The sequence below is a fragment of the Urtica dioica genome, chromosome 2, assembly GCF_054948205.1.
Source record: "Urtica dioica subsp. dioica isolate 48M chromosome 2, U.dioica_male_clone48M_v1_H2, whole genome shotgun sequence".
Taxonomy (NCBI): domain Eukaryota; kingdom Viridiplantae; phylum Streptophyta; class Magnoliopsida; order Rosales; family Urticaceae; genus Urtica; species Urtica dioica.
The window spans coordinates 52,510,447-52,653,408 of NC_142757.1; the positions used below are offsets into that span (position 1 = coordinate 52,510,447).

Sequence of the window (142,962 nt, forward strand, 5' to 3'; positions counted from 1 at the left end):
CAATTTAAACGTTTGACATTGCTAAATAGCCAACGTTTGGTAAATTTTAGGTACATAGCCGTAAATAATGACGTGACCGAATATAAGGAAGGAGCTATTAATCTAAGATTTACGTCTGTAAATATATGAAAGCGACTATTTACATAAGATTTACCAAACGTTGGCTATTTAGCAATGTCAAATGTTTAAGTTGGCTATTTTCCTAATGAACTCTAAAACTTATTACAAATACAAAATATTAGGCAATGTCAAACATGACGTGACATTCCTGGTAAATAAAATGGTGGGGCCATTACGTCAATTTACGCGTGTAAATACATAGACGCTACTATTTACCTAAGATTTGAAAAAATATTGACTATATAGTAATGTGAAACTGTAAATATGACTATATAACTGATGGACTATTACAAATACAGTAAAGTTATGTTAAACTTTTGATGGAAAATGGAGTTGAAGTCCTTCTCATTAAAATACACCAAATGAATAATATAGTTAATATTAGATATTTTGTCTACAACTTTTTATTTAGAGTAAAATTTACACAAAATGTTTAATACTATGGAAACAAAACAAAAATTTGGTATAAAATAATATAATATGGTTTCAAAATCAAACTAAAATAGTGTTAACACTATTACAAAAACTGCTTATAAGTTATAACGACGCCAAAAAAAAAAAAAAACCTTCAAAAAATGAATAACAACATATTTTGCTCTTCATAAAAAATTACCGTTTTAAAATATTTTGTAAGTAGTCTAAAACACATTGGACAACCATGTTCATTTAATTCTCCACGTGCGCTAGTGTCTACTAGCGTTGGACTTGGAGGAGCTCTTACGAGCAATTAAGTTAGCTAAGTGGTAGCTAATTAATTCTAAATATCTAATCATTAACTAATTTTCTAACAAATTTTGTGTCATTTTCTAAAAAAAAAAAGAAAGAAAATAATAATTCATGTGACACATCTCCCCTACGCAATGTTTTGCTCCAAAGCCCACCCATCAATATTGTTTGACTTCTCTTTTTAATAATATATATATAATATTGCCGCTCTTATCTGAGTAAGGGTGGTACTATGTAACGCCATGTATAAGTACGGCGATATCTCCACTAGAATATTTTCTTATTCTTATTTATTTATTTATTCTTTTACACATTACTTTGAGACACAAAAGCTTACCATATAATAATTCACAAATATTATAACGATTTTGTTCGTACAATTTGATGGTTGATTCTGTCCTTCCTCACATAGCTACTCCACCACATAAGGTGGTCTCAGTCTGCGCCAAAAAAATCAAAGTCCAAGTCTCCAAAATACCCTTTATACCTTTCTTTCCAATGTCACTTCGTACTTATAGTCCTTCACCGTACAATACCGTCCACGCCGTGTTCAATGACCATATTGCCCATACCTTCCTTCTAGATGAAAAAGCACTATCGAACCTAATTGTTTTATTTATTTAATAGAATTTCCCTAAATTACGTTAAATCTAACCCCTGAGTTCACAGTTCACACATCCTAGGAAAAATTATCTAGAAGTGAAAGAAAATAGCAGTATTTTACGAGATAGAAAGCGGTATATAACTTTAATTTTTATCAATGAAAATGCAGATTTAGTACCGCCTAACTTATCTTAGAATAAAATTCTCAACACTATATTTATAAATATTAACTCATTCACGTTTCAAGAAGAATATTCAATCTATATACAAGTAAAACAACGATTAAATAAAAGGATACAATATTCTTGACATCAAATGTTAAATAACAAAAGTCGTTCGTACAATAGAAAACATGCATCTTACAATTTTTTTTTAATATTTTTGTTAAAAGCTAAAAAAAGATAATTATTTATAAGGACTCCCGTACTCCTTTTTATACTCATGATTATGAATAATATTTTAATCAAATATTAAAGAGATTTGTAACTAATTAGGTCATTTTAAACATGTGATTTTGGATCTAGTCTATGTTTGACAATTTTTAGGGATATAACCAAATGACTTATGTGGCAATAATTAAGGTCTTATTTTTATTAATCTTTTCATTTGTTTGAATTTTTATTTTTATTTTATTCAGTTAATTTTTTATAATATAAAAAATGTTCCATTTATTTTCTAATAGTAAGACCGGATATCAATAGACAATGCGTGATATTTCAGATATTATTATAGCCAACATTTTTGTTATTTCAAGTATTATTTCTCGTATCAATAGACAATGCGTGATATTGAACAATTTTTATGTATCCTCAAATGTTTAGTTTTGATGGTATGTGAAGAGATCTCTGTGAGAAGACAAAAACTCAATCCCTAAGAAACGTAATATTGACGTTTGAAGATTATATCGTGTGCTTAAATGTTTAATTTAATTGATGATATGATATATAATGTAAGATTAAATTAATAAAAAAAATTATTTCTCTATATTATAAACTCATTTCACTATTTAGTTTACAGCACCCGTTATTTAAATTTTAAACAAGGGGCGGAGTTCGAATTTCTTAGTACTTTCTCATTAGGGGTATACTCGTCCTTTACACAGACAAGGACTGGGAACAAAAACGTAATTTGAGCTCTCCTTTATCACTCACATTGTGAAAGCTTATTACCCAACAAATATATTATTATTATATTCTGAAAAGCTATTCCCCAACAAACATGAATAAATACACTGACCTCCAAGTTTCTTCTTCAACAGAAATCCAGAGAAAAAACATCAATTAAAATAAAATAAACAGTCACAAAGACTTTCATTTCTTCTTCTTGAAACAAACGCACCTCGAATTCCAGCCATGGACAAGAAGAAGCAGAAGAGCGAAGAAGAAGAGACGACGAAGTCTTCATCGGCAAACTTCTTCGACCTTCTCTCTGAAGAGCTCGTCTTCACGATCCTCGACTTCCTCGACCAGAGCTCACTCGACCGAAAATCCTTCTCTCAAGTCTCCAGAAACTTCTACTCAGTCGAAGCGAAGCACCGGAGGTGCCTGAGGCCTCTCCGGACCAAGAACCTCGCCGGAACCCTATCGAGGTTCCCGGCGCTCGCGCGCGTGGACCTCACGCTCTGCCCGAGGGTCTCCGACTGTTGCCTGGCACAGATCGCGGCCTCGTGCGCGTCGGAACTACGCTCCGTCGACCTCTCGCGGTCGCGGTTCTTCTCCGGCGCCGGGATTCGGGCAGTAACCGTCGGATGCGCGAATCTGGTGGAGATCAACCTGTCGAACGCGACGGAGCTCAGGGACTCGGCGATGGCGGCGATCGCGGAGGCGAGGAATCTGGAGAGGCTGTGGCTTGCGAGGTGTAAAATGATCACCGATCTCGGAGTCGGTTGCGTCGCCGTTGGGTGCCCGAAGCTGAGGCTGATTTGCCTGAGATGGTGTTTGGGTGTTGGCGATTTCGGAGTAGGTTTGGTTGCCGTGAAATGCAAGGAGATTCGAAGTTTAGATCTTTCGTTTTTGCCGGTATAAAGAACTCTTTGCTTTTTTTTTTTTTTTTTTTTTTTTTTTGTTCGCTCTTTTTATTTTATTTTAACATTTCTATTCGTTTTTTGAGCTTAATAATGGTTGCTTAGCTTTTGGGGATGTCAAATGGTTTTTTGTTTTTTTTCTTCTTTATATCTATGTGGTCCTGCTAATTTAGCCAATTTTATTTTATTTGGTGCTCTTCTCTGTACCTAAAACTTATACTATGCTCTTTTAATTGGTGTATGCTCTTTGGTCGTTTGTTTATGCGTTTATTTAAAAGGTGTATGAATGCGTTTTCTTAATTGTTTTTAAATTGTTCAATTAAGGTTTCCATTTTGGTCATTTTTTAATCGAGATCAAATGAAACTAGGGATTAGAGAATCATCTCTGTTTTTTTATTTATTCATTTTTGTTTGGTTATTTATTTTATTTCTGTTTGTCTCACTGGTTTTTAACCTTTACGATGGTTTTTCAGATCACAGATGAATGTTTGACATCCATATTAGAATTGCAAAACCTCGAAGATTTGGTACTCGAAGGGTGTTTCGGAATGGATGACAAAAGCCTCGAGGTTCTCAAAAGTGGCTGCAAATCATTAAAGGTATGTCTTTTGCTCTAAATATTAGGCTTCTGAATTTCACTTCTATTTGCTCTACTTTCCCATGTGTATGTTCATCAGTAAAACATGGAATGTCTTGTGAAATTTAACAACTTGCTAACCTTTTACTTACCTTATGACAGAGACTAAATATGTCGAGTTGCCAGAACATAAGTCATGTCGGGTTATCGTCCCTTACAAGTGGCGCCAGTGAAAATCTACAGGAACTCGCTTTATCATACGTTTCGCCCGTGAGTCCTTTCATCGCTTTCCTTTTCCATATTTGCACCCAAAATAACGGTGATATTGCTAGCTAGTGAACGTTCAAGATTTTAAACACAATAGCCAATTTTGACGCTGTTGGCAATTAATTCGAAATTTGCATTTTGATTTTATGCTCGACAAACGACAATATTAACCAACTTATACCTATTATAAACTGTTATTAACAATGTTAACATTCGAAATTGGGGGGTTTGAAGTTTTGAATGTGTGAATTTTTTCCCCCCTCTTAGTTAATTTGATTTGTTTCCATTAATTCTTATTTTTGGATTTTCAAAATTTTAGAAGTCAAATAGGTGGTTTGTCTTACTTAGTTATTTATTTTTCTTTTTTAATTTTAATTGCTAGTTAATAAGGGTAATTATCTCGTATCTATCTCGTTTATTTAGTTAATTGCTATGTTGCAATACATACCAAATGTTGGCTACTTTGCAAAACTCTGTTAACAATAATTTTTCAATCCGGTTACGTGTCGGGTTTTAGGTAACTCTGGATCTCGCCGATAGCTTGGGAAAGCTCAGCACGTTGCAATCGATCAAGTTAGACGGGTGTCCCGTGACTTGCGCGGGGCTAAAAGCCATCGGGAATTGGTGCAACCCTCTGAGGGAGCTGAGCTTGAGAAAATGCTCGGGTGTCACCGACGACGGACTCTCGTCTCTCGTCTCCAAGCACAGAGAGCTTAGGAGGCTCGACATCACGTGCTGCCACAGAATCACTTGCGTCTCCGTCGCCCACATAACCAACTCTTGCTCAAACCTAGTCTCTCTCAGAATGGAATCCTGTACCCTCGTTCCCAGGGAAGCGTTCGTCCTGATTGGTCAGCGCTGCCGTTCCCTCGAGGAGCTTGATCTCACAGACAATGAGATCGACGACGAAGGTAATGTCTTATATTTTAAGTTTTAAGAAAGAAGAAAGCCATCCTGATGTATACTCGCACTTTGCAGGCTTAAGTTTCATAGCTAGATTATCCAAACTGACGAGCTTGAAGCTTGCACTTTGTCTGAACATAACCGATAAGGGAATTTCGCATGTCGGTTTTGGTTGTTCGAAACTTAACGAGCTCGATCTATACAGGTTTTTTCTTTACCATTTTTCTCTCATCGAGTTCTTTAATTTAACGCAAAAGACCAAAAACAATGATAATTTACGTTGTGTAGGTGCACAAACATCACGGATTCGGGAATTTCGGCGATCGCCCAAGGCTGTCCCGATCTTGAGATGATCAACATAGCTTACTGTAAAGATATCACTGATGCTTCGCTGATATCGTTATCGGTTTGCACGAGATTAAACACGTTTGAAAGCCGAGGGTGTCCACTAATCACGTCCGTGGGTTTAGCTGCCATAGCTGTGCGGTGCCAGCAACTCGCCAAGCTCGACATAAAGAAGTGTTCGAGAGTCGACGACGCCGGAATGATTCCACTCGCTTGCTTCTCTCAGAACCTCAGACAAGTAACGTTCCTCACTCATTTTTTTTCCCCTGTTTATAACCTGGAAAATTCAATGGAGTAATAAATATAAATCCCAAAAATACGATGGAGTTTTAATTTTAAGGGAGTTCACATGTTTGCGATATATCATCTCCCCTATTTCGGATACTCGCTTTCTTTCTCATCTATAATTATCATTTTTGTAATGGATTTTTTTCTACAAATTTTCTTAGCACACCCAAACCAAACAAGAATGAAGAAATAATAGATAGTCTCATCTCGGTTATCATCACGTGCATCCCACAAATTACATTTCCTTTCGCAAAATTCAGGTTTCAAACCAATGCTTTCTGTGAATTCGGCTGTTGAATTCGCTGCAGTCGTAATTTTATTGTTGAATATTTGTTTTGCAGATAAACTTGTCGTACAGCGCAGTGACGGACGTGGGACTATCGACTCTTTCAAGAATCAGCAGCTTACAGAGCTTGACGATATTGCATCTTGACGGGTTGACTCCGTTCGGCCTCGCCAACGCCTTGCTGGCGTGCGAGGAACTAACAAAGGTTAAGCTCCAGGAATCGTTCAAGTCATCGCTGCCGATAACTCTGCTCAAACACTTGGAAGCTCGCGGCTGTGTATTTCAATGGAGGGATAAAGTTTTGCAGGTAAAGATCGCCTAGAAAATAATACTAACTTGTTCGTACGTAACATTTTACGAGTTCGTCGAGTGATCATGGTTTTTTTTTTTTTTGGTTTTGTGTTCCATTATTGGCAGGCTGAATTAGACCCGTCGTGTTGGAAACTCAAGTTAGAAGACATAGTGTGAATAGAGCTTTCGACTGAGTTAAAAGTGTTTTTAAGGCGTTGTTGAATTATCTTTGGCGTTGATAGAGAACTCGGTTTTTGTGAATTGGGTTTCTTTCGTTTTATCCGATTCATTCGGCTGATTGATGGTAGTAGATATCTGTTTATCGTCTTCTCTTTTTTGTTTTAATTTTTTTTGGCATAATAGATCCATGGAATAACTTCATGTATGTTTATAAACTAACTTCATACGGCAGTGTGGTGGTTGATTTACCAGAGAATATAAGAAAATATTTCATGTTGAAGTTTGAAGATTTTTCCTTGTAATTGATGATTTCATGTCTAAATATTGAAAATCTTTAAAAAGTTGAACAGTGACTTTTTTATTTTATTTTAATAAAACAAAGAATTGACCGCACAAGTATTACTCATTTGTATCTATTTATTTTTTTTAATCAGAAAGATAAAAATGTCTTCAAAAAATTTTTAATTCATTTTTTTCAAATTTAAATATTTTTGGACATATTTTCATAATTTCTTCTCCTATGGACTAAAACTAAAATATTTATTATTTCACTTCAACGTACGAGACATATTATATATATATATATAAATATATATATATATATATATATATATATATATATATATATATATATATATAAAATGTCTTGTTTTACTTCTTATATCTTGTTGTAGACTCTCTCATAACCATAAGTCAAAAAATCACATCAAAAAATTATTAGATTTGGACCTAATATGTACAATTTATTCAGGGTCAAATATCTTATTTTGCGACATTAAATGAAGTGCTCTTGTCCTTGAAGGTCACAATCGCTGGTTACGTTTATTTTGTATAAATCTAGTCATGGAAGTTCTAACCAATTACAATAACAATTAATTGACTTTTTTAACAATTTATTTATATCTTTGAAATTTGATGATTATTTACAATTATTAACGAATATTTACAATTATAAATGCCTTTTTAGCGTTGTTAATAAAATCTCGTGGAAATTTACTAAAAATTTATTAAAAGTTAGCTATACGACAAAACTTGAGTTTACATATGGCTATATATCTAGAGAGCTTTTATTATAAAGAAAAACATGATTAATATTCTTTGTGCGTTAGTGAAATGGTATTTTCGTACCATGTTTCAAGTCTATCACAATAATAAAGTTATCTATTTATTGTCAAGAGCGAAGACATCTGGCTAGGGTAGACCAAGGTTTAAAATGTCGATACCGATATCCATACCGAGGTTCTGATTTTACGGATATATCGAGTATCGACGGATATTCTATAACAATTTTAATACCGAATACCGATTATATCGGTGATATATCGATGGTATATCGATTATCAACGGATATATCGACAAAAATGTTATAACAGAATATAATAAAATATGTACCACTATTTATATTTTACAATATACCTATAACTTTTTTCTTATAGATATACATTATTAATATTTACATTACTTTCTCAATATTAAAAAATGTAATAAAATAATTTTTTTCAAAGAAATTGTTATATTTTTCTACTACATTACAAATATTCTTTAAAATGATAAAAGGAATAGTATTATATATTTAATTGTTTAATCTATTAGCATATATATATATATATATATATATATATATATATATATATATATATAATACGTTATGTCATACATATATTTATATGTATTATAAAATATAAATAAAGAAATATTGATAATATCATTATACTAAGTAAAATTAATAAGTAAAAGATATAAATAATAAGAAATAAAAAATAAAAAATAAAGAAAATATAAAATAAAATAAAAAACAAATAAAACGATATTTTCAAATTTGGACGATATTTTGTCGATTTTTTAACTACTAAAAAATATCGGTATTTTATCGATACATCATCGATATTTTAGCGCTATTTATAAAACGATAACGATTACAACGGATATTTTACCGAGACTCTTCAAAAAACGATATATCGGCGATATATCCCGATATTTTGAACATTGGGGTAGACAATTATCCTCTTGAATTTTTAAAAATTAAATTTTATTTTTAAATTTAAAAAAATAAAATTTTTAACACTAATATTTTATATATTTAGCCCAAAATTATATAAATGTTTCATATTTTCCCCTCCTTAATATTTTTTTTCTTCCACGTCCTTTGTAAACTTACAACTTTTACCCCAAAATTTTATATTTTTAGCCTAAAATTGTATAATTTTTTCATATTTACCCCTCTTGAATATTTTTTTCTTACATGCCCCCGAGAGAATTTAGAAAAAAAAATTAATCAAATTTGTCCACTGGCTACAAATTCTAGCTCCGCCACTGTTTATTGTCAAATCATGCCTTATTTATTATAACAGTTAAGAATATATTCCTTAATCAATAGTTTTTTAGGGAACCCAAATAAATATTTTGATTTTTTTTTAAATTGGACGAAATTGACATAATTAAAGTAAATTAAAGGACTTATTAAAAAAAATTACGCATTCATAAACATTTCCATTGATTTCGCTTCTTAATGTTCCGAAATGAGCCTAATAAAATAGATATTTTCTTAATAATTTAGAATTAGATTCTTCTTAATCAATTTAAATCTCAATTCTTTGCATATATCATTACATTATATTATCTACATTTATCATGCCTTTTTTTTTTGTAAATTAACTTGCAAAAAATCAGCCAAAACGAACATTCTTCGGCCGGCGTTGCGTTCAGCATCATGTCTGCCTCCTTGTTCGATTATTTGGGTATCTGCTCCAACTTGAAATTTTCAAAATTTTCCATCAATTTGACCGAACTAGTATGGTTTTTGACAACTATGCATTTTAAACCTCATAGACTCATTTTGTCTTGTGCACCACTAAGACAAATGGGGCATTTTGATGTAACTTTTGTCGCATTGAAAGGTCAATATGTCGCATCCAAAAGTCATTTGGATGCGACATTAGATGCGTCAAAAGTCACATCTAATACTACACATCTAAAGTACTGGATGGGAAAAATCGCATCCAAATCAATTCTGTCAAATCCCATATGGCTGGAAGTGTTTGATTTGGATTCGATATGGTTGCATCTAAATCCATTCCCGCCAAAATCCGGGAGACTTTTGGATGCGACTCGTCGCATCTAAAACTGATTTCCCGTGTTTTGACGAGTTACTTTTGGATGCGATAATGTCGCATCTATTTGTGCTTTTTATTTCATAAATTGAATCATATGAATTGAATTATTTATAAAATGCATTCGAAAACATTATAAAACAATATAAATAATTTTTTGTACAAAATCGTTCTGATAAAAAGTCTGAAACTTTTGCTATGTCATTAAATGGATGAAATAAAAAGGGGAATTCAATCCCGCTCTTTTTGTTTAACTTTTGTATACGAAATCGCCACATCCAAAACCCAGGTGGACTTTTGGATGATTTTTTTTTATCTCGCAAGGTGTTGCCTTTGGATGCGACATGTTGCATCCAATGACATATCGCATCCAAAAGCTGTTCGACCCCATCCAAAGGTTCTTTTTATGCTAGTGTTACCACGTGCGAATCCCTCCTAACATTTAAGTTCTTAACATTAAGCTTAAGGGATGTCTTCATTCTAATGATCAGTGCATCATACTCAAGTATGTTGTTCGTTGTCTTCATTTTTGAAGTAGTTCGATGAATGCCATAATCTATTTTTCAATCTTTCCAGCCACATCAGGGTTTTCTATCACTTTTGACAAAAGGCCAGTTCATAATAACGATGCCGAAGAACTTCAAAATAATGACGCAATTTTTCAATCATGAAACACAAGCTTTACATCATATCCTCCAACTATAAATACCTCTGCCCCATCTGTTATTACTCTACTCAAGTACTATATTAGCTTCTACCTTTTTTCTCCCTCCTTGAAAACTACTCCGATGATGGTTTCCTGTAGAATTGGTAAACAAATAGTGTTTCTCCCTCTTACGATGATGATAGTAGTTGATTAGGGCATCCTTATTTTTATTCACTCTAAAGCCTTATGTTTCTTGGGCCCCTTTTTATGTCTTTGTAACGCTTCATCAATTTGAATAAAGTATAACTTTACGTGTCATCTGAGAGATAAATATAATATATCATAGAGTTGATCTTTACTATTAGAAATTGCACGTCCCACGTAGTCTTAGGGATTTAATACTCCTCTAAACATTTAACCTGGTTGGGATGATGATCTATGCCCTCAATGCTTACTATATTTCACAAGAAGTTTTCAGATGGCACTCCAAAAGCACACTTCTTCGGGTCCAAGTTCATCTAAAACTTCTGAAATATCTCAAATACTTTATCAATATATTTGAGGTGTTCTTTTGTCGATTTGCTCTTCACATAAGAATAATATATAGAGACCTTCATATTATTCCCCACAATTTGTTTTAAGTGTTAGATAAAATATTGCGTACATGAATGTTATTGTAATTTTGTTGGTATTGTAGGCCAGTTTGTTCACATTGACAAACTTTCAAATGCAACATTCCAACCGCATAAACTTATACCTCAACCGACCCTAAATAAAACTTCTTCAATTTGTCATATTTGTTAAACGGTATTCCATGCTTAACCCACCAATTTTTTTTAGTATTCATCCTTATCCCGAGTCCAAGAAATTAATGTGTGCGCTATCAATAAAGGATCATCACGAAGTGTCCAGATTCGCGAAATGTCTTGGCTAAAAACTCGATCTCCTCAGTCTCACTACCTTCTAAGCCAACTGAATCTCTGAGCTTGGTCTCATGAACAAAGACGTTTGCACTACCCCACCGTCGCACCTGCTTGTGAGATTCGCTCGCTCTTTCAACTTTCTTGTTTACTTTTTTCTTGAGGATGTACCACGATATTTTATAATCATTTTCAGAGAGAAATATTTATTTGCTGAATATGAAGTTCCCTCTCTTAAAAATGCAAACTCAACTTATAGTTATACATTTAAAAGTATGTTGGCCTATAGCTGAACCATAGTTTAGCCGCATGGCTAATCAGTACAGCCCAATACAAACCATAACTTAATACGGGCACTAGATTTTTGCAAAAATCCCTAACCAGATAGACCAAATTAACTAGATTTTTGCATGTCATTATTGAAGAAGTTAAATACATAATAGTTCCAATAAGACATCAATTTTATTACCACGGAAAGGTTGTACTCACAAGTCCACCTTCTATTTACTTCATAATGTACAATTCATGTAATAAGCACGACTTAGTTTTGATGGCCAAGGCATAATGACTCTGTCCAACTTGTTTAGTTAAGTGAGAGTAACTATGCGCGTCAATTGTGACCTCAGTATTAGCTCATACCTAATTGTTTAGACGAGAAGTAATCAAATTATAAACGAACAATTATATGAAAAACTTGGTATATCTTACATTTATTTTATCAAATTTCTGTAAAGTTATCGCTTTACTGACGATAACATTCACAATTTTAACATTTTCCTATAACAACTCATATTTTTCCTTTTAAAAAAAAACTTATTAATTCGTTTTTTATATTTCATCATTCGTAATTAAATTACAATAAAAAAATGGTTTCAGTATAGACTTAACTCAACATAACATGTCATAGTAATAATCTCCAAAACGATAGTGTCGTGTTCTCGGTTTAATAATCCCAAATACGTGTTTAAAAAATAAACAAATATTAAACCAAAACATGTTATGCCTTGAATGGACAACCGTTGGATCATCCCAAAAACTGGGGTCCACTTAATCTAGTGGCTGTTTATCACCTAGTCATGAGCCGCCACTTGCTGTGTGTTTGTGAGAGAGAGAGAGAGAGAGAGCGAGAGGACAAAGGCCAGTCAAGTCAAACCCACAACGTTTGACCAAATCCTTTTCAACGGTCAAACAAAACCCTTATAGGCTTTCTGAGAAGAAGCTTCAAAGTCCTCTCTCTCGCTCTACACAACTACGAACACTTCTTCCCCTATATATTCACGACCACTTCAAAAGTACATCTCTCAAAATAACCACCACCCCAACTCCCAAAAAAAAAAAAAAAACAAAATAGCTTCTTTTGATCTTCTTCTTCTTCTTTCATCCTTTTTTTTTTCGTCTCATGACTTTTTCATTTACTGACCTTATTCTCTCAAACACAACCACAAACAGCATGGACAGTAATGGCCAAACAAGTTGGGGAATTTCAGACCAAAATGGAAGCGATAAGAATTTGAACCAATCTCTCTCCATAACCCCTCTCAGCCCTTTATCTTCATTCTTTGCAAACATCAACAACAACAATAACAACTCTTCTTCTTCTGCTTTTAGCCCAACTGATTTCTTGAGCTCCCCAATGTTCCTCTCTTCTTCTAATGTAAATAGCCTCTTTAACCATTTCCTTCTTTAATTACTTTTTTTTTTAATTAATTAACTGATCAATCTTTCTTATTTGTTAATGATTAATCAGGCTCTTCCATCTCCGACCACCGGAGCTTTTTCCGGTCAAACCTTCGGCGACAACAACAAACAGAAGCAAATTGAAGAGGAAGACAAGTTCTTCTCCGACTTCTCATTCCAACCCCAAACAACGCCAGAACCTCCTCCCGCCACGTCATCGCTCCTTCTCCAGACGGTAAATTACCGAAATACCACGACCTGTTTGTTTGTTTGTTTTTCGGTTCCTTTTTAAAATTTGGGGAAATCGTTTCACAGGAACAGAAGAAGCAACAAGAATGGGATTTCAACAGCAAACAGAGCAAGAACAGCCACGTAGTGAAATTGGAGTACAACAGCCATGAATTCTCTCATCAGCCTCAGCCGAGCTATCAGTACGTGAGAGAGCAGAAATCGGAGGACGGTTACAATTGGAGAAAGTACGGACAGAAGCAAGTGAAAGGGAGCGAAAACCCTAGGAGCTACTACAAGTGTACGGCTCCGAATTGTCCGATGAAGAAGAAGGTCGAGAGATCCGAGATGGACGGTCAGATCACGGAGATCGTCTACAAAGGAAGCCATAACCACCCCAAGCCTCAGTCCACGAAGAGATCGTCTTCTTCTTCCCAAGCTGTTGCTTCGTACGCGAGCTCCGGCGGATTTTCCGACCACTCGCTCTCCAACGCCGTGCCGGAGGACTCGTCGGACTCCATCGGTGGTGGAGACGGGTTTGACCGAGGTTCTCCGACGTTGACTTCCGGTGACGGCAACGATGATAACGAGCCTGATGCCAAACGATGGTATATATAATTCTTTTTTTTTTTATTACACTTCAATTTTTTTATTTGACTTTTATTTATTTATTAGGATGATAGGTTTACTTATGGCACGTCTTATTTTTCGATATTTAAATTTAATTTCTATTTTAGATTGACTTTAGATTAGTTTTATATTATTTATTATTGCTTTTGCAGTATTAAGGACTTAATTTTTCTCAACTCTGTACTCTTTTTATGTGACTAAATGATAGGAAAAACAAATGTAACGAATAGAGTTAACAGTAATTTAGATACGGAATTCACAAAATTGTCTTGATTTCAGATATCCACGTTTGACCCATTTTAAAAGTGTGTTAATAATGGTTGAAAGGGAATACATATGGGTCAAAATCGACATCTCATTAATTGTTTAATCATGTGCGGATTGTGAAGAATGAAAAGTGGGTCTAATTTTGGAATTTCTTTTTTTTGTGTGGTCTTTTCACAGGAAAGGGGATAATAGCGAGAACGAGGTTTATTCCACATCTGGAAATAGGACAGTGAAAGAGCCAAGAGTTGTGGTTCAAACCACGAGTGAGATTGATATTCTAGATGATGGGTATAGATGGAGAAAATACGGACAGAAAGTTGTTAAGGGAAATCCAAACCCAAGGTAAAATAATTTTATGACCTGGTCAAACAAATATATAAACAATAAATGTCGTCATTTGTTTGTTGATTAAGTAACTTTAAAATATAACATGTAATACTCAAGATACCCTGTCAATGGAATTAATTATGTTTATTTACATTGCAGACCGAAAAGTACACTTGGAAATGCCAACACTGAACTTATAATAGTTTGGTCACAAAAAAGTATTTACTTATTTATTAAACATAAAACTCATTGAAAAACTAGTTTATTATTTGTCTAATAAGTTTCCTATACAACAATTAATTAATTAATTTTTTCTTATATTATACAACAACTAATTATAAGTGATGTATTTTACAATCCTTGTCATGTGACTCATGTCACAAAATCAATGTTATAAATATTGAAACTAATCTCAATTTTTTTATTTATTTTTTTTTATTTATTTTTTTTATTTTTCAGGAGTTATTATAAATGTACTTCCCTGGGGTGTCCGGTGAGGAAGCACGTGGAGCGAGCCTCGCAGGACATGAGAGCCGTGATCACGACTTACGAGGGAAAGCACAATCACGACGTCCCCGCGGCCCGAGGGAGCAGCGGGTACGCGGTAAGCAGGCCCGCGCCGAATCAAAACCCGTCCAATGCCAACGCGATGATGCCACTTAGGCCGTTGCCCAATAATCTGGCGAGCCAATCGACTTTTTCGACCACAGTTATCGACGCGAGGCTTCCCTATAACAATAACTCCTCCGCGGCTCCTCCGCAGCAACAACCGTACACTCTTCAAATGATGCAACGCCAAGGGAACCTCGGTTTTCCCGGGTACGCCCCGAGGCTGGAGAACGAGGCCAAAGGGCAAAAGAATGAGTCATTCTTTGATTCATTTCTAGCTTAAGAACAAAAAAAAAAAAAAAAAAAAAAAAAATTAGTGCTAACTTGTTTGGACTTTGGACCAAGACCAACCACTTGTAATAGGTTAGATATAGTTTGGAGTATTTATACATGTTGAAATGTATAGTTAGATAGATATAGGAAGTGGTGTTGATTTTTACATTTTTTATTCGTTACTAGAAAGGGGAAAAAAATTGTGAAGAGGAATAATGTTTGATGTAGGCATTTATTTAGTTGCTTGTGAAGCAAGGTAGAGTGCAAGGAAGCTCCAACATAATGCCTATTGCTTATAGCAATTTTTACATGTTATTAGTTTTTTAACACTAAATAAAGTTGATTTTTGTTTTGTTTTATTTTACAAGTAAGAGGCTAAGCCTAGAAAACGTCAAAATCACAATTTAATTTAGTCATTGATTGATCACACCAATTAACTTTAATTACATTACTTAATAAGCGCTGACAAATGAATGGAATTCATGCATTCTCGTCATGAACTTCTACAGCTGATCATACAAAGATACTTACCAGGAAATTTAAGAAGAAGAAAAAAAAAATCAAGAGTTTAAAATTCAACTTTTAAACTCTATTACACAATAAGAAAATATACTTTCAGTGCGTAAGAAAATACAATTCAAATGTGACAGTTAAATGAATGATATATTTTACAAAAAGAATTATTCGATAACTGCTTGTATCCCAAAATGAATAAATATTGTTGAAGTTTAGAGAGAGAAGATAAAGAAAGAGAGAATCGGAGAAGAGAGAGAGTGTTCCGAGACTTTGAATATTTCTTGTATTTAATATTAATTTGTATCACCTATTTATACATGAGGTGGGTACAAGAGAGAGTGTAATAAATACATGTGTAAAAACTACTTCTAGGAAAAAGAGAATAATAAATATACACAGAGAGCAAGACATCGGAAATAACATGAGAAATAAATGCGACGATTTCCCATGAGGAATGAGTTCCAAGGAGAGGACTTCCGAGGCAAGCTCGACGCGGAAGGGCGAGCTGACGAGCTCGATTTCAACACTCCCCCTCAAGCTTGACTGTATATGTTGAGGAGGTCAAGCTTGCTACATAGCTCGGAAAAGGTTGCTCGCGGAAGGGCTTTGGTGAGAATGTCGGCGAGTTGATGACCTGACGGAATGTATTCCATATCGATTATTTTTTCTTCAATCTTTTCACTGATGAAGTATCGGTCGATCTCGATATGTTTTGTTCTGTCATGATGGACTGAATTTTTGGCTATGCTGAGAGCAGCTTGATTATTGCAAAAGAGCTTGATTGGACCTTCGGTGATGATCTTGAGGTCGTCGAGAACTCTCTTCAGCCAGATGCCTTCACATACTCCACTTGCTAAGGACCTGAGCTCGGCTTCAGCACTACTTCTTGAGACAACAGACTGCTTCTTGCTTCTGCAGGTAACAAGATTTCCCCAGACGTAAGTGCACATGCCTGATGTTGATCGTCTGTCTGGAACATATCCGACCCAGTCTGCATCTGTGAATACTTCGACACCTCGACTTCGTCTTTTCTTGAAGGAGAGACCAGTACCTGGGGCAGATTTGAGGTATTGGAGAATCCTCATGACTGCGTCCATGTGAGTTTCTGAGGGATTACTCATGAATCGACTTACCATACTCACTGCGAATCCAATATCTAGTCTCGTGTGAGTTAGGTAGATGAGTTTTCCTACGAGCTGCTGAAATCTTTCTTTGTCGGTGGCGGCCTCATTGGTGCGAGCTAGAAGTTTCACATTGGCATCCATCGGAGTGTCAACTGGTTTGCAGCCAAGCATGCCAGTTTCTTTGAGGAGATCCAACGTGTACTTGCGCTGGGAAACAGAGATGCCCTTTTCTGATCGAGCTACCTCCATGCCAAGGAAGTATCGTAGGCTGCCGAGGTCCTTGACTTCGAACTCAGATGACAAAGTTTGCTTCAGCCTCCTGATCTCTTCCAGGTCGTCTCCGGTGATGACTATATCGTCCACATACACACTGAGAATGGTGTGCTTGCCTTGTGTGGAGATTTTTGAGAAGAGTGTTGGATCAGCTTGACTCTGCTCGTAGTCACAACGTTTGAGCACGTTGGTGAATTTTCCGAACCATGCTCGAGGGGACTGTTTTAGTCCATATAGTGACTTCTTGAGTTTGCAGACTTTGTTGGCTCCTTAATCTTTGTCAAATCCTGGTGGGAGTTGCATGTAGACTTCCTCTTCCAGTTCTCCGTTTAGAAAAGCATTCTTCACATCGAGCTGGATGAGAGGCCAATCTAAGTTGGCTGCTAGTGAAATGAGGATTCTGATGGTATTGAATTTTGCAACTGGAGCGAATGTTTCTTGATAGAAAAGCATTCTCAATTTTTTTATTTTTTTATTTTTCAGGAGTTATTATAAATGTACTTCCCTGGGGTGTCCGGTGAGGAAGCACGTGGAGCGAGCCTCGCAGGACATGAAAGCCGTGATCACGACTTATGAGGGAAAGCACAATCACGACGTCCCCGCGGCCCGAGGGAGCAGCGGGTACGTGGTAAGCAGGCCTGCGCCGAATCAAAACCCGTCCAATGCCAACGCGATGATGCCACTTAGGCCGTTGCCCAATAATCTGGCGAGCCAATCGACTTTTTCGACCACAATTATCGACGCGAGGCTTCCCTATAACAATAACTCCTCCGCGGCTCCTCCGCAGCAACAACCGTACACTCTTCAAATGATGCAACGCCAAGGGAACCTCGGTTTTCCCGGGTACGCCCCGAGGCTAGAGAACGAGGCCAAAGGGCAAAAGAATGAGTCATTCTTTGATTCATTTCTAGCTTAAGAAGAAAAAAAAAAAATTAGTGCTAACTTGTTTGGACTTTGGACCAATACCAACCACTTGTAATAGGTTAGATATAGTTTGGAGTATTTATACATGTTGAAATGTATAGTTAGATAGATATAGGAAGTGGTGTTGATTTTTACATTTTTTATTCGTTACTAGAAAGGGGAAAAAAATTGTGAAGAGGAATAATGTTTGATGTAGGCATTTATTTAGTTGCTTGTGAAGCAAGGTAGAGTGCAAGGAAGCTCCAACATAATGCCTTTTGCTTATAGCAATTTTTACATGTTATTGGTTTTTTTTTTTTTAACACTAAATAAAGTTGATTTTTGTTTTGTTTTATTTTACAAGTAAGAGACTAAGCGTAGAAAACGTCAAAACCACAATTTAATTTAGTCATTGATTAATCACACCAATTAACTTTAATTACATTACTTAATAAGCTCTGACAAATCAATGGAATTCATGCATTCTCGTCATGAACTTCTACAGCTGATCATACAAAGATATTTCCCAGGAAATTTAAGAAGAAAAAAAAAATCAAGAGTTCAAAATTCAACTTTTAAACCCTCTTACACTGTAAGAAAATATACTTTCAGTGCGTAAGAAACTACAATTCAAATGTGACAATTAAATGAAGAATTTTGTAACTAACTAGACACCTTAAACTCAAAGTTTGGGATTTAGCTCACATTTGGAGAGTTTTAGAAAAAATAGTCAATCATACTAAGTGGCACTAGAGGTAATGGATTAAAATTACATATTTGTCTTTAAATAAATATAACGTTTTTTTTTTCTAGATTCATCACTTTCTCTCTCTTGTTTTTTAATTCGTCACTTTTGCTCTCCTGCTTTTTTTCAAACATTTTTTTTACATCTAAACTTCAAAAATTCATATATATCTCATACGAACTCGAAATTGAGTGATTCGAAATCCTACAGATTCGTGACGGCGAGATCTTAAAAAATAGACCAATTTGTTTGATGAAAATTCATGTTTAATTCATCATGTTTATGTTTCCATTTATTTCCAGATGATTTCCGAAAATTTCCAGTTATTTCCATGTCTAAGGAAATAATGTGATTTTTCTACATCTATGGCATTAAAAATGAATTTTTATTAAACACAATAGATCTATTTTTGAAGATCTCGGCGTCACGAATCTGTAGGATTTGGAATCACTCAATTTCGAGTTCATATGAGATATATATGGTTTTTTTAAGTTTTTATGAAAAAAAATATAGGAAAAAAGTAAGAGAGAGAAAGTGACGAATTTGTTAATAGATAAAGACAAATCAAATATTTTTTTTTGGCTTATTAGTCCGTTTGACTATATTCCTAAAGTTTGACAAACATTGACTAAAACAAAAAAAAAGATGTTTGCTTTTGACCATATTTTTAGAACGCTCTTATATAAATGATATATTTTACAAACGAATTATTCGATAACTTGTATCCCAAAATGAATAAATATTATATATAAGAATTATTCGATAATTTGTATCTTGGGATACTCGAAAATCATTTGTCCGGGGAACGGCCGATGAAGCCGCCGACATCAAAAGATAGCTGCAATCTATATATTTAAATAACATATAAACCAGTCATGTTATCAAATTTGGATATGGCATATTATTTTGTTATAAATAGATGACAATTAAACAACAAAAATCAGGAGTACAATGAATTAATGTAGAAAATTCAAGGAATTTTTTTTTGAGAATTTAATATTGTGGTGCTGATTTTTACATTCCACTTCCTATTATTTTGTTATAGGAAGTGTTGTTGATTTTTACATTTTTTATTCGTTACTAGAAGGGAAAAAAAATTGAGAAGAGGAATAATGTTTGATGTAGGCATTAATTTAGTTGCTTGTGAAGCAAGGTAGAATTATTTAGTTGCCTTTTGTTTAACACTAAGTAAAGTTTATATGTTTGTTTAAGATCATCATACCATATTAAAGTCCAATTTTTTTTTTTACGAGTAGGAGAATGAGCTTGGAAAATGTCAAAATGACAATTTAATATAGTTATTGATTATTCACACCAATCAACTTTAACTACATTCTTTACAAGCACTAACAAATGGATTGAGTTCATCATGCATTCTCATCTTGATGAAACTACTACAGCTGATCATACAAAAATATTTCCCAGGTAATAGAAGAATAAAAAAAATATCAAGAATTTAACAAACGAGAATTTACTTACAATTTGTAAGAAAATATAATTCAAATGCGATAAATTATTCGATACCTTATACCGTTAATGAATAAATTTTATATATAAGAATTATTCGATAATTTGTATCCCGAAAGAGCGGCTGATAAAGCGAGGGCGACGAATGCTAAGAACGCCATGCTTATAGATGAGGCCAAAGAGTCGGTAAATATATTATCTTGAGATACTCGAAAATCATTTGTCCGGGGAACGGCTGATGAAGCTGCCGACATCAAAAGATACGCTGCAATCTATATATATATAAATATATATATATATAAACAAGTCATGTTATTGAATTTGGCTATGGTAAATGAAACAAACATAATCAGGAGTACATTTTTCAATTATGTACAAATACATATGAGAGGAATTTCATATGTTAAAATATAAGTTACAATTCGTGTATGCATAAAATGCAAAGAGGTTCCTTGAAAACCGAACAAACTAGACACATTATTTTGTTATGATAAACAAAACCAAGAACAAACTAATTTAACATGTCCCAAAAAAAAAAAACCTCACACATAGCTAAAAAAAAAACCAGGAATTTCACCGAGCACAAAAATTATATTTTTGAGATTGAAAGTTGGAATGATCTCATTAAAAGCCCTCACACATAGCTAATATCAACCAAACTAAGCATTCAAATTTAAACTTAAATTTAATTAAAAAAATATTGAACTTAAATGTCTTGAACTTATTTTCATACAAGTTTTAATTAGCCTCAATAATGAACTTCAATGTGACTTTACAAGCAGAGGTGGACCCACGTAGGCTCAAAAATTTTTGTTCTAAATGTGTGTGTGCATGGAGTTTAGAACTAATTTTGTTCCTTCAATTTTTTTCTTCACTTAAATCCATGTTTTTATTTTAATAATTTGATATCAAGTAAAGTGCACTGCATATAGGAATACATTTATAATTAATTTAATTTATATAATTTTGTTTTCTATTATTTTAACTTGCCTGGAAGAATTTACTAGAAAATTAATGTTTTAAGGATATTTAAACTCTAATTTAGAGATTTGATTTGTATTTTTTTAATATGAAATAAAATCATTTTATGTTTTGATATATTTTTGGATATTTTAATTTTTCTTGATAAATTTAATTTATATATATTTATAAGATATTTTATATATAAATTTCTGGTTACCTTACAATACAAAACAGTCCCGGACATTCCATTGAATTCCATTGTTCTTATCTACTACAACCTTATCAAATCCCTTAAATACTTCCAAAACTAAATTAATTAATACGAAACAAAAACAATAAATAAATAAATAAAACCGGCAACCGGGAACGAACCTGATCTCCGACGAAGTCAAAGATAGCGGACTTCCAGCGATCGAACAGGTCTTTTCCGGTAGACAGTTCGTGAACCTTCAGAAGCGATTGCCCAGCGGTGTAAATCGCCGACAATATCGATATTGCCAACACGTACCTACACTCCCACGTATTTATTTATAAATACCTACAAATCAAAGGACCAAACTGCAAAACAACAGAAAAAAAAATGATCAGAAAAGAAAACCTATATTCCTCGTATTTGTTGAAGTCCTTCCAATCGCCGTGCTTGTTGCTTGCCATGATCACGAAGGAGAGGAGAGAGAACATGAACGCGATTCCACGCAGTCCCAGTGAGCCTCGCCGCAGCAGATCCTCTCTCTTCCACCGCCTCAGAACCCTCGTCACTCCCGCCTCCTCCGCCACTGCCGCCGCCGGATCGAATTTATCCGGCGAAATCTCCGCCGTGTGATTCATTCCGTCTTCGTTCGTCGGAGTCGACATTTTTTTTAGAGGGAGAGAGAAAAGAAAGAAATCAGAATCGGATAAGTAACGATATGTTGTTGTTACTATTATTCTTTTTTTTAATCATTGTTGTTTTATTTTCTTGTTGGCACCGAAAAGACAGCTGTGGAAAATGAGACCAAAATAAAAATAAAAAATTTGGGTTTGTTTTTGGAAGATAAGCGTTTGCGTTTGTTTTCCTTTCCTTGTTGTCTGAGCTGTTAGTTTATTTTACCGCTTGAATGCTTGGACCATTTGTCATCCGACACGTGTCCTTATTTTATTATATACAGTTAATATGGTTACGCTAGAAGACAGGAATGTTCGATTTGTAGTTGGAACCAGTCTGGAGGCAAATCCGATCTATTCAATAATAGTAATCACGATGAAAAGAATTTTTCGAGTTTCTCTTTTCAAGTGCTATGATATTATTGTAAAAAAAAATATATAGAAAATAGTATACCAATAACTAGTTTATTAAATAGAGAATGTAAAGTTTGACACTGTCTGCAAGATTTTTTTTTTTCATGTACATAAGATTAATAGAATTATATACATGTTCAAATATTTTTTTTTTTTTTTTTTTTATTGAGAATCAGCAAAATAACATTAAAATCATGCAAAATGTTTAGAGAATACAATAATAGCATTGTCTATAAAATACAAGCCTTAAATTCAAGTAAAAATTATAAAATAGTATAAATAGTTATTGACGGTAAAAATACTCAACATTTTTTATTTGTTATAGTTTAATATTCATTATTTAAAAGTTGCAAAAAAAATACTTAATGTTACAATATCTTTCCTCGTTAATATAATTTGTCCGTTAAAATGGATGGAAAGACACTTGTAAGTAGTTTAAGTGGGAAAATTAAAAATAAATATAATTTTTTTTTTTGTATTATGTTAAAAAAAATTAAATAATATATCATATCCTCTCTCTCTCTTTCCTCACCATGAGCGTGTATATATTTATATATATATATATATATATATATATGTGATTTTTTTATTTTTTTATTTTTTGCAAACTTTATGTGAATAGCATTTTATTTATGATTAATTTTTATTTTTTAATGCTTTAGAAAATAAATAATTTAAAATTAAAAAGGAAATAAAAATATTTTTTACTCTTTTTTATTGTTACTTTAATATATTTATAATCTATTTTATTATAAAGAGTATTCAAGCATTTTCAGTGTAAAATAAATATAAAAATAAACGAAAATTCGTTAGGGCAAAGAGGATTCGGATCAAATAGACGGGATATCAATTTATTTTTAATTTTTCCGACTTAAATGACTTACATGTGTATTTTTATCCATTTTAACGGACAAGTATTAATAGATGAAAGATAGTGTAACATTGCGTATTTTTCTCGCAACTTTTAAAGAATAAGTATTAAACTGCAACAAATCGAAAACATTGAGTATTTTTGTCGTCAACAACTCTATTAAAAATATACATGAACCATATTAGTTTGAAGATACAATTAATTTTTATAGATAGTATAATTTGGAGTGTAAGATATTGTAGTTTAAAGTATTAAGTTGTAGATAGTCATAGAACATTTAATAATATTTTTGTTCACGACTCGCCGTTTTTCCTTACAAAAATATATGTTTATCTTTACAAAATTATAACAAAAATCTATAAACCATGACTGCAACTATATATATATTTATACTATCCGGTATTGATTTTAATTAACTAATGATAAGAAGCATTCATCTTTTTTTTTTTTAATATATAATCCTTTTAAAGGTCCAAAATTAAACCATCCAACTCCGCTTCCTCTTCTTTTTTTTTTTCCAAAAAGACTATGGAAATTGTCCATTTTAGGACTAAAAAAATTTGCTCTTTCCAACTGTGTTTATTTTTTTAAAAAAAGAAAAAGACTATGGAAATTGTCCATTTTAGGACTAAAAAAATTTGCTCTTTCCAACTGTGTTTATTTTTTTTTAAAAAGTCACAACTAAAACCAGCTCATGAAAGAGAATTTTATTTTTCTTAATCTACCTTTATCTCAATTAAGATGAGTTCCGATTAAATTCATTGGAATTCATCGGAAATTAGAGGTTAAATTGGCTAAAAAGACATTTTTGTCCAAATTTGAATCAAAAGCCAATTTTGGATATTTTTCAACTAAGAGGTATAATCTTGATATTTTCCCAATTTTAAAGTCTACAAAATGAAATTTTTCTTTGGGAATATCTCTTCATTGAATCTTGAAATTGATTCTTTTCTGGTTTTTTTAGGTGCCACTACTTGGTGGAGCGTTTTGTGCGTGTACATCGCATTTCTTCTACAATTCCGAGTCTCTTGAGGTTTTAAACACTTTTTATTATGATCTAATTACATACTTATGGTTCGAATATATACAAGAAAAAAGTATGAACTTTAATCTTGGTTGATTTTTTTTTTTTTTTTTGGGAAAGATATTGGTGGCTCTTCAAGCAGCGTTGACTGCAATAGGAAACGTGACGATGTGTTACGCTGCGTTTTGGATATACAAATTATCGCAGCGTTCCAAAATTCCCTGAAATTTTTCCTGATTTTGTCTGAATTATCTATTCTGTGAAATTCAAGCTAAACTCTTTCGCAAAGTGGTTACCTTGGAGGATAAGGCACACAAGTTCAAACCATCACTTTGGAGATATTGAAGAAAAATTTCAGTGTGTTTTTGTTCTTGTAACTGTACACAGTGGTTTTTTTTCGATTTATAAGTCAATGTATTTCGGTCTTTCTTTCTTTCTTTTTCGGGGCTAATTTTTGGCACTCTGTTCATTAAAAAAAATGGCACTCTGTTCATAATCATGTGAATCTACCTTGTGTTTTAAGTAGTGTCCCTAATTTTATTTTGGACTAAATATGGTTTCCATAGTGTCTAATATGTCTTGGACTCTATAGCCTACTTTACATTTGAACCAATTTATGGAAAAGAGTCTGGGGCCGTTTGGTTTAGTTTTCTAAATTCGTTTTCTGTTTTTAAATTCTGCTTTCTTATTCTAATTTTTAAATTTAAAAAACAGATTTAGAATTACGTTTCAGAATATTTTAAATGTTGTTTGGTTATGTTTTCCATTCAATTGTATAGAGATAAAACAGAAAACAACTTTTCATTGTTTTCTGTTTTCTAAACAAATTTCAAATAAAACAGAAACATGATTCTAAATCTGTTTTCTGAATTTATAACCAAACAGTTTTTCTAAAACTGTTTTCTAGAATTTAGAATCAGAAAACAGAAAACAAAAATAGAAAAGTTAACCAAACAGGGGCTATCAAAAGACTTTCCACTATTATTAATCAAACTAAAAAAAGTACATATAAATCTATAACACGTGCATGAAGTTCATGAATATTAATATGCAAGCTTAGCATAGTTGCAATATTGGTAGAGAGAAGAGAGGAGTCATTTGCGAAGAGCAAAAATAGCCGTTGATCTGTGGGCTGAATTCGAAAGCTTCCTCTGCAAGTCGGAGAACAAAGCCAAGTTCTCGCGACGAAGAAGATTGGCAGTTTTTCTCAGCTTCTCGTTCTCTTCGATGATAGTTTGGTTCTCCAAATACAGCTTTATGTTCATCACCATAATGTCGTCCGATCTCGGAGGATTAATCTCATCGCATATCATTCTTCTTCGGCTATATGTATAGATGTATAATAACATGATCAGCTTGGTCTAATTTGCAAAAAATAGAAAGTAAATAAATATATATAAAAAAAAAAACTGACTTGATAATTACCCTGTGAACTTGAAGTTTTGATCGCTTTGTTCTCCTGTTATAGTAAAAGAGAGAAATACTAGAATGCGCTTTTTCTTCTGGACTCGCACACATTTAGGCTGTATACAATTCGTGTATTTATATCCCGTGAGTGCTTCATATGTGTACGTATATATATATATATATATATATATATATATATAGAGAGAGAGAGAGAGAGAGAGAGAGAGGTTTCTCTTCTTAATATGCAATGATGGAAGAAGGGGAGATCATGATGACAAAGGAGATTAACTAAGAATTCCATATGATTTCTAGTAAGGAAAAAAAAGTAAAGAGCTTTTCAATATAAATCGATCTATATTTGCATGTTTATTTAAATTGTTTATATAACACCCTAAATAGTGTAATTTTTAGACTTTGTTGTAGTTGATTAATTATTATTAAGTACTTGTGGCATGCTTTTATTTTGGCAAAAGTTTTTTAAATTGTTCAATAATATTGGGTCTCAGAGCCGACGTTTTCTTTTCCATACGAATCGAACTAAAGATATTATATTTCCAGTTCCGAAAAATTTAGAGATACGATCAAATTTAGTTTTTCGGTTCAATAATTTGCGGAAGATTTTTTCATTGGCCTTGGCGAAACTCTCCTATGATTTTTGTTAGTTCAACTGAATATTTAGTCACACATTTCTCTTTATTTGTCTCTTTTAATTTTGAGATCACATCAACAACGAGTTAGAGAACTACATACTTCCAATCACGTTACTTCATTTGTTCAGCAGGGTAGTTAATAACTTGTGGTTTGCATTTATTATTATAAGACGATCTTCGGGAGAAGAACTCGTGGGAGAGAGAGAATAGTTGAATAATTATTTTATCACAAACTTACAGTTTAGTAATCTCAAATTCAAATCTTCATATATTCTTAAATAATAAATTAATTTGTATGTGCGGCTATTAGATGTTAGAATTCGAGTCTCAATTAACTAGGTGAGAGAGAATAACCGGTGAATAAGAAAAAATATTTATTGAAAACATGGGAATTTTTGTAAAACGAACATGATTTCGTAGGCGGAATTTTATGATTGTACCTTATTGGGGCGGAAGCCGCTCATTAATGATATTCTAGGGCACTCTTTCTTCTCTTTAGTTTTTCTCTCTGGGTTTGCCTCGAGAAGTTTTAACGAAGCGTCATTAAAAATAAAAGAATCAATGGTGCCGATTATTAGAAAAATGTCTAAAAGTTGTGACTAAATGATTTACTTATGACCAAAAAAAAATATATGTAAGGAGCTATACATCATTTTTGTAATATGATTCCATGGAAATATGATTCGCCTTGTATATAAAAGAATATGACTAGTTTTTTTTTTTTTTTTACTTGGACAAATAATTATAACATATACAAATAAATAATATTGGAGAAGTCATCATATCGGCATTGAATGTTATGAAGGATAATATCTCAAGTGGCATATTGGTGTCCCCATAATTTGGCACTACAGTAACAACAACTTATAGTATCTCTCAATAGTCAATACTCTATAAAAGACATATATTAATATTTATACATTCTATTTCTCCTTTCTCATAATACCCACTTTGAATACAAAAATCAAAGGGTGCATTTTGATATGAGAAGCCGTATATTCTCTAAAATATCCATTGGCGTTTACACTAATTGAAAAAATATGATTCGGGCGAAATATAATTGAAATATATTTCTACTAACCTTATTTGCAATTAAAAAAAACACCTCCAACTAAACACTCTCGCGCAAGGGCTCTTAACTTAACGAGCTCGTGAATAAAATTTAAATTATGGTTGTTCACGAGTAATACCAGTTCCTAGAACTATAACTATAATAATCTTGTTTGAATGGCTGCTACAAGTTTTTTACTCTATGAACGAAACTATGAACAATTTAATACGACTTGGCAAGGATTTCTCTATTTCTGACCAATTAAAAAATTCCAATGTACCTTAGTCAGACACCAACTCAGTTCTTGGCAGAATTCAACTCATGCCCTCAAAATCAAAAGTCCCAAAAACATATCCAAAAACATAACTTTAGTTGCCTTCAAAAAAAAAAAAACATAACTTTAGTTTGACAAAGTCTCCAATCTTTTATTCTCAGGCTTGTTTGAACTATTCAACCCGTGTGTGTAGTTGTTATGTATTTATCTTCGGTACATTTTACAGTCTACGTGTTTATCCAGTAGTAAATTTTAGAGTTCACTGATTTTTTCAAGCTTTTCTTTTTATTTGACTTGATTACTTTTACAAATACAAAGGTATTGATTATGCACTTGCGAACAACGAACAACTAGACTCGGTCAAAGATATACCATCCTTGGTGAAACAGGTGATCTTCGTTATGTCCATAAGCAATTTCTTGAATATGTGCTGTAATTTGATCCATTGTAAAGTTTTAACATTTATGATGAGGACATCTCAAGCATCAATGTGAAAGACCAATGCACTCATCAACAAATTTGGATGTTTTTTTTTTAACTTGTTTGTAACCTCTAGCTTTTAATTTTCATTACTTGGTGGTTTTTATTTTCTTAGAGGTTATGGTTATTTATTTTTGTTGTTTTTTTTTCATTCATTTGGTTTTATAACCATTGAATTAGAATATCTAAGGTTTGTGTCTAGAGGTTATTATCTAGACTATATATATGTGTGTGTAAGCTCTAATATGGGCATCTTGGAAGATATATGAAAAAAAGTGTGTTTGTGTGTTTAGTGAAGATTCTCTTAGTCTAGAACTTATCAAGAATTTGTGCTCAAAATTCTTGTGGCGTTCGTCCGATTTATCGACGGGAATTCCGCAACCCATCGTGGCATCATTCGATCCATCCTAATTCGAAGGTTTCGAGCACGAAAGTTTCGTTTATATCCCAACCTTCCGATAGACGGTCCGCTCAAATTGAACTCCGACGAATCTCTCCGACGAGTTCACATCAAGTGGTATCAGAGCCAATTTCTATCAAAGGTGTCCATTTTTTTATTTATTATTATTTTTTCTTCTTCTTTCTCCTCCTAGTTTTGTATCTGCAATTGCAACTTCAAAAAAAAAAAAGCAAAAAAAAACGAAAAAAAGAAGCAAAAAAAAAAAGAATAGAAAAAAAAAGAAAAAAAATAACCAAAAAAAGAGAAAAAAAAAAAGAAAAAAAAATGTCTTACGATGGAAACAATAACGACATGCCGAGGAATTTTGAATTGCTCTAAGGTTTGATTGAAGATATGAATATGAGATTCACCATCCTCGAAGAAGCCATACTACGACCTCCCGCACCACCACAAGTTCCACCACCGCAACTTCCACCACCACGATGTCCTAACCCACCGGCCGCGAGAAGACAACCAAGGTATGCACTCCGTCAATATCCCGACGAATCCGAGAGCGATGACCAAGGCGAATACCGACTCCATCGACAAGACTATCAACATCGAAGACATCGGCGAATACAATCGCCACACCAAAATGGCATCCAAGACGATGAACAGGGGTCGGAAAGAAGTTACGACCGATATCGAAATCACAATCGAGATGAACTAGCCAACGTCCGAATGAAGGTTCCTCCCTTCTATGGGAAAAATGATCCCGAAGCCTATCTTGATTGGGAGAGAAAAGTCGATATGATTTTTGGCGATCGACGTTGTTCCGAGGTAAGCAAAGTCAAACTCGCGTCCCTTGAGTTTTATGACTATGCTTTGGTTTGGTGGGATCAAATGGTATTAAATAGAAGAAAAAATCGCGAACCCCCCATCGACACATGGGAGCAAATGAAGTCAATCACGAGAAAAAGATTTGTGCCAAGCCATTACCACTGAGGAATTTATACCAAACTTCAACGACTCAACCAAGGAAGCCGAAGTGTGGAAGAATACTACCAAGAGATGGAAATGTTGATGAGCCGCGCCGACATCGAGGAGGACCGAGAACAAACAATGGCTCGATTTCTAGCCGGGCTCAATATCGACATCGCCAATGAAGTAGAGCTCCACCACTACGTAGAGCTTGAAGAAATGGTCCACATGGCATATATCATAGAGAAACAATTAAGCGGAGGAAGCAATCGATCCTTCAAGACCGTTGAAAAGACTCCTTGGAAGACGCCCTACCAACAACGAGAAGATAAAGGATCAAGCTCCTCCAAAATAGTGATTCCACCATCGCCCACGTCACTCACTCATGATGTTCAAGACAAGACCGGCATCAACATGTCAAGAAATAGTGACATAAGGTGCTTCAAATGCCAAGGTCGAGGGCACATCGCTAGTCAATGTCCAAACAAGCGCACCATGATCTTGACGGAAAATGGAGAGTACGCCACCGATGAAGAGTCGACGGAAGAACAAGAAGAGAACGAAGAAGATCCGGTCAATGACATCCCAAAAAGTCTCACACTTTTGAATCGTCGGTCCTTAAGTGTGCTCGCTAAGGAAGATGACGACGCTCAACGAAAAACAATCTTCCAAACACGGTGCTTCATCAAGGACAAGGTATGTAGTTTGATCATTGATGGTGGTAGTTGTACCAACGTGGCTAGTACTACCTTGGTCGACAAGCTTGATTTATCGATGACCAACCACCCACAACCATACAAGCTCCATTGGCTCAACGATAATGGAGGTGTGAAAGTTGTTCAACAAGTTGTCGTTCCATTTAAAATCGGAATATATGAAGACAAGGTTCTTTGCGACGTGGTTCCAATGAAGGCCGGACATTTACTACTCGGACGGCCATGGCAATTCGACCGGAAGGTATCTCACAACGGCTTCACCAACAAGTACACTTTCCGCCACAACCACCGCGACATCACTGTGTCATCACTTTCTCCAAAAGAAATTTTCAAAGACCAACAACAAATGTGCCAAGAAAGTGAGGTAATAATAATAAAAAAAAATTAAAAAAAAAATAAAGGAAAAGACAATTTAATTTGAGGGCAAATCCTTCTCAACCCGGAGGGAATGATGAGGACATCTCAAGCATCAATGTGAAGAAAGACCAATGCACTTATCAACAAATTTGGATGTTTTTTTTTTACTTGTTTGTAACCTCTAGCTTTTAATTTTCATTACTTGGTGGTTTTTATTTTCTTAGAGGTTATGGTTATTTATTTTTGTGGTTTTTTTTTCATTCATTTGGTTTTATAACCATTGAATTAGAATATCTAAGGTTTGTGTCTAGAGGTTATTATCTAGACTATATATATGTGTGTGTAAGCTCTAGTATGGGCATCTTGGAAGATATATGAAAAAAAGTGTGTTTGTGTGTTTAGTGAGGATTCTCTTAGTCTAGAACTTATTATCAAGAATTTGTGCTCAAAATTCTTGTGGCGTTCGTCCGATTTATCGACGGAAATTTCGCAACCCATCGTGGCATCATTCCATCCATCCTAATTCGAAGGTTTCGAGCACGAAAGCTTCGTTTATATCACAACCTTCCGATAGACGGTCCACTCAAATTGAACTCTGACGAATCTCTCCAACGAGTTCACATCAATTTATATTACATAATCCCATTATCTGCATTTTCTTTTTCTTGTATGAGTTTCCTATAGCTACCATTAATTTTGCCTACACTCAACATATTTTGATGGTGCTATTGATTTCTGTAAAGCTAATGTCAAAATCAAAGTTAAATATCTTTCTCGGGTCTTGTAAGATGGTCAAAATTTGTATAAAGAAAACAGTTGCACTTTTCAAGTTTCCTTTTTCTTTTTATTTATTTATTTTTTTTTGGGAAATACCAGCTTTATTAAAACCTCTGGAAGAAGACAGCGGATTCCGCCGAAATAATGTTTGAAATACAATCAGGAGGATAATGAATCCAAATAGCAGGGTTACAAGCCTTCAAACTAAATTGCGCGAGAGTATGAGCCACATAATTGCCCTCTCTCTTAATAAAACTAAAGCTGGAATTGGTTTGCTTCGCCAAATCACTGAGGTCATCAACGAGGAATCCGGATTCATCTGCAACTGGCGTCCTTGTCATGAGCATGGTGATGGCCTCCTTGGAGTCAGATTCCATTTCACATGGAGTATAGCCCCAGCTCGTCGCGAAAGAGAGCCCTTCTCAAAGCGCTTCCAGCTCCGCCTCTAGGGACGATATCGCCTTGGGTCTGGACCTGCTGAAGCCTGCAACAAAGTGACCCTTGGCGTCTCGAATACATCCGCCCAGCCCCATCTGAGACCCGCTGGTGGGGTACGCCGCGTCTACGTTCATCTTCCACCTGTGCTTCGTCGGAGGTGTCCACGAAACCCGGCTCTCGGCATGAGGGAGCTGCCTTTGTCGGATACTACATCGCCTCGTCTCCATCTGCAAAGTTTCAGCTCGAGAAAAAACATGGCGGAAATCGCTGCGGGACTCGTGGAGGTGTTTATTTCTCTGATTCCAAATATCCCACAAGAAGATTCCAAGAGAAGAAAATTCCTGCTTAGACATGGTCGTCGCAGCTCCCACGAGGATATCTCTAAGCTTCCAGCTCTGACTTGCTTCTTTAATGGTCTCAAAAGGCGAGTTGGCCCATGCCTCCTCCACCAACGGGCAAAAAATGAGGGCATGAACGGAAGACTCGTATGTACAACCACATTGAAGGCGGATCGGGGCCACCGGGATAGATCGATTCGCTAAATTACCTTGTGTCGGGATATAGTCCTTGCAAGCTCTCCATAAGAACGTCCTTATTTTGGGAGGAGTGTCCATGTCCCAAATAATCTTCCACAGTTTGTCTCGTCTTCTATGAGAGGTGTCGGGGGTCTCCCCAGCCTTCCTAGCTTCCCTTGCGACATAATAACCACTCCGAACCGTGTAGACACCCCTCTTTCCAAAGTGCCATGCTATAGAATTCTTCTTCTTGCCACTCGGCCGAGCTATGGCCAGAATCTTCTCGGCTTCAAAGGGTAGGAAGACCTGCCGGATCAGCCTGGAATTCCAACCTCCGGAGTCCATGACTAGTTCGTCGACAATCGCCGATGGGTGAAGTCGTGCAGGGGATTGCACCATGAAGCTCGAAGGAGAAGGAATCCACCTGTCACCGTACACCTTGATATTCTGGCCGTCACCCACTCGCCACCGCCATCCCTTTTTCATTAACTCGATACCCCAAAGCAAGCTCCGCCATACATATGAACAGCTGGATTTCACTTTCCCCTCCATAATCGACGAGTGAGGATGGTACTTACCGGCCATGACTCTCGCTGCTAAGATATGAGGTGCTCTCGCTAATCTCCAAACCTGCTTAGCCAAGAGGGCATGGTTAAAATCTTGTAGACTTCTAAAGCCGAGACCCCCTTTTCACTTTTAGGCTTGCAAAGACGGTCTCAACTCTGCCAATGAAATCTTTTCCTCCCACCATCTTCGCCCCACCAATAATCTGCACAAGCCTTCTCGATTTCCTCACACACCCCCGCCGGGATTTTGAATGAACTCATCGCGTAGGTAGGGATAGACTGAATAACTGACTTAATGAGAGTCTCTTTCCCACCCATCGATAGCATTTTCTGGCTCTACCCGCTGATCCTCTTAACTGCCCGAGACCGGAGATAACTGAACTGGACAATTTTTGAACGCATCGAGAAAGTAGGCAGACCAAGGTACACGTCGAACCCATCCGTAAGTCTAGCTCCCAAGATGTCCTTGATTGCTCTTACTTTGCTCGGCTGTGTGTTAGGAGAAAACGAGATCGCCGACTTCTCGAAATTGACTAGTTGACCCGAAGCTTCATTTTTCTTTTTATTTTATATAAACATAAACATTGAACACCGGCTGGCTCATAGTGAGTTTTATTAGTTTTAGGAGTACTTTGCCAATCTCTTAAAGACAAGTGTTTGTGGGCTGAAATCAGGTTTTTAGGTACCTGTATTGCCTAGAGCCTGTTTTTTCATCTCTGTTTGATCAGTCTTATACCTTTATTTTGACTGATATAGTTTAGTGGTTTAACACTTTCTTAACAACCTCTCCATATCCTGTGTTCAATTCCATTTTAGGTTACTTTTATTTTCATATAACTTATTTATTTATCAAATTTTTAAGTAACTAAATCACTTTAAATTTGTGAATTGCTAAATAGTTTACGTTAATTATATGTAAATAACCATTCAGATGATGTATTGTGTGAACAACACAAACATTTCATATATAACCTTTAGTCTATTAAGTAAATTTGGATATTTATGTAAATATGATCACGTTAATAAAAATGTATGACTATTTATTTACAATTAATGAAAGATTAGCTAAGCAATTTAATTATGTTTATAAGGCTATATATAGCGGACCCTTTATTTATTAATTAATTTAATATTAATTTTACTTATTTATAAATTAATTAACTTATTAATTCATTAACGTTATTAATAATAATTTTTTATGATAAGTTGATCAATAAATAATAAATAACAGCTATTAACTAAGTATAATTAATCAGTAGCTTCTCTAGGTGGACATTTATTTCAATTATAATTAGTAGTTACATAATTTAATTCATTAATTAACAAGTTCAAATAGTAGATAAGTTACTTAAATAATATAAGTTTACTAATTAATCAATAAGTAAAAAAAAATAAAGAAGTTATACCTTAATTGTAATTTTCATTATGTGCTTAATTTGTAACTTTGTTATTGTTTTTTGGTCGTTTAGAGTTTTTCAACGTTATATATATATAGGCGTGACAAGATCTTACAAGTGATCCATTCGTTTTATTTAATTATTTAATTCAAATACATATAGACAAACTTAAATGACAATTTTGGCACTAAAGAAACATATAATTGGCTCTACTTATAAGATATGACAATGATCTACGATGGCAGTCGTTGATTATACTACAACATACCAATAAGAGTATTTTTGTTTTTAGTATTCTTTAATTCTCACACAACATACTTTAGTCCTAAAGAATCTCGTCCTTTGATCTCATTCAACAATTTGAAATTTCAGCTAGCTATGCTTAAAAAGGAAAAGTAGCATTTGTAAGATGAAGGAAATGATTAAACGTCGATATGCATTCAAAGTTGCATTTCTTCGTGCAATATAATCAATAAATTGTTTATAGATATTTGTTACTTTCGAAATAGTTGATATGCAATGTCACAATCTACTATCAACGGTCATGTTCACACTTAGACGGAGAGAAGTTTTGTGAACGAGATTTGCCCTATTGCATGAACGGTCATTGATATTAGTGTTTTGTGTGTTTTGTAGAGATGATGTTCCTTTTCCCAATAATTTCTAAGAGTGGATTAGAAAATTGAGTTTAACGATTTTAAGGGCTCAAGAATCAAAAGATTAGGGCATGCTTGAGGGACTATAGAGACAAAATGGGACCATGTGAACTTCAAAGGTCACAATGTTGACAGCTTTTGTTTACCTTTTCCAAGGGTTTCTCCTCACAAAAAGCAATAATTTGTAGGGTGAAAAATGAAAATTGTGTAACAAAACCCACAAAGACGTCAACCATGAATTGATATTTTTTCATCCCTATTTTTAGAAATTTGGACATATCTGTCCACGAGTGATGAACCGTTAGATAAAGGATATTTATGTCTAACATTTCATCACGAGGATATATTTACCATGAGCCAGCAGGAATAGCAGCAAACTCTTTCCCTTGTTTCATCTTCCAATTTTTTTTTTTTTTAATAAACGGATTTTCCATTAAAATTGGGTAAAAAACCCATCAATACAGGAGAATAACACCTTAGTACATGGAACACCAAGACTTAAGTCGAAGTGAATCTAACACTAAGATCCGGTAAAAGTACGATACGTGCATACTTCCGACAACGGGAAGAATTACAAGCACTAATAGAGCACACAAGAGGCTCGTTCAAAAACCCAAAGATTGGCGGTGGAAAAATCCAACCAACCTTGGTCCGATGGCCACGAAAAAGATGGCTCTTCAACCTGCATAGATCAAAACCTAACAGGAAATCCACTACGGGAACGGAGACTACGGCTAATCCGGCTCCGAAACAAGTAAAAAAAACCAAACCACAACAATTAAAAGACAGGTTCACTACAATACCAGAAAAAACAACTGAAATAAACATAAAACAAACGCCCAAAAACTGAGAACTCATCATCACCCAGCGCTCCAACCACGCCCAAGAAAACAACCTCACTGCCGTCGACTTTGGGGGGGAAGATGCCGGGTAGAAAAACTCACCCACGAGGGCCCGATCTTCGCCGAATAAATCCCGACTCCGAGGATGACGAACCACGCCGAGGCAAAGCCGCCGAAACCGAGGAGAGAGAACTGAGCTCCCACCAACGCCGTGGGAGGAGGACGGCGCCGGGATAAAATCTCTACCGAGGTTGCTCTCCGCCGTAGCCGGGACCGGTGCCGAGAAGAGACGCCGACGAGAGGAAAGAATTTCGGATGGTTTTATTGGAAACAGGGGGCTAAAAAATGAAAACGGGAAGGAGAAGGACCACCGGCGTCGTCTCCTCCAGCGATGCCTCCCCCCCGGGCCGGAGCCACACCGGGCGCCCAGATCACAGGAGGGAGAAGAGCAGCGGCGGCTAGGGTTTTTGTCTTCCCTGCAGATGGGCTTTCACGAGAGAGAGAGAGAGAAAAGTAGAGCAAAATATGTTTCATCTTCCAAGTTCCAAGGCCTATTCTTGAACTTCTCCCATTAGAAATCACCAACAAATAATTAATTTGATAAATAAATAAGTTATATGAAAGTAAAAGTAACCTAAAATGGATTGAACACATGATATGGAGAGGTTGTTAAGAAAGTGTTAAACCACTAAATTATATCATTAGCTTTATATATCATTTGACTATACCTATTATATATTCTTACAAAAAATTTAGATTAGTAGCCAATATCTTTTACCAAAATACAAAACTTTCAACTTAAAGATGATATTTTCGACCAAAATATAAAATTTTCCACCAAATCTCTAAACGGTTTATGGTACTCTAGATAGTCTATACTGGGTTTCTCAACTTTTTCCATTAATATCACTTGATAACCGAAAATCATAAATTTGCCTACAAAATCTATTAATTATGTCCTCATTATTTCTATATTGACAGTGAAAAGAAAGAATGTGAGACTTTCTTATAAATTTCTCGCACATTTAAGCTTGAACAACTTGTTGTTCAAAAAAAAAAAAAAAAAATTTGAACAACTTGGATATACACGATAGCTTGGCATTGAAGCTAAGTTTGATTCTGATATCAATGTGGACAAGGACGAACCTATAAATTAAATTTAAAGAGCTATACTTTAAAAAAAATGATAAAAATCAGATATAACAGTTAGGAGGGACAAAATTTTGAACTTTAAATAATTTAATTTTTTTAATATATAAAAGTTTAGTATGTTTCTCAATTATAAAGGTATCTACTATCTAAAGGGATCAAGTTATTTAGTGGACGATTAACTATGCGGAAAAGCAATAACTCATAATTAAGAAATTGATCCTTAAAATATCAATAGTATCCCTCGTGTTTAATCGAAATGCGAGATTTATCCCCTTTATTTTTAGAAATATCAGACATATCCCTTCAGTTTAATATAAATGACATATACATCCCCTAAAAAATGTTATATTACAAATATCACCCTTTTTCGTTTATTTTTTACAAAAAAATAATTTGAACTCCCCAAAATACCCTTAATGAAATAATTTTTTATTTTCTATTCTATATACAAAAAGTTTAAATTAAAAAATTTCTTTATAAAAAGTTAAGGATTTTTTTTATAAAGAGAGATTTTGATTTTTTTTAATAAAATAGTAAATAAATATTTATTATATTAAGGGTATTTTGGGGAGTTTAAATTATTTTTTGTAAAAAATAAACGAAAAGGGTGATATTTATAATATAACATTTTTTTGGGGGAAGTATATGTCATTTATATTAAACTAAAGAGATATATCTGATATTTTTAGAAATAGAAGAGATAAATCTCGTATTTCGATAAAACACAAGAGATAGTCTTGATATTTTCCCTCCCTTTAACCTTTAGATACTTATTGCTTGGATAAACATTAACATACAAACATGTTACAACAAAAATGGATGGTTAACCCTGCTTGGATATGTAAAAGTACTATTGACTATAGTTATAAAAAAAAAAATGTTACAATAATGGTCTTGCAAAGAAGCCTAGGTATCCAACACAAATGTGCTAAGGATATTAAAAATAGTAGGCAAAGGTACAGACGAATCAACAACAAAGAAAGAAAACATATATACTTGTATTTCTGAGACTTTTGTGTGATATGAGAAAATTATTGATGAATTTGAATATGTGCTTGAGAGCGTCCATTTTTCCTCCCAACTTTGTGTCTCTAATAGTTAGTAATTTTGGGAGATCGTGGGTTGATTAGACCCCTAATTTTCCATTTATCTCAAGTATAACCGCTGATTACATGTCCTCGGTTTGGTTTTTGTTCTCAATCGTCGAGTAGTGGGACATCGAGCGATTTTATTTTCGGTGCAGACATATTTCTTTTCTTATCTGATTAAGTGTCTAATCTTGCCGGTTTTTACTTAAATTCAGGTTCTGCCATGCGTTACGTTCTTACCTTACGAACTTGTCGTTCCTGATTGCTAGTATTCTTTGTCATTTTATATTGGAGTGATTAGGATATGGCTGTGTAACAAAAGTTTAGTAGAAATTTAGGTCAAAACTCAAATTTTGCGGTCAAATTCGAGTTCAACTGACCAACCTACGTTGAGACAATATGGTCAAATTTATACCATATGCTATATTTACAATTACAGATAGTTTATGTTGCCATTTTAGTTTGGTAGTTCAAAAGCGATTGCCACAGCGCATATCACGCAAGAAAGCAATCGGTGTTGCAAATTTCATGGCTGTGAAGAGAACATAAAAAACAAAAGTGCCAACGAAAGAATCTAAAGGTGTGGTATTTGGTACCAAAATTCGTTGCATAAACTTGATGGCCTTTAATAGCAATATTATTTTAGACGTGGGTCCACATATACATACAAAAATAATTATATATACACAAACACAGTGAGTTTTTTTTTCTTCTTAAAAATAATTATTTTAGGATGCTTTGTTTCATTGCTTTCTTTTGTTTTCCATTGATTCCCATTTTAATTGTATTAACGGGTCATGGGCTTCACCATAGTTTTGCTCCATTTGATTATCATTCATTTTATTTCAAGGGTTGTTATGGAGTAATAAAACTTGTATTATTGGTTATTGATAAATAAATAAATACATAAAGGAGAGGAAAAGCTACCTTATATATAATTAAGTGTACTAGTTAATTTGGCACTAAAAACTAATAGAACTAAAAAAATAGTTGCGGTTCATCTAAAATTAATATAACAGTTTAAATTTAATAAACTCTGAAAGTACCAAATTTATTTAAAATATTTATTCATGCCTATAATTTAAATATGGACCGGCTAGGTATCTAACCCAAATTAACTATCTTCTTTAAAAGTATAGCTCAACTAACACTTAAATTAGGTAACTAGCTCAATCCACTACCAAACAATATTATATTTCTATCTTAACCATCATCAAATACACACCAAAATTTTCGTCTCCGACTCCGAATCCTTCAATCCTCCGATATTGCCACCGAACTCTCCATCGATTTCGAATACTTCAATCCTCCGATATTGCCTCCGACCTCTTTTTCCGCCACCAATCTTCTAATTTTTCCATTTCCGAAGCCGACGAAGATGTCTCCGTTCTCATACTTGAAAAAAATGGTAAGTAAATATTATTTCCAATTCGATTAACACATAGAACACCATAATCGAAACCCTAGCCCGTATCTCCGATCAATTCTTTGTTAGATTAACTATAAAATATGGTAAATATTATTTCCAACTCGATTAACCCATAGAACACCATAACCGAAACTCTGAAACTTTAATGGTAAATAATATTTACAGTCCGGCCATTCGATAGTAAATATTATTTACCATTCGAAAAAGCAAAATACTTGTCTTCAATTTGGCGAACAATTTCATGATTCAAATCCGATGATGAATAACTGGAAAAAAACTGGAATTAACAAACAAATAAGAACGAAGTTTTATGAAATCAAAGAACCTAAACACCTACACTAGATAAACATAAACTAAGAATGATTAAATGACTAACTTAGACAAACAGATGATATAAGAACAATAGAAGAACATCTATGAAATCGACGATCCTAAACATCTATTCCAAATGAGTCGTCGAATATCATGGTTGCAAATCGCTTGATAATTTTAATGGTAAATAATATTTACAGTCCGGCCATTCGATAATAAATATTATTTACCATTCGAAAAAGCAAAATACATGTCTCCGATTTGGCGAACGATTCCATGATTCAAATCCAATGATGAATAACTGGAAAAAATTTGGAATTAACAAACAAATAAGAACAAAGTTTTATGGAACCAAAGGGCATTGGAAGTATGGCATATGCGTCTAGTTTGAGTTTGAGTTATTTTCTTAATTTTTAAAAACTTCGGCTATAATTTTAACGTTACGGCTTTAAACAAGCTATATGCCTAAATCTCCAAAGTAAATAGTAGTTTTATGCTTAGAGTTAGAAGGTGTGCAGTCCAGTTTAGTCATGTATGAAATTAGTTCTAAATTAAATCAGATTACATGATCTGTATATATATACACACGCAGTACAAACACATGTGGTATTATTGATCAAAATTACATGATTTAATACAGGGACATTAAACTGAAAGATGATGAATCATCCATCTGTAAAAAAACGTGTATTTTTGCGGTCTATGTGACTTAAATCCAAGAACTTTCCGTCGAAATCGAAGTATATTTGTAATTATCATCGGATCAAACTAGTTACCACTTATTTTTTAGTATTATTAATACAACTGTCATTATCTGAATCATATCCCATCCCGTGTCAAACTTTTTCCTTTTACGCCACATCAACATTATCTAATAAATTAGACTAAAAATTACAATAAATGAAGGAACGCGACATCTTTTAGAATATAATTTGATTAGGAAGATAACTAGTATCGCTGCATAATCATTTCTATTTCCACTAATATACAATTTTTTATTTATAAGAACACGATACTAGATATTAGCTTGGCCCCAAACTTTTCCAATATATATGATACATCATTTTAAAACGTATGTTTATATTTGTGGACCCCTAAAGCCATAAATCACGAGAAGACTGGATTGGCTATGAACAAATAAATAAAGAGGCGTGAAAGTTGTCTAGCTCAGCAGAAACTTGGACGCGCAAGTCTTCAAACCGACTACCGACACGTCAGACAGAAGGGTATAACCGTTATTTCACTTTCACCTGGAAAGAATTAGTAACGGTTATACGCGGTGTTTAGTGCAAAATTGTATTTCCTTACCACTATTTACTTAAGAATCTAGATAAACTAATCAATATTCATGCATAATAATTTTGAATTAAATTTGAGAAATTGGAAGTGACACTGAAGTGGGTGTTTGGGATCTTGCGCGGAGTCTCTATTTCTCTCTCTATATCACGTGATTAGACGCTAAGCCTCTCTCAAGTGTGTTTGATAAGTGCGTAATTTCATATATTTCAATAATATCAGTTTCCACTCGTATTTTGTATTTTGATCACTTAGAATTGTGCTTGCTATAGGGTTTTGCGTTAATAGAGTTACTACGTGGAAAGTCTGTAAACGGTCGCAAACGATCTTTGATGACCAGTAAATACAATTTTCTTATTCCCACATTCAAGTCCAAGTTCATTCTTCCCAAACACTTTGATGTGTTTTTGAGTGTTCATGTGTACTTGAGGAGATTTTGGGCTATCTCGAAGTTTGAGCAACAAATTTAGAGCATAAGATTGGAACCGTAGGAATCTCACAAAAAAAAAAAAAAAAAAAAAATAGCCACTAAATTGATCAAGATCAACTCGAATTTGACCAAATCATCTAAGATGTGACATTGACCAAATTTTTTACGGCTAAGGTTATCGGGGGCCAATTCGTCCATCTAGGACAACATTTTTGGATTTGACCACAATCAAGTGCTCGTTTCAAGTCTGAAATGTGCATAAACATATCGCTTCACATAGTTTTATGAAAGGACTACGAGAATTAAAACCTAAATACTTTAATTCCAAATTTTGGAGGGATGGAGTTTGGCGAGGAAAACATTTTCGGGCAAACAAAGATCCAAGCACTTGTTCTTCATTGTTTTTTTCCCGTTATGTCACTTCATTAACTACTTGATTATGGATTTCATTTTTTTTTTTTTTACGATTTTTTAGTTGGGAGTAGTTAAACTCTCATATTGTAATATGATACAACAATGTGGTTGGCGTATAATAGACTTTGTTCAATTATCTTTCTCAATTAGTCGGTAAGATACCTTGACGAGTTTCGTTCAGTGTTTAGAGACATACTTCCGAGTTGACCTTTTTCTCCGCTTTAGAGACGTACACTTTCATTAACTTTCGAATGAAGTGGACATTGTTATCTCTGACATCGTCCGCCTCAATCTTGATCGAGTTTTATAATTTTATGTATTTTTCACCATCGAGGTTGTAATTTTGTAGCTCATATTTTAGCAAAAAATCGCTTTTTATTTTTACTTTTTATGAGGATGTAATTTAGACATCTAATAATCATTAGATGTTGAAAATGGGGTAATGGCGGATTTGCCCTAATTCTGGACCGTTATTTAAAAAAAAACTTTAATTTTCTGATAGGCATAAAATTGGACATATAAATCATGAAAATAATTGCCGAAGCAGTTCTAAAGCATTTAACTTGTGTTTGTTTACAACGAAAAATGCAATATTTTATTCAAAGTTCAGAATTTATTCCCAGAACAGAACCAGAATCTCTATGGAAGTGCCCTCCTTCCCAGCTGCTTCCAATTGTGCAGAAACAAACTGAAAACAAAATTATAAAATAAAGAGCATTTATTGTGATGTATGTGATCACATTTACTGGAAGCTTGCTTCAGAAAAAATTAAATTGTTCACAATAAAATAAAGAGAGAAGCTTTTAATAATGCATGTGCCTGGCAAAAAGTGTCATATTATAATACCATCGGGATTTTAATAATTTACATCTTATCGGTTATAAGAAAGCAGTAGCAATTAAGTTTTGTATTAAAAAAACATAATTAAAAATAAATAAACTAGTATTATATTACCAAAATCGAAATCATTATTTGTTTATAAACACTTACCAAAATTATTTGGAGCTCCCTCAGAAAGTATTGCAGGATCTGTGTAATTAATTTACTAAAAGCTTGTGATTGCTTCAGATGATCTATAGTTTTCTAATAGATGGCTTGACTCTCCTATACCTATACTACATTATTGCGAAATTGAGACTGATTTATTTATAAATAGATAAATATATCAAGCTACCTGGTTTTCTATACAATACTATTATATAATACGGTCTAAGTCAACATAATTGAAAATAATTTAGATCCATGAAATGGATATTATCTCGTTTAACCATCACAATGGACAAACATGTCATTTCGACAAAACTTAAAACAATTTTTTTATGACAATTTTTTTCTTTCATGTAATTTTAATCTTATTTTCACCGGTTGCATTTTGGTATACGTGCATGTGCATGATTCTATAACAAAATGCTCAAGTATAAATACAGAATTAAACACTTGTTTTTCATTTTATGTACAAATATAATCTTATTTTTCAAGTGTACAATATACTCTTATTTTTCAATTGTACAATATAGTATTTTTTTTAATCCATGCACAATAATATTTTGTTTTTAATCTTACCTCACTTATTTCTGTATATGTATACCTAATTATATTATTTTAATCATGATAATCAGATAAAGTATTCTTACTTTGTATCCATCTATATACCCACCATATAGGTAGATATCAGTGTGCGCTGTTTTTTTTTCTATTTTTATTTAAATTTTCTTAATCAAATGAAGTTTCTTTGCAAGATATAATTGAGATGACTTTAATGCTGGATATATAAGTGGCAAACGTTTTGTAGCTTAGATAGTTACAATTTTGTTATAAAATAAGAGTGATGTAAGGTTTTGGTATTTGCCAATTACATAAAATATAACTACGTACAGATATAGATATTTTCAGGTGGAGTAAGCTAAAGGTTAGGGGAATATTTATTTTTTTCTGAATTTTGAAAATTAAAGTTTTTACTCTAAATTTTTAACAACTTTACAATTTCGAGTCTAAAATTATACGATTTATTGTCATCTATGTTCCCTGATTTTTTTATTTTTTTTATCTTCAAATGATAAAATATGGTGTAAATTTTTAAAAGTTCAATACTATGGGTATAAATTTGTACAAATAAAAACTGACAGTAATATTTGTAAAGCTGAGATTTTTGGCGTATTATTGATTTATTGTGTGTCCCTCGATAACAAATTTCAAAATTGACAAGCCATGGCGCATATCCAATCAAATACGATAATCATTAATAATAAAAAAATATTTGATGTATCATCCGCAATATTCATGGAATGGGATCGTTCTTAGAACGCACATGCATATGTTTTTTTTTTTGTTTTTTTTTTCCGGGTAGAAATAACTAAAAAGAATTGCATCACTATTCTCTATAAAATCATTAAATTATACATAATTGACAAAATTAACAGAAAGAGACCAAAGTTCCAAATCCAGGTATGAAATTTGTCTTTTCTTTAAGAATAATGATTGAAAATTTACAACTTTGCAATAAATAGAAACTAACACATCATCTGAATGACGTGACAAAATAGTTATTTGGAAAACATCATAACGCCGCCGCAGGGATGTGAAAAATAAAAACTCGAAAAATCATATATCGGATCATTAATTTATTAAATTAATTATATATTTTAAAATAATTTTTTGTCTAATCCGATCACATCAAATTTTATATTTTAGATCACATTTTATATCAGACCAGACCGATTTTAATTTTTTTTATTTTGTAATTATTTAAAACTAATTTTAAGACATTTTGAACTTAATTAATATATTGTTATATTAATATATAATATTCTTATTATTTTATTGTTCTCTAATTAATTATATACAAAAACAAATAAAAAAAATTAATATTAAGAAGGTTGAATACAGTCTTAATCGGATCGGACCGATCTAAAACGGTTTGGTTTAGTTTTTTAAAACGGTCCATCAATCTAAAAATTTCAAATCATTTGAAACGGTGCAGTCCGATTTAGAGACCGATTTTAGATCGGACCAGGCCATGCACTTGCCGATGTATTCATTAAATTTTCGACTCTATATCAATCTTTTACTTAACATTTATTATTTAATTGCACCTTAAAAAAATTATTCTCTGCATGAAATCACTGATCGAGCAGCCATGTAAATGACATATATATTTTATATATAATCATATTACATCAATTTAAAATAATTTTGTAAACTCTCAGACAAATATGAACTCGTATAAAATAATTTCTTAAGGATTATGCTTGACCATTTTATTTTTTTAAGATTTTATTTACGTCACGTAATTTATTCTAAAGTTTATTTGTAGTGAATATTTATATTTTTATATTTATATGTGTTATTATTATCTATCTTATTAATTGAATTATTTTACCACATATTTCTAATTAGAATGATATAAAACATTTTTTGAATATGAAATTTATTCATGTTATAAAATAATTGAATTATAGATTAAAAAAAGTATAAATTGTTATAATTTTTGGGTTATTTTGATGTTAATGAAAGTAATTTAATATTATTATATTCGTACTCTATTATAAAGTTGATGAAAGTAATTCAATCCATTTATAACAGAGTTGAATTATAAATAATCTCACTATGTTTTGTCAAATATATATATATATATATATATATATATATATAATAATAATAATAATCTACGAGAAAGATCAAATAAAATGTGATTTTTACAATTAAACTTTAAGTTTTACCGAGCATTACGTGACTATTTTCTCTTAAATGTTTTGGACTAAAGAGGCAACTTTGGTACAAGTTAAAATTTATATCAATTGTAAATATATCTCAAGATGATCAAGAATTAAAAAAAGGGCGATCTTACTAACGTAGTCAATTTCAAATTTTATATTTAGGATTTAGCCAATATTTGATAAATTTTATAATCTAGCTATTTACTGGAATAAACAGATAGAAAATATCGAAAATAAACTTATGTAGCATAAATCGTAGAAACAAATCACTAGTCAACGTTTCAAAATTTTCGAATTGATAAGTCAACGAAATCAGCTAAATAAATGCATATCTCACGTTTGAAATTTTTAAAATTTAAAAATACAAAATGAGAGTCACGGTTAAATAATAGAAAAAGAAATAAATTAGATATTGCTTAGAATTTGTTGAAATCTTTTGACACAGTGTGAAAGTAGAAGAAATCTTTAATAAAATATTTAAAAATTAACCAAATCCTTACTTCACTCACATGCAATTTAATTAAACGGTTTTATATTACAATCACTCTTATTCATTGTTTCCAGTTCTTCATAGAGTATATTGTTGTTAATCTTGTAGTTGTTGTTCTTTATGTGAGATATGATGTTAAAATTTACGTTTTAGTAGTTTCTGCATATTTGGTTTAAATTGATTTGAAATATGATACAACACTGTGTAATTGTGGTTAATCTGAGTTTATTTTCGTTTGAAATATAATGCAGGTTACGAAAACTATGTGTGGATAACTAACCACTTCAAAAATAACAAAAAATAAACAAAAATTAACCATTGTATTATTAAATTTCCAAAAATCTAAAAAAAAAATACAAACCTCAATTATTATTTTAAATTCAAACTTCGTTGTAAACATATTAAAAATGAAAAACATGAATATACTTAAAAATTTACAGGGTCTCTTTTTATGTCCTCCTTTATCACATTTGCCACATCGCTGATGATACGGATGAATTGTTTCACTAGCGGATCGATACGTCTTATGCTTTGGCCTTCTTGCTTGGGCTTTCTAAATCGAGGGAGATATGACTTCAACTTCTCGTGGCAAGACTATTGAGCATTAATTGGCTCAACTTGTACGCATAAAATTAACAATAATTTTGGTATTACACTCCAAAACAGTTTACACACGATTAAATACACACTTGATCAATCAATGAAAACTATGATCCACACCCAGGATGCTCTATCGAAACAATCTGGGAAACCAAAAAACATTGCAAGCGAATTAGAAACATCTATTCGATGCACTTTTGAAAGTAAACATGATCGTGAACAAAAGAAACCATTATGAATCAATTCTTACCATAGAAAATTTTAGGCATCCCACGTTCAAAGAAATCAATGGACTATTTTGCTAGACCGCTATCAAGGAAAATTTTCTTCCGAGAATACAACGTTCAAAGAAACTAACGTACAAAGAAAACGCGTAAAACAATAGTTCTAATTTACTTAACTTATATATATATATATATATATATATGTATATATCTGATACCTAAAACAAGAAATTTAAAATTCGTATTGCCTACTATAACATAATTAAGGAGATATCAACATTAAAAGATATACACGCGTAAATTAAAATAGAAATTCAATGAAAATCAAATCAAAGATTTAGAATAGCTAGTTAGACTAAAAATTAGGAAATAAAATATTAGGATTTAATCAATATTACGTGTATATATTCTTGACAATTTGGCTGAGTCAAACGTTGACTACATATCAAATGTTGGCTACATGTCAATAACACCCGATTTTTATACAAATGGTAACCATTTAATTTGCTATATGAAATATAAAATCACGTCATCAATTTTTTGCTATATTTGAAACTTAATTGAAACGTTGACTTGATTGTAATTCCAACGTTTTAAAGGATTTAGTCCGAGTAATTTTTCTAAACAAAATATTAAAAAGAAAAAAAAATGTCTTATCTATCTGTTCTGTTTAGTGTGGAAAATTCGGTTAACTTCAATTAACCTTTAACCGATTTTTGTTTCTCACGGTTAATTGTTAACCGAATAAAAAAGTGAACAATTAATTGCAATTAATTGTTTTAACCGAAGTGGGCAATTGTGTGTGTGGCAGCTGTGGCTGTGTGTGTCAGCGTGTGTGGCTGTGTGTGTTAGTGTGTGTGTGGTTGTGTGTGTGGCTGTGTGTGTTAGTGTGTGTGTGGTTGTGTGTGTCAGTGTGTGTTTCAATTAACCTAGGTTAATTGATTTTTATTCGGTTAAAATTAACCGTACGGTTAATTTTAACCGAAAATTCAATTAAAATTAATCGTACGGTTAATTTTAACCGAACAATTTCGATTAAAATTTAAATCAAAATTCTTTTTTTAACCGAAATTTTTTCTTTAGTTCTATTGTGACTTATGAGTATAATATTTGAAAAAAAAAAAAAAAAGACTTGTGAGTATATTTTGTACTACAACATTTACAATTTCTCAAAATAAAAATAAAAACATTTACAAAATAAAAAACAAATAAATATATGACCAAGAAAAGAAAAAGGTAACGGTATAAAGAGAGAGAGAGAGAGAGAGAGAGAGAGAGAGAGAGAGAGAGTACTAGTGGAGGGGAGTAGCGTGTCGCTTTCTCCTTATCCGCGTAATGACCGGCTAATCCGGTATCCAGTTACCGCCTTATTCGCTCATCATCATATTTCATCTCTCTCTCTCAACAATTGACTCAACAAAAACAAACAAAACGCAACTCTGGGCAAAGATTTTCACATCGCTCCCAATTATATCTGCTTTATTTATTTAATATCACTTTCATGGCTTCCCTTCTTCTTCTTCTTCCTCTCCGCTAAAATCTGAACCGAATCGAAAGATGCTTTCTCATTTTGCCCTTCCCTCTCGGATCTATTCACCAATCTGCCACTCTCTCTCCACCAACAGACCTTCTCTCATCGGTGCCAACCACACCTCTGCTCGCTTCTGCTCTCGCTAAATCCCTCTTCTTGTTTTTAGGGTTTTTTTTTAGGAAACACAATCGCACAGATACGATTCATTCTTTCATTTGTTATTTCTCAAACACCCAAAAAAGAAACAAAGAAATCTATTTTTTTTTTCTTCTTTCTTGTTAGATTTAGGGTTTTATTTTTTTATTTTTTTTATATACTTATTCTTTGGGTCCAAGTGCAACAATGGAGCCGAAACCTAGCTTGCTGAAAAATTTCCTCGTCCGATTGCTTCTTTTCGGAGTACTCGTCATCGGAGTCCGATTCGCTTACGTCGTCACCATCGCCGGAGAATCCTGCAACGTCGGCGATTTCTGCTTCTTCTCTCTCCCCGAGAATCTCAACTTCGTGATCTCCGGCGCCGGGACTTCGTCGGCGATCCGGACCGCCGACGAAGGTCCGGCGAAGAGCAAAGACTGGATCAAGGCCGTGAATTTCTACTCGTCCGTGTTCCAGGATCTGATCGCGCACGGCTATCTCTCGCCGGAGTCGAAATCCCTCTGTTTCGAGACCCCGAAGGGACAAGAAGTCCAGGCTCTGAAGGAGATCGGGGTTTTGAACTCCGTCGGCGTCTCGAAGAAGGCGTCGAAGCCTCTGGTCCTCTCCGGCGAGTCTCACCGCGTTCCGTTCCCCTCGAATTCCTTCGATTTCGTGTTCTCCGGCGGAGGAAAGCTCGACGACTCGAAGCGGGCCGCGGATTTCGCGGCGGAGATCGTACGGACTCTGAAGCCCGAAGGATTCGCTGTGGTCCACATCAAAGCCAAAGACACGTACAGTTTCAACTCCTTTCTCTCCGTATTCAATTGCTGTAGTCTATTAACGATCCGCGACATAGACGGATTCGAACCCCTAATCCCTCGCATCCGAGAAATGGTCCTGAAAAAAGAGTGCACCGAGAACCAATACCAATACCAACATCAAAATCCTAGGAAATGCTCGGTCCCGGGTTATAAGCGAGACTTGGTGGCAAAGGCCGAGCCTTTGATCGAGGAAGAGCCGATGAAGCCGTGGCTAACTCTGAAGAGGAACATCCAGAACGTGAAGTACCTTCCTTCCATGGCCGACATAAGCTTCAAGAGGAAATACGTCTATGTCGACGTCGGTGCTCGGAGCTACGGGTCGAGCATCGGAAGCTGGTTCAAGAAACAGTACCCGAAGCAGAACAAGACCTTCGAGGTCTACGCGATCGAAGCCGACAAGACGTTCCACGAAGAGTACAAGCTAAAGAAGGCCGTGACGCTTTTGCCCTTCGCCGCCTGGGTCAGGAACGAGACCCTCGCCTTCGAGATCAACCGGGACCCGCCCGGGGACAAGAAAGTCGTTTCCAAGGGCCGCGGGATGGGTCGGATCCAGCCCGTGAATTCGAGTCCCGGCGGCGAATCTGAGGTGGACAAGATTCCGGGTTTCGATTTCGCGGAGTGGTTGAAGAGCGCGGTGACGGAGAAGGATTTCGTGGTGATGAAGATGGACGTGGAAGGGACCGAGTTCGAGCTGATTCCGAGGCTGATCGAGACCGGAGCGATTTGCCTTGTCGACGAAGTCTTCCTCGAGTGCCACTACAATCGGTGGCAGCGATGTTGCCCCGGGCAGAGGAGCGAGAAGTACGACAAGACTTACGAGCAGTGCTTGGATTTGTTCAATTCCCTTAGGCAAAGCGGAGTTCTTGTTCATCAATGGTGGTAATTTTTCGACTCACACACACACACACACACAAACACATCTCTGTAACTTCTTTTTTCCTTAAATCTTCTTCTTCACCGTAGTGTATTAATGTATCTGTTTACAGAGAACGAAACATATGTCATTTAAATTCCTGTTGTAAGAATTTTACTTAGCTTTCCATTAAAATGTCTTCCTTGAAGAAAAGGAAAGGGAATGAATCAATGCATTAGCTGGGAAGAATTTTTTTTTATCATTTTTTTCCTTTTCTTTTCTTTTTTCATTGGGTATATATAAATAACGACTACTTATTATCACTGTGGTCCTTTTTGTCCCTTTATGGATTGCATGTGCTTGTGACTTTTTTGGCTTACTGGTTTTTTCGTACGCGTGTGTGTGAATCTAAACGGAAAGCTTAGATCAGTCTCTGAGTTCTGAGCTCATGAGTCGTGACTCGGTACTGTTTTTTTTCCTGACAGGCTTTCCATATTGCAGTAATATTTTGGGTAATTGTTTATTCGTATACTGATAATTAGTGTGCGATTCTAAACGGAAAGCTTAGATTAGTCCGAGAACTGAGCTCATGAGTCATGACTCATGACTTTCTTTCCTGACAGGCTTTCCATATTGCACTAATATTTTGGGTACGTTGTTTATTCATGTACTGATGAGATTAGTGTGGAAAGCTTAGGTTAGTCTGAGAACTGAGCTCATGAGTCATGACTTTCTTTTCTGATAGGCTTTCATTTTGGGTAATCTGTTTATGCATGTACTTATGCTTATTTGTGTCTTGGTAATTAAATATGTTGAAATTGCAAAATTAGATGCTTCTAGTCTCGTCTGTGGCTTTTAAAACAGGATTGTTTGATTATCATGTTCGATGCTATGTTGCGTTGATTTTTGAGGCATTCCCATTTGCGAAAAGCTTGAAGTGGGACCGTGAAACAACTCAGATAGTGCACATGGAATCTGTTGGGGTTTCGTAGTTGTAATGTTGTTTTCGGTGACCCTTTACATTTTTTGGAGAAAGCTAATTGTGATTCTATGAAAAGTCACCTAAACGTTTGTTGAATAGAGAGCTTGTGGGGGCTTCAATGTCGCCTTAATTCAGCGATGGACTTCTAATGGTGGGGTTCGAACTCAATGTGGCTTTGAATAAAAAGGAAAGGAAAAAAAAAATAGACGATTCACCAGGTAAATTAAATGATCAAGTAATATCGTATCATTACGGTGCTTTTGTTTTTTAGCACAAATAAATACTTTTTTGATAAATTTTTTTATTAAGCGAGCGGTGATTGAATCCAAGACCTCCACTTGTGGCGTGGAATTACCATTTGTTTTTATTCTGTATTGTTAGCCTTCAAGTAATAATTTGTAGCAATTTTTTTTCCTATAAAAATCAAACATTTTGTTTTATGAAATTTTAACACGTAAGCTATTCTATAACATAATTACAAACACAAGTTAAATTTTCTATTTTCAAAATGAAATTAATAAAATCCTATCATGATCCTAAAAACAGTATATTAAAATGAATTTAAGAATTTTAGCGAGATTTTATTTTAATGATATTTTTAAAGTCATAATCAAGCTATTTAAATTTGTTGTGTTTTACAGTAATTTTGGTGCTAACCTCGCTTAAAGAGATTTTTTATATTATCGTAACTCGTAAAGGACTATGGTTCTCTATTGATTCAAACGTTGTACCTACGAGATAGAGAAAGAGGAAAAAATCGAAGATTTCACATAGTACTTTCGATCGAAAAATTAATATTAATGAGAAAATAAGTCAGATTCTACAGATCAAACTTATGGCACTTAGTGAATGATGGAAAGAAAAAAAAAAGTGAGGGAAAAATATGTAAATAAAAATGAAGTTGAAGTAGAAGAGTCCAGATTTCAAATGGATGAAGACGCGACTGAATTGGTCCAAGTTACTCTTAGGAACGAAGTGGAAGGAGGGAAGAGGTTCTCAAACGAGAGTATCAATCAAATGTCTACAATTTTATGTAATTGTAGTCATACATGTCTTTAATTTCGATAATTATAGACATGTATATCTATAATTTATGTAGTTATAGACATGTATGTCTACAATTTTGATAATTATAGACATACATGTCTACAGATATATGTACCAAATCGTGCCTACATAGTCGGCAGTCACCGAAGACTCCGATTATGTCTAAATATAATATATCAAGTATACCATCAAAGCCGGTTAAACATATATGAAGGCCTTAGGCTAGAATTATAAATTAGGTATGAAAAACCTCATTTTAAGTTAGAAACACATTAGTCCTTATTAAATTTGACTTGAACATAACTAAAATATATGTTATAACAAGAAGACGAAATAGTACTTGGGAGGGATGAGATAATTTTCTTGTTAAAAAAAAATAACTGATGGAAATTTGCCATCTACCACTTCTGACATTTTACAAATGTGTTTTTTTTTTACCTCCCACATTCTTCTATAAGATTTATTTTATTCTTTATTTAATTATGTATTGATAAACAAACAACAAAAAACCGTTTAAAAAAAATTTCTTTAGCCATGAAGGTGATCAAGACTCAAGAGGCTACTCCAACAGTATTTTCACATCCTGATGTGACCGTGTGAGATAATCGTGTTAGGCCAACTCCAACCATAACACTATATTTGGTGTTAAATCAACACAACTTTTGTGTTGATTTAGCACCAAATTTTTTTCCAATTCCAACCACAACACCAAATTTCACACTAAAAATACTATTCACCATTATTATATTATTATAACTATACACCTTTTTATTAACAAATATTTAAATAAATAATTATAGTGTCTTTATTTTTAATTACGTGATTAAATTATTTATTACTTGCTAATGTTTAACAAAAATAAAATTCTGAAAAAAAAATTACATTACTTAAAAAACATATTACATCTAAATAATAAAAAAAAAGATACATTTGAAATACAGATTACTTCATACTAATTATCAGAATTAGTATATTCGTTCCACAAGTGCTCAATTAATGCATTTCGAAGTTCAATATGAGCATCTCTATTCTTGATTTGAAATTATGCTATTGTTTTTAGTTTATTTTGTGTGTTTAATTTGGATTTTGTAACCTATGTTTAAATTTTTAAGTTTTATTGAATTTTATTTTAATGTGTTTTTGTAGTCAAATTATGAGTTTTGGTGTGATATAAATATTAATAAGGGTAAATATAAATATATATATATATATATATATATATGTAAAACTTTTGTTTAATGTGTAATTAAAAAATTAAAAAAAAAAAAAATTTGGCGTGATATACAGTGTCACGCTATATATGGCGTGACACTGTATATCACACTATATATAGCGTCAAACATGCAGTACGGTTGGAGCAATAAATGACACTACTTTTGGTGATATAGTGTTGCATTGGAGTTGGCCTTAGTGGTTTGGGTACAGAGATTGTATATCGACCTTTCGAAGAAATATGTGTGTGATAAAAACAAGCCGAAGTAGTAATTGGGATGAGATAATTTTTTTTATTTTATCAGAAGTGAGATAATTTTTTTAATCCATTAAGCATTTTATTTGTTTTGGATGGAAATTTGCTATCTATCGATATAAGCATGTTAGTTAAAAAAAATACAAACCGTAAATTACAGTCAAAGGTAGCCTTTGTTTTCATTTGATGATTAGAACAGATAATAGTTCAATATATACCCATAAATAAATTAGGAAACTAAGCCACTTAGACTTTCGAAATTGCTGTTTAGCAAACTTTCAGTAAATATTAGGGAAATAACCATAGACTTGACCGTATTTACATATATTTATCTAATTTTTTTGTTGTTGCAACTATGCTTTTTAAATGTGTAAATAACAGCTTATGGTTATTTATCAAAAACTTACTAAAAATTTGTTAAATAACAAAATAGATATGTAAATAAGACTATATATCTAATGGATCCTAAATAAATATATAGTGTATGTGATAGCAACTAATAAACATGCCACAAGAACTATGAACATTTTGTTGAGGTTCGAAATTGATTTTATTACTTAGCGCGGTTTACTAACAGCAGAAAATCCAAGTCCACAAGGAAGTTTTCACGAACAAATTGATCTCAAGAAATTGTGTGGGGCTCTAACAAATTCACGACTCGGTTCGCAAACCATTTCACAAATACAGTAGAAACATTAAAAAAAAATCCGAAACGAAATTTCTACAGCGTAATAAGTAAGCCAAATGAAGAGAGAATTTGACCATCTCTTCGAATAGAGGCATTGACTTCAATTAAATAATCCAATTCAAACTATGAACTTGATTTGTTACAGTTAGAAGTCTGTCTAGAGGGTTATATAGCCATTCTCAATCATCCACCTGAGGCTCCAGTGATTCTCATCGGCTTTGTAAGCCCAATAAGCCCATCCAAAAGTCGCATTTCGAAAGACATCTAGTTGGGCTTTTGCAAATCGTTGATAGTCCTCTTTCGACCCACGGGCCTCAAATTCCGCACACCATTCCCCTACCAAAAAAATAAACAATACTAGCGATTTAGATTTAGCGACAAACTCGTAATTAAAGAGTCCTAATAGGCGAATTTTTCATTTTTTAGGAATATGCAAATTTCCTCCAAATTACTCCTAGTTTTGGCAATTTCCAAAATTATAATTAATAAATATAATTAAATTGGCACCCATGGTCCATAAACACTAACTTTAACAATTTAGTCCCCAAGTTAAATATTTATGATGATGCCCATCCATTGATTATTGTTAATCTTAGGATGGCAACTGACACAAGACATAAAATGTAATTAAATTTAAATGATAATAAAAAGAAATCAAATGACACCTATTAATCACACGTTTTTTTTTAATAATAAAAACATGTGTTTATGGTCGATACAGATTGAATAGAAATTGCTAAAAATAAATACTTTAGACTACTTAAACCAATGTATAGAATTTCATATTTGTTTACGTTCTAATGAGATTGTCGAGATTGAGCAATAAGTTGGTTCCGCGTTTTAAGTTGTTACCTTAGTTATTTCAAACTCCATAACGTAGTTGATTATACAATTCTATATAATTATAAAAAAAACTATATATTAATAAGTCAAAATATCAAGATAATAAGGATATTTAATCTGAAGATCCAAACGTTGTAATGATAAACAATAAAATGAGTAGGAAAATAAAGAAGACGAGTGACCTACCAACAAAAGACAAAGGGCCGTTTGGTTGGTTCATCGCACGAAGATCTGAAGCGCGGCGATTGTAGACGAAATCAATATTTTGTTGTACATTCATTCTACTATATGAGCTCGAAAAAAGATTGTAGTAGTGCACGTCGATAACAACATTGCTCATGTTACTTGCAAACCCTAAAAGTTCCTTTGGATCCGCAGGACCTAATCGATTCGAAAAGATCACATAAGCGCTCTTTGTGTGCTTTCGCACCGTATCATAGCCCATTTGGTAGTATCTCTTTAGGGTGTCTAGAGAAACCCCTGGTGCCATGGGCTCATTGATCAACTCTATCGCACCAAGGCTCGAATGGTTCGCGTATCTACTCGAACAATAAAACTATTACGTATCACAAGAATAATATTTTTTTTAATGATAAGAATAAGAATAAGAACAACAACAAAAACCTTGATGCAAGAAAATCTATGACCGCTATGGTGTCTTGTATAGTAGATTCGGATCCCCATTCTTGGTAACCATCTCTAGTTCCGCTATGAACATCTCCGTTTTGTGAACCTTGTACTCCGTGTAGATCAACTATCACCTTCAATCCATTGTTTCTACAACACGTATTTACAACGGGCACATTTTTTCATTATGTGACGACGACACAAAAATCATGTATGTTTTTAATCGATTGACGGTTCTTTAAAACCAAAATAGTGATCTAGTTATTATCTTTTCAACGGAATTATTGACCAAGATTACATCTTATATATACATAACGAGCTTAGAGATAATTAGACATGATAGAATTACACATGGAGCGCTCTATGATTGAACTCATGCCCTCACAAAAGGAGGAGTCAGATGTATCATTATTAGTTATTACCGGACCAAGTTAAGGGCCATAAAATAATAATTGAGAGATTAATTATTTTTTGGGGGAAAATCAACTATAAGAAGCTGGGGGTTTATTTGTACTTACTTTGCCCATTGGAAAGCATTGTCCAATGCTTGCAAGGATCCTCTAACAAAGGGCTTTGGTGGATCTGGATCGTGAACTATCCACCATCCGATCGGAATCCTCACGGCGTCTAGGCCATTGGATGACATGAATTTGAAGTCATCTTCCGTGATATATGTTTCTCTATGATTCTGCGCACCTCATACTCGATGTTGAATTCAAGCTCAAGAAATAAAAATGGTCATGTGAAACTATGTATAAAAGAAATCTTGCCTGTAACACTTGAGTAGCTCTATCCGGGTCATACCCGTTTGAGATTTGGTATTCGCCTTGGATGCCGGACAAAATTGTCATATCAAAATTTGATGGATCGTTGTCGTCCCAACTCGTCCCTACATAGTCGGCAGTCACTGATGACTCCGATTTTGCCTACATATAATGTACTAAATATATCACCAAAGCCGGTCCAACGCATATCGGGGACTTCGACAAGAACTAAAAATTAAGTATTATAAACCTCTTTTAAGTTTAAAAAAAAAAAAATTCATTCCTTAGAAAAACTTTTAAAAAAAAAATATTGCTAAAAAGGATCTAAATTTTAAAATATTCATATCAATTTTTCTTTTCCATCCATTTCTAATTCATTGCAGCAAATAATAATAATTGTAGGAAAATACCTGAAGAAATAAACCGTTGGATGCTCTTATACGAATTCGATTTGGGTTGCTCTCGTTCCTAATAATGTGAAACGTTTCGGGGTCGCTCGGTTTGTCTGAAACCGCTACTATTGTGTTTTCTTGACTTTGATTCTCCAATCCTAAGAAATTCTTGTTGAACACCCTAAAATTGAAGGATGTCTCATTGATCCTCCAAAGCTGCACTTGGAAAAAAAAAATACATTGATTAGTTGCATTAAACCAAAACAATGGGACATTGTATATGGAATTTCAGGTTAAAAATAAATTGGAACCATAACTTACTCGAAATGTTTCCCAACCAGAGGCGGAGGAGCTATTCGAACCAACGATAGTACCGCCTCCGTTCTCAGCAGAAATATACTTTTGTAGCTTTGTTGATTTAAGTTGAAGTTGAGTTCCGTCCTACAAAAGGTTTTGAATATATATAGTCATAATAGTAGTCATAAACTAATTTGAGCTCATATTAAATGAGATAGAAAGGAATAAATAGGGGGCGATATACCAATAAATCATGGTTGGGTATATCACTAAATAGAGAAGGTTTCATCCATCCCTCTATGACAAGCCAATTCCCTAAACTCACTGCCTTAAGTGGTAATTGAATTGAATTTTGGGCAAAAGAAATAGAGGAAATACAAGATAGAAAATGAAAGAATATAAGAAGGTTGAAGTGAATATAGTTTGCCATTTTTTCTTCTTCTTCTTCTTCTTCTTCTTCTATTCAGAGACAATTTATGTGAAGCATGAAATGAACTCTTCTGGATTACGTGTGCGTATATATATGGAATGACAAAACTATAAAATAAGCCATACGTTACGAATGTTATTCACTCACTTCTCGTGACTCATCTTGATCATTGACCTAATTATCTCCAGTCTATGCCAACATTAGGCAACCGGTTTTTTAGCAATTACTTTTGAATATTAACGCATGACTCTATCGTACCAACATCCAAGTTCTAATATAAAAACAAATAAATGTAAATGTAATTAAATAATTACTTAATTACAACATGTGTCGTAAACTATTATTTGTAAATTATTATTTCACAATATTCACTTTTTATTCTTCCTCTTCGATTTCATAATTAGTTACTAGCTACATCCGATGTTAAATTTTTAGCAAAGAGAAAGAGCAACATACCAAATTAACGTAATTATATAAGTTTTTTAAAATATAGTGCAGTAAAAATAAATATAAGTTTACCACTATTATATATACACAGCAATTTTTTTTAATATCATATTTTTTTAACTAATTCTTATATATAAATTTTTGTGTATATATCTTTAAGCAAAATACTTTTTTTTTCTTAATTAATCGAAGGTGTGTAACTTGAGCTAAGTCAGCTACATCACAACAACACAAATCGAGAAAATATTAAAATAAAAGTAGGTATATTATGGCAAGGATTAGGTTAATCATGCACGGTATTATCCTGTAACTCTTCAGAAGATTGTTTTTAGTGGACTTTTTTCGGTTTGACACGATCCTCCAAGTCAACATTCTATTTCTACGTTAATTGGTATCGTTTGTTGACGTTAATGGTCATCTGTTTGTAAATGTATATGTTTGTGTGTTTGTCTGTGTGTAAATGTACATATATACACGTGTTCATATATATATATATATATATACTATATATATATATATATATGAACACGTAATATGTACATTTACACATATATATATATATATATGTACATTTACACGTAATATGTATATATATATATGTGTGTGTGTAAATGTACATATTACGTGTTCATATATATATATATATATATATATATATATAGAGAGAGAGAGAGAGAGAGAGAGAGAGAGAGAGAGAGAGAGAGAGAGTTTTATTTATTTTGAATTTTACAAGTTTAATCAAATTACGTGACCAAACATGAAAGGACTAAATTTGATAATAAAAAATAATAAAAATTATAGGGTAAAAATAGCTGCCATATTGCAGGGTAAAAGGGTCATTATCTTATACCGAAGCTAAAAATAATTAGTTGATTGTACGCATAAACTAAAAAAATAGGTCAAAAGTCATAACACATACTTAACTAATAAATCGAACTTCTGATAAATAAATAAATAATAATTACATGGACTATCCAACCTCAAACGTTGAGATTGCATATTAACCAACGTTTAAAACTGTTTAGAGAAATAGCCAAATTCGTTGTGTGGTGTTTCAGCCAATATGTGAGGGTCGAAAATAACCTTACTGAGATTGTTGCGTTTAAATTTGGAAATATACCAAAAGAACAAGTCAACTGTGATGAAATAATTGATTGATTTTCTGGATTAATATCAGCAGATTTCTTCTCAATTACACCTCAAATTTCCAAGATTGCATGATATTAAAAAAAAAATTCAGCGCTTAAACCATCTAAAACGGGAATTGTGGAAGCCAATCTACATTCATTTTTTTTCCAGACTTGTAAATTTACATAAAACCACAAAAATTAATATACACTAATCAACAAAAACTCAAATGAACATATATCAACATAAATCAACACAAATCAACAGATTCCATGATACGTATCTAGTATGTAGGGTTATTGATTAAGGAAATTAAGGGTTTTTAATTACAAAATTAGAGTTTTAAGTTGTGCAACTAGGTTTTTAAATTATGCCTTTTTATTATTCCGAATTTAGATAATTAATTAAGGTTTTATTTATGTAACTAGGTTTATGGTTTTAAACCCGGCCCATTAGGTTGTAAACCTAGGTCTAATTAAGAGATCCTAAGTTAATGAAAAACGCAGTCAATAATCAATCACCAAAAGTTTAGTCTCTCCCAAAGAGGGGAGACAAAGCTCGGTGAAAGATTGGCAAAGCTCCTCATCGAGATCGAATCCCGGGCTGTATCAATTTTGGTATCAGAGCCAAGTCTCGAGAAGGGGGCAACAATTGAGGATTTTATGGCAGAAATAAAGAAAATATTGGCGGAACGAGCCGCGTCCATCACGGCAATCGCAGCATCTCAAACGGCGGCTCAGGCGGCTGCTAATTAAAAATTCCATTTGGCGCTGCAGGAGGAGATCAGAGGGTATCATGCTCAATTGGACGAACTTTGCATCGGAGCAACGGGATCACAACGGGGCGGCGCTGGGAGAAGGAAGATTGCGGGCTCGCGGGAGAAATCAAATCATGATGAGGAGATTGAGCCCAGAGGATGCAGCAGCAGTCACGATGATCGCGAACCAGGTAGAAGCAGTGGGGATCGCTCCGACGGCGGCACACACAAGCTCAATGGCGCAGATCACCTTGACAACGGGCGAAACTACGGTACAGGCAGAGAGCGACCAACAGGATTCCGAGGAGGATCAATCGCGAAAAGTTCCAAGTGTACGTTGAAGGCTCGTATGGTGGGAGAACGGGCCACGGCAGAAACGCCGGAGCAGGAGGCAGTAGGTGGGATGCGAGGAATTGGGAAAAAGGCTATGAGAGACCTCGCAACAACAATGACAAACGGTACGACGATGCCGTCAAGGATCGCGCACAGGGTGGACTCGGGGAAAGGCGCGGTAACCACGGCCAGAGCGAGTTCAAACCTGATCGCCTAGATTTTTCCACCTACGACGGGCTCGGTGATCCCACCGAAGGGCTACAAAAGCCGATTTTTTTTATGTACAGAGTTTAGCCGCATACCGTATTTTCCATCAAACAAGCTTTATCCTCACCGAGCTTGCTGCGAGAATTAAAGCTTCGCCAACAAAGAGAAACACCATTGAAGGGAGTAGGTCGGAAAGACAGTGGTGGTGATTGGATAATGCACAAGTGGTTCTGCAATCTTCGACGAATGATCAACCAACGTTTGAATTGAGATCCCAGCACAACGGAATAAGAGTCCACAAGCTACTCGTCAAGGCGGCGTTCCGAAGTTGAGCGTGAGGATAAGCTCAAAGAGGAGGAGGGGAGTAATGATACGTATCTAGTATGTAGGGTTATTGATTAAGGAAATTATGTATCTAGGAGTAATGAGTTTTTAATTACGAAATTAGAGTTTTAAGTTTGTGCAACTAGGCTTTTAAATTCTGCTTTTTTATTATTCCGAATTTAGATAATTAATTAAGGTTTTATTTATGTAATTAGGTTTATGGTTTTGAGCCCGACCCATCAAGTTGTCTATTTAAGAGACCTTAAATTAATGAAAAACGCAATCAATAATCAATTTTGTTTTCTTGTTTCTTTGTTGTTCTAAAAAAAAAAAAGTGGTGGGTTTCTCCCTTTAAAAAAAGAAAAGAAAAACCCTAGTATCGTCAATCATCGCCGCCCCCTGGGCTCCGGCCTGGGGGTAGGAAGGTTGTTCGCGAGGAGAGCAACGGCTTCGGTAGCTTCTTTTGCATTGACGTGCGCAGCTCTAGGCGGCGTTTTTTCCTTCGTCCTTGCCTCGGTTCGTCTCTCCGTCACTCTGACACACCGGCGTTTCCTGGTGTTCGGCCGTGGCGAAGATTTGGGAGACGCTTGGGCTGGAGAAACAGGGACCGTGCTCAGATCTCTGATCTGAGAACGGATTAGCTCTTACTACGAGCGCCACTCTCTCTGTTTTGAGGCTCCAGTGGTTTTTGGAGGCTTTCTCTGTTTTTCTCTCCGACTGGAGTGATACAGACGAGTATTCGGTGAGACTTCGAGCTATGGATGGGAGGGACGTGGCTGAAGAGATTTTCGGGCGAAGAAGTGGTCGGATCTGCCGGTTTGGTTTTGCTCTGTTATTTGTTTTGTGTTTTAATTTAGATATGCTTTATTTTTTTTTATGCTAGTTAGTCCCTGTTTAGTTATCTTAAGTTTGTGAAGTTTGGTTTCGGTGGTGTGGTAGTTCACCATTTTTGGTGGGTATGAGTTCTGTGGATGCTTCTGTCCCTTAAAAAAAACAAAAAAAAATGGAGGAGAGATTAGTATAGTTAAGCATCATGGCAGGTTGTGGAGTTCCTCGAACTGTCGAGGGTGACTTAGGTTCGAGCTTTTGACTATTATTGTCAGTCTCTCTTGCTCGAACTCGGAATTGCAGAAGACATCTGTTGAAGGGGCCCGAGTGAGTTCTTCGTGACGGGATTAGCATTTTACGCTAGTATAGACGTTTGTCTCCTTTATTTGCTTTGTCAATCTTTTGTTTTTCATTTTCTTTGCAGGACATTATGTGTTTGATCGAGGTTCTGGCCTCTGTCCAGATAATTATATGGCTGTTGTCGGTTCTACATTTTTAATGAGAATTTCCGTTAAAAAAATAAAAAATAAAATACGATGATAAATGTTGAAGCCATATCGACACGACGGCCCAATTTTGTTTTTAGAGATTGCCAAAACATTAACTTCTTATTTATAACATTTCTTTTCCCAAGTTTTCCCTACTTTTTTTCATGTGGGACTTTTTCGAAGTGATGTTTGGTTTTAGTTGTATTGCCTTTGCACGAGTACAAACCATTGTACAATACAATACACACAAGGCATGTATACTACAATATCACACAGGAATAAGTACAATATAGCAATATACAATACAATGAAGACAGTGAATGATACAATATTAACCGCCATTTTTTTATTGTGGCAATGGCAAATCATTGTATGTTTTATATCATTGCATAAATTGTAACATTACCTTTATTTCTTTTATTCTTTACTCATTTTGCTTAGCATTATCAACCTTTCAACACTAATAAAAAAATCAATAAATGACAAATTTAATTATTGTAAACTTTTTAATTTATCATCTAATTAAATAACAATATGATATTTGCTATCATTCAATTTTAAAGGATGGTAATAATATGTAAATATAATATATTAAAGGACGGTAAATTCGTCGGTACAATTAACCTTTTTTCTTTATTGGATTCAGAACGATATGCAGAATTTGAGTCCCGGTATGACGTCAGTAACGATATTTTAATCCTTGGTCCGAACCAAAGATTGATCATTGGACAGATAAGCCAACACCGCTGTTGTTCTTACGACGTCACGCTGATTCCCGATCTCAGCATCCGTAGAATGGGCAAAGACTTGATGGGCAGCAAAAATCTCTATGATGTGTCCTCGAAAACCTTTCCTCTTCCTCGCTCCCTGCGGAATCTTCATCCCCAAGCCACACAGACACACACAAAAAAAAATTGATTGTTCTGCGCGATTATGTGATAAAATTCAAAAATGCAATTCCTATTTTGTACAACAGTGCTTACACAACGACTCTCTCGAAGAATATTTGGTAAATGCTCGTATTTTTGCAGGCGATTGTGCAGGGGTAGTCCAAACTTGCATATTTCTTCTCGGACATTCGTTGCAAAAAGCCTCGCCTGAGTCTTGCTTTGAACGAGGCTCTAAGCTCATTCATTGGTCGTCTCTCATAAACAGACTCAGCGATGATCTTGGCCTTCCAAACTAAAAATAAATTATATAATTTTACACATCTCCAAACCAGGACCATATTATTTAATTTTTTTTCCTATATTGTTTATGTGGTACTATTGATTTAGCATTTAGTGGGATCACTGTCCTACACATACTTCTCGATTCTGTCTCTTTCAACTAAATGAGTTTTCGCACTTTTGATAATCACTATCCTATAATTTTTTTAAATAATTCTTGTTTTTTGTTTTGTTTTAAGGTTTCGGAGGAAGAAATGAATTCGAACCTCCCGATTGATCGAGGATGTGACCGTTCATATGTCCGTGCCCGAAGTGCAATGGAAGTACTTTCCAATATCGTCAAGGGTATAAGGATCACATGCTTGATATATATCCATCGCCGAGTGTCAACGATTGACTCGATTTGCCCCGGATGTCAGACTCTGTACCGGCCCAAAAAATTATCTTCGAATTCGTGCTTTTTAAAAGTCTAATTTCATTGTTTAAGATACACTAACTTCCTATTTATAACCTGTTTTCCTTTTAAGCTTTCCCTATATATGTGAGACTTTTTCAAAGTGAGGTTTGGTTTTAGTTGTATTGCATTTGCATGAGTACAATACTTTACACGCAAGGCATGTATAAAACAATATACCACACACATTCAAATATCGTCAAGGCTACAATGATCACAGGCTTGATACCAGAAAATCGAGTCAATCATTGCCAATCGGCGATGGGTAAAATACAATACCACACACACATAGTATCATAGCGAGTTAGATTCTGCAATGATTTCAGAAAATTCTATCAATGTTGTTGATAATTCTGCAATGATTTCAGAGTACACGTTTTCTTAGTGCAAACATGCTCTTCTCATAATTCTTGGTCAACGTCTTTAAGAATGAAATGCAGATCAAATGAGTCATGAGTTCGCTGTTTGTGATCAAAATGATTGGTTTATTATGTCATGGTTTTTCTTGTCTATGCAAGATAATATCATCTCCCTAATGATCAATTGCAAAACCACTGGTCAACTATGGAAATTTCTTGAATTTATTTTTTTGGGTCGCAAGTTACAGCCAATGTGTCTCGTTACAAGAATGCGCTACAAAAATTTGTAAAAATATAACATGTCAATCGATGAAAACTTATTGAAGATCTGAAGCTCCATTGATCTACCATTCTTAGTTGGCCACAAGATCAGTCTTAGTTCACAGAGCACCTTTGTGGGTAATAACGGTATGACCATCACAGTTCTTTTGTAGATATAGAAGTCATAATGAAACTTGATAGCTTCTATATGAATAAGCTACAACATAAACAGAGCACGGTCATTAAAATGAATACAGAAAGTTTAATTTAACCTTTTAATCTGAACAGCAAGAGAACATTTTTGACACGGCTCTCAAGATTGCTTAAAATATATTTACCAGACAAGAAAACTATATCAAATTGAAGGTTGACTTTCGACACTACCGCTGAGAATCTAATGCATAAAAACATTTCTTCGTTCAACACATGAAATTAAAAAGACCACTGGCTGACATAGAATTTTGATCTCGAAATTAAAGCAATCTTTCCAATCGTGGTGCAAGATCGCGGGCCTTTTCCACTAATACCTTTCAAAGCACTCTATTTGACCAAAATGGGCGGGATAATCAAGCATATGAACGAACTAAGAGCTTAGTCAGGTTATCATGCTGATAATCATCGACATTTTTATTGATCGAAGCGCGAATACATTTGGCTCTTTCTATTGTTCAAACGATATTGATGAATCGATTTCGAGAGCTCAAAAGGATCGTTATGCTATTTCGAAAATTACGGGAATAATTTTTTACAGTGATACCTTTGAGACCGCACGTCTTGCTCCTCGACGAACCCCATCGACACCGAACTCAGCTAGGATCGGAGCAGAAAGCCTCAACAAGCTCTCGTGGATTTCTTTGGAAGCAAGAATTGCCAGCCAATTTAGGGTTTCAGACGATGAGATTGATGAATTCTTTGTTTTATGATGATGAGAGAGCTATAGCCGATCTTGTTTTTTAATATAAAACGACCGTTTTTTTTTTATTATTATAGAGTGAACTACAAAATAATGCTCTCATTTTCATATTTTTTTCAACTAAATAATGCCTTTACTTCTGAATTGGGCAAAATATAATAGCTTAACATATCAAATATCTGCAAAATTATACTCTAATTTTTAAAATTTATGCCAAATCATACCCGCACTTTATAATTGTACAAATTTATACCCTCACTTACTTGAGAATCAAGTATCATGTTTCTTTTTATTTTACAACATTTAGAATCATTCTCTCTTGATCATATGTATAATATTATATTCTCGTTAACTTTTTTTTTCCAGATGATTGTTAGAGACGATGGAGATGACGATGAGATTGCAAAGGGAATCATGGTCATAAGGTAGACATGCTTAGATGAGTTTTGATGATTAACGGAGTAAGACTATTTCGACCACCGTGGTAACCTTTGCCACGAGTAAGAAGAACGACGACAAAATTTGATTTTTCATTGTTAGTGAAGAAAAAGAAGAGCACAAACGTTAACGTTTTTGGGTTGATGCCCTCAGCGAGCATTCCCGCGAGGACGACGCTGTCCCATCAATTTATAGTATGGTTTATTTATGTAAATAACAACAATAAATTAAAATAAACAAGTTAGTTATAGTTTTTGTTCAAATACCTTTTCAAATCTAAAGCTTTCTTTTTATAGAAAATTAGTAAAATGGTCAATTTAAACGTTTGACATTGCTAAATAGTCAGCGTTTGTTAAATTTTAGGTAAATAATCGTATATAATGACGTGACCTAATATATGGATGTGACTATTTATCTCAGATTTATATCTGTAAATATATGAAAATGACTATTTACCTAAAATTTATTAAACGTTGGCTATTTAACAATATCAAACGTTTAATTTGGCTATTTTTCAAATGGTACCATTCTTTTTATTTTAAATAATTTTTTTCTTATTTTCTATGGAATTTTTGGCTAGTTTGTCGGCTGAATAGCAAGGTTGCAAACGTGCTCGATAAGTTGATGTTGATGGTGGGATGTTCGGCGTTTGATTTAATTTTTTTGTAGATAAGTTTTTTTTTTTTTTTTTTTGTGTTTAGATTTCAATTCGTTTATAATTATGATACAAGTTTATTGGATATATTGCGTATTGCATTTTTGGAGACTATCGATACCAGGGCCTTCTGTGACCAACAAGCTTATTAATTAAAGTGTATGAGAGTTCGGATGTACAGATTGGAACGAAAGGTCACACTGTTCATGAGATCGAGTGGTACAAAATCTTATCTAAATCCAAATTATAAAATCAAAATAAGAAAATTAGAAACAAGAAAAAAAAAACAAAAAAACAAAAAAACAACAACAACAACAACAACAAAAAATTATCTATGGCCTTAAAGACATCGCACACGAGGACATTCGAAAAAGTTACTCTTTATTAAAATTCATCTTGGTTTAGGAGAACCGATGGTCATTGATTCGGACACTTCAGAGAGGGCTGCGACAAATATGAAGCAATACCCGTTTTTTTTTTCAGGGAGAAATCATTTTATTATTATTTTTTTTAACGTGGACAGGATCACTAAATTTTATTAATAAACCATCAGTAGGAAAAACCGTAGTTACAGAAATTTTATTTATCAAATAAACTTAATAAAAAAATATATATATAAGAATATAGATTACACAAATTTTTATGACATCTATATTCCGTGTCATTTTTTACAATCAAAGATCGAATATGAGTCGATAAACTATCATAATTAAAAATAGTAAAACAATCCAAAGAAAAACCAAGCTTACTAAGCGAGTCAGCAACCATGTTCTCCTCTCGATACACATGTATATCGTTTGCTAAGTGGATACATTGTTTTCTCTCCATTATAGAATTATGTCATAGTGTCCATTTTCTGAAGAGATTATTTCTAAATTATGACCTACTCAATATCATTTTAATCCAAAATTCCATAAATCAAAATTAATCCAAAAGTATGATTTATATATATGTGTAAATACAAAAATACCCTTCATGAAATATCATTTTATTTTCTTTTGTATATAATTTTGTTATTTACTTAATAGTCACAAAAGCAAAGTTAGAGATTATTTTTTTGTTTGGTACGTGAAATTAAAAAAAAAAAAAAAAAAAAAAAAAAAAAAAACACTTGGAACATCTGAAAATCTGAAGAAAAAAAATAATTGTTTTGAAAATTTTGAAAATTCGTTTGAAGATTTATTAACATTGTCTTTTTATTGACACGAATGTCAATAAATCTTCAAACGATTCTTATAAATTCTTTGAAGATTTATTGACATCGTTGGCAATAAATTTTATGCATGTCAATAAATCTTTAACATACAAAATTCTTTGAAGATTTATTGACGTCCAGAAAATTTATTGACATCGATGTCAATGATAGGTGCGTTAATCACGCGTAAAACTCCTATTTTCCGAACCAAAAACCGACGAGTCCTCAAGTATTTTAATGGTTTTTGGTAGATTTTTGAGTAGTTTCAGGTTCAGAGGAGCAATGGAGCATCTACAGTCAATTTCGTGGAAAGATGACGGGATTCGGAGATAAAACGGTCGAAATAGAGTCAAAAAGAGATGAGCAATAAAATTGGCGACTATGTGCGCCGCGCACATTCCCTCGCGCGCCGCGCAAAGACCGCGCGCCGCACATACGGGGCACAAACCGTGAAAACGCACAGTCTTATTTGCGGAGCGCGCGTAACCTGGAGTTTGGTCCGCGCGCCGCGTATCGACCACCGCGCGCCGCGCGCCGCGCGCCTCCGAATTGCTGGAATGGGAAATTAACGTTTTCTGAAGATTTTTGACCCTTGGATTGAATTGGAAGGCTCGGATAACTCTGAAAAACACACATTCAGGGCTAAAAACACCTCTTGTAACCTAATTAACTCATTCTAGTTTGGAGTTGTTTTTTTTCTACTTTTTTGGTGCACTTTTTCTTTGAGAGCTTTTGCTTGGGAGCGAAGTTGAGTCGAAGATCCGACGAACCAGCAACCGTGAACTCCCATTTTTAATAGTTTTTCATTCTTTCCCTTATTCTCTATTACTCTAATTTTCGTTAATTGATAGTTTCATTCTTCCCGTCATGAATCTCATAGTGTTCTCTTATTATGGTTATGTTGATTCTTGTTTTGATCATTATGTTGTTGAATATGGATTCCGTTAGAGGCTAGATTTTTACCAGGGTTGCGATGTAGCCGGATTGAATTGGGATAGGGGGTTTCATCAGGGTGAATTATGCTTTGATTTACTTAATTATTCATGCTTGTGTGGATGTGTTCTTAATGCGTTTTTAGATTGGCCATCTTTAGGATTGTTTTTAGGAGTTTTCTGTCACTCGAGAGAGGGCTAAAACTCACGCTCATAATCCATGCTTCGTTTTGTCCTTAGGTTGCTAGACGGCTTAAGCTTAATGTGATCGTTTGAATTCTCGTGTTTATTTCTCGTGATTGTTTTAATAGGATTAGAGGCCGAGAGGATATATAATCCGTCAATTGCGTAGGGTGCTAGATCACTCGAGAGAGGCTAGTAATATCATAGGGAGAATGAGATTAGCGTGAGTAGAGTAGGTCAAGTTGTTTGAACCTGAAACCCCCGAGTCTTAATTTTTCGGTGAAGTCGTAACCCTCATTTTCTCTTATTCAAAGTTTCGTGTTACATTTCCGATGTTGTTTTGTTAGTTTAATTGTAGTCAATTCTTGCACCACCCACTTTAATACCGTGAAATCAATTTGCTTTAGGTTGTTTAACGTCGCTATAGTAACTAGTCTCTGTGGGATAGATATCCGTTACTTACGTAACACTATTACTTGTTCGATACGTCCGCTTACGTGTTAGTTATAAAAATATCGCAACAGTCAATAAATCTTCAAAGAATTTCCAAGAATCGTTTGAAGATTTATTGACATTGATGTCAACAAAAAGACAAAATGTCAATAAATCTTCAAACGAATTTTTTTATTCTTAAATCTTTTTTTTTCTTCAAATTTCACAAATTATTAGGTATATACAAGGCTTTGGAGGGGGTGAAACCGTGAAACACGTTGATATTGACATAAATCTCTCTCTCTCTCTCTCTCTCTCTCTCTCTCTCTCTCTCTCTCTCCACGTCAATTCTTCTTCTTCTCCGTCATGATTTCTTCTTCTACTTCTTCACCCAAAATGACAAAGAAACATCAAAACTCAAACCCAAACCATAAAGTTAAAGCCATGACGAATAAATCTAAATCATCGCCGGTAAATGAGGAGAAGTTCGAAACGAGATTGATTTCGGATGTGTAGTTGATTTTCGTTTGATTTGCTTGAATATTTTTTTCCATATTTTTTAGGTTTCCAAAAATAAAAATTCGTATTATCGACAATGTCAATAAATTAGGTAGATTATTGACAATCATGTAAATAAACTAGACAGATGAAATATTAAAAGAAAAATGATATTTCATTGAGGGTAGTTTTGTACCAACTAATATAAAGAAGTCATAATTTTGGATTAATTTTAATAGATTGCATTTTGGTCCAAAAGTATTGAAGAGGTCAAAATTTAGGAATAATCCATTTTCTTAAACCAGCGTTTCAAATATATTTATATATATCCTTATTATATGTATGTATATATATATATATATATATATATATATATATATATATATGCAGGGACGAAGCCATGAATCTAGATTAGGGGGGCTAATTTGCAACAAAAAATTCAAGGGGGGCTGATTTGTAAATTTTGAGGGTAAAAAAATGTAAAAATAAAATAAAAAAATGGGCAAAAAGTGCAAAAAAAAAAAAATTTGAGGGGGGTTATAACTCCCTCTCACTTTCATGTGACTTCATGCCTGTATATATGTATAATTTAGATGTTCAGATAAGGGTATTATAGTCCTTCAATCTTACTATAAATCGTCCATATCCTTTTTGCGCAAATAGCTCTTTGACTTTCATTCAAATAAAACATGGATTGAGTTTGAGATTAGCACGTCGAAAATAGAGACCCCACAAATTATATCCGCAAAACCTCCAAACGCGTTACATTACATTACATTACATGCCATTTCTTTTGGTCTCGAATAATTAAAACCTTTTTCTGTTTTCCGTCTATTACTTTTATATTCCCCCACCCTAAAGCAATCCTATAAATGGATTATAATCACTCTTTACTAGTCATTGATCTTGTTTTCTTTCAAAGAATTTCGTATTGATCCAACTATAATTAATTCATTTGTGTATATATATATATTATATGACCCACCAATCCATGTATTATTTAGGGTTCTCACAATATTGTACCCACCAACAATATGTATCATTCAATGCTATATAGGGCCATTCTCTCTCCCATCTGTTTTCCATTTTCCCAATGGCTTTTTCCTTAAGACCTTCTATGGGTTTTGATTGGTTTTCTTGTTTGGGGTTATTTCTCTCTCTTTCTCTCTGAAATTCCTCTTCCATTTAGTCAATGAATCATTTATAAGGGCTATATAGATTATATGGAAGTAATTTATGTTTTTTTATCGCATCGCCAATAATGCATGCATGGTATTTTACCATAAAAAGTATTTTGACGCTAAATAAATAGCGGGTTTGTGATTGGAAATTGTGTTTTTGGGTTATACTATTATTATTATTATTAGAATTCTTTTTTCTTCTTCTCCTTCTTCTTCTTCTTCTTTTTCTTTCTTCCATTAGTATGGGAGGTTGTTGTAGCAGTGATATTCATGGAAGAAGAAGGTCGGGAGGGTATTTTGGGAATGATTTTGACGAGAAGGAATATTATGAAGAAGATGAAGAAGATGAGATGAGATATGGAGATTCTGGGGCTCGAATAAGGCTCAAAGGCTCTTCTTCGCACACGTCAATGCACACACAACAAGGAAAAAAAGGGATCAACCAAGACGCCATGACCATTTGGGAGGTGAGAAAAAAAATCAACATGTTCATAACTTTTTTTTTTCTTTCATTTTCAACATTAATTTCGAATAATATTTCTGAATTTTTTTTTTTTTTTTTTTTGGGACTTTTTCAATCCCTAACCACATAAATTCAGGGTTAAGTAACTGAATTCTTTCGCTCAATCTTATCAATTTTTTAGCTCTAATTAAAACTAATTTTTTTTCCCTTTTTTTCTCTTTAATAAATTAAAATGATCGCTTGTTTATTTTCTACAACTATGCAAAAATGTATTATTTTCGAGCATATTGTTAGTGTCGCTAAAAATAATCTCCGATACATCTAATATTTGTTGAGGTTCTCTTTTTTTTTTAATCAAATAAACATCTAATATTTGTTTTGGTGATGGGTTGTCGTATATTTAATAAGAGATTTTGTGTTTTAAGTGTCACACACATTATTTGAAATTCCCGACACTAATCCAATATCATTATTTTTTTTTCCTCCGTAATTAATAAACACGACAAAAGCAAAAACTGATAAAAAGAAGAAAAAAAATGAATCATAATTGAATATACGAGAGAAGTGTAACAAGTGAAGGACCCACAAGCTGTATATCGACTCGGCATAGGCAACCTACCCCAAGCCAAGGTAGTGGAAAATAAAGCTTTAAGTTTTAGCTGTAACATTTAAGTTAAAAACTAAAAAAAAAAAATCTAAAAAAATTAATACTTATTACCATACCTATAACTCTATCAACTTTTTCATTGTGAATTTTTTGCCTGGCATAGAAAAGGTATCATTTTCATAAATTCAGTTCTCAATGATTTGCAACCACAATTATTATTATTATTATTATTTAATTTATTGTGTTAGTTATTTGCTGGCGAATTCAGAGCAACGAACAATATCCGTGTATAGTTAGTATAGTCATCTCTCCTCTCTTATATATCCAAGCTGTCGATAATTCACTTTATTTTTTTATTCGGTTTGTTTTATTTAAATTAAATAAATTATTAAGGAAAAAATTATACAATAATATAGCTATTTAAAACTAATTGATTAGTAAAATAGCTGAAGTTTCAAATTTCCAGCTAAGTAGCTATTCTGTTGTCAATGACACCAAGATTCAATTTTTTGTAGATTATTATCACTTTAAAAAAAAATTCATCATATAATCAAATTTTTATTTAAAGCTTATTTATTGCACATTATAGCTATTTCACTAATTTTAAGCAAACTTTGACTATTTAGTAAATTCATTAATCAGCTATCTAGCTAAATACCCAATTATTAAATGCGATGCAACCGAATCGTCGAGTGTAACACATTTAATTAATTAAATAATAATGGGTAGAGCTTCACCGGAGAGAACGAGATGTTTCTCTGCGGCGTTTTCGATGGCCATGGTCCGTACGGCCACAAGGTTGCGCGTCACGTGCGAGACAACTTGCCTTCGAAGCTCTCTAAAGCCGTTGAGCTCTCGAGGCTCAACACCCTCAGATACGGTGACTTTGACCTCATTGGCAAGGCATTGACCAGTCGTGGAGACGATGATCATGACGATCCAGGAGGCTATCATAGTGCCGGTTCAGAGGATCACAATCAAAACGATCATGGGAGCAGAAATAACGCCGAAGAAGAAGACGAAGCTAAGGTTTTGCCGCTTTCTTCTTGGGAGGCTTGCTTTATAAAGTCGTTTAGAGAGATGGACGAAGAGCTTGGCCTTGATCCTTCCATCGACAGCTTTTGCAGCGGCTCAACGGCTGTTACTGTCGTTAAACAGGTTTTTTTAGTATAATTATTATTTTATTTTTTCGTATTCAAATTTGGTTGATTAATTTGCGAAGCGAGAAAAATATTTATTGTTAAGCAGTTTTGACTGTTTTGTTTTTTTACGTCGCTTAACAACAAGCGACGTGAATAACTCTCCGTCTACTAGTGTTAAGAAAGTACGTGACTGACATTTTTTTTTGTTAATTGTTATTATTTATGTATATATAACCAATTAGAGAGAGATGAACAGTTAAGTAATAATCTAGTTCTATTTTTTAAATAATAGTAAAAAATAAATAAATAAAAAACTACAACTAAAAATTTAGTTTTTTTTTCAATGTATATTGGTCTAGTTGTCATCACCAATTTTCTTCTTTTTGGCCAAACATTAGATCTGTATATAGTAGCATTTTATGAGACAAGATTATATGACAAATCATAGTCTGTATTTTATATAATTTTAATATAGTGCATCTAATATTTATTTATTTATTTAGGGGGACAACTTGATAATCGCCAACTTGGGAGACTCTCGAGCGATTTTATGCAGCAGAGGATCCAAAAACCAACTCATTCCTATTCAACTCACAGTTGACTTGAAACCAGACATTGCAAGTGGGTTTCACTTTTTTGTTTTTTCAACTTCACGTCCAATTAATTTTCTAACAACAACCTTTCATACTCAATATAACGACTCCTTAACACAAGTCAAAAATACATCGATACACTCTTCAGTCAACCACTATACACATATTTGGGTTTGACTTGACCTCATTATTTATTTATTTATTATTATAGGTGAGGCTGAGAGAATAAGGTGTTGCAAAGGAAGAGTATTCGCAGCTGATGAGGAACCAGATGTGTATAGGCTTTGGATGCCTGATGAGGACAGTCCTGGTCTCGCCATGGCTAGGGCTTTTGGTGACTTTTGCCTCAAAGACTATGGTCTCATCTCAATCCCTGACGTCTCTTATAGAAGGCTCACAAGCTCCGATGAATTTGTGGTTTTGGCCACCGATGGGGTAAGTCACAAAATTTTTAAAAGGATGATACAAAATCTCCATTTGAAGTTGATTATTAATTAACAAAATAAATACAAGTTTTTTTTTGTTATCAAAATATTCAAAATTACGTTGTCAAAGAAATTTGTTTGATACTCCCTCTATACAAAAACAATTTACTACTGTAATAAATGAAAAATCATACGGACTATGCCACTTGAAACGTTAGATTTGTAGTTTAACCAATGTTTTAAGCATGTATAAAATATATTTGCATTCAATAATATGACATCAGAAATCAAATAATATTTTACATGATTGTTCACAGTATTTTTTTACATTAATTTTGGTAAATGACTAATTTATCAAAATAAACGAAATATTGGCTAATTTTTTAAAATCAAATCTAAAATTGACTAAATTTCTACGGCAATCAACTATTCAAACTAGAATATATATATATATATATATATATATATATATATATATGATTATTATTTAGTTAATTACATTTAAGATTTATTGAATTTCAAGTACATTGTTGACTAGTATAGAAGGTTTGTTGAATTTCAAGTTGAAGTTACGTACGTCCTACGTTTTTTATTGCTAGAAAGTAAACGGTTACGACACTCATTCATTATTGCATAGTCAGACTAGGAGGTGTATCATTTATGCATATTCATTATGGTTTTCTAATTCGTACTTTTGTTTAGACAAAAATAGAATCTTCACTTAAATCTTTTCTCTCATCCTATCTTCTTTACCAACGTTAAGTGGAAAACATCGTATCTAATTTTTTTCTTAAAAATGTGACCAAATAAATTTGGGCATTCTGAATAAATTAGAATTTTGTTCCGTTGAGGGTATAGAAATTCAATTTTGCTAGAAGTGGAACAAACCACTCATGTCTACAATACGAGATTAGATCTCCGGTAACGTTTCAGATTTTTATTTTTATTTTTTTTACACGGATCTCTTGTTTCATTGCAAAAAAATATATATCATAGAATCACATTGAGGGAAATCTATATTTAATAATACTTCTTACCTAAGATGTCAACAACACTCGAATTCACATAATACCACTTAACTTCCCTACATATATATATATATATATATATATATATATATATATATATATATATATATATTTCAGGTTTGGGATGCCCTAACAAACATTGAGGTGGTAACAATAGTATCCTCGGCTCGAAAAAGATCGACCGCGGCTAGAATATTGGTGAACCGAGCGGTCCGGGCATGGAAAATCAAGTACCCGGGTTGCAAGGTCGATGATTGTGCCGCGGTGTGTTTGTTCTTCAAAGACGCCCAACCGATCGTGTCCAAATCGAGCTCTCAACTAAGTCGCAATGGAAGCAGTGTCGGCGGATCGAACTACCACTCGTTTTCACGGAGCATCAAGTCTTATAGAAGTAATAATAGCATTGCGAGGAGCGAGGCCTCGGAGCATAGCTCTCAATGGGATCAATGGAATGCGCTTCAAGGAATCAGCCGGGTTAATTCCATGGTCAAGCTTCCGAGGTTCCTTAGTTTTCGGAGATCGGCTAGTGGGTTTCATGAAGTTGAATCCCATTGATTGACTAGGTTTTTTTTTTTTTTTTGGCTACATGTGACATGTCACTTTGTGTTGTTTGCTTTAATTTGCAAGTTTTTATTAGGTTAGTTCAGTGTGAGAGGAAAGACTCTTTTGAATTTGTCATAGAAAGATTAGAGCTATAGATATTCAAATTTGTTCAAAGGTACATATTTGACATTTTTGCAAATGTCCCTTGTTTTAAAGACCTCGAGCATAATTATGTGAATGGTGCTACAGAAATGAATTTTTTTCAATTCAGTAGATCTTGTTTAAATGTTTTTTTTTTTTTCAAGTGTACATTTGTGGTTTTCCCAAAGAGCTTGGAATTCAGAGAAAATTTTCAGTCTACTATATTTCCTTCTTTTCATATCTCAAATGGAGAGGTTATGGATTTAAGTTGCGATAATGATAATAAGCACATAATTTAGGGAAAAAATAACTTTCAAGAGTAGTAAATTTCAAGGAAAAATAGGTTAAAAAGAAAAGGAAGACAGAACTTAGTGTGATTAATGGAATGAGAAGCACTTTTTACCATTTCTAAGGGAAAATGATTTTTATTTTATTTTAACTACTATATTAGTCTCTTAAGGTTGGAACTCAAAAAATATTAAACATGAAAATTTGAAAGAAAATTAAAAATAAGAGAAAAATAGAGGGAAAATAAAAGTTACACGTTGTGTTTGAAAATCATGAAAAATAAAATAAGAATAAAAGAGGGTAATAAGAAAAGACACACAAATGCAAACCACAAAAATGTGAATAAAATATGGTTCCTATCCGATTTTCCACATAAATCGGAATCTCACCTCTACTTATACATTTTACCTCGTGTTTTCACTCTCATTTTATTTCCTATTACCATATTTTTCGGGTTTCAGACGTGGCAAAGCTAAATGATCAAACTTTCAATGCCCTTGTCTTAAATCTATTTGTTAATTTCAAATCAGGCTCCCTCTTAATTGGAGATCCCATGATTTTCACTCATTACACTCACCAAGTGTTTGACATATGTTGATCACGATATGTGATCTTACAATACCGCGAGAAAAAATCCAACCTCTATCGCTTACAAATAAGTTTATGACTTGGGACCGAGCATTACGTAAAACAGAACAACCAGTTTTTCCTCACTCAACTATCTCAAAAACTCACACTACATAACCAGATTCTTGTGGTAGAAAATATCATTTATAAGACTCAAACACAGCCACGATTTCCATGCTAGGAGTTCGATGAAGATCGCAACTAATTAATTCGGTGAAGATAATATAAATATATATATATATATATATAATAAAAAAAATATTTTTGAAAACTGATCTTACTAAAAAATACGGTCCGAATCAAATCTTGGGATATTAGGCGACGAGGCCGGCATGTTTTTACGCAATGTTAGAACATGATGCAGGACATATTGGATATGTTAGCCTAACTAAAAATCACCTAATCAACTTAACAACAAATCTTTTATAGACATCTCAATATAATTAATCTACAATCAAAGATGGAGCCGGACTCTAAATTTATGGGGGCCTAAAGTGAATTTTTTTAGGGGGGGACTAATTTGTAATTTTTAGAGTAAATATAAGAGGGAGAAAAAAATGTAGGTAAAGTGTAAAAAAAAAATTAAGGGGGTTTAAGCCCATGTTGGGCCGTAACTCCCTCCGTCTCTGACCACAATTGTTATACCAAAGACATAAAAAAAAAATTACGAATTTTTAAATCACATTTAAACATGTATCTTTACTAGCATGAAAAATAAGAAACCAATTCACAAAGCGATAGTGATCGAAGATGTAACCTTTGATGCATTCATTATCACACATTTGGTGGAGGACCCGCTATCTCATATTCCTTGCAAAGAACTATTGTGTAGTTTTCGACAAGAACAAAAGACTCTAACAACCACTCGTAAGAATCAAGACTATAATCTCAAAGAAAATCGTTGCTGGCGAAAATTAGGCAACGAGAAATTGATTGCGATAGATAATAATGATCATAACAAACTGTATAGTGTTTGAATGGGCATGGTATTTCATAAAGATCGAATATGAGGTGACGGGATGTGTAGTCTTTGACAAGAAGAAGGAGAGAAACTCTTAACAACCGTTCGTAAGGCTTTTGTGCTCATGCTCGTGGACCAAAATCTGAATGTTTGGCGGAGAATTCGAACTTAAGAGACCCAACATTTATTCTGTAAAAGAGAACCCTACACCAATAATAGTGTCTTACGTTAAGTTTAGTGAGGTCTATTTTTCTTTGTTTTTCTTTATTTTATTTTTTTTTTAAAACGTGGGCGGTGCCACGGAGCTATCATATAAGCCCTCACGTATGGCGGAGGAAAACCGTGGTTACAAGAGATAAAGCAAACAAACAACCACGCAACCAACACAGCAAGCCAAACACGAAGACTCTATCCCAACATGCGGGATTGAATCTCTCTATCATCGGCTCTAATAGCCTCTTCCGAGCAAGGAGGGACAAGCCCCATCCAAGTCGAGTTAGAACTTTGAGATACAGCAAAACGGGTTAAGTTGTGAGCCGCGATATTACAGAGACGAGGAATATACATAATCTTAAACTCAATCAAATTAGTTACCTCTCTCTTGATGTGATGCAAGATCGTCCCGAGCTCAGTCATGGGAATCACCCCCCGGCCACCGCCTTGACCACCTCCGAGCAATCTGAATGAAGCTCCAACCTCGAGCCGCCGATGCTACTAGCCAAAACTACGCCTTTGAGAACCGCAAACGCCTCCACAAGCTGGGGGTAAAACCTCTAGCTTGGGAAATCGTTTGCGAGGCTAACACCTTTCCGGTGTTGTCACGAGCAATACACCCCACACCGAACCCTCTCTGGTCCCGATCTAGCGCAGCATCCATAGTCACCGAGATTGTTCCTTGCGCCGGATGGATCCACCTAGGCTTGGTCGTCCTCTTCTCCTCTACCTGAGCAGTGGTCTTGTTCGCGTCTCTAAACTCGTTGAGTAAGCTCCCAGTCCACTGAACAAGCTCTGTCTGATTCCATGCTTTCTAATATAGAATTCAAACTTACTCACCTCGAGAAAGTCCGCCGCTCTGAGAATGTTGGCAAAAGTCTCGCCCTCCCGCGCGCCGGGAGGATCCCACCAAACCCTGCCTCTTTCCAAACCTTCCTACTCCATATGCAGCCCCAGAGCGCATGGTGAACCGTCTCAGCCATTCCGGAGCAGATAGGGCAGCGATCGTCAGTGATAACCTTTCTCTTAACCAGAGCGGTGCGAGTCGGGATCCGATCCTTGCAAACTTTCCAAATAAAGAGCTTCACTTTAGGAGGAACTCGGAGTTTCCATAATTTTCTCCACCATTCCTCCATCAGTGACTGATCGGACGAACTGGCTTCAAAGAGGGGTTCCATAGCCACCCGGTACCCACTCTTGACCGTGTACTCTCCATCCTCTGTGTAGTGCCACCGGCGACGATCAGGAACCCCTTCACCACCGTACGGGATACTTAAAATAGCCCTGGCGTCTTCCTCTGCAAACATGGCCCGAATGAGCGGAGCGTCCCAGTCACCATCCAATCTCATCAGCTCCGCAACTCTCATATCAGGGGGGATCCAAGGGGGGTCAACCCACGAGAAAGATCTCGGTCTAGGAATCCACTTTTCTCCCATAATCAAGACCGACTCACCATCTTTGATGTTCCATCTCATGCCAACCAGGATGATCTCCCTCCCCCAGACCAGACTACGCCACATAAAAGAGATGTTCGACCCACAATGACCACTCAAGATGTCCCCGTGTGGGTAGTAACTCTCGCTAAAGACCTTGCCCACCAAACTGTCGGGCCGTCTAAGGAATCTCCATACATTCTTAGCGATCAGAGCTTGGTTGAACTTTTCTAAGTCTCTGAAACCCATGCCACCCTCCATCTTGTTCCGCACGAGGACTTCCCAGGTAACCCAGTGCATCTTATTGGCCCCGTTGCAATTCCCCCACCAGAACTTGGCTATAGCTGAGTGAATCTCCGATATCAGGGTCTTCGGAAGCTTGAGGCAAGAGGCCACGTAACACGGGATGGCCTGAAGGATTGACTTGATAAGCACCTCTCTACCGGCCTGTGAAAAGAAAGAACCGTTCCAACCCTTAATCTTCTCCCAGATGCGGTCTCTCACGTAACCGAAGAGCTCATTCTTTTTCCGTCCTGTGAACGCGGGGAGACCTAGGTACCGTTTATGACATTCCGTCCTCCGAACTCCAAGGGTCTGGGCAAAGAGGTCCTCATCCTCCTTCGTCCCGACGTCTTTCCCAAAACAGACATCGGATTTCTGAAAATTAACCAACTGGCCTGAAGCCGTAGAGTAAACCCGGAGGATCTCCGCCACAGTCTCGCACTCCTCAGGGCACGCCTTAAAGAACATCAAGCTATCATCCGCAAACAGGAGATGGGACACACAAAGGTTTCCGAAGCGGACCCCACTAATAGCTCATGTCCGCTCCCCCGCTCTGAAAAGACTCGAGAGACCCTCAGAGCAGAACAGGAAAAGGAATGGAGAAAGCGGGTCACCTTGGCGGAGACCCCTCTGCGGAACCACGTGACCCCGAGTGGTCCCATTGATGTTGAAGGCAAACCGAACTGAGGAGACACATCTCATCACTTTTTCAACCCACTGGGCCGAATACCTGAGCCTTAGCATAACCGCCTCCAGGTAGGTCCACTCAACCCGATCGTAAGCCTTCGCCATGTCAAGCTTAAAGGACGCCCACTTCCCGTTTCCAAACCTGCCCATCTTCATAGTGTGGAGCGCCTCAAAGCCCACCATAACGTTGTCAAAGATAATTCTACCTCCCACGAACGCGCTCTGATTTTCTGAAATGGCCGCGTGCTTCGTGCCTTTAAGACGGTTCACAAGACACTTAGCAACGATCTTATAGACGACGTTACACAGACTAATGGGCCGAAACTCACTCACCCTTTTAGGTTCCTCAATCTTAGGGATAAGCGTAATGATGGTATCATTGATGCTTCCAACTTCTCTCCCTTCGTTGAGGATCCCAAGACAGGATTCCGAAACCGACTCCCCAACCACGTCCCAATATTTCTGGTAGAAGATCGCCGGGAATCCATCTTTTCCCGGGGCTTTAATAGGGTCCATCGAGGAGAGCGCACTCTTCACCTCCGTCATCTCAAAAGGACGTTCAAGCTCGTGGTTCATCTCCTCCGAGATCCTAGGACGGATACCCTCGACCACTGCGTCAATATCCTGCTGAGACGGGCGAGCAGAGGTGAAGATATCCTCAAAGTATCTGGCAATCACTCCATCAACCTCTACCCCGCTGCTGCGCCAGACCCCACTGTCATCGAGCAGGCCACTGATATTGTTACGCTTCCTCCTCGTCGTAGCCTTACGTTGGAAGAACTTCGTATTCTTATCTCCGCACTTCATCCAGTAGGCTCTACTCCTTTGCCTCAAAAACTGCTCTTCCTTCTCTAACATGGCGTTCAACTGTCTCTCCTCACGACGAAAGACCTCCATGCAGAAGCCCGGACCGGATCTGCCAACCAACTCAACGACCGCTTTTTGTTTCTCAATCCGGTTCTTCATACCTCTGTTTTTCTCATAGCCCCATCGCCCCAAGGCCTCTCTGCATTGTCTGAACGAATCCAGCAACGTCTGATTCCGGCCCCCTTCTCTATCTCTGTCCCAAGTCTTCCGAACCACCTCGTCGCATCCAGGTTACCCACACCAAGCTTCCTCAAAGAAAAATCTCATCGGTCTCCTAGACTGACGCGTGGTCCCGGTCTCCTCTGTACGCAACAAAAGAGGTCTGTGGTCCGAATTCCAGAACCTAAGATGTTGGACACTAGCCTGGGGGAAGAGGTCCCACCAGTCGTGGCTAGCAAGACATCTATCAAGACGTTCCTCTATCCCCCCTCTCATCCACGTGAAGGTGTCCCCCTCAAACCCCAAGTCCCGAATATCACAATCCACGATCATATCCCGAAAGGCCAAAAGCTGGCCAGGACCCTTGTCACGACCCCCCTTAATCTCTGCGTTTGTTACCACCTCGTTCATATCTCCTCCAACAAGCCAAGGACCCCTGTGATTCCCGCGCAGCCGACGAAGGAGCTCCCACGTATACCGCATCTGCGAAGTCACCGGATCGCCATAGATCCCCACAAATCTCCACATCTTTCCATCCTCACTGACCAAGTCACCCTCAATATGATACCTCGACATAGTCCCAAGTAGAAACTTCACTGACTTATTCCAGAGTAACATCAACCGTCACGCAGCCCTCAAAACCAATCATCACCATCACCCTCTCGGCCACGTCCTTCCTAAGTCTCGTCTCTGGTAGAAACAGAAAATCCGGCTTATAGTCCAGAACATGGGACCTAAGGATTCCCTTCGTCCCGAGGTTTCCCAACCCCTAGACGTTCCAAATAACGCATATCATTGCGATCGGCGGCCCTCTTCCATGAGGGGCGCCGCTTTCTCAACCAAATCATCCTTAGTCAAATCTGACTCAGCAGAAGCTCCTAAGTTACTAGTAACCAAAACCGTAGCCGGGACCTCTCCTTCAACTGTCTGCTTCCCTCCAAGATCACCCGTAAATGAAAAAGAAGAGGGAAAAATAGAGCTTTACTTGGTTCGTCTGGGCAGATGAGGAAGGCAGAGACCCGCTCCCGGTGGCCTTCGGTCCTGAGTTGGTCTTCTCTCCCCCCGCTTCGAACATGCGAGCCATCTTCTTCACGTTCCCAATTCTATCATGTGTCCAGAGTTTACTCCTATGCACATATATGTTAATAATTCCGTACTTTTTATTTCACATGATGTCATAGCTTTGTCCTATAGATGATTTTAGAGGCTAGAGCAAAGTTTTCAATTTTAAGCTGAATGACGATGGCATTCATTTCATTTCTACTACTGAACTTTTTTATTAAGCAAACTAGTCATGTACTCATGTTTTTTTAAAGGGTATTTGTACTATGATCTTATTTTCTTCTGGCTTTTCTGCTATTCATATTTTGATTGTCGTTTACTCTAGGTATAATTAGTTGAATTTAAATTAGTAAAAACAAATAAATAAATTGTTGAATACATTTAAAAAGTGCTTTAATTTAAAAGGATATTAATTTGTAATACTTATATAGTTAGGCATGAATCTATGTAATAAATACAATTCATAGATGGTCGGATTTGTTTCCAACTTATTTCTTCCAAAAACACGACAACAAAAACCCTTTTTTTTTTTTTTTTTGTAATTTGTCCAATGTAAGATTTGTATGATACAAAATAAAGTAACTATAGAGTAAGTAAAACTGACTGACCATCCCAAGCACATTTTAAATATTTGATATCCAGCAACTACACTTAAATAATATATTAATACAGAGTCCAGACTTGGTCTTATTGTTCCCTTCTACCAAACACAGTCCAATGCACATCAACTTAAAAAACGAATATTTTAGACAGACGAGGTGTGTAAGAAATGAGAAAGGAAAAAAAAAAAAAAAAATTAAAGCTTCCAAGCATTCAGATTTCAGAGAAAACAGAAGAGCAGAGAGGAATAACTGGCTCAAAAGTAGAAAAAGAAAACACCAAAAACCAAAAATAAAGTGTCATCATTAAACTCAAACACACAAATCTCTACTTTCATTCATTAACACGCCAAACACACACAAAACACAGCTCTGCTTTCACACCCTGTAACACGTAAACCTTCCCGTGACCACTCTCATATATTTTATAATTTATTTACGAGACACACAAATGACACAATCATATATTTGACATGATTTAGCCCACAAAAAAAAAATACCTTTGGCTCAGTCAAATATTCAATTTCTTTTTCTTTTTCTTTTTCTTTTTTGAAAAACCCATCATTCACCAGTTTTTACAATACCAATAAACCCAAGCAAGGCTTGTGAGTTGTGACCACTTTCAACAAGAAGTCACTCTCAAACACAAGACACAAAGCATAGCAAAGCAAAGCAAGTCACTTTGATTTTATTAAACAAAAACCCTTTTTTTCCTCTCACTATACTCAGTGTATTTTATGGACACAGCTATAATAAATAAAGAAAATCCTCAAGAGTCAAGACCCCACTTCTCAGAAGACAAAGACAAGGCACTATTTTTTCTTTTTCTTTTTCTTTTTCTCTATTTCTTTCTTAAGACAATGGGACAATTTGTCAAACTTTTTTTTCTACTATAAGCCACATAACATAACAAAAAGCACCATTTTTATACATCACAAACAAAACTAGTAGTACTCTAACAATATCAAGGTTTAAAAAAAAAAAAAAAACCCAATAAGAAAATTAATTAAGTGGTTTCACTTTCACACCAAAAAAAAAAAAAAACACAAAACTTGTTACCATTAGCTGAAAAAATTAACATATATATATAAAGAGAGATTATGAGCATGATTAGGTGGCGGTGGTGGATTTTCTGACGATGTAGCGATAAGCGGCGACTTTTTTGCGGCGAGAGGAAGTGTTGTCGACGGAGAGGACCAACTTTCCGGCGAGTGTGGGAGTAAAGGAATTGTGGATCGCCTCTTCGCCGGATTTCATTCTTCGTTGCTTCTCGACCGCGATTGTGTAGCTTCCCTCGGCGCTCGGCACGAACTCAGCGCTATACTCTAATTCCCATCCACCAACTACTATGTCCCATGTAATTGTTGCACCACCCTATTTTTAGTTTTTGCATAAATTAGCCAATTATTAGCTTTTTTTAATTTACACAAGGTAAATACATATATTTCACTCTTGTTTCGAGAATGCGTAGAAGAAAAAAAAATGCATAGTTTATAAACAAATTAACACGATCCTAACGGACCTAATTTGAGTGGCAATATTGCAAGTTTTGTAGAGAATAAATGTGATAGTGATATAAGAATGAAATAGTAAAAATACAAATTCAGTAAAATAGAATGAAATAGTAAAAATACAAATTCAGTAAAATAGAATGAAAATGTTGGCTTTCCTTTAATTTGTAAATTTTTTTGTTTTTATGGTAACAGTTTTTCTTTTTATATTGAATAATTACGCTAACAGTTATAAAAAAAAAAAAAAAAAAAATAAAAAAGTTTTTTTTTTTTACTAAAATACAGTTATAAAGCAATCAAAACTCTGATTTTATATGTTTCCTCAAGGAATAATAATAAGTTATTTAACACTACGCTTGTTCTTTGTTGTTGGGAAGTATAGTATACGACAAATATTACAGATTATTTATGTTGGGCAAACTTTTATTTGAGTCATTATCAGAGCCTGATGCCTGATGTTTTCATATTAAAATTTGAATTCTTTAAATATAAAAATTGACTAATTATCCAACAAAGATAAAACCTGTCTATTTTACAATTTAGTATAAAAAAGACAGTTTTCAAACAAATTATTACTCTATTGGAGTAATAATTCGGCAAAAGAACAATTTCAAATTAAAGTGTCACATGTGTGATGTGAATGATGATACTTGAACTCAACACTATATATGAAAAAGTCAAAAAGCGGTGACTACAATTTTCTTACATTTTAAAATGCCTCTGCAATGGTTTTTTTTTTATATTTTTTTTTTCGCTTCGAGTAGTGTATCCGTAGTCTTACGTTTTAGATACTTTATTATATATGTTTTGAAATTCATGAATGAATTGACCAAATGACCTGAAATTCACCAATCTTAATAGGGCTTTTTGTACTTCCATAATCAAACCCACTGTTTTTAGCTTTTTGTAACGTGACATCAATTTCATGTTTTCTAATTTCTATATCTATTTTTTTAGATTATTATTACAAAAATTTAGCAATATAAACCCCATAAACTTTAGCCAACGTTTTGTAAATTTTTCGTAAATAGCCAAAAACTATTGTAAATATTTCGTAAATAATCATATTTACTAAAAAATTACTCTACGTTTTTTGTTATTTTTATAACGTAAATAGATTTACGTTACTATTTATAAAAAATTAACGAAACGTTGACTATTTCAAAATTTCTAACTAGATAGCAACCGGACCTTATTATTATCAAGAGAGAGAGAGAGAGAAATAGAACCTCAATTCCTTCAATCTGAATGTTGACTTTCTCGCCACCCTTGACGGTGAATTCAGAGGCAGGTTTAGGGGGACCATTTTGCAAATCGCTGAGTCGACTCAGTCCGCCGTACTGAACCGGCACATCTTCAGGCCTTATGAACCTAAAAATAACAGCAACATTTATATATCCAAAACTTAAAACCAACTCATAAATAGCAAATCCAATTATTGGTCGTTTGGTCCGAAACTAACTACATCAAGTAAAAATGTACTAAGCATAAAGTTATGGTTTCAAATATTATTTTAAAAATTTTAAGAAAAATATATGAATATAAAATCAACAAATAGTATAATTTAAATGGCTAGTATACTATTTTATATATTTTTTTCAAATTGTTGTAGACGTGTAGGCAATTAGGTGGGACAGTGTGGGACTGAGAGACATGAGCACATATCCTATTTTTCACTCTACGTTATCAGACAAAATAAAGAAGAATTAAACAAATTTAGCTCATTGTATAAATCTGTTTCCTCTTTTTCGTTTGGGAGTAAAAAAGTACCAAAACTTGAATTCCGAAGCAAAAACGGAAAATTTTGACAAAATAGTAAATAAAGAGCAATGGAAGGGAGAAAAAAACAGTTCCCAAATCCAATCAATAACCTCTTAAAACAAAACGTCAAAAAAACTAAAAAAAAGGTAAAACAACCCACCAAAGATTCTCTCAATCAAATTTCTCAGAGGAAAAAAAAAAACAGTACATAAATAAAATAAATAAATAAAAAGACTTACTTGTAAAGCGTCTCAGCAACATTTCCTTCCTTGGAAATTACAAACTTGCTCTTAGTCCATTGTGTCAAGAAAGGACTAAACACCGAATACAACAAGCTAAAGTACCACGGCACATTGATGAAAATCTGTCCCCCAAAATAAACCATAATTCAATAAATAATAAAATATTTACAAAATTATAAATAAATAAAAAAGTGAAAAAAAAAATACCTTTCTGGCGACCATTTCAGGGTAATTATCTTGGAAGAGAGAGAAGATATGGTTAGAGGCGGCCCTAAGCTCGCGCTTGGGCATGTCCTTGAGATCGGTGACCTGGATGAGAGAATTTACACCTCCGGGCCTGAAATGCAATAAATGAATTCCTCTCTCAAGCACCTGCACCCTCCACCTCAAGAAGTTTTGCAGTTTGACCTCGTCTCCGAAGATCCTTTCATACATGTCCTTGTCCTTAAACACTCCGTACGCGTTGTAGCAAACCGGGTGTCCCTCGCGGTCGAAGCCGTGCATGTAAGCCACGACGCCTTCGAGCTCCTTCATTCCCAGCTCCTCCTCGACAACCTCGTCGGCTCCGAACTCGGCGCGCCACGTCAGACACTTCGTCAGCATCGCCAGCGCGTCCGGCGCACGGAAGTCGCGCGCGCGTAGGAACTTGAGCAGGACCACGTCGGCTCTCTCGTCGTTCTCGGCGAGGAGATCGATTCCCCAGAGGACGGAGGAGGAGGGCGATGATGACGTGGCGGCGGCGAGGCTGGCTTTGAGGTCTCGGAGGGCTTTCTTGTGGGAGGGCTTGAGAGTTGAGGAGAGGTACGTGTCTTCTTTGAAGGAGGTCGTGGCGGGTTTCAAGGCCGTCGCGGCTTCCATTAGAGACGAGACCAAGCTCTTCTTCGTGTTCGTGTTCGTGTTGTTTGAGACCTGTTGTTGTTCTTCTTGAGGACTTTCTGGGTCTGGGAGTAGAACTGCGGTGGATTGGGTCTTTGTTGGGGACTCCATTGTTGTTCGTTGTGTTGTGTTGTGTTGCGATCTCTCTCTCTCTCTCTCTCTCTGTCTCTCTCTCTGTGGGAAGAGATGGCAATGGTATGGTGTGCTTTACTTTATGAGGTTTTTTATTTCGAGGGAAAAAAGTAAGAAAACGAGTGAGCAGAGTGAGAGAGAGAGAGAGAGACAAAGAAGCAAAGAGACAAATGAAGAAACGAGATAACACTGATCATATAATAGAGTAGAATTACTTTTTGGTGTTGAGAGAGAGAGTGTGTGTGGGTGTGAAACGAGGCCGCGATTTTAGTTTGAAAACTTTGAACTTTTTTTTAAAATGGATTTTTTTTTTTTTTTTTTTTTTGGGGAGTTCTATTTGTGTCGATGTTTCAAAATAGTGCTCTACTAAAGTTACTAGGTAAAATGTGAAAAATTCTTTTAACTACGGTTAATTTGAGATTTTGAGTAACGAAACAAAAAAAATATATATCTCGGAGTAACGAAACAAATTTTATACAAATCTAACTGCTCTTTTAACTTTTTTTTTCACTTTTTAAATAAAACTCCACGTACGAATTTTTATTCACCTCAAATAAGATCGAATTTTTATAAATGATAAGATTATGCAGTGTAGTATTGGATCTCAAATTTGTTTTATAAGTCCGATTCACCCGATATTTAAGAAGAATTTCATACGTGGTAAATGGATTAAATTATCATATGATTTAAACTTGAGCTTATGGAAAAAAAAATGAAAATTCACTTTTAGAGGACACGAAATTTGGTGTTTTATGTAAATGAATTATTTCTTTCAGTATTGATCGGAATTACACTCACTATGAAAGGGAAATTTTCATTTAATTGATGAAAATTTTCATTTCCATACATAAAAAATAATAATTAAAATAAATACATTTTTGAAAGATTAAAATGTATTTCTTTTTTAGTTAAAGACTAAAATGTAAAGTGAAAAAATTGAGAGTAATTTAGTTTTTCTAACTCATAAAATCTTACAAAATATATACTAAATTTATATATAAAAATTACATATTAAAACCATATTACAAACTTATAGAAGAACAACAACAAAAAAAAGTGGAGAAAACGATAATTTTTACTAAAATTAATATATTAAAACTATATACTAAAAAAATATATATTATAAAATTTATAATAAAATAAATATATATTGATATTGTATGAGAGTTAGAGTGGTTTAAGAGAGTAGGAGAATAAATTATTTGAGAAAGTTGTGAGGAAATAAAGTAAATAAGGGTGATATTTATTATCGGAGATGAAAAATGAGGGATTAAAAAAATAAAAGAATAAAAAAAAATGCTGAAATCAACGGAAGTCATTGGAAGAAACAGTTTCGTATCATTTACACTGATTTTCTACTAGTCAATGGAATGAATAATTTCTTCCATGCATTGTCAATAGAAGAAAAATTTGTATTCCTTTAAATTGTCGGAAGGAATAGAATTCCACCCCATTTATATTCCAAATGCCCTAGTTTAATATGATTTAAATTTGCAAAAATAATAAGTCGTATTCGTATCGAAAAGACAATAGTACACTTGAGGGATGAGTTATGAACTCGCTACAATTAGAGTAATAGCAAGAATACTGGAGGCATGAAAGGATAATAATCGAAGGAGTGTCTTATTTTTGCAGAGTAGATGATTATTCATGGCCTTTGATATGTTTTATGAGCTCCGAGTATTATGGAGAACATGTCACAAATGAATTGGTCTTCTACAGCTGGCTTGCGACACATGTCTCTCCTCAATCGAAAAATGAGCAAGGCGATTGAGGAAGTGGTGTTTAAATGCTCTTTGCCCTCCAAGATTTGTCATTACACGGGCTCCGGGCCATTTAACGACCTGAGCTTGAATGGTCAAGCTCGACCTTACGACAAACTAACGTCAAATAAGCCTCGCTATTTTGACGACTACATTGTTTAAAAAGGACAAAACTTCACCTACATGTTTCTCCTTCCCCTCGGGCTGGGTGAGATCGTGGATGCTTGCTCTTGTCGGCGTGCATTCACCACAGGAGGAGGGGATGCATTACAGATGTTATGTTGGTATTTAGCGACAACAAAGCTATTGCGGTAGCAAATTTCTCGTGATCGGTGGGTCCTCTTCCTAATCTTTGTTTCTGTCTCCGTCTCTCGCATAATCACATTCTTCACAAACAATTTGTCATATTAGTGTTGTTTAGTTGATTTATTTTATTTTTTTCAACTTTGTTGTATAGGTTAGTACTTTATTTTTTTTTATGTGTTTATAATTTGTTTTGTTTTATTTTGTATTGGAAATTGATTAGATGACTTTAACTATCTAGTTATAAAAATGCTGTTAGATTTTGTTACACAAGCTGAAGAACTATACATTCTTCATAGACTATGAAGAAAGTATAGTTCTTGATTATACAAATTTGATTAGTATTTTTGCATCTAAAAGTGCTAGGCGTGTTATGTTTGGATGAATGAAAAACTTGATTATAATTTTTTTGTTTTATATTTAATTTTTTATTATTATCAAAAGGCCCCAAAATTTTTATTCGCCTAGGGCCCCGGATGAGATCGGACCGGCCCTGTTCATAGTCAACAGAAACATTGTTCCATGAGTCTCTACACTATTCACCATGGTTATCGTGAAAAAGTAAATAAGTGTTTAAATCTTAGTGTGTCTTTTTTTAAAAGGGAATAGATAAAAGAGTTTAGATAAAAAGAGAGGGATGGCTCGTTACATAATACGAATGATGTTAATCATGTTTACAAGTTGATTGTCAGCTCAGAGAGAGCCAGCTCAACAACAATGGTTCCACACAACCCATTTTTATAATTAATTAAGCACAATTCAAAGCTTGTTTATTTAAAAATATTATAATTACGTGCTTAAATTTGTATAGTTATGTTTAATCTCTCCTCGAGGAATCATATAGTCAAGATAAAATCATAAACCATAACAAAACCAAATAATTACCTCACGCCACAAAACTTTTCTAAAGTCAAGGGTATTTTGCGGTGCATGATTCTAAATGAAGGGTTTGAAAGTGCAAAACATGGACAAATTTAAGTGAAAGTTTGTGTAACCAATAAATAAATAACAATAATACTAATAATTTGTATAGTAGACTCTAGTCTCTAGTGTGTTACATAAGCAATATTTTTTTAGCCTTCCAAAATATATTCCTTTTTTATTAGTATTATATATATCAAGACTGTTAGCCAGTTAGCTATATGACACGATTAAATTCATACCATTATCAGAAAATTTATTTAGCTAGCTTTCTTTAGATTATGTAAATATTGATCTTTCGGCCCCACTTTTCGAGGAAAGCCGGAATTTTTGCTTTGGATTCCGAAAAAAGAGATGTAAAAAAAATGCATTAGTTTTAACCTTTAGGTGCTAATGGACAAGAATTTGTTGGGATCCGATTCAGTAAACAAGGTTAATTAGGCATGACTGTCCATGCCAAGTATATGACCAATTAATCATTTAACGCACCCAAACCTCTGAACCGTATTTCTTTCCTTATAACGCACAGATTCAACAATGGTGGACGTGTCCCAATCCCAACTCCCAACATATTATTCCACAATTATATGTTTTTAAATGTAATACCAAACTATAAACTTGCATGCATGCGTATGTATAATATATATATATATATATATATATATTTAGCTTAATGGTCCATTAATGAATGGTCACTTCCAATACGAACAGATATTTTGTTTTATTCTCTCCCAATTTATATTGTTGGCAATTCTAAAGCAAATACTTTTAGGATAAACTTGGCGTTCACATTAGCATGAAAACTCGTGAAAAAAGGTATGCATTTTATCTGAATCATAATTAAAGTATTAAACTCCTTACATTCCGCGTTGTAATTTTGCTTTCCGTATTGTATTTTTTGAATTTTGAATAGAATTAGTAATCACTTTTGACTTCTACACAATCCGCTTTGCTGGATTATGATGAAGGCCATAATAATATCACTCTTCTAAAAGGTCACGAGTGTGCTGATTCTGCTTTTTATTAATTACCCGAGAAGCAACTTAAAATTATTTGCAATTGATGGAAGACTTAGTTGTGAATAAGTGATTAATGGGTGTATATAAAATGGAACTATGGATTAAATGCTACATTTATTCTTCGAGTTTTTAGATATATTACATTTATAACTCTATTTAATGTTTAGGATAATTGACATGAATGCTCTTGAATTCTTATCCGTGTAACGACATGTCTTTTGACTAATTTTTATTGACAGACGTTTACCTTGAACTAATAACCGATTACAATTTGAATACTTATGTTAATTTCTCCCTAAAACTGTCAATTTTGTGTCCATGTGATTGACTAAAGATGACAAGAGATGTTAAATTATCACAATACCCTTAAGTGTGAGTTTAGCCTTAATTTTAAACCCAAAACGCGTTCAATAATCTAAGAACTCTTTCTCTCCAATCGTGAAATACATGGACGGCCATTGCTATGGAGATTCGTGAACTATGATTTGAAGATATGGAAGTAACGATACTGGTGATTCAAGTGGAGAGAGTCGGAGAAGACCGCAGTGTTATTGCGGACTAATTGTCGTTGAGCGAACTTCGTGGACAGACGACAATCCTTGTAGAAGGCTTTATGGTTGTTCGAAGGATAAGGTATAGTGTTTATTCTTTGAAATTGTACGTATTGTGTGTTTCGAAATTCCCGATCTTCAGTTGTAGCTCTTGTTTCAACTGTAGAAACATATAAATAAGGGATGCCAATTTTTTAATGGACTAATCCTCATATGTGTAAGAGATATACGCAAATAATCATCAGCTTGCTGAAGATTTGAATTTCACTCTCCAGCCAGCGATTCTTCAAGTTTCCAAAATCCTATTTTTCCCAAATTTGATCTAGACCAATTCAAATTATGTTTTTCTGATGTGATATGAAGAATGAAGGAAAATACAATATTACCCTTGATCAATCAATCATGTGACAACCACGTGCACAAAAAATAGACGGTTTTATGAAGAAATTAATAGAAATATTAGATTCATTGTAATAAGCCATTAGTTCAAAGTAAACGTTTGTCAACAAATTTAATTAAGTGGTATGTTGTTACACCGGTAAGAGTTCATGGGGCATTCATGTCAATTGTCCTAACGTGTATTGCATAAGAAAAAATTACACCACCTAGTCGAATGACTATTCTCATTTTTAATTATAATTAAATTATTCAAATATTAAAAAAAAAGTTTGAATAGAATTTCAATTTTGATTTTGTTCTCTTTCAAACATTTATAAAGACCTCATTCAAATAATTTAGGTTGAAACGAAAAGCCTTGTTCGGGAAAGCTAGCTACCTAGCTAGAATGGGCACACCGCACATTAGAGCATCTTTAATGGTTTAGCTTAGGGTATTGCTTAGCTAAATAGTATTTTTGCCACATAGATTTTCTAGAGCTAAATAGTTAAGCAACTAGCTTAAATTAGCCAATTTGCTTAGATTTGCTTAGCTAAATCAATAGCCAATATGCAAAACAATGGTTAAGCAACTAGCTAAATATTTTTGATATTTGCAAGCAAATCCCTACAATTCTTAAGCAAGAAACCATTAAAGATGCTCTTACCTTTCTTTCTTCTGTTGAACGTATCTAATATTTGGACAATTTTGTTTGTTTCATAGGACAATTCTAAAAAAATATATTGTAAAGCAATCAAGCTTTAATAATGAATCAATCTCTGGTTAAGCCTACAGTCGTGATTCGACTGTTTGATTGATTTGATGATGGACAGGCTATTGCAAATTGCAACGCAAAACGTGCTTTTCATGTTCTGCTGCACCAATTATTAATATGGTCAAAATGTGCACGGAGGAGCCATTTATGTATCATAAATTTGAAAGATGTCACTCATAAGAAAATTTGAAATTTGGCTAAATTGTTATGAAAATATAAAATAAAGGAAAATAACACATTTATACCCTGTGTTTTAGTGAAATGTCGAGTTTAACCATCGGTTTTAAAAAATGTCGAGTTCATACCATCTGTTTAACTAAAATGACGAAATTATACCCCATGTTTAACTAAAATGATGAAATTATACCCTGAAATAGACAACAGTGTCACAAATATTCTTTTTATTGACTTTTCATTGACGTTGACTATAATATGTATATATAAACACCAATTATCTTTATTCATTCGCGCCATATATGTAATTTATTTAAAAACTAAAAAATAAACAACAGTCTCTTAATCGTGAAGAACACAGAAAGATGCAAATGGGTAAACATCGATAGTTGATAGTCATCAAAATCGCATATTCGAACAGAGAATCCAGAATTCAGAGTTACAATTCGAACACGGAATGAAGTCATTTCTTAGGAGGTATGAGTTTTATTATTTAATTTCAATTTAAGGCTATTTTTATTTCAAAATTGAGAATTTGGAAGTTAGGGCACTGATTTAGATTTGATTTGGTTTTTCTTATATAAGAGTTAATATCAATGAAAGGGAGATTTGTGACGCTGTTATTCATTTCAGGGTATAATTTCGTCATTTTAGTTAAACAGAGGGTATGAACTCGACATTTTTGAAAACCGAAGGTTAAACTCGACATTTCACTAAAACACAGGGTATAAATGTGATATTTTCCCTTAAAATTTTATATTGTATGACTCAAAAGTAGTAAAATATCAAAGTTATTAGTTGAAAAATATTTAAGATTGAATTTTTGTCCCAAAAGTAAACAAAAATACTCTTTAGACCAAATAAACATTTGTTTTTTCTTCTTTTTTTTTTCTTCTTTTTTTCACTCTCACCCTCTCTCACTTATCTAGTTTCATGAAGATTTTCGATGGGTTTGACGTTCTCGCGTGGGTTCGAGCTCCCCTTAAAGGCAAAAAAAAAATGTATGAATTTCTTGTTTTTTTAGTGTTCCATTACTTATAGATGATTAATGAATTCGATAGAGTTATGATTTTGAAAGTGGGAAAAATTACGATGGTATACGATATTGTACGATGGTATATGATGAAATTCATATAGATTTACGATGGTGTATGATGACTTACGAAATGTACGATGATGTACGATGACATACAATGGTATGACGATGTACGATGGGTTACGATGAGATTCATATAGAATAGAGAGATTCATACATATTTTGCTACTTTTGATGCCCATAATATGAAATTTCTCTTATAAAAATATGACATCCAATCGCAGTCAGAAGTTCCTTTTTCATTTTGATTTTGTTGTTTAAAAAGTTACGTTCAAACACTATATGTTTTCTTGTCACTAAAGATAATATGGTCAAGTGAGTCATATATTTTTTTTTACAATATTAAGTAAAAAAAAAATGAATTTCATAATTATTAATATATATATATATATATATATATATATATATATATTTGTTTTCCTAGTGTGACTTGCATTTTGATTTAATCCGGTTCTATTTCTTTTAGGTTAATTATTTTATTTCATGCCTACGTATCTATAATATTATTCTCACCTATTATTGGCAAATATGGCTAACATGATTTTTCTTTATTTTAAATGAAAATTTAAACAATTAAAAAACATTAAGTGAAAGTATAAGCAATATAAAGATTGAAATAAAATTGTGAACAAGAAAGAAAAAATGTAAATCGAGGTATGATCGAAAGAAAACAAAAGAATAATTATCAATATAAGGATGAAAATTGAGATTATCAATTTTTTTTTAAATGGTATTCGATAAATTTTACCAATTTTGTTTAGTTTAAATTCACTCGGTGAGCTTGAAATTTGCGGATCGACTTTCACTCATTCATATCTATATAAGTGAGTTGGCCTTACAAGGCTAGCTTCTTACATAACGAACTGGGTTTAGAATTTTGTGTATGATCAATAGGGGAAACATTACGCTTAGATCGTATTGCGTATTTTCTCTCTCTACAGTTTTCTCTCAAAGAAACCTTAGAGTTTTTTCAGTCGCCGCTCCTGTGGGGCTTGGAAGTCGTATTATATAGATATGAATGAGTGTTCTTCAACATACGAACTAGCAAAAGAATGCTATCGTATTGTTCGAGGTTGGCGATGCTCCATGTTCGCTTAAAGAATTGCAGAAGACCTCTTTTTAAGGGGCTTGAGAGTGTTCTTGATGGGTTATATTTTTAGCTTGCAAATAGCACATTATCTCATTTGTAGCGATTTTGTTTGTCTTCTGTTACTCATTAGCATCTCAGACTTTTATTTGTGTGTATTAGGTGTCTGTAATCTTTGTCAAGCTTTAATCGAGTCTATTTATTAATGAGATTATTCCGTTAAAAAAATACGGGAAATGATCTCTCGTACCTTGTTTTCAAACTTAATTTCTCAAAGTGTTTTATTATCAGCACCTTATTTGTTTTATTGTTATAATTTCATTTAAAATAGTAGCAAAGTTGTCTGAAAATTTAAAATAAGTAAAGGTTTGTAGAAGGTTTAAGGATTCGATCAGAGGAATTAATTAGCATATTCAAATGAGGTGATTGTCTCCTAATTAAGAATGAGTTACGTAGGAAATTAAACTTCAATATTAAATTAACGTATTTGGGTGTTAAATTAGGATAGCATGTTGTTTGCATTTCCTAAAGTCTAATACATTTCTCAACTTTTTCTTTACTCTGACGTCAAGATTTGTTGGGTTTAACTCCAAGTGAATTTCTCTAATTTCATAATTTTTGTAGCAATTTTTATCTCTTCGTTTTGTTTTTTCGTATCATGAAGCATTAACCGCATCAATCCTTTTTTTTTTTCGCAACAACTACATTCTTTTAGAAAACGAGCAAAACAGTAGTGCTACAAACTGTATGTATCCTCTTTCGAATTTTATATTAAAAAACACGTGAATATGAATTTATGTACATAAATATTTTGTAAAAATTATTTTCCCTCATGACATTAATTCAGCCTTTGTCTACTTTTAATTTTGTTGTAATCATGCAATTTACATTCTTCCTGACCTAGAGTTTGGACTTTCTTAATAACGCATTTTCTTAATTAAAAAATATTTATTTATTCCTTTTTTTCTTATTTAAAGGGGGGTTTTGGTTTGGACATTTTAAAGCCTGTTTAGGCTTTATTAAAAGCCCGAATTTGATCTCGACCTCAGTCCCGAGAGTTGAGGATTTAGTCCCTACTTAGTTCCAAGGCCTAATAAAAGAATTTGAGCCCATCCCGAGCCTCTCTTGAACTCCAAAAGGAAAGGCTATCGACTTTTTATAGGCAAGTCTAAACTAGTGAATGGGTTTTAAAATTATTTTATTTGAATAGCCAAGACTTGGGCTTGATAATAGTCACCAAAAACACAAAAAGGGAAACGAGACACTCTTATCACAAAAAGGGAAATGCGACCACTTTTATGAAAGCTATATACATTCATGGTTAATTAATTGGTGACAAACATAATTAGAGTCTCGTTTTTGTCTCTTGACATGGGAAATATGTGAAACATACTAAAACGCATACTTGATGAGGAAAGCTGAAGATTTACATACCATGACCCTGATGTTTTTGCATATCAGTCCCCCATTTTTTCGATTATATTGATTTCACCCGGGCAGATTTATTTCTCCATGGATTGATACGCATTATTTAAATATTTAAAACTCGTATCTAAATTACAATAGTCCATATGACATATGCGTTGAAAGCTATAGGTTATCGATATTTTAGATAGTTCCAACTCATATTAAACTCAGTACACGATAATTAACTTCTAACCACTAACTCAGTTAACAAGTAGTTAATCAAGGTTCTTTGCTATTTGTATTTGATGTTCAAGATAATTAATTATACGCTATAAGTGTCCAATGTATGAAGGTAAAATAGTAAAGTAATAAGCTATTTATATAATAGCTTACTTACAATCCAAGGAGGACAGGGATATTAAAAAGGAGCAAACTAACTTAACCTAATCAACTTTACAAAACAAACTAATTAAGCTACTAATCGGTAACCAAAACGAAACTTAGAGAACAACTAATTAAGAGAGAAAAATGATGTCTTTAGCGGGAAAAGTAATGATTTTCTGAGGTTGATAGTTTCTCTTATCAGTGGTTCTATATTCTCACAACGTGTAAACTATTGTATATGAAGTTCAATTTTTGATGTTTTTTTTACGTTTGGATATTTCTTCACAGTTATATTCCTTGAATGTTTTAAACATCAACGCATTATATTGATTATACAATTTAAATTTTTATATTTTTTTAAAAAAATCCTTAAACCTTAAAGTTGTTAATGAAAATTTTGACCTATTAAATTCTTGGGTCTAGTTGACCGCATTTAAACCGGTAGGTTATTTCAAACTGGGTTATTTTAATCGGAGTTTGTAGTTATTAGTTAAACCGTCAACCGAGCTCTTGATTACTAGTGAAACGAGTTAATCGAGAGTTTCATCTTTAAGTATATAAGAAACAAATGAAAGTGCCAAATAACGCAAGTTTAAAAAAAAGGAAAAAAGATCATGTCCTATAGAAAAGCTTTTTTTTTTTTTTTTTTAAATTTTTTAAATAATTTAAGCTATAGGGTATGTGTGACTAGACCGTGACAGGTAATAACATTCTTTACATTATGGTTTGCTTAAACTATTCAGTATTTGTAATTTGGGCACATACTAGAGTTTTGCTCAAAGTTTAAAGTCTTAAGATGACGATTTTGATGAAATTCTACTTTTTCACTTCATAGAAAATTTGGTTACACATCAAAATATTTTGACAACATTTTTTTTATTTTTATTTTTATTTTTATTTTTATTTTAAGGAGATTTACATTTATCTAAAAGCCATAAATTTTCAGGTTGCGGATATACACCCGTCCATTTCTAATTTTACATTAGGATTCTCCATTACCATAATATAACTGATTTGGACTAAAATTGTGAAAGAAAATAAAATAAACCTTAATGTTGTTGATGAATATTTTGACTGCTTTATTTATTTTCTCATTGACCGCAATTAACGGTAGGTTGATTTTAACCGAAGTTTCAATTACAATTAATTGACCGATTCTATAATTTTTTTTTTATGTATTTAGGATATGTTTCTGTTAATCGGTATCAAATTTGAATACTTAAAAATCATGGTGTGCTGGATAACTATGGGAGGTGGTTGACACTTAACCGTTAATTAACCGACCTCTCGATTACCAATCAAACCAATTAACCGAGAGTTTCATCTTTAGCAATGTATAAAAGAATTAAATGTCATGCCAAATAACGCAAGTTTTGGAAAAAGAAAAAAAAAATCATGTCCTATAAGAAAAGAGGAAAAAAAAAATCCTTTTTAATAATTGAAACTAGAGGATCTCGTAAGATTTAGATTTTACGGATACGTGAAACTAGACCGTGCCGGGTAATTACATGATTTTTTACCATATAGTTCCTTAAACTATTAAGTATTTGAATTATGGGGTCATACTCGAGTTTTGCTCAAAGTTTAAGATGACGAATTCAATAATATTCTACTTTTTCGCTTTTACAAAATTTTGTTATGCATATGAAAATATTTTGACTATTTTTTTATATTTTTATTTAATGGATATTTACATTTTTTTTCAAAGCCTATTATATATGTATATATATAATTTGATAATTATAAGGATTTAATTATCATAATTAAATTAATTTGGACAAAAAAAATAATGGGCAAAATCAACAAAATTAAGTTTTTAGGGATGAAAATGAAAAAGGGGACACATTATAAGCTGCTTTGTGGGTCCCAAAACTCAATCATATTTGTATCGTTTTGTATAATCAGTGGAAGATCGTCCATTTTCGCGCTATATAGTTCTGTTCTTCCCAAAAGGACACTCTCATTTTTTTTTTCTTGCATATTCTCCGGAAAAACCCGAAACCTCTCACACTTTCGCTCTGTAAGTCTTTCTTACTATATTTCCTCTGAAATTTCCATGGCTGTGCATTTCGACTGAGACGCCGAAATCAAATAGCTCTAGTCTCGCCATTTCCTTTTTCGACTAAACACGATTAAAGAAAAAAAAAAAGACGGTCCTTTTTTTCGGTGATTTAGGGTTTGAATTGTGTTTTTCTTCGCCGTCGATCAGAAAGAGGTTTATCCTCTTCTTCTTCTTCCTCACTCATGTAGTAGTGTAGTTTCGTTCATTTACGATCAATGTTGAAGTGCTTTTTGATTTTTATTTTATTACGAAGAATCCATTTTTGGTGGTATTCAATGAAGATACTTGTACCATTTATAACATCTGTGTTATTGTAACAAACTCCATTTTTACCTAAATACACACCGTTGTTCTGATCTTTGGGGGCTTTCAAATTTTACATCTATTATACCAGTTTGCTGGTTTGACTGTAGTACTAGTTGAAGGAATTTTCATTAACCTCAATAGATGTTCCAAGAATAGCTTGCAATTGAGACTCGAGTAAAAAAAAAAAAAAAAAAAAAAAAAAAAATTGGGTGTTGAGTGTGCTAAGTGCTATCTTATATAGTTTTCTGCTTCGTGTATTTAGCAAAAACTAAATAAACAATTTAAAGTGACCTTCTAAGCACAAAAGTAATGTTGATCCTAATTCTATTAGTATGACACATTGGTTCAATATACTTGTCTTGTAGTCACAGATTGAAGAAGGTCTTACAATATCCCACTTTTTTTTTTTTCCGATTTTTTGTTGTTGTGATCTCTAGTGTTTTCCATCTTTTTTGAACTTAGAATGGGCTCCGTGAAAAAAATAGAGACGCCTCTCGCTAACGGAAAAGCGCCTTTTCCGGCAAAGAAATTTCCCGGAAGTTTACATGCAAGAAATTTGAAGAAGAGTCAGCTCGGCGGTGTGATATTTGGCTGCAAGGATAGCACAATGAGGGAATGTCTGTTCAAACAGATTTTTGGTCAGTACTCTCTCAACTATGCACTAAAATTTTTCATGATATCAGTTTTCAACTAAAGATTCTAATCAGTTACATCAATATGTCGATTTTTTTGGTACCCGGAACTAATAAATTTTTGTTGTGATTTTTTTTTCAGGCTTACCGGGTCAGCATTTTTCTTTTGTAAAGAACATTGATCCGGGATTGCCTCTTTTTCTTTTTAATTACAGTGATAGGAAACTATATGGAATATACGAAGCCGCTTGCCCTGGAAAAATGAATATCAACCCCTATGGGTGGACCACTGATGGCTCTGAAAAAACAATGTTTCCAGCGCAGGTATTAGATCAAATTTTGCTTGAATATTTTCGACTTCCCAGGTATCAATGCAATGTAATACTCGTAGTTTGACGTTGACATTTTTTTTTTCCTTCTGTGTGTGTATGGTAAAGGTTCAGATTCGCATCCGTTTGCAGTGCCAGCCACTTTTGGAGAGTCAGTTCAAACCCATAATCGCAGACAACTACTACAATGACCATCATTTCTGGTTCGAACTAGACCATGCTCAGGCAAATAAGCTGATAAGTGTATTGGCATCCTTGGCGGTCGCTCACGGTACATCTGCGCAGCAGAACACAGTGAAATGGAGAACTGTTTTCCGAACTATTCCCTCGAGTGAAAGAAGAGAAGTTAATGAAGAAGAGTTGAGTCAGAAATCGGATTCTACGGATGTTGTCTCGTTGGAAGCCCAATCGGAGGCGGGCGTGGTGGTTACGCAAGAGGAGAAAGATTCTGTGTACATGAAGTTGAGAGATTTGGCTCTTGAATATCAAGGCAACAGTCAAAATCATGGCTTGTCTTTACCCGGTAATGCGGAAAATAAGGAAGGCGGTGATGATTCTCGAAAAGAGGTCGTGGGTAGTGATATAAATGCCTCTACGAGTAACGGGATTCTCTCAAGCTACAAGGCATACCCGGGGGAATCATCGAGTGTCAGTGGTAATTGTGGACAGACTCCTGGTCCGTCCCCCGACTCCTCTGTTATGGCTTGGGTAGGCTTTTTTTTTTTTTTTTTTTGAAAAAGTGTAGGCTTGGTTTGATTATTTTCTTTATTTTATAAATGAAAATATGCTTGTGGATATTTCCAGGTAATTCAAGAGTTGGAAGAATTCAAGACTTTTAAAAGAGAACAAACTCGTAAAACAAGTCTTCTCGAAGAGAAGCTGGTACGTCTGATTGCTTTATCATGTACTTTGTTTCGAGTATCAGTATTTTTTTTTTTTTTTATCGGTTTACCGATAATTGCTCTTTATAGTTATATGCTTCATGTCTATTTGACTAAATATGCAAATTACAAATATAACTAGAACCCTTTCCCGTTATTTAAAGTCCTTCTGCTTCGAAGTATGTTAGAACTAGATATAGAGCAAGAATAATAAGAGATAATTAGGGGGTTGAATATATAATGATAAGAAGCTATTTAGGCTTTAAGTAAAGAGTGATTAACATAGAAAGGGGTAGGAAAATGGTATGAGAAATCACAGCGTGGAAGAAAGTCCCATTTGGGAGAGGATGGACGATACGGAAGTCCTATATTGTGTGTGTGTGTGTATGTGTGTGTGTATATATATATATATATATATATATATATTACTACATATATTTGTCCCTACTGTTGCTAATGTTATTTTTACAACTTTAGTTACGATTTACGAAAAATACTATACTGTATTATTTCCTTTCAGTTTTACATAACCACGCCTTTTCCACCAGTATTTTAATTTTAAGAAACTACTTCAAACTCTCGTTCATTTACTTTGTGGCTCTCTTTTTACCCTGAATTCCAGGTCAAGGCTGAATCTGAAATTCAACTGTTGAAAATACGTCTGAAGTCGGAATCTGAAGCGAATCCTTCAGAAAAGGTTGAGGAGAAGGCTGATGAAATATTCGATGAGACGGATTTGGATGCTAAAGAATCCATATTTTTACTGGGAGGATATGACGGTGAATCGTGGCTGTCGGACTTTGGGTTGTATAACCCCGCACGTAATTTGTTGAAATTCCTTAGACCCATGAACTCTGTTCGTTCGTATGCTTCGGTCGCGCAGCTCAATGGTGAACTCTATGTACTTGGCGGCGGAAACGGTCAGGATTGGTATGACACAGGTACGTGCTGTTTTTTTTATTAACCTCACTTCATAAATAAATCTTGATTTTTTTTTCATGGTATCTTTTTTTCCCCAAAGTTGAGTCATACAGCATTGATGGAGACCAGTGGACCGTGTGTCCTTCGTTGAGTAAGGGAAAGGGAAGCTTAGCCGGGGCCGCCATAAACGGAAAAATATTTGCATTGGGCGGTGGGAACGGTGTCGAATGTTTTTCGAATGTTGAGATGCTTGATTTAGATGTTGGACGATGGATCAATACCCGCTCGATGCTTCAAAAGGTATGTAATACCTAAGCAATGAGGCGAAAGTCGTAATACTGTAGGGAGGGATAAGTAAGTAATTTCACGGTGACGTTGTACTAAGCTATTAGGGAGGCTTTAGTGGTTATGAGAGGAAATATTCAATTAAATTGACCTCTTTTACTGTGAAAGGAGTTTATTGATAATACCATCAATTACTATCATTTGATGACCTTTTCTTGTTGCTTTATTGCCAGAGATTTTCCCTTGCTGCGGCGGAGCTCAACGGTGCGATCTACGCTACTGGTGGATTTGATGGGACTGATTATTTGAAGTAAGATATAATATGGACATTTTTTAGTGATCTAGTTTAGTCATATGCATGTAGAGACAACCTTGCATAGTGTTCCCATATATACATAGTTTTACATTTTTGTTGCTATTTCAGGTCAGCTGAAATGTTTGACCCTAGAGAGCACTCATGGACAAAAATTTCTTCCATGAATACAAGGAGAGGCTGTCATTCATCGGTTGTTTTGAATGAAAAATTGTAAGAACCGAGTCAACTTTTCGCTGCTCAACATATTTGTATCATATAGGCTTTTCATGAAGCTAAATACAAGTACAAGATAAGTCTAAGCGATTATTTAATGTGTGGGTGTAGTGATAAGACTTCATAACATTTCATTGTATTCTTTCGTATCTAGTTGAAAGTAAATTGGAACAATTTCAAAAATTGTACTAACAAGACTGTAATTTGGTTGTGAACAATTTATGATGAATTCATCAACAAGTCAATATCACAGCCGAGTTCTTAATTTTGAAAGATTAGTGATTGAATCCACGGTCACAATTTTTTTTTTTTTTTTTTTTTTTTTTTTTTCAGGTATGTCGTGGGAGGATTTGACGGAGACGAAATGGTTCCGAGCGTGGAAATCTACGATCCGCGGCTCGGGTCGTGGATGCCCGGTGAGCCAATGATGTATCCCCGCGGATATTCGGTCTCCGCTGTTGTGAACGAAACCATCCACGTCTTTGGAGGTCTGAAAGACGGAAGCACCATAGTCGACGAGGTGTGTTTCGTGGGAACTGTTTTTTTTTTTTAATTTATTTATATATATATATATATATATATATATATATATATATATATGATCATTTTCTAATTTTTTGAAAATAAAATGGCAGGTTGAAAGTTTCAAGGAAGGATTGGGTTGGCAAGTCACTGCGGGACGAGGGGTCTGGAATCGGTGTTTCCATTCTGCTATTGCTTTGTCTCCGTGACTTCTTCGCTCGATTTTAAATTCCGGTTGATGAGTACAAAGAAAGAAACAATCTAACTTGAATCCAAGTATTTTATTTTTTGGTACAGAAATGTCTGTTTGCTTCGCTCCCTCGAGAGCTCTTTTAGCTGCTGAAATTCGTTCGCAGCTTGATACGGGTAGGAAGTAGTGCGTTAGTGACACTAGTGATTTTTTTGGGATGGTTTGAATATTTGTAAAGACGATCCACAGTGGCAAAAGCAAGATAATTACAAATTACACATGAGGCACGTTAAGCTTGATACATGCAGTGGTGCCTTTTTCATGCCTTTGGCTTTCTTATTTTTTACAATTTTATTCCCTAATTTTTTGTGGAATTACATTTTTAAGAAACTTATTGTTCCCCGATTTAGCTCACTGAGATCTCGATAAATTGAGGATGTCGCTGGAATTTAAATATAATCTCGTCGTATTCTCGTCCAAATCATGTCAACATTTCGAGTACAAAAATTGAAATTCTACCCCAAAACCTTAGAAAAATTCAAACCCAAAAGCAGTATGTTATAAAAAAGAACAATAAGTAGAACAAATGATCTGGGTTAATCCTGGACGTTTGGAACCGTACACGCCTAAATTTTGTTCTGATTCACCCAGAATGTATATCCAAAATTTTGTTCCGATTACAAAATTACAAAAATTCCAGTTTGTTCAACTTTCCTGAACAATTTTGGAACATAATTTTGTTCCGATTATATATATACTAGAGCTTGAGATCCCGAGCATTGCCACGGCTATTTTATTTTATTTTAAGGTAAATAATAATAGTATTTGCACAAGTTTACCGTTTAAAAAAAAGAGAGAGAATATTATAAAAAGGAAGTTTTGAATAATTATAATCTTTTAGACTCTCAGATCAATTTATAGTGTAGAATTACCACTAAGAACATATATATTAGTATTGTATGAACTTTATATACAAAAATAAAATTATTAAAATTAAACGTAAATCAGTTCTATTATCTTGATAAATATATCCGTTAGATTTCTAATCAATACGACAACAACAGTATTTCAAATACTATCAAATATTAGTAGTATTAGTAGTTTTTCTTTGGTAACTAGCATCTCATTCAAATCAGATCATCGAAATTTAGTAGGTACCGGTATTTCGAATCCTTGCGCTGCACATGGAAGAAAATGAAAACGCATTATAAAATTATCGATCACAAGCATGGAGTTCGAGTTTGATCATTGAAGCTCATAGCGAGAAAAACTTCTTTTTCTTTACAAAGATATGCTAGTTCGTGTTTAGGACCACCCCAACAGCTTTTTTCAAACCGGAGATCCGCAAATTGGCATTCCACACCAATGCATAACTTAACACTGAAACACAACGCTTTTGGGGTCCCGTAAAAAGGCGCGAGAAGGGTAAATTCCGAACACCCGTTTTCGCGATTTTCATATCGGCTCGGATCGAGAAAGATAAACTGTGCCGACCCATCATCCATTCCCATTCTCAGCCACACATTGTTCTCGTCCAAGACATTACGAAGAGCGATCCGGCACGATATCCCGACGGGTAATCCCGGAACAAAATAAAGCGGGGTCACAAAGTCGTTCTCGGGCACTTCTAGCTCTGCCTTTACGAGCTCGAGTCCTCGGCTAATCACTAATTGTTTGAGGCTGAAGAGTTCTGTTAATTTTTTAAACCCGTGTAAAGCACACAATTCTCCGTCGTTTGATGACTTACCAATTTCAGTGACGAATTCGCCGAGTTCAAGTTCGACTGATCCTTCTTTATTGAGAGATTCTATCTGTGAGAGTGTAATAGCCAGGCTTGTTAGATTAGAGACTCTACAGAAAATTTCGGGCTTAGATAACCTGAGAGCGTAAGCTAAGAGTTTGAGTTCAAAGATGTGCAACTTTTCATCTCTAGATAATCCGATGAATCGGCTTGTTATTTCTCTAAGCCTTCTGTCTAGCTTTGCGAATAGAAAATCCAACGTCGCTGGTTCAGGAGCAAGAGATTTTGGTGGTCGAAAGTGCTCCAACACCTTGGAGATCAATTCTATAATGCGCGTGTACTGATATGTGAAGGTTATAACACCAGAGGATTCGATGGAGTTGAATATCGATAACTCTTCTCTGCAACTCCTGCGTAAAGTTGAACGTTTAAAGAAAAAATGAAAAGAAAAAAAAAACTTTTTTCTATGGTAAATAGTCCCTTAACTATTCTCCGAGTTGCATTCAAGTCCTCAAAACTATTTTAATAGGAGAAATAACCCTTGAACTATGTTTTAATTGGTTCCTTGTATAATATGTTTTAATTGTTTTGGTATTAAACTCCAATAAAAGTTACACATTAAAATAAAATAGGAACTTAAAGATAACCAATAGCTCAATGGTATTTTTTGGCTATTAAATCAGCTGAGGATCAAAAGAAAGTTCTTGGAGTATAGTTCAGAGAGACTGTAGGTGACAAAAGAAAAATAAAACACGAAAAACAAAACAAAAGCACGGTGAAAAGAAAACGACGGTTACCTCAATATACGCAACACTTCGTTCGCGTTTCCCGACTGTACTAACGACCAAGTATCCTTGACCCTAGCAAGAATAGCATTCATGGACTCAGTAACTTCCGAAATGATCTTTTGCTGCAAAGGCATCAGATTCGACTCGACGATGGAATCTCGAACAGCAACACAGTTATCAGGTGAAATTATAGGCTGCTCGATCTGCTTGAGCTCTGTGGCTGAGGAGACCATTGTGCATCTACTACAGTGTGACAGGTAAGCCAATAGTGAACTTTGATCCATGACATTGCTCAGGGCACTAGCAATCCTTCCAAGCATCGTCACCGCATAAGAATATATTATGGGTGGAATCGCACAAGTATTGTCGGCCAAGATCGGAGCCGAGATTGCCAAAACTATCAACGCAGCCACTCTAGGATCGTCAAACTCCAACTTCCCTCCAGATTTTGGTTCTATCTGAGTAAGCAATAGTTGGTTCGGCCAAGAACTTAAGATTCTTAGGAAAACGGGTCTCGTAAATAAGATTCTTCAGTAGCATTATGTGCATCTAGTATCTATGGTTTTTTATTAGGAAATTAGGGGGTTTCTATTATTGAATTAAGGTTTTAAATTATGCAATTAGGTTCTATCTGAGTAAGCAATAGTTGGTTCGACCAAGAACTTGAGATTCTTAGGAAAATGGGTCTCGTAAATAAGATTCGTCAGTAGCATTTTGTGCATTTAGTGTCTATGGATATTTTTATTAGGAAATTAGGGGGTTTCTATTATTGAATTAAGGTTTTAAATTATGCAATTAGGTTTTAATATTAAGCACTTTTACTATTTCGAATTTAGATTAATTAATAAGGGTTTAATCATGTAATTAGGGTTATGGTTTTCAGCTCGGCCCGTTAAGGTTGTAATCTTTGGTCTATTTAAGAGATCTTAAGTTCATGAGAAAAGTAACCAATAATCAATCACAAGAAATATACTCTTTCAAACGAGTGGAGACTAAGCTTTGTGAAAGATTGGCAAAACTACCGTTTTGAGATCGAATCCCGGGTTGTAACACTTTATCGGGATTAAAAAAAAAGTTATGCTAACCTGTTGAGAAATATCATCAACAAAGTGGGCTACAAACTTTCCATGACTTTGCCCGATGTGAAACAAAGCAGAGAATATGTCGGCTTCATCCTGAAAAGAATAATAATAATGTCATATTAAATAAAAGCCGGGATAGATTGATGAGCCATCGCTACAAGTTGGTAATAATTTTTTTTTTTTTTGGTAAGAAATTGATGGCTCAAGCAAATATAGGAGAGGAAAGTAAAAACAAACGCAACAAAAAGCATGTACCAAAAAGTTATATATAAAAATAAATAAATAACATACCTCGGGATATCGAGCCAAGTTCTGTAGAAGAGCATCAACTGCTAACTTAAACAACTCCAAACCCGACAGTTTTGCTAATTTTAGTATTTTCCTAGTAGAATGTCTGATCGAAGATTTTTTGTCGCTCAAAGGACCAAAAAACTGAAAGACCATAAATTGCGTTAGTCACATACGTGCAATAGATTATCAGCTCAAAAATAATAGGGAGAACAAGGGAGAGGGATATGGAAAGGATGAAGTAATGAAAGAGGAAGTCATTGCTAGTAGTAACGACTTGTCACGGTCCATTGGTTCATATAGAAATAGCCAAGATTTGTCTGAAAGTAGTGAAATGACAAAAATTTACAAAAATGTGCAAGTACCACGTGTCAATAATCGCTTTGACCCTGTCAACAAATCATTTGATAGTGGTAAATTGCTTATATACATAGTAAATAATAGCAGAAACTTAGGACAACGTAACTTGGCTATTTTACTAAAATCTTACGACTTTGGCTATCTTGATAATCAACTAGTTTCAAAATGCTATTTTGCATTATTTTTCACGATAATAATAGTAAAATATGAGGGACCCAAACTCAAAAATCAATAAACAAAACCTACCGTGTGAATGTGTTTCGCAAGCAACTTCAGGCGATCACAGGCTGCCATTTGATGCATTGTATCCAAAGCTTGAAGTCTAACACTCAATGAATCATCGTTCGGCATATCCATTAGAAGTTCTAAAACTTCCACGGCGAAGCGTGGAGACATGAGGATGAGTGAAGACAAGGAACTACAGACAGACTTTCGTACCTTCATTCACATTCCAGAACTTGAATCAGAAAAATTATAGCAGACACTCAATTACCACCTCCTAACTTTATGATAGACCGATAAGGATAAATTGCATATTTAGCCCCCTGAATTATGGTAGCTTGTGTCTCTGTGCCCCCCTAATATAAAAACTCGTCCAAAATGATTCCTATAAAGTATGCATCATAAGGTTCAAGTCATTCTGTAATTTTTTTTTAATCAGTCATTCTGTATAATTTTTTAACTGGAGATATCAAATTTGCTTAAAACAATTATAACATCAGTTGACCATATGTTATACCCGATTAGAAAAATTAAAACCCAGCGATGACGTTTCAGTCAAAAGCCTTAAAATTGATATGATTTTCAGTTAAGAGGTTAACAAAAGACTAAACTGACATTATTCATAAATAAATGAAAAAGAAAACAGTATGGATCATTTTGGGCACTTTTTTACGTTTTATTTTTAAATCCGAGGGATACCAAGCTCGATATCATAATTAATCGAGTAGGGTTGAATTTATTTTATTTTTTATTTATTAACAAGGGTTTAGTCCCTAGGTACCCCGTCCGACCCCACAACAACCGGGTAACTTGAAACACTAGTAATCGCTCCTTTAGAGGGGTTTGAACCCACTCTTGGAAATATACCAAAGGCCTGACCACTAGACCAACAGCTCTTAGGCTGGATTTCAGATATAAGATAATACATAACTCAGAGAGAGAGAGAGAGAGAGAGAATGTACCTCGTAAAATTCATCCTCAAGTCCGTGTAATAAAGCCCCGGCAGCACTTGAGACCAATACTTCAAAAGGCTCACCGCAGCAACAACCAAGGGATTTCTTTTCCTTAATGACCCGTAGCACTTTCTTGGACAGGCTTTGTAGAAGGACTTCTTCGGAGACCATTTCCATCTTACCCAGAGCAACAAAAGCTTCTACCCGAACCTTCATGCTCATGTCTCTAGCCATAGAACAAAGCTGAAAGTACAAATTCAGATTACAAAAAAAAAAAAAAAAAAAAAAAAATACAGACAAAACAGTCTAGAAAATATGGTCATGGTCATAAAACAGTCTAGACAAAACAGTATCTAGGGTTCATACCGTGAAATATTTTGACCAAATATCTGCTTGAACAAAAAAATATATTGCAACACAAACATATGAATGAGCACTTAGAGCTATTGAGTCCCCAAAGCTCACGATCACAGACGAATTTCATCATGATCATGAACATGTCATGTCATATCATATATAATCAGACAGTAGCATAAAAACAAAAGAAGAAAAACTCTCAAAAAATATTCAATCTCTTCTTCACTTTCCAGAAGAAAAAAAAGTCTCAAATGTCCCATTTAAAGCAATACACTGCAGTAATCACACTTAACGCTGTCAAACAAACATATGATAGAAGAGAAAATGTACTACAAGCATAAAGCTATATAGTGGATCCTCAGGAAATACCTTGACATAAACTTCATCAGAGTAGCGAGCTTTCGTGTCCTGGTTAGAAGCGGATAGCACAAGACCCCAAGCACATACCTTAAGAAGAAGTTAAAAACAAGCATAATAAGCAACTGTGATTTTAATTAGCCTAGCATAGATGGTAAATACTACAAAAAGAGAGTGCAAAATCGTCCCTCTTATTAGTTTTGATGATCAAACACAAACGCAATGTCCAATCGCCAAATTGAACGACTGACATAGTTTCAGGCATATATATAGTTATGAGCCTCACAATTTGGATATGATCTTCTTTTCTATTCGTTTTTTTTTTTTTAATTATTATTATCTCCTTCTATTTCATTTCTATAACAAATTTTCCACGTTTATTAAAAATACAAAAGGAGAATGAAATCGAGAGTGATTATTCAGAGCTCTCTCGCTCACCGCACGAATCGCGGAAGACCTGACGCAATCTTCGGCGTCGGAGAGAAGCACGGCGGCGCGGAAGTAGCAGCCTCCGACCAACTCCGCGGCGGTGACTTCGCCGGATTTAGCGAGAGCGGCGAGGCCGTCGAGAGCGACCGTCCTGACGCGGGGGTGAGGGTCTCTGGTGAAGCCTAGGAGCAGCGTCAGCCTCAGGTGCGGCTCCGGGACGAGCGACCCGGCGTGGCTGAGGAGCCGCCGCCGAGAGGCGGGGGAGGCGCCGAAGCACAGAGACGCGAAAGCGGCGCCATCTATCGGCGGAGTTTCGGAGACGGCCGGAGACCGGTGGTCCGCCATTGACGAGCTCAGTGCTCGGAGAGGAGGGAGTGAAAGAAAGAATGACGACTCTAATGGGCCGTATCTATTCGGCCCATTTTTGGAACTTGATTTTAGGGGGGGAATTTGCGTCAATGTCACAAATTCGTCGAGTTTTTTCATTTGTGTCACAAAGTTGTCAAAATTGTATTCGTGTCACGTATTTACATTCGTGTCACATGTGCAAAGTTCAAATTACTCTCTCTCATCATTTAATCTTTTTAGGGGGTAGTGGATGAAATTACTGTGGAAATGATCTGGTTAACTTATTATGAGAAAATTACAAAAGTAACTGTTATTTCGGATTCTTTAACAAAACAGTTGTTTTTCAAAGGGTATAATGATTTTTTTTTTCTTTCAAAAAATTAGGAAAATAGCCAACTTAAACGTTTAACATTGCTAAACAACCAACGTTTGGTAAATTTTAGGTAAATACCCACGTTCAGACATAAATCTTATGTAAATGGTCAACGTTTAGCATATGAAAACGGCTATTTACATAAGATTTACGTCTGAAACTGACTATTTATCTAAAATTTACCAAATATTGATTATTTAACAATGTCAAACGTTTAAATTGACTATTTTCCTAATAAACCTTTTTTTCTCTTCTTATTTTAAATCGTAAACATTAAATAAAGTTAAACAGTGTCTAAAACAGTAAACATCAAGAAAAAATCAAGAGCACTTACTATCTATAGCTAAAAAAAAAATAATAATAAACAACAACTATTTTCGTAATAAAGCTTATAACTTATAATTTTCACGATAAAGTTCAAATCATATCTTACTTGTCATTCTTATTATTATTATTATTAGAGTATTGACACAAATATTAATAAATTCATGTCACTTTATCAAATTCGACAATTTTATTATTAAAATCAAAAGAGCGAATTAATTTTTGACCGATCTGTCACAAAATTATGTATTTTGTGACCGATCTTTCACGAAACTATGAAGGGTAAGCTTAGTAATACTTGTGTCAAATTTTCTTATTATTTATATGGCATTATCCAATTTTATATTATGTCTTTATTTTAAGTCTTCTTTTTCATCTAATTTTTAATCTGATTCCAAGCACCAATTTTTTCAATGAATAATCAAATGAAATTGCGAACAATGAATAATATATTGTAAAGAATGTGTATTTATGAAACAAAAAAGTAAATGATATATCTAAGAAATTAAGTTTAAAAAAAAAAGTTCCGAAGACTAACATCACAACCCTTTTTTTATGGATTTTTTTGTATGAAATAGTCATTTCAAACTTTATGTTTTGCAAAATAGTCAAGATTTCATAAGTTAGTGCATTCTAGCCAATTATATTGTTAAAAGATTAATATATCATTAATGTGTGAGTGAACCCGCTTTTCCAGGATTTCAAAATAATTGATCTAGATGTCAAAAATTTTGATCCACTATTTTGAATGCACTACATGATTCAAAAAATTTAGTCGTGCCTTAAAAAAATTTAATCATTCAATAGGCAACAAATGTTTGAAGTCTAGTCACTGCAACGAGAAGGCAACGTAGTGTCAAAATTTTTAATCTTGCTTTCAAAATTTTTAATCCACTATTCGATAAACTAAAAGAAGAAGAAGAAGAAGAAGAAGAAGAAGAAGAAGAAGAAGAAGAACGACATTGATGGTGTTGGTGATGAAGATCGACGACGACATTGGCTACAGAAATCGACGACGACGATTTAGAGACAGCCAAGCCTAGCCCAATCACTACGATTTCGGCAAAAAAATTAGGGTTTTGAAAAATCTTGCTCCTGAATCTCCCTCCGATCTCGACGAGTCACTGCGGATTCCGGTGATCACGTTCTCGTCGCCGTCGGTGAGGTGAGGAACGACGCGATGCTCCATAACTGACGAGTCAGGAACTTGGTGAATTCGGAGATGTCTTCCTTGGCGCCACCGGGGCCGGCGGGATTAGACCGTGATTATGGCGGCGAATCGTCGTATTTAGGGTTTGACAGAGTTATCGAAAAGAGAAGAAGATGACAACGATGACGGCCTTCAATCGGGCTAGAAACCGATTCTCCACCGGACGCCAGAACCGACGCTGAGCAAGTCATGTTTGGCTCGATCGATGCTCTGTTCTCCACTGCCTGAATAAATCCAAAAGAGACCGGAATCCTCATCGTCGGAGGCCTCATCGAACGCCAGAGAGACGCCAGAGAGGCTAAGAAGCTCCGATGATGCGAGAAAAGATGTTGTGGATGCGCTGCCACTGCGCCGAGAGGGGCAGAAACGGCAGTTCCATGGCGATCGATTTGTTTGTGTGTTTAGGGTTGGTTAAGCATAAAAAAAGAGTATTTTTGAAGTTTTTAAAATTTTAGCTATTTTGTCACATTTTTGGCGTGAGATAACTCTTCTACTTTTTAAAGACAAAGCATATTTCCTCCATACAGGGCCAGCTCAACGAAATTTTGGGCCTTGGGCGATTGAAAAAACGGGGCCTTTTACAATTTTAAATTAATTTAAAAATATAATATGTTATAAATTTATCATTAAACAAAATATAAAATAACAAGACCATTCAATTTAATTATTAAAAAAAACAAATAACAAAATAAAAAGGTAAGAAAATTACACAAAATCCACTTTTCTTGCTTTTCGAGATGCAAATTCAGAAATTACACAAAATCCACTTTTCTAGCAACTCTTTTTCGACTGACAAAATAGCAAGTCCGCTAAGTCTTTCTTGGCACATGATTGATCTCAAATAAGACTTTATCAACTTCAACTTCGAAAAACTTCTCTCTGCGGAAGCAACGGAAACAAGAATAGTCAACATTATTCTATAAGCAACATAAGCATTAGGAAAAGAATCAATGTGCTTAATATACTTAAGTATTTCCATCTAGTTACTATCATCTTTTTGAAAAACTTCCCTTAAAACTTGTAATTCAGAAAATAAATCCAAGCCATCTACATCGGAATTTCCATCATACCTTAAAAAACATTCAAGATTTAAACAACATTTTTTCAAAGTATCTTCATCTAAAAGCTTTAATTTTTTAAAGTTAAACAAAAAACCAAATAGATTTTCAAATACTTGATATTGTTCAAATCTAGTTCTAAGAGAAGTTATCACTTGATCTACCATAAAAAGAAAATACTCAACCCTAAATAACAATAAGAAATAACTTGATGAAAATGCTCTTACTGAAAAACTTTGGTATGCAGGGTCTGTTGCTACGTTCCAATTTGGTAGAATGATGTATATATAGGAAAGAATAAGTATAACGGTTAAAAAAAAACGTTTGAGATTTCAATAATAATCCATGTAATAATATTAACGTTAGAAACAACAATTTAGGCTTGATAATCGCATCAAATAATTGCTTTGGGAAAAAAAAATCGCATGTGGCTGTTATCTATGCAATAGTGGGCTTTTATTTGTTTCAGAACAGTCCAAAAATGGGCTTTTGGGCTGCAAATTCGCACATCCCATTATAGGTAGAAATTTTTTTTTTTTTTTTAAAGAGAGGCCTTCCTTGAGAGTGGGCCTTGGACATATGCCCCACTCGCCCTCCCATTGGGCCGGCTCTGCCTCCATAAGGAGGATTTTGAACCTTCTTAACTTTCTAAATAATATGCGACTCTTTCTTTCTCTCACATATTTCAAACACAACACACTAATTCATCTTGTTATTAGCAATAAATAAACAACTACGTTTTTCAAAAATCACTACTTTTTTAAAAGGTCAACTTTCCAACACTTTTCACTAGTGAGAATCATCATCATATAACAGTTTTTGTTAGTATAAGTAAGTAAATTAGCAGTATAGCTTATTCCGAACTCTAATGATATCTTAACAAATTTATACTTGTACATTTCTACCACTACCAGCTGGCTTACGTGGATTTTACTTCATTTGTGCCAAAAGCTCATGCAAAATATATCACTAATATATAATTGAAAACAACATATAACAAATGTTTGTTAGTAGTCAAGACACGATAGGGAATGGCAATTATTGTCAACCTAATTTATTGACACATTCCCATGTCAAAACATGTTAGTTATCAATTACAACAATCCACAAAAGTATGTTCGTCCACCAGAATAACATGTTCCTGTATTAATAGAACGAATGAATAATATCTATTATTTCCATAAATTAATTATTTATGGTTATTATTATTAATATATTTTTTTTATTTAAAAGCCGGCGAAATTCTTCGACATTCGCCGGAAAAGCCGTTTTCGGTGGTCTAACGACCGGAGAAAGCATAGATGCCGTTTTCCTCTTTTTTTCGCCCGAAAATCGCCGAAAACGGCGTGTCATTGCTAATCGGCGAGAATCGGACTTGCTCAAGGTGATTTCCACAAAAAGTCGGCGACGGGTAAAGAAAATCGGCGACTTTCTGTAAATTTTTTTTTTTTTTTTCAAGAACCCAGATTTTATTTTCTTTGATTTGGTCTATAAATTGATTTTTTTTTTAACATAATGTCCTTCATTAAAGTTGTTTGAAATGTTGTGATCTATAATATATATTTTTTCAAATTTTTTTGACACTTTCGACAAATCACCGTAACTTTCGGCGAGCCACCATTTTTTCCGACGAACCACACCATTTCCGACAACGTTTTTTTTTTAATTTCTGTTTTTCAACTAATTTTATGATTTATTTGATATTTAAATTGTTGGAATATTTAAATGAGCTTCACGTACATGTGTATATAAATGAACTCGGTGTGATAAACGTTCTTCTAGTATATTTGTGTGGGAAAACCATGCCAATATCATATACACATACACGTGATGCATGGTGAGAACTTGTATGGTTAGAAAATGTGGTTGGATTTCATGTTGACATTATTATATGGTTGCTCATGTATATACTCAGAGATATTAATATCCACATATATTATATTAAGGTAGATATTCAAATTTGGACTATATTTACAAATATATATATATATATATATGTATTTGTTTGTTTCGTCACATTATTTCCGTTCGATTTTTCGTCGGTACGTCGGTTTTTCATTGAAAACGGCATTTAAAAATGGCATTTCATTTACCATTTTCCACATTTTTTCCGTTCGGTTTTCTATCGACATGTCGATTTTCCGTAAATCAAGAGGCTCGAAACGACATTTAAATCCTTGGTCTTTACATCAAGCAACTCCGAGCATGATTAATAGAGACAAGAAATGACCACTTGACAGTACCTTAGTCGTATTATATATATGAATGATTTGATACTTGAATTATAATATTCATAAAATAAGCTCAAGTTGCTTATTTAAGCACTATATAAATCTTCTTTCACACCAAGCTTGAAGGAGAGAGAGTCTCTAAGTCTAAAAACAAGAATCTCGAGAACAAGAACCTATCAAGATGCCTTGTCTTTACATATCAACAAACGTGGACTTGAACGGAATCGACACCGATCAGATCTTCTCCGAAGCCACAAAAGCCGTCTCTACCATTATTGGCAAGCCTGAAAATGTAAGCCTCTCTCTCTCTCTCTCTCTCTCTCTCTCTCTCTGTTTTTGTGGTACTTTGATATTGTAGCATCTAAACCATAGATATGCGGACTTAATGACTAAAATATCCATATCATGTTCTTTTTATACCTTGAGTTTGAAATTTTTTTTTTTTTTCTTTTTTGGTTCTTTATAGCCAAAATTTAAAGGCTTCTCTCTTCTTTTGTTTGTCCATCAAAAGAATTAAGATTTTCTTACCGTTCGAGGCCTAGGATTCTATCGTTACTAATTAAATTGATCGAAACTAGTGATAAAAAATCTGAGAACATATGTATATGGAATATGCCTTTTATACCATACAAGTATAGTTCTTAATTTTCGGAAAACAAGAGTTGACCTATTCATGGGTTTTCCTATTTTGCCGGGATATCTGATCTTATCCATTTGAAAGCTGTGGAATTGGCTGAAATAATCTCCTTTATTCTAGTGTAGCTGTAGTATATAGTACCTCTTTATCTTGTTTCGTTGGGTAGCTGAAATAATCTCTTTCACTCTAGTGCTCTGGAAGACTAAATAAATTAATAAAAAAAACCCTAAGATCTTCGTAGTAATCATATTTTCATATGAATAAAAAAAAATTAATATATCAAATATCATATGATTTGTTATTTCTTCCACTCAACATCTTTTACAACAGAGATATGTTTGATGATATATAGCGACAGTTTTCAACCAATGAATATATTATGGATCTATTATATATATAGCCTTACAGTCAGGGCCGGCCCAAACTCACCGGGGGCTCTAGGCGATTCAATATTTTGGGGCTCTATAATACTAATAAATTTAAATTTTCAGGGTAAAAAATGTAAATTTTTTTAGAAAATGGGCCAAAAGTGTAAATTTTTAGGGTAAAAAATGTCAATTTTCTTAAAAATAAGCCAAAAATGTAAATTTTTGGGAGGCCATCCACATATGGGGCCCTAGGCCTGGGCCTAGCTCGTCTTAGCCCAGGAACGGCAATGCTTACAGTTTTGGTTTACCATTTAGCAAATTTTTAATAATATTTTTATAAATAGCCACGACTAAATATTTACACGCGTAAATTGATTAAAAATACTCTATCAAAACACTGAGTTTTTATCTAAAATTTACCTAAAACTTACTAAATGTGTATTATTTAGTTAAAATTTACAAAACGTTGACTAATTAAAAATTCTTATAGTTTTAATTAGTTGGCTAGTTTACTAATTATTTGATATATTATTTTACCAATAGCAATCAAATTTTTTCAACTTGAATTTAAATTTGATATATACTCCATAGCGAAGATAAAAGAAGGATTATCATAGACATATCTTAGTGTTTTGTTTGTGTTGATTTGTTTGATAATGAAAACAGCTCAACAACTATATATTGTTTGTTCATCTTTCTATTAAAAAAAAACTATATATATATATCATTGGTTATGTAATGTCGAGGAGAGTGACACGTCAGCTGATAAGCTGAGTCACTCGCCACTAGGACCAATCAGTTAGAAAGTTATTAGACCAATTGGAAAGTGTATTTAATGTAATTAGCCAGCATATCAACGCTCAACAAGAATCAATAACAAATCTATGGATTTCAATCTCTCTCTCTCGTTTCTGTGATTGCTTGATTGGAAACGCGTTCTTGTTCAGATCTCAACTCGTAATAATTATTCTTTTAATTATTATACAACTGTTATAACTTTAAACACGTCACATTGTTTTCATAACCAAATGATGTTAGCACGTACACGAAGTTTCCTCTATAAACGCGCATACACAATTTTTTATTTTTTTTTTATATATAAAAACTCGCATACACACATTTTGCATAACGTTGTTTAGTGAAAAATTATAATAAACTTTCTCTAATTTTCGTAGTCAAGACTGAGCTCAGCTCGCATTTATACGTATTATTTCTTGTTGATTTATCATGTACAAATACAATACACGCAACTTGATAATTATATACAACTATTGTAATCTTACATTTGATACATATCTTTGGTCAAACTCAAACCTCAAACGAATATTCATAATATATAGGGCACTGATTGCACAAATTTGCCGAGTACGTAACAGGGAAAAACATAGACTTTAACCCAATAAATCCAAATTCATGAGCAAATGATGACAGGTTGATATTTATAACTAAGACGTACACCTGTATACATGTATATGTATTATGTTTATGTATATATATTTTATTATTTTATTTGGCACAGAAAATGAGCCATCTTTCTGTCAATATCTTTTCACAACAATATAGAGACATTATTGTTCGAAAGATTTGGACCACTTTTCCTTTCTTTTTTTTTTTATCGAAACCACTTTTCCTTTCACACTTATACACATTATGAGTTTTGCATATATATATTAAAAAAAACATATAGGTGATCGGTCACGACGCCAACACGTGTCCATCACATCTTAAGTTGCCGAGTACTGCTATTTGTCCCGGGTCACGATGAGTGACGATCCACTCACGTGTTGACACGTGGCAATTCGTTGCCACGTGTCAACACGTGAGTGGATCGTCACTCATCGTGACCCGGGACAAAAATCAATTCCGTAAGTTGCCGTTAAGAAAAGGTTTAGAATGATATATTTATTGGACAATTAGGTAAGTCGCTGTCTACACTCCTTTTAAAAAATAATTAAAGTTTTATTTTATTAAAAAAATAGCTCACTCGAAATAAATTAAATTAGTTGTTTTAATTAATTTAATTTATTTTGCTCTGGTGAACTATTTTTTTAATAAAATAAAACTTTGTCTAGAATCTTAAAACAAGTTGGAGGATTGATTAGTTACAATAAATTTTTCTATATTTATTGTGGTAATTATTATGTATTTTTTTAAAGGAAAAATTATAAAAAAAAAATAGCCATTTGAAACTAACTAGCAAAATAGTCAAAGTTTCAAATTTTCAGCAAATTAGCCAAAGTTACGCTGTCAAATATTTTTTGAGACCAAAATTAAAATTTTTGACAGTTATAAACAACTTATCACTTTAAAAAATATTAATCATAATATTAATTTTATTTTTTAAACTGTATTACTGCACATTTTGGCCATTCTTCTAATCTTAGGCAAACATTGACTATTTTGCAAATACTTAACTTTAAATTGGCTATTTAGCCAAATCACCCATTTTTAAAGTTATCTTAAAAAATCTATCTTGTAAATAGTAATTTTTATATTGTAAATAATTATTTTAACGGATCATGATTAATTCTATTTTTTTAAATTATTTTAATTTCCATCCTATTAGAAAGTTCACATAATGGACATCGGGTATATAATCTTTAAAGGTATTTTAATTATAAAATTTTAAAAAGAGAAAATTATGAAAATAATGGTTTTAGGGTGAAATATTTTAAAAATAACGATTATTTTAAATCCGTTCAAAAATTTCATATTCACAAATAATAAATAATAAGTTTTCTTATAAACTGTAAATAAAGTTAAATATAGCACACAATAGTAAACAATTCTTTTTAAAAATATTATAAACATAAAAAATATCAAAAGAAAAAAATAGTTGCTTATAACAAAAGCGTTATTTTCGTAGTAAAATTTTAAATACGCTATTCTTACGATAAAATACAAAACATGAGTACTAGAAGTAATTTTCACGTTAAAAAAACGGTTTGGTAAAGATGATTAAAATGGTTAAAATATCCATTTAAATTAGAAAGTCTACATGGTCCTCTTGAAAAAAATTAATGTCCTCGTCCTTGACATGATTAATATGATTTTTTTAATTATTTTAATTTTCATCCTATTTAAAATTGCACAATAGACACTGGAACCTTTACCCAAGCCAAAGGATTAATGTTTTATTTTTATTTTTGGGGGTAGTTTGTGATGGTGATATTGAAAGGATCTATACCTATTTCATTTGGCGGGAACAAAGATCCAGCGGCGTACGCGGAGATAGTGTCAATGGGAGGGATTAATCCAACGGTCAAGAGAGACCTCATTGCAACTCTTGGCAAAATTCTTCACTCCAACCTTTCTATCCCTCCCGCAAGATTTTTCCTCAAGGTCTATGATACAACTATTGGACGAAAATTGTCCAATTTATAAATCATTGTAAATACAATATTGTATTTTTTTTTTATGTGTGTGTGTGTATCATTTCCTTCCCATATTTGGGTTGTCACGCCTATGTAAATTTAGGCAATATTCTAGCTCACGAAAAAATTATATAAAAATAAAAATAAAAAATTATCATCCATCTTCATATGTACGTAATTTATTTTGTATGTGTACTTTTGATTTATAAGCTATATTGTAATCACTGTTGATGATTGATCAATGATTAAATTTTATGAAGATGTAGATTGGTTATCATCAATGTAATGAAGATTGAATGTCTAGATAAATATGAATGAGAAAAAATAAAATTCATATAAACATCATTAACGGATTTCACTAAATCATCAAATTATGCACAATTACAAAAGATAAATTTGGTAAATAATGACCAATAATAAAGTATACGACTCTCTGGATAACATGACTCTCACTTCTGTCATTTATACTCTTATCTTCTCACCTCTCTCTTTCACTCCACTCATCAATAAAAATTCGTTATACATGAGGAATTTTATTTGTTCTGCGTTACTCATGTCAACATGAGAAGAATTGAATGATTCTTTAGTCCCAAAGTGAATCAAAGGAATCGATCATATCTTGGAATAAACTCGGTGTTTACTCTGTTTGGTTCTCTTTGCAGAGAGAGCGTGAAACGAGTACAGCGAAGCAATACACAACAGGCTTAATAATAATAATAATAATAATAATAATAATAATAGTTATAACACGTGAATGATGAACTTTTACATGATCGAATACACCTCAATAAAATTAAAAAGTAAAGAATGCGATGATGAATGAAATGTCTTATAATAGGCTCTAGTCCTTTCAGTTATCAAGTTTAAGAAGCCTGTCCACATTTTCACTTTTCCCATAGCAAGTAAAAAAAAAAACAAATAACTCGATAGAATTATTATTATTACACGTCCCATGAATAATAAAAACGGAAAATTTAGAAGCGGGCGTTTAGTAGACGGATCATTCGAGATCAGAAAACACCGCAAAAATGTCTCCGCTGATGAAATCGTTGTCGACCAAGCTGACCAAATAGTAGCTGTTTTGTACCTATAATACAAGTGCGATCAATCAAACACAAAGCTAATCAACCGAGAAAAATCAAAGTAAAAAATAAATAAATAAACAAATAAAAAGCGAAGTGAAGGGCGAGAGAATATTACCTCTTCGAGGATCTTTCTAGAAGGGTCGGCCTCGGGGAACAACCGAGCCCACCCTCTGGACCAGATCTCAAAGGCCTCTTCTTTCCAGAAAATGAAGGTCTTAGGATCGACCACGGTCGGCTGAACGATCTCCTTTGCCGGGAAAACTCCCCAAGTCACCGCGTTGACCGCGGATTGGTCAACGTTTGACTTCCAGGTCCCTTCTTTGTTCGACGCGATGTATGTAATGGAGGGAAACTCGGGGCATTTCTGGATAAGCCTGTTTAGCTTCTCCTCGGAGCAGAAGAATTCGAGGTACGCCTTTTGGTAGACGATCCCTCCTTTGCCACCCCACCCTGAAACTCGCACCGAATCACATCAAAATCATAACATGGGGGTAACTTTTTTGAATTCATGTCAGATTCGAAATTGTTTGATTAATGGTGTTCTAGCTAAATAGTTAATTGAAACAAATGGATAAGCAAGATTAGCCCATGTCTGTATATACAAAAATGTGCATAGGGGTTAGTATTTTTATAGACACTGCATAAAAAAGAAAAAAAAAAGGCAATGTAACTTTGGCTATTTTGCTAAAAACTTCAAATTTTTTGCTGTTTTGCTAATCAATTACTTTCAAATGGCTATGTTGTATTAATTTTCCTTTTTTGCTTACCAACAGATGGAGAGTCAGATTTCTCTCCATTCACCGCCGGCTGGCTGTTGATGGTAAGGAAACCGATCGTGTTGATCCTGCGGAGCTGTTCGTTGATGATCTTCGTCTCCGGTTGAAGCCCGTCGAGTTCTGACCACGGGCTGGTCTTCAACTTTCCAGTGCACAACTTGCTGAATTTCTGTTCGGTAAAAACTTGGCAGGGGTTAATAATTTTGCATTTGGATCAAGTATGAACAATGCTGTTTTGAAAAAGAAAAAAAAAAAAACGATAAATACGTACCTCGTGGATGTCTTCTACACTTTTCAATGGGACACCCCATTCCTCAGAAAGCTTCTTGTCGCGCGAGCGGGGCCGCATGAACTGTCAATTAAAAGATATGTTACTTGAGTAGGAAGTTTGAAATCCAGACAAATAATAATGAAATTAACCATTGATTGTAATATAAATTTTTGCATCTGTAGTTAGTTTGGTAAGCTAAATTCAAAATCTAAAGAGAAATCAGAAACTTAGTTGTAGTTTACTTTATTGTTGAAAGAAAGGATGTAAGAATGTAGGGTCTCATTAATATTGGACACCCACTAGAAAACTCCATAAATGGCTTCAATATCTTTGGCATTACAACACAGTTCTTAGATAATTTTCATAATTGATAAGGATATCCATCAATAGCTTTTGGATGAAGCCAAAAACATTCAACATCACTAGAACTACAGAAATTGTAACAAAATAATAATAATAATAATAATAATAATAATCTTCCCAATCTCATAAAAAATGTAGTGGTCTATGATGGCTCATAAAGCGCCTTAGAAGAATGGACACAATAACGTTTAGTATAAACGCAATGACAAATTAAACTTACAATATTTGTCGCAAGACCAAAAGCAAATCAGCAAAATTCAGGGACATACCTGATGGTCAGTAAGCGCTCCATATGAAGCGTTGCTAGAATCGCTCCATCTTCCATGTGGGTACTGGTCCCAACCTGTGGTCCTTGCTATATAGCTCTTGGGGCGATTTGCCCTAAAAAGTAGAAAATAACATAAAATGTGTGGTTACAATCTAGTCCCTTCTTGAAAGAATACATCATGGACCAAGTAATTATACAGTGCCCACAAAAACATTTCTCAAGTAACGTACCAAAATATGGGGCGGACACTTTCCTTTGCCCGGAAAACATTCGCCGGACGTCTCCAAGGAAATGACCTAGATATTTTGCTCTCTTGTATCAAACCAAGGTTCTGTTAATGGCACAAAATAAAAAAAAATAAAAAAACAACTTTAGAGTTTTGCATGTTATAAAATATAATTACAAAGATAACGAGTGTATATGGAATCAAAAGTTGGATTAGAGAAGCAACCGTTAGAATGGCCAAAGCTGATTTCTCCATATTAAGCGTGTAGAGGTGCACCGACGAAATTCCATGCGCTAAAATCTTCTTGCACATCTCAGTTCCGAGGTGAATTCCATAGGCTCTGACAGCTTCATCATTGTCCTTTATGGGTTCCAATGCAGCATGGACCTCATCCGGTATCTGAAACGAGCAGTTACAATATTAATTTCACGGAAGACCGTTGCAATACGAAATTCACATTTGAGGAAAAATCGATACCTTCGTTTTGCAAAAACCAGTCATGCGTATGAAACCTTTGTAATTATTGATGGGCATGATCCCGGGAACAATGGGACAGGTGATTCCAATTTGGCGACAGTCATTAACAAACTTGAGGAAAATATCAGTATCGTAAAACAGCTGAGTCACAATCAAATCTGCCCCAGCGTCGACCTAATGCAATTCGCACAAATAAATAACCCGACAAAAATATTCTCCACATTAATAAATAAAAGAGTATAAATTCAAAAAAAAAAAAAAAATACCTTGCTCTTCAGGTAAGCGAGATCGCTTTCGTAGGCTTCAGGTGGGGCAACACCGTTCTCAGCGATTGCATCCGGGTGTGCCTCTGGATACCCGGCAACGGTGATGCCGAAATAGTCTCCATAGGTCGCTTTGATGTGTTTGACCTAAAAACGAAACAAAAGTGTGAGCCACAGATCTCAAACAAAAGCCTAAACGAAACCCCTTTAACCAGAAACAATTTTTTTTTTTATTATTATTATAACAATGGGTATCCGGGCTTCGCTCCCAGTGGCCCCAAAATCTCGAGTTTACAAGGGAAAGAACCTAAGACCGAGCACCTATCCACACACCTGAGTGTTAGGATTTTTAGTTATTATGGTAAGAACTAAAACACATCTGAATTTTTTTCTTTCAAATTCCTCCCCTGACCGGAATTCCTAGCTCCGCCGGTGGTTATATGGTAAGAGCATGAACGTTATAAACTATATATAACAGGGAATCATATTTTGTATTGAATTCTTGGGGAGAGCCCTGGGTGGGTCTGTAGAATTACCTACACGGGGATTCGATCAAAAACAAATACCGAAGCTCACATGCCTTTTACCAACTAGAAAACAAACAATTGACTCGGAAACAACACTTACGAGGTCGAGCGCACAAGCGAAGCCGCCTTGGACCTGGACGAACTTGTCCTGGCCGTGCGGCGGGTCGCCGCGGAGGGCGAGGACGTTCTGGATTCCGTCGGACTTGATGGTGGTGAGCGCGTGGTCGATCTTCTCGACGGGCATGTTGGTGCAGGTCAGGTGCATCATGCTCTCGACGCACACCATGTTCTGCATCCGGCGAGCGATCTCCAGCGTCAGATCCGCCGTCGACCCGCCGGCTCCCCACGTGATGTCGCAGAACGCCGGGTTGTGGGCCACCATCCGCTCCATCCTCTCGAACAGGTTCTCGACTCCCTCCTCCGTCTTCGGAGGGAAGAACTCGAACGAGAAGACCACATTGTTCGACGACGCCTCTCTGATCTTCTCAATCACCTTCATCTTCTTGATTTATGATTAAAGATGAAGAATTTGCAGATAGAATCGACGGATCTGCAACGACCTCTCGGATCTGAGATTTGTGTGTGTCTGTGTGTGTGTGTGTGTGTGTGTGTGTTTGGGGGTTAAATGTTAATGAAGGTCTCGTTATCTCACCAACTTCATTGGCTTTTTGGCGCTGAATGTGTCGATTGTCCAAATTGCCACCGATGTTGTTTAGTATTACGATTTTACCCCCTTCGGATATGGTTGGTGTACCTACACGGCTATTATAATAGAAGGACAATCTCCGAAAAATAACAACAGAATGCCGTCATTATTAAAAATTTTAAACAAATTATTAATAGTTGAACGAATGTGAGAATTAAAAAATAGGAAAAAAATTGAAGTTTTAATCCATAAAAAATGACAAATTTTAATGTAGTTTTACACTAATGTCTCTCTGGTGCGTGTCTTATGTGAATATTACCTTTTTTTATTCGTATTACAGATCTAATTAGGAATGACAACGGGTACGGGTTTTAGCGGCTACACCATTACCATACCCGTACCCGCCAAAAAAAAATACCCGTTAGCCCATACCCGTTAACCCGTCTATTTAAACGGGGCGGGTAACGGGTATACCCGCCGGGTGACGGGTGTCAAAAATATGCACCCGTTAACCCGCTTTTTTTAATAAAAAAAATTGACTCATTTATAAGAAAAAATTTGTCACTACTAAATAGGTTATATAGTAGTATAAAAGCTGAAATTATGTGTGAGAGTACGTATAAATTATATCAAAATTCTAAGATTTTTTTTTAATGTTTACAGGTCGGGTTAACGGGTTGGGTATGTTATTTCCGTCACTCGACCCGTACCCGCTAAAAATGATAACGGGTATTACCCGTTAACCCATTTGAGCGAGTATCACCCGGCCCGTTTAACTCGGATACCCGACGGGTTAACGGGTTTCGGATTAAACTGTCATTCCTAGATCTAATGTTCAATAAATGTTTCTTAATACGTATTTATTTTATACTTTGGATTTGTTATTGTTCTTTTATTCATTAAGTGTGTTTATATTCTATGTAGATTCGTATGGTAATGCAAGTTTTATATGTTTTGTTATTTTTCCTTCGGAGATAGTTACCAAAATAATCTTACCAACATGACAACAAATTTTAAATTTTCATATAAATTTGGGAGTTGGTGGTGTGGCTGTAGATCCAAACACCAACCTCACCCTTGATAATTTTCAACATTTTTAATTTTAATATTATATTGGTCAAAATATCATTTATAATTATGTACTCCAAAGTCCAAACAACTACAGCCACCAACCAACTAAGAATATCATATTTTACAATTTTATCACTTTTCTCAACAACGTTTATCAAGTATCTCAGCATGTTCAATTTATAACACTTTTTTAATTTGTGAAAAGTAGACGTATGGAAGGGAATAAATAAGACTAATCATGGGAGCCCCGTCAGGGTCACGTCATGCGTCGGATTCGAATCTCGCTGTTCACCTGGGGTCACATACCACCTCTGATCCGGTCTTGAAGGGACGATTGAGAAGTTCGTGGACCACTTGGCCTACGTTATCTGGGTCTTCGAGAGACGGTTAAGGAGTTCGTTGAGCAAACTAACTTTTGCCAAGCTAATATTCGTCAAAGTGAGCCGAAAATGTGTTGCTTTGAGATACCGAGCTAACCATAATTCAATGTACAACTCGGTGTCCTTCATGGCTTATACTCCGGGTTTTGAGATCACTCCCTGGGCTTGGACCAAATTAATCTTATTTTGAGCCCAAACAAATAAGTATTAGGATAAATTACAAGAAATCTCCATGAAATTTGGACTCGGTAACAAGTTTCTCCCTCAATTTCAAATTTTCACAAAAATTCATCTGAACTCTAGTTTTGTTCAATAATTGGTTCTTCCGTCAACAATTCTCAGTTATCGTCTAAGATTTAGGCACGCTTTAGTCACGTGAGCAGTCAAATGAGGTTATAATGTTATTTTTACCCTCGTTAATTTATTATAAGTTTTTTTTAATATATTAATGTATTTAAAAATGTTTTAAATCATTTTCAATATTAGTTAAATCCTCTGGAGCAAGAGGCAATCATTATTCGGCTCTCTAGCGAAGCCTAGTATTTTCTCGTTCTGGTACTACAGGGGACGAAGTCGCCGACGTTTAAATGCTTTGGCCAAACCTCCAAAACACCCAATTAATGTCCCTTGTCAAACACTGCTCAACATCACAGTCCAATCACGCTTCTCCACGTCACTTTCTGTTGAACCTCTCTGGCGGGTGGATCGCCGCACCGGAGCCGACTCGACAAGAACGCAGAGCCGGAGACGGACGATCGCCGCATGAACATCGGACTGGTCATGGATCTGGTCCAATGGGAAGATCCGCCACCGCTGAAGAATCTGGAGCTCGACTCGGAGACCGGGAAGAACCCCCGACCGTGACGGAAAAATGCGAAAACCTTAGGTTTCACCAGAAAATAAGATAAGACGGGGATCTTCACATTCTCTCTTGCTCATACTCGTCAGACTTATTGACCTAATTTATTTTTTGTCGCGGAGAAAAGCTTTTGTGCATTATTTGCTCCTCTGATCTGTTTGGTTATCGACAAAACAAAATTGGAACATAGTTGTGATGTATTAAAAAAACTGATAATAAATTAGTGAGGGTAAAAATACCATTATAACCTTATTTGACTGCTCACGTGACTAAAGCGTACTCAAATCTTGGAAGGTAATTGAGAGTTGTTGACGGAAGGGCAATTATGGAGCAAAACCAGATTTTAGATGAATTTTTGTGGAAATTTGAAATTGAGGGGGCATCTTGTGTTGGAATGTGGATAATAAATTTTATTTATTATCATGGGAATGGCTGATTTGTGGCAACAAGTAGAGTGGGTTCCACTCATCGGAATTGAATAATTCCAAATGATACGGATTCCTCGTAACGAGGACTATAAAATCGAATATTTATGTGCCAAAATCGGACCTAAGATGAATGAGAAATTGATGCTCAAAGTAGGCTAAAGAAACACAATTGTTGTTGTGTTGTGGAAGTGAAAACCCAAGAGTCCCACATTGGTTGGGGATGTGTGTTGTGGTAGTGTTTATATACTATCCTCTCTCTTTAATGGTCAAGCAAGTGCAAGAGAGGAGAGTGTGGGTGGGTTATCTCTTAACCCTTCGCGCGCGCACACACACACACACGCGCGCCGCCGCCGAGCCGAGCCGGGCCGGGCCGGGCCGGGCTCGGGTTTCGGGTTTCGGGTTTCGGGAATTGTCTCGGTCTCGGGCTTTCTTTTTATTGCAAAGTTCACTTCCTAAAATGTTTAATTCCATAAATAACTTTTTGTTGCTTTGGAAATTAAACATTTACTCTCGAGGAGTTACTCGTAGCCATAAAGGCTGGAATATTGCTGCACAGTTACAGTGCATTAAGGCCGATTTGAATTTGAGCGTTAACCATGCATTAAGGACGGTGTAACCTCTCCTTTATGCCGAATTATTGGGTATTATGGAGCTTTATTGCTTCCGTTGAGAGCTGCTGCTGAGTGTGCTCTTGCGCCTATAAATGGCTGAGGTCTCTCTCATTCAGGAGTACTACGAAATCCATACATTCCCCACTTGTTCCCGTTTCTCTCCCTCTTTCCCAGAAAATTTTCTTTGTCTTGGTGATAGTATTCTCGCAGGTTCTAGTTCGCCGAGAGAGTCAAGTGGTTGGTGCTCACCTTGCCTCTGATGTCGTTGTATCCTGGGAGGCTTTCGCTCACGATTTCCAGCACCTGTGGGAGAGCGATAAAAAGCTTCAAGGAAACCGTCCAACGGGCCTCGACTTTTCCGACCTATTTTTGTTTTCCCGTTTCTTAGTACAAAGGTGTAACCGGGTTGTTTGTAATTTATTTTACGTGTACTTTTTCATGCATGCAATTTGTCTTCTATTTACGTCAATATCACTATAATATTGCTAACAATCTTGAAGCTTTTTATTCGAGAAGACAGGTTGCGTGGAGAAAGGGAAATAATTATTTTCTTTAATTTTCTGGGTTTTTCCAGACTTGTTTCGGATTTATTTTCCAGACTTGTTTCGGATTTATCTTCCAGACTTGTTTCAGAATTATTTTCGGATTTGTTTGAAGATAACTGACGTGTGATTTTCTTTTGTAGAAAAATATGACTAATGTGAACGACAACGACTCGACGAACATGAATCTTGGAGGGAACGTTGGAGACAACCCCTCCGTGGTGAACACCCCGCCAACCCTTATCAACATCGGCCAAATCCCTGTGACCTTGGGACAAAGCTCGATAGCGGCTACGGCCGGGAACGGACCCGCGGGTCTTGTTCAACCTATGGCGGGTTTGGGCCTTGATGGTTCAAACGTGGGCGTGGCTCGAGGGCCTCCCACGGTGATGCCGGCCGAGAGGCCTGGGAAGTTTGACGGACTCAACTTCAAAAGGTGGCAACAAAAGATGGTTTTCTTTTTGACAACCATCGGACTTGCACGGTTTTTAACCGAAGATCCTCCGGCCACTCCTCGAGAGGGTGAAGCCGACCCACAAGTGCTTCGGGCCTATGTGGGGTGGAACGAATCCGACTATCTTTGTCGAAACCACGTGTTGAATTGTCTCGCCGACTCTTTATACAACGTGTATAGCTCTAAAGTATCTTCTAAAGAGCTATGGGATTCGTTGGATCGCAAGTACAAAACCGAGGATGCGGGCTCAAAGAAGTATATTGTGGGTCGTTTCCTTGAGTACAAGATGGTGGACACAAAGACCGTTGTGAGTCAAGTCCAAGAGCTTCAACTCATTTTCCATGAGATTCAAGCCGAGGGAATGACCATTAGCGAGTCTTTCCAAGTTGCCTCCGTGATAGAGAAGTTACCACCTGGGTGGAAGGAGTTCAAGAACTACCTTAAGCACAAGCGAAAGGAGATGAGTCTTGAGGACTTGGTTGTTCGCCTCCGAATCGAAGAAGACAACCGAGGATCCGATAGGAGACTTAGAACCGTCTCCGAGCGAGCTAACGTCGTCGAACATGGAGTGAACTCGAAGGGGAAGAAGCCCGCCCACAAGCTTGGAGTCAAGAGTGGGACGTTCAAGAAGAAGGGCCAACAAAAGATTGTTGGTAAATGCTACAATTGCAACAAGGTCGGTCACCGAGCTGTCGATTGTAGAAAGCCGAAGAAGAACAAGGAGGCCAATGTTGTGGAGGATGATAATGACCTCCTCGTTGCTGTGGTCTCCGAGGTCAACATGGTTGACTCTAACCCGAAGGAGTGGTGGCTGGACACTGGAGCAACCCGCCACATCTGCACTGATAAGAATTCATTCTCCACCCTCGAGCTACCTGGAGATGGAGAGAGGTTGTTTATGGGCAACTCTGCCACCTCTGAAGTCAAGGGGGAAGGTGAAGTCTTCTTGAAGATGACCTCTGGGAAGGAACTGAAGCTCACTAAGGTGCTCTACGTGCCTGATATGAGGAAGAATCTGATTTCTGGGACTGTGCTAGATAACCATGGGTTTAGGATGGTTTTAGAGTCTCAAAAGCTTGTATTGTCTAAGAATGGTATGTATGTGGGCAAGGGCTATGTCAAGAATGGCATGGTCAAAATGAATGTAATGGCCATCAAGGCAAAATATAATAATAAAGCTTCTTCTTCCTCTTATATGATTGTGTCGTCTAATTTATGGCATGGTAGACTAGGTCATGTGAATTATGACACACTGAGAAAATTGATTAATTTGGAGTGTATTCCAAAGTTTAATATTGACTCAAACCATAAATGTGAAATTTGTGTTGAAGCAAAATTAACAAGAACGTCATTTCATAGTATTGAAAGAAGTAATGAACATCTCGATTTAATCCATACCGATTTATGTGATTTAAAGTTCATGCCCACGAGAGGTGGTAATAAATATTTTGTGACTTTTATTGACGATTGTACAAAATATTGTTACGTATATTTGCTTAAAAGCAAAGATGAAGCAATTGAGAAATTTGTCATATACAAATTGGAAGTTGAGAATCAACTCAATAAGAAGATTAAGAAAGTGCGAAGTGATCGAGGAGGTGAATATGTTGAACCATTTGGTACTTTTTGTGCACAACATGGAATTATTCACGAAGTCACTCCACCTTATTCTCCTCAATCAAATGGCGTTGCCGAACGTAAGAATCGCACTCTCAAAGAGATGATGAATGCGATGTTGTTAAGTTCTGGGTTACCCCAAGAAATGTGGGGGGAAGCGATCTTGTCTGCAAATTATCTTCTGAACAAGATACCCCGAAAGAAGGAGGATAAGTCTCCGTCTGAGCTATTTATAGGAAAGAGACCTTCCTATAAATATTTGCGAATATGGGGGTGCTTGGCCAAAGTAATGGCTCCCGCTCCTAAGAAAATGAAGATAGGACCAAAAACTGTAGATTGTATCTTCATTGGATATGCACAACATAGTAATGCATATAGATTCCTTGTGTATGACTCGAAAAACCCCGATATACACAATGATTCGATTATGGAATCTAAAAATGCTTCGTTCTTTGAACATGTATTTCCTTATAAGTCTAAGGAAAATGAACCAAGTTCATCTAACCATTCTCTTGAGGATATTGAGGAAATAACTCAAGATAATGATGAAGAGTCCGAAGAAGAGATAGAATCTGAGGGACTTAGACGAAGTAAGCGAGCAAGGGTCGAAAAATCATTTGGTTCTGATTATTTCACCTATATGTTGGAGGGTCCACCTCTAAATTATAAAGAGGCCGTGAATTCTGTTGAGGGTCACTTATGGAAAGAAGCCATAAGAAGTGAAATAGACTCGATCATGCAAAACCACACTTGGGAGTTGGTTGATCTTCCTCCTGGAAGTAAAACACTTGGATCTAGGTGGATCTTTACGAGGAAGATGAAAGTCGATGGCTCAATTGATAAATACAAAGCACGACTGGTAATCAAAGGGTATAAACAACAAGAGGGTGTTGATTACTTTGATACTTATTCTCCCGTGACGAGAATAACTTCTATTAGATTGATAATTGCCGTTGCTGCATTACGCAATCTTGAAATTCATCAAATGGATGTAAAAACAGCCTTTCTTAATGGGGATCTCGAAGAAGAGATCTATATGAATCAACCTGAGGGTTGTATTGCACCTGGACAAGAAAAGAAAGTCTGTAAACTTGTCAAGTCGCTTTATGGCCTTAAACAAGCCCCAAAGCAATGGCATGAGAAATTTGACAACGTCATGATGTCAAATGGATTTAAAATCAACGAGTGTGACAAATGTGTGTACATTAAAACCACTGAACATGGGTATGTGATTATGTGTTTATATGTAGATGACATGCTCATAGTGGGGAGTAATGATCGTATGGTACAATCCACAAAAGATATACTGAACTCAAGGTTCGATATGAAAGATCTGGGAATTGCTGATGTAATTCTGGGGATCAAAATTACCCGAACACCCAATGGGATTGTACTGGATCAAACACACTACGTTGATAAAATTCTAGACAAGTTTGGAAATAACGTTTCTGGAGTCTCGAGAACTTCCATAGACATTAGTCAACACTTGTCTAAGAATAAAGGTGAAAGCATCTCTCAAATTGAATATGCTAGAGTGATAGGCAGTCTCATGTACTTGATGAGTTGCACGAGACCAGATTTAGCCTACACCGTGAGTAGACTAGCTCGTTATACGAGTAATCCAAGTGCTGAACACTGGAAAGCAATCGTAAGAGTATTGAGATATCTACGATTCACTCGTGATTATGGTCTACACTACACGAGATATCCCGAGGTAATTGAAGGTTACACTGATGCAAGTTGGATATCTGATATTCAAGATTCAAAAGCCACGGGTGGTTATGTATTCACTCTGGGAGGTGCAGCCATATCTTGGAAATCCTCCAAACAAACTGTGATAACGAGATCCACGATGGAATCTGAGTTTGTTGCATTGGATAAATGTGGGGAAGAAGCCGAATGGCTAAGGAACTTTGTGGAGGATATTCCTAATTGGACAAAACCGATGCCTGCAATATGTGTATATTGTGATAACCAATCTGCTATTGGTAGGGCACATAGTGTGATGTATAATGGTAAGTCTAGACATATCCGTCGACGACATAATACCATTAGACAACTTCTCTCATCTGGAATCATTAGTATTGACTATATTAGGTCCAAAGAGAACATTGCGGATCCGCTAACCAAAGGGTTAAATAGGGACCAAGTAGAGAAGACAACCAAAGGAATGGGGCTAAAGCCCATGGCAAATAAAGCCAAGGCAAAGGAAACCCAACCATGATGACTGGAGATCCCAAGATCTTGGTTCAAAGGGACAACCTAATTGTCAATGGCTTTGTGAGGTCACTGTGGGGGAAAACCCCTAATCCTATTCCTAAATATTAAACAGTGACTCCCGTACGAGGTTAAGCTTAGAGCTTTTAATGATTCTGTGAAATCGGATCGTTGAGATTCCGAATGAGTAATGCGGGATTACTCTTAATAAAAGAATCACCTATGTGAGAGAGAAGTGGGGCCGCTTCAAAGGAGAATTAATTGGGCTTAATTCTTTAGAAACTCTTGCAGAACCAGGCTGATGTTCAGGGCCAAAATGAACATAACCATGAGAACAGAACCTGTGTCAGGGAAATATCAGTGGGGGATATGTTTATCGTTTATACAAAAACGACTAACAGTTCAAGGACAACGTGTCTACTGAGTGGTCAGTAAAGATGGCATATCTTACCGAGGGAAGGTTCAAAGGCTTTGCCTACCTATCCTATACTGGTATTGACCGTAGAATCTATCACCACATCGAGTCGTGTCTTTATAATTGTCGTCTCAATTTCATTCATGTGGGGGATTGTTGGAATGTGGATAATAAATTTTATTTATTATCATGGGAATGGCTGATTTGTGGCAACAAGTTGAGTGGGTTCCACTCATCGGAATTGAATAATTCCAAATGATACGGATTCCTCGTAACGAGGGCTATAAAATCGAATATTTATGTGCCAAAATCGGACCTAAGATGAATGAGAAATTGATGCTCAAAGTAGGCTAAAGAAACACAATTGTTGTTGTGTTGTGGAAGTGAAAACCCAAGAGTCCCACATTGGTTGGGGATGTGTGTTGTGGTAGTGTTTATATACTATCCTCTCTCTTTAATGGTCAAGCAAGTGCAAGAGAGGAGAGTGTGGGTGGGTTATCTCTTAACCCCTCGCGCGCGCACACACACACACACACGCGCGCCGCCGCCGAGCCGAGCCGAGCCGGGCCGGGCCGGGCTCGGGCTCGGGCTCGGGTTTCGGGAATTGTCTCGGTCTCGGGCTTTCTTTTTATTGCAAAGTTCACTTCCTAAAATGTTTAATTCCATAAATAACTTTTTGTTGCTTTGGAAATTAAACATTTACTCTCGAGGAGTTACTCGTAGCCATAAAGGCTGGAATATTGCTGCACAGTTACAGTGCATTAAGGCCGATTTGAATTTGAGCGTTAACCATGCATTAAGGACGGTGTAACCTCTCCTTTATGCCGAATTATTGGGTATTATGGAGCTTTATTGCTTCCGTTGAGAGCTGCTGCTGAGTGTGCTCTTGCGCCTATAAAAGGCTGAGGTCTCTCTCATTCAGGAGTACTACGAAATCCATACATTCCCCACTTGTTCCCGTTTCTCTCCCTCTTTCCCAGAAAATTTTCTTTGTCTTGGTGATAGTATTCTCGCAGGTTCTAGTTCGCCGAGAGAGTCAAGTGGTTGGTGCTCACCTTGCCTCTGACGTCGTTGTATCCTGGGAGGCTTTCGCTCACGATTTCCAGCACCTGTGGGAGAGCGATAAAAAGCTTCAAGGAAACCGTCCAACGGGCCTCGACTTTTCCGACCTATTTTTGTTTTCCCGTTTCTTAGTACAAAGGTGTAACCGGGTTGTTTGTAATTTATTTTACGTGTACTTTTTCATGCATGCAATTTGTCTTCTATTTACGTCAATATCACTATAATATTGCTAACATCTTGTTACCAAGTCCAGAGTTCAGAGAGATTCATGTAATTTATTCCAAATATTAATGGAGAACGAATTCTAACATCAAACAATAGTGTACACATGGGACATTAAAATTAAACACACACACATATATATATATATATATATATATATATATATATATTTTAAATTAGCCTCAAATGAGACTATATATGATTATTTTGTTTACATTTTAGACCAAATTTGTACGACTCTTTTTTCTTATATGTCCTTATAGTCCTTTTTTAATTGGGAATTCCCCCTTAATTGATATCATGGCTTCTCCACAGATCGGATCACTTTTTTTTTTTTTTTTAAAGTCGTACAATGAGAATTCATTTAATTTAGGCATGATCGAAGATCCAATTAAACGCTAACGAAATCCATGCACGTGGTGACCTTCTCTTCGGATAGATTCATCAGTTTTCAAAATTTCTCTATGGGACATCCCAACACCTCGGGCTTATTAACAGAGAAGAGTTACACAAATATCTCGTTGGAAAATGATACTTTAAAGAATATCTCGTATTTTTGAACCTTCAATAAATACATCATTTTAAAATTTTGAGTCGATTTTGCATGTCTCCTAAATATATTTTTAAAGAAAAAATGATATAAGATAGTTATTTGAAACTTATTGATTAACAAAATAGCCAAAGTTTCAACTTTTCAGCAAATTAATCAAATTTACGTGTTCAAAATTTTTTTGACATTAAAAATTAAAATTTTTGACGATTGTTATAAGCAATTTATCAAAAATTACTCTTGGGGTAAAAATTTTTTTGAAACTAGATTACTGTACATTTTAGCTATTTCACTAAGATAAACTTTACTTATTTTACAAATTCATAACTTTAAATTAGTTATTTAGCTACATCACCCATTTTTAAATGGGAAAGAAAAAAAAACTAAATGAAACTATGTTTATGATATAAAAACTATTGATGAGACATTTGGAGAATTAAGCTTGAAAGGAAGGTACGAGAGGTTACGGGCCTGTTTTCTTTTGGGCTTTTTGAATCGTTAGATTTCGGCGAACTTTGCTCTCACTCTCTCTCTCTCTCGGTCTCGGCTCACCACAACCATCATCGTCCTCATCGCAGCTTCTCCGTCGACCTCTTCCAATCGGAACCCCCTCGTGTGAAGATCGTGAAAATTCAAGGTATTCTCTCACCACGGTTATAAAACGAGCTAATTCTGTGTTGATTCGGTCAAATTTCAGATTGGCCGTTTCAAATTGACCGAACGAAGTTTTTGCGATTTCTGATTCATCAAAACAGTATGAGCATTTCGGCTGTGTCGTCGAGTCTTGTGTGTCTCGGCGTTCTTATATCATTGTAAAACTCACAAAGGGAAAAAACTTATTCGGGATCTAAATGTAAACTGTTGGTTATATAAAATCTGCTGGTTTGGTAAAGAGAAGAGAGGAAATTCTAGGGTTTTATAGAAACCAAATACCCAAATTTACAGATTTGTAATGAACGGGATTATGTTAATGTTTTGACTTGAGTATAGAAACCAAATACCCAAATTTACAGATTTGTAATGAACGGGATTATGTTAATGTTTTGACTTGAGTAATGAAGGTTCGAAAAATGTTAAAACTGTAATATTGCTTGCCTCTGTTGATCACCAGTAAATTAACTTTCGTTCTACTGTAATATTCCATGTAGAATTTTTTTGGAGACCTGAGGCAAAAATCGTACATACATATATAGTAAATATTTTGGAATGAATTCTGATAGGTCCTTGGAAAAGTGATTGCCTTTCGTCTGTGGCTTTGGATTTCCTTTTTTTTTTTATTTTTTTTCCCACAGGGATAGAGAGATGGCTCTGAGAGCAGCGTTTCTTCGACATTTCAGAGTGCCGGTCCAAACCCTAAGCGGCGGAGGAGTTCGCACGTGGGACCGGCCTCTCATCCGATGGATGTCCTCGCACGACGATCACATCACAAAGGACGAAGTTGTGGAGAGAGTCCTCTCTGTCGTCAAGTGTTTCCCCAAAGTTGATCCTTCCAAGGTAAGTCCGGTCCACCGCCACAGCATTGATTTTCTCTGATTTTGTTGATTAGGGTTCGATTTTGATTCAGATTTAGGGTGAGTCTAATCTCCGTGATTGGAAACCCATAATTTCTAGGGTTTAATTTGGACACCTGACAGTTATAAAAAAATATATATATAGAAAATTAGTGTCGGGATTTTTTTGTTGTAAAAAAAGAAATTAGTATCTTGGAAGACATTGTTTGGTTTGCTGTGTAGTTTGGTTAAGTTTTGACTTTTTTTTCTTTCTTTCTTTCTTTCTTCATTTGATCAACAAAGAACAAGAGTGATAAGTGTTAGAAGAAGCAAAGCTTTGTAGGCCGATCCAGAGAGAAAAAAACAGTAATCAAACTGTATAAGACTGCATTTGCATTTGAACATACCTGTGTTATTTAGTGACGTCTAGGAAGCTTCTTAAGGTGAAACGCTTACGCGTTTTTATATTAATAAGTGAAACGATCGACTGGTTTATGAATTAGCTTATTAATAGGAATCGGTTATAGCATAGAGAAACCCAAATGGTATCTTCAGTCTTAGTGACTTGTATTTTTATTATTTATTTTTGGTTCATTAATTGGTTCTGTTTGGAACTTGGATTTTATGATGGTAATTGAAAACTTGGAAGGAAAATGTGGGGGAAAAAATTGAAGGAATTTTTTTTAGGGAAAGAGGATGAATCTTTAGTATAACATCCACAGGAAATCCTCTGATTCTGATTCTGATTCTGATATTCAGGTTCTTCCTGATGTTCACTTCCAAAACGACTTGGGTCTTGATAGCCTGGACAACGTGGAGATCGTTATGGCTTTGGAAGAGGAGTTCAAGTTGGAGATTCCAGACTTGGAAGCCGACAAGATTGACTCGTGTAATCTTGCCATTGAGTACATCTACAACCATCCAATGGCAAGTTGACTTTTTTTTTATTTTTTATTTTACCGAATGTGCTTTTTTTTTTCTTTCTCCCTTACTTCTTTTAAAGAACTAGACGTGCTCTAGCTTTGCTGGTTCCGTTTTGTAGAATTGTGCCTATTTTGGGTGGAAAATAATTTGAATCTCTTTGGAAAAGAGAACAAATGAATGACTATTTGTTGTGGCTTGAATAACTTGAAACACTAATATGTAGTACCACGCAATCAGTTTCCGATTTAGTTTTTGTGAGTCCGGAATTTTTCTTATCTAATTCCAGCCGTAATTGGCATATTTATAGTCAAGTCTACAGGTGAACAATCGTAGCACATATATAGGAACTAAATACAAATATTCAGGAAAAGAAATAGAATAATTGTCTAGCTATAATCGTAATCTGTTCAGTCTAACTTGAAACAGTCATTCCAGTATCAAGGAGATCAAGGATGAATTTCCGCTGTGACACGCTGATACCGTCCTTGGAAACCTTAGCTCTCCCAAGTCTTTTAACTATAAACTCCTTTGCTAATTTTCTTTTTAGAGTCTTAAGTTGTTCTTGATTATCTAAGGTGACGTGTCATCCACATATATTTTTAGGACAACTGTTCTTCCTTAGTTGAGAATTTTGGTGAATAGATATGATCGAATTGAGCTTGACAAAATCCCTGTTTCTTTACGAACTGGGTGAATAAAACATTTTATTGGGGTGACATTATATAAAACATCCTTCTTTTAGAACATTCTATATAATAAAAAAAAGTGTTTTTATTTGTAGCCCTGACTCACCCATCGGGGGCGACGTATCAAAACATTTAGAGTCGGGCTATAAATAAAACCTTTTTTTTTTTTTTTTTTTTTTTTTTTTTTTTTTTTCAGTTTGGGTCCAATTTACTCGTTCAATCAGGATTTCTTATGAGCACATACATTCTATATTATTTTATTATTATTGTAATGGAATGAATAACACTTGTTTTTTAGAAATTATTTTGAAGGATGCTCACCGTTGTTTGTAACTTAAAACTCCTGCTGGCACCTGGTTCATTAAATAAGTAGAATACTTACTCCCCAAATGTAATTAGGGATAAAAATGATGAACATCTTCTTCCCCAGAAGAGATATTTTCTAAAATTAAAAGGATTTGTTTAAAAAAAACGTAACATCAATACTTACGAAAATTTACCTGAGCTGGGATTAAAGCATCTGAAACTTTTCCGTGTCAAAAAGAAACCAAAGAAAAAACATTTAGTAGCTCTCACGTCCAATTTTCCTCTTTTACGATCACGAATGTGAACAAAATTTTCCTCTTTTACGATCATGAATGTGAACAAAAATAGTATAACCAAAGACTTATGGAGATAGATTGGTAAAATATTTATTGTATGGACAGTGATTATGGAATTTTATATCGGAGTTTGATAGCTAAGCACTGGCATTCTATTAATTACATATGAAGCATCTCCCCTAAGTTGAGGAAAAATCATAGAAAACATTAAAGCTGGATAATTTCAAGTAGGTTATTTATTTTTCTTTCGGCAATATCCTTCTGTTGAGCTGTATCAACATAAGAGATGATGGATGATGCCTTTTTCATTACAAATTTACCTAAAATGCCATTATGAGTTCTTAATATTTGAATCTTTGTTTGAAACTGAGTTTCAATCATAATATATAAAGTTTTGAAGGGATTTGATGCTTCAAATTTTTCTTTCAATGAATAGTGATGAACCATCTTCCTGAATGTTTGGGGATAAGAAATGGTCTCCACGTATCACTATGTATTAATAAAGAAGGAATGGATGAAATACCATATTTGATTGAGAGAAAAAAAAATTATTGCTTAGCAAACTAATATATATCACATTGTAAGGAACCAACATTTTATAATGAAACCAAGTGTCTTAAATACCCAAAGTCAGCATGACCTAAGCAAAAACGTCATAACATTATTTCATCAGATAAAGAAGGGAAACTCGAATATTGAAGGTTTTTTTTAATTGTTTACTTAAGTTGACATCTAAGAGATAGTAGATCCCCTGGCGTTTTCCAATGCAAACTTATTGGAAAATCACACTTGGTATGCGACACGGACGATCGTTCTTATCCTCTATGTTGGGAATTCAAATATATGTTTCTTATTGTTTACTAATGCGGAATAAAAGAACACGTGAACAATCGTTAATCTTAAATAAACAATAACAATATGGGGATTAACATAATTATTCTGTAACGTTAATTCAAATAATCTAATATGCTCCTCGGGCTTCGATTGAGCAACACCATTGTCATCCAGCATCATGAGAGCACTTCAGGCAGACATACTAGCACTAGTAGAAAAAATGCTTTTAATGGCATTCAAAATCCGCCATTATAAAGATTTAATGGCACTTTTTGAGCGCCATTAAAATAGGCGACATTAAAAGTTTATAATGGCGTTTTAGAAAAAACCGCCATTAAATATGACAATGTGAAAGGCCACGTTGGTAGAGGGCAGCAAAGATCGTTAATGACATTCGTTTTTTGAGCGCCATTAAAAGTTCTGCCACGTCAGAAAACAGAAGACTAGAAACTTTTAATGGCGCCTTTTAGCTAAACGCCATTGAATTATTATTATTTTTTTTTAATATTTCAATTTGGAATATTTATAGCCAAAAATTTCTAGATGATTCCCTGCACCAGATATGAAGAAAAACAATATCAATCTGCATTAATATCATTATAAGTGATTTTTCCAAAAAAAAAAAAAAACCATTATATTTTACCATTCATAATACCATAACTTCTTCTAAATGGTCTAAGTTAGAAGAACACAATTTTTAACTATGAATCACAAGTTCATCGAAAACCAACAAAAAGTTCTAACTATGACTAACATCTTCACAAAGTTCACAAGTTCCAACCATGCTCACATATCCTTCATTGTCCTTCTTAGAAATGTTCTATCTATAATGACTTGATACTATTTGCCACGAAATTCGTCGATGTCCACCTTGAGAAAAGTTTTCACCTTGATTTTTAGTAGCCATAATTAAGCACATCATCGACCTATGCTCTCTCTTTCCTGCATATTCATCTCAAAACAGTCGTTAGTAGACAAACTGGGTTACAGTACTCTGTGTATTGAGTTGAGGGTAGCGGGAGGTGGTGGAAATGATGAGTAATCAAGGCCGTTGATTCGTGCACGAATACCAGTCAATGATTCTTCCTAAAATCAATACCAAATTAAGGGCGCATTGAACTCGTAGATTCACAAAGAATACTAAAAACAAAAAAATTAGAGAAAACTTTTTTTTTTTTTTTCATTCATCAAAATCTTCTTTTACAATGAGGCCTAAAAGCCTATTTATAATAAAACCTTAACCACGACTCTGATTTCAGAAAGTAAATACAATAAAATATTGAATATCTTAATACGTAAGCAATAAACTAAATATTATAAAGTACTAAGACCATCCCCACCCGTACGCTAAAAGGTGGGGATAGCGTCCAAAGATGCTCCAACCGAGCGGCATATCTCACGCCATTATGGCGTGAGATATTAAATAGGGGTGGTGTCACGCCAAATATGGTGTTACACTATTCCCTACACCAAAATATTTTTTTAGTCCCTATAAAATTTATAATTTATATATTTGTATTTATTTATAAAATTATATCATATTTATCCTTAAATTATTCATTAAATTTATTTTCAAATACAACATTAACATTTGGAGTTTGGGAAAAACTAAAACGACATTAATTTTAAAAGAGAAATAAAATAACATTACAACGACATCGAAATGTTAAAAAAAAAAAAAAACAAAATGCAACAAAAAAATAAATTTACAATACATAAACTAGTAGTCGGGAAGATTAGCGCCGGATCCTCCAAGACCGGTGAAATATTGTGAATATGAATCAGAATTGGAAAATGGTGTTTGAGATTGTTGTTGTTCGGCTCTCTTTTGTAAAATTTGGCTTGTTCAGCTTCCGACCAAAATGCACGAACCTGAGGATCTTATATTTTATTTAAATTCATTTTCATTATTTTATTTTCTTCTTTGGTATAATTGAAAGATATTAAATAAATATAAGGGTATAGAAATAAATAAGAGAAAGTTGAATATAAAATTAATATTTCAATTTGGTGTAAAAAATAGAGTTCGGTTGGAGATGAGATAGTGTTTGATGTGACATGTACTGTAAAATAGAGTAGAAAATAGTGTTATCGGGTGGAGTTGGTCTAAGTATCCTAATACGCTGATGCCAAATAAACCTAATTAACTAGTATATATGTATCTATATTAATTCAATATAAGATACGGAGATATAGAACTATAATATCTAGATACTAATACGTGAATAACTTATTAATACCATATATATTATTACTATATATATATATATTTACGTAGAGATATA

General features: G+C 34.7%; 15 protein-coding genes across 18 annotated transcripts; 8 read left to right on the plus strand and 7 right to left on the minus strand.

Annotated features, from left to right (window-relative positions):
• The first annotated feature begins 2,617 nt into the window (after positions 1-2,617).
• Positions 2,618-6,889, plus strand: LOC149405556 (RNI-like superfamily protein). 2 transcript variants are annotated; one of them, XR_016295533.1, is made up of 8 exons: positions 2,618-3,467; positions 3,946-4,071; positions 4,212-4,319; positions 4,834-5,227; positions 5,295-5,424; positions 5,508-5,802; positions 6,014-6,112; positions 6,194-6,304. XR_016295533.1 is itself a non-coding variant. In XM_089607292.1 (8 exons), exons 1-8 carry the CDS (start codon positions 2,802-2,804, stop codon positions 6,604-6,606), a joined length of 2,022 nt encoding a protein of 673 aa, XP_089463418.1. In that variant the 5' UTR covers positions 2,620-2,801; the 3' UTR covers positions 6,607-6,889. The 2 variants fall into 2 exon arrangements, 1 of the variants encoding a protein (XP_089463418.1); XM_089607292.1 differs by lacking the exon at positions 6,014-6,112 and adding an exon at positions 6,556-6,889 and having other exon boundaries at positions 2,620-3,467; positions 6,194-6,445.
• A 5,746-nt stretch (positions 6,890-12,635) lies between these two features.
• Positions 12,636-15,655, plus strand: LOC149405557 (putative WRKY transcription factor 26). Its single transcript, XM_089607293.1, has 5 exons — positions 12,636-12,939; positions 13,033-13,197; positions 13,278-13,798; positions 14,265-14,429; positions 14,874-15,655. Exons 1-5 carry the CDS (start codon positions 12,685-12,687, stop codon positions 15,304-15,306), a joined length of 1,539 nt encoding a protein of 512 aa, XP_089463419.1. The 5' UTR covers positions 12,636-12,684; the 3' UTR covers positions 15,307-15,655.
• A 2,104-nt stretch (positions 15,656-17,759) lies between these two features.
• On the plus strand, positions 17,760-18,125 carry LOC149405558 (putative WRKY transcription factor 33). Its single transcript, XM_089607844.1, has one exon. It carries the CDS (start codon positions 17,760-17,762, stop codon positions 18,123-18,125), a length of 366 nt encoding a protein of 121 aa, XP_089463970.1.
• A 2,050-nt stretch (positions 18,126-20,175) lies between these two features.
• LOC149405559 (CASP-like protein 4B1) lies at positions 20,176-22,285 on the minus strand. The gene is made up of 3 exons (XM_089606477.1): positions 21,886-22,285; positions 21,660-21,795; positions 20,176-20,596 (listed from the first exon to the last, which is right to left on the minus strand). Exons 1-3 carry the CDS (start codon positions 22,140-22,142, stop codon positions 20,405-20,407), a joined length of 585 nt encoding a protein of 194 aa, XP_089462603.1. The 5' UTR covers positions 22,143-22,285; the 3' UTR covers positions 20,176-20,404.
• Positions 22,286-25,428: 3,143 nt separating this feature from the next.
• LOC149405560 (protein LITTLE ZIPPER 2-like) lies at positions 25,429-26,011 on the minus strand. The gene is made up of 2 exons (XM_089607093.1): positions 25,875-26,011; positions 25,429-25,783 (listed from the first exon to the last, which is right to left on the minus strand). The coding sequence occupies exons 1-2, from the start codon at positions 25,976-25,978 to the stop codon at positions 25,555-25,557; spliced, it is 333 nt and encodes a 110-aa protein (XP_089463219.1). The 5' UTR covers positions 25,979-26,011; the 3' UTR covers positions 25,429-25,554.
• Positions 26,012-48,507: 22,496 nt separating this feature from the next.
• LOC149405561 (methyltransferase) lies at positions 48,508-50,699 on the plus strand. Its single transcript, XM_089607295.1, has one exon. It carries the CDS (start codon positions 48,971-48,973, stop codon positions 50,465-50,467), a length of 1,497 nt encoding a protein of 498 aa, XP_089463421.1. The 5' UTR covers positions 48,508-48,970; the 3' UTR covers positions 50,468-50,699.
• Positions 50,700-54,779: 4,080 nt separating this feature from the next.
• LOC149405562 (putative glucan 1,3-beta-glucosidase A) lies at positions 54,780-57,975 on the minus strand. Its single transcript, XM_089607845.1, has 8 exons — positions 57,790-57,975; positions 57,570-57,689; positions 57,267-57,464; positions 56,863-57,018; positions 56,611-56,780; positions 56,090-56,242; positions 55,652-56,004; positions 54,780-54,958 (listed from the first exon to the last, which is right to left on the minus strand). Exons 1-8 carry the CDS (start codon positions 57,973-57,975, stop codon positions 54,780-54,782), a joined length of 1,515 nt encoding a protein of 504 aa, XP_089463971.1.
• Positions 57,976-71,030: 13,055 nt separating this feature from the next.
• On the plus strand, positions 71,031-76,306 carry LOC149405563 (putative protein phosphatase 2C 65). The gene is made up of 5 exons (XM_089607296.1): positions 71,031-71,624; positions 72,957-73,385; positions 73,873-73,990; positions 74,174-74,397; positions 75,533-76,306. The coding sequence occupies exons 1-5, from the start codon at positions 71,400-71,402 to the stop codon at positions 75,968-75,970; spliced, it is 1,434 nt and encodes a 477-aa protein (XP_089463422.1). The 5' UTR covers positions 71,031-71,399; the 3' UTR covers positions 75,971-76,306.
• A 5,382-nt stretch (positions 76,307-81,688) lies between these two features.
• LOC149405564 (uncharacterized) lies at positions 81,689-82,192 on the minus strand. The gene has a single exon (XM_089607846.1). It carries the CDS (start codon positions 82,190-82,192, stop codon positions 81,689-81,691), a length of 504 nt encoding a protein of 167 aa, XP_089463972.1.
• A 1,992-nt stretch (positions 82,193-84,184) lies between these two features.
• Positions 84,185-87,989, minus strand: LOC149405565 (SEC14 cytosolic factor family protein / phosphoglyceride transfer family protein). Its single transcript, XM_089607297.1, has 4 exons — positions 86,999-87,989; positions 86,789-86,913; positions 86,018-86,159; positions 84,185-84,651 (listed from the first exon to the last, which is right to left on the minus strand). Exons 1-4 carry the CDS (start codon positions 87,776-87,778, stop codon positions 84,388-84,390), a joined length of 1,311 nt encoding a protein of 436 aa, XP_089463423.1. The 5' UTR covers positions 87,779-87,989; the 3' UTR covers positions 84,185-84,387.
• An 11,634-nt stretch (positions 87,990-99,623) lies between these two features.
• LOC149405566 (influenza virus NS1A-binding protein) lies at positions 99,624-104,711 on the plus strand. 2 transcript variants are annotated; one of them, XM_089607302.1, is made up of 11 exons: positions 99,624-99,674; positions 100,485-100,660; positions 100,797-100,978; positions 101,092-101,691; positions 101,788-101,865; positions 102,487-102,805; positions 102,886-103,085; positions 103,304-103,380; positions 103,495-103,596; positions 103,933-104,119; positions 104,235-104,711. In XM_089607302.1, exons 2-11 carry the CDS (start codon positions 100,486-100,488, stop codon positions 104,328-104,330), a joined length of 2,016 nt encoding a protein of 671 aa, XP_089463428.1. In that variant the 5' UTR covers positions 99,624-99,674; position 100,485; the 3' UTR covers positions 104,331-104,711. The 2 variants fall into 2 exon arrangements, with proteins under 2 accessions (XP_089463428.1, XP_089463429.1); XM_089607303.1 differs by lacking the exon at positions 99,624-99,674 and adding an exon at positions 99,841-99,869.
• Positions 104,712-105,406: 695 nt separating this feature from the next.
• On the minus strand, positions 105,407-111,289 carry SIEL (ARM repeat superfamily protein). 2 transcript variants are annotated; one of them, XM_089607300.1, is made up of 9 exons: positions 110,898-111,289; positions 110,472-110,549; positions 109,755-109,988; positions 108,817-109,008; positions 108,214-108,354; positions 107,926-108,015; positions 106,850-107,298; positions 106,059-106,462; positions 105,819-105,991 (listed from the first exon to the last, which is right to left on the minus strand). In XM_089607300.1, exons 1-9 carry the CDS (start codon positions 111,231-111,233, stop codon positions 105,978-105,980), a joined length of 1,938 nt encoding a protein of 645 aa, XP_089463426.1. In that variant the 5' UTR covers positions 111,234-111,289; the 3' UTR covers positions 105,819-105,977. The 2 variants fall into 2 exon arrangements, with proteins under 2 accessions (XP_089463425.1, XP_089463426.1); XM_089607299.1 differs by having other exon boundaries at positions 105,407-106,462.
• Positions 111,290-116,484: 5,195 nt separating this feature from the next.
• LOC149405568 (uncharacterized) lies at positions 116,485-120,970 on the plus strand. Its single transcript, XM_089604567.1, has 2 exons — positions 116,485-116,724; positions 120,594-120,970. Exons 1-2 carry the CDS (start codon positions 116,614-116,616, stop codon positions 120,819-120,821), a joined length of 339 nt encoding a protein of 112 aa, XP_089460693.1. The 5' UTR covers positions 116,485-116,613; the 3' UTR covers positions 120,822-120,970.
• Positions 120,971-121,519: 549 nt separating this feature from the next.
• Positions 121,520-125,680, minus strand: LOC149405569 (methylenetetrahydrofolate reductase (NADH) 2-like). Its single transcript, XM_089607304.1, has 10 exons — positions 125,168-125,680; positions 124,544-124,687; positions 124,278-124,451; positions 124,026-124,199; positions 123,805-123,905; positions 123,576-123,687; positions 122,944-123,024; positions 122,664-122,841; positions 122,012-122,346; positions 121,520-121,898 (listed from the first exon to the last, which is right to left on the minus strand). Exons 1-10 carry the CDS (start codon positions 125,564-125,566, stop codon positions 121,812-121,814), a joined length of 1,785 nt encoding a protein of 594 aa, XP_089463430.1. The 5' UTR covers positions 125,567-125,680; the 3' UTR covers positions 121,520-121,811.
• A 10,985-nt stretch (positions 125,681-136,665) lies between these two features.
• On the plus strand, positions 136,666-138,830 carry MTACP-1 (mitochondrial acyl carrier protein 1). Its single transcript, XM_089629864.1, has 3 exons — positions 136,666-136,778; positions 137,434-137,635; positions 138,391-138,830. The coding sequence occupies exons 2-3, from the start codon at positions 137,444-137,446 to the stop codon at positions 138,565-138,567; spliced, it is 369 nt and encodes a 122-aa protein (XP_089485990.1). The 5' UTR covers positions 136,666-136,778; positions 137,434-137,443; the 3' UTR covers positions 138,568-138,830.
• The last annotated feature ends 4,132 nt before the right edge of the window (positions 138,831-142,962 follow it).

Excerpts from the sequence above, each read along its gene's own strand:
- LOC149405561 (XM_089607295.1), top strand. The coding sequence starts at position 48,971 with ATGGAGCCGAAACCTAGCTTGCTGAAAAATTTCCTCGTCCGATTGCTT.
- LOC149405566 (XM_089607302.1), top strand. The coding sequence starts at position 100,486 with ATGGGCTCCGTGAAAAAAATAGAGACGCCTCTCGCTAACGGAAAAGCG. Across the intron at positions 101,866-102,486 it reads GTCTTCTCGAAGAGAAGCTG|GTCAAGGCTGAATCTGAAAT; the intron begins GTACGTCTGATT and ends CCTGAATTCCAG. Across the intron at positions 103,086-103,303 it reads CCCGCTCGATGCTTCAAAAG|AGATTTTCCCTTGCTGCGGC; the intron begins GTATGTAATACC and ends CTTTATTGCCAG.
- LOC149405557 (XM_089607293.1), top strand. The coding sequence starts at position 12,685 with ATGACTTTTTCATTTACTGACCTTATTCTCTCAAACACAACCACAAAC. Across the intron at positions 12,940-13,032 it reads TGTTCCTCTCTTCTTCTAAT|GCTCTTCCATCTCCGACCAC; the intron begins GTAAATAGCCTC and ends ATGATTAATCAG. Across the intron at positions 13,198-13,277 it reads CATCGCTCCTTCTCCAGACG|GAACAGAAGAAGCAACAAGA; the intron begins GTAAATTACCGA and ends ATCGTTTCACAG.
- SIEL (XM_089607299.1), bottom strand. The coding sequence starts at position 111,233 with ATGGCGGACCACCGGTCTCCGGCCGTCTCCGAAACTCCGCCGATAGAT. Across the intron at positions 108,355-108,816 it reads TTGCGAAACACATTCACACG|TTTTTTGGTCCTTTGAGCGA; the intron begins GTAGGTTTTGTT and ends ATGGTCTTTCAG. Across the intron at positions 108,016-108,213 it reads ACTTGGCTCGATATCCCGAG|GATGAAGCCGACATATTCTC; the intron begins GTATGTTATTTA and ends TATTCTTTTCAG.
- MTACP-1 (XM_089629864.1), top strand. The coding sequence starts at position 137,444 with ATGGCTCTGAGAGCAGCGTTTCTTCGACATTTCAGAGTGCCGGTCCAA. Across the intron at positions 137,636-138,390 it reads CCAAAGTTGATCCTTCCAAG|GTTCTTCCTGATGTTCACTT; the intron begins GTAAGTCCGGTC and ends TCTGATATTCAG.
- LOC149405568 (XM_089604567.1), top strand. The coding sequence starts at position 116,614 with ATGCCTTGTCTTTACATATCAACAAACGTGGACTTGAACGGAATCGAC. Across the intron at positions 116,725-120,593 it reads TTATTGGCAAGCCTGAAAAT|TTTGTGATGGTGATATTGAA; the intron begins GTAAGCCTCTCT and ends TTTTGGGGGTAG.
- LOC149405560 (XM_089607093.1), bottom strand. The coding sequence starts at position 25,978 with ATGTGTGCGAGTCCAGAAGAAAAAGCGCATTCTAGTATTTCTCTCTTT. Across the intron at positions 25,784-25,874 it reads GTTCACAGGGTAATTATCAA|CCGAAGAAGAATGATATGCG; the intron begins GTCAGTTTTTTT and ends CTATACATATAG.
- LOC149405565 (XM_089607297.1), bottom strand. The coding sequence starts at position 87,778 with ATGGAGTCCCCAACAAAGACCCAATCCACCGCAGTTCTACTCCCAGAC. Across the intron at positions 86,160-86,788 it reads GTTGCTGAGACGCTTTACAA|GTTCATAAGGCCTGAAGATG; the intron begins GTAAGTCTTTTT and ends TGTTATTTTTAG. Across the intron at positions 84,652-86,017 it reads TTCAGATTGAAGGAATTGAG|GGTGGTGCAACAATTACATG; the intron begins GTTCTATTTCTC and ends AACTAAAAATAG.
- LOC149405558 (XM_089607844.1), top strand. The coding sequence starts at position 17,760 with ATGAAAGCCGTGATCACGACTTATGAGGGAAAGCACAATCACGACGTC.
- LOC149405556 (XM_089607292.1), top strand. The coding sequence starts at position 2,802 with ATGGACAAGAAGAAGCAGAAGAGCGAAGAAGAAGAGACGACGAAGTCT. Across the intron at positions 3,468-3,945 it reads TAGATCTTTCGTTTTTGCCG|ATCACAGATGAATGTTTGAC; the intron begins GTATAAAGAACT and ends ATGGTTTTTCAG. Across the intron at positions 5,803-6,193 it reads TCTCTCAGAACCTCAGACAA|ATAAACTTGTCGTACAGCGC; the intron begins GTAACGTTCCTC and ends TTTGTTTTGCAG.
- LOC149405559 (XM_089606477.1), bottom strand. The coding sequence starts at position 22,142 with ATGTCGACTCCGACGAACGAAGACGGAATGAATCACACGGCGGAGATT. Across the intron at positions 21,796-21,885 it reads AACAAATACGAGGAATATAG|GTACGTGTTGGCAATATCGA; the intron begins GTTTTCTTTTCT and ends GTGGGAGTGTAG. Across the intron at positions 20,597-21,659 it reads TTGACTTCGTCGGAGATCAG|ATTGCAGCGTATCTTTTGAT; the intron begins GTTCGTTCCCGG and ends ATATATATATAG.
- LOC149405563 (XM_089607296.1), top strand. The coding sequence starts at position 71,400 with ATGGGAGGTTGTTGTAGCAGTGATATTCATGGAAGAAGAAGGTCGGGA. Across the intron at positions 71,625-72,956 it reads ACGCCATGACCATTTGGGAG|AGCTTCACCGGAGAGAACGA; the intron begins GTGAGAAAAAAA and ends AATAATGGGTAG. Across the intron at positions 74,398-75,532 it reads TGGTTTTGGCCACCGATGGG|GTTTGGGATGCCCTAACAAA; the intron begins GTAAGTCACAAA and ends TATATATTTCAG.
- LOC149405569 (XM_089607304.1), bottom strand. The coding sequence starts at position 125,566 with ATGAAGGTGATTGAGAAGATCAGAGAGGCGTCGTCGAACAATGTGGTC. Across the intron at positions 124,452-124,543 it reads TCGCTTACCTGAAGAGCAAG|GTCGACGCTGGGGCAGATTT; the intron begins GTATTTTTTTTT and ends GAATTGCATTAG. Across the intron at positions 123,688-123,804 it reads AGTGTCCGCCCCATATTTTG|GGCAAATCGCCCCAAGAGCT; the intron begins GTACGTTACTTG and ends TCTACTTTTTAG.
- LOC149405564 (XM_089607846.1), bottom strand. The coding sequence starts at position 82,192 with ATGTCGAGGTATCATATTGAGGGTGACTTGGTCAGTGAGGATGGAAAG.
- LOC149405562 (XM_089607845.1), bottom strand. The coding sequence starts at position 57,975 with ATGGCAAACTATATTCACTTCAACCTTCTTATATTCTTTCATTTTCTA. Across the intron at positions 56,243-56,610 it reads AATGCTTTCCAATGGGCAAA|AAACAATGGATTGAAGGTGA; the intron begins GTAAGTACAAAT and ends TACGTGTTGTAG. Across the intron at positions 56,005-56,089 it reads ATAGATTTTCTTGCATCAAG|ATACGCGAACCATTCGAGCC; the intron begins GTTTTTGTTGTT and ends TTGTTCGAGTAG.